Here is a 144,179-nt window from a genome sequence, read left to right as displayed (position 1 = left end):
GGGAATAACTCAATGAGATTGGTTTCAATCTTTACCTGACGTGCTGAAACCTGTCTGTCGAGTTCAGAACCATTAAATTTGGGCTTTAGGTTAACCATTAATTGTTGTCAGGACCAAAACCGTAAGTTCTAATCAATAACCAAGTTGCTTGAGGCATATCGGCAAGAAATATTACTGTATCGAGGGTTTGAATCTTGGTTTTGTGTGTAGTTCATGAGGAGTTTACCTGTGTGTAATAGATCGTGATATAAGTGTTCCACCATAAACGGCTGAGGTCCGTGTTGGTAGACGGGACGGGTCAATTCATTGTAAGTTGCACTTCAAATCACCCAACTAATTTTGCAACTTTCTATCCATCCATCCTTCCAAGACTGTGTCCATAAGATGATGAGAAAACGTCGTTAAACGAAGGATGAATAAATAAATAATCTTTGGAACTCAAAGGGTTAATGTGAATTTGCTATGTTTTCTATACCTCAGCTGATTATTAGAGCAATTGTTGACTTTCCTAGGCCCAAAACAGTACAACTACGTGCCTTTCTTGGGATGGCATCCTGGTACAGAAGATTCGTACCAAATTTCCCCAAGTTATCTGCCCCTCTGACAAAATTACTGAAGAAGAATGTAACCTGGAATTGGACTACACAACAAGAAAATGCATTTAGCGCTCTCATGAACAGCTTGATAACTTCACCAACACTGGTGTGCCCGGATTTTGAATTGACCGAAAAGGAGTGCCTTGCTTTAGTTTAGGCAGTTAGGAAATTCTGGCCATACTTGGAAGGATACCATTTCAAGATTGTTTCCAGGCTTTGAAGTGGCTAATGAAACTTTAAGAACCATCGGATGTTTGGGCAGATGGATATTAGAGCTACAACAACACAATTTTGAAGTCCAGTATAGGAAAGGTGCATTAAATATAGTGGCGGATGCCCTCTCTAGAAATCCCGTACCTCAGCCAGATCCTTTGGAAGACGATTTGTCATATGAGTTAGCCATCAACACTATCACTGACACTCTCCGTTTAGGACCGACGGAAGTAAAATTAAAACTAGACCCTCATAAAAATTCACTCTGTACAAGCAATCCCTGGAAAATATGATAACTACAGAATCAGAGGTATTTCACGTTATGACACAAATATCTTTGTCTACTAAATAATGATTTTTATGATATTGAATTAACATTAATTGTGAACGGTTTTACGATAATAAATAACCAATAAGGCCTGTATGTTGCATAGAAATGATAACTATTATTTATTAGCGTACAAGACTTAAATTGTAACTGTCCCTTACGCATCGCCATTATGAAAAACAATAGTAAAGCATTAGAAGAACTTATCCATAAATGAGCGATCATTGGCTTACCTAACAGTCAAGGCCAGACTGCCTTAACACTTTGCAGTGCAAGAGGGATGCGTCTCTGCGATTGATGAACTATTGGGTCTCAGAGCCAATATAAATAGAAAGAAAAAAGAAGGAAAATCACCTTTACATCTAGTAGTTTCTAAAAACGTTCTTTCCGTTGTTGCCAAACTGGTACAGTTGGGGGCAGAATTAGAAGCAAGAGACACCCTTGGGAACACTCAAATGCACTATTCAGTAGTCTGTGGGTCGTTAGAAGTCTTGAAATATCTTCATCATGAAGGTTCTATGGCCACCACCAACTACAGACAACAACCTCTCATGCATTTTGTGTTGGAAAAACTTGAAAGTCAAAATTGTTTGAACACTATATTAATTGGCTCTTATTAATTGATGTTGACATAACAGCGCAAGACGACAGAAGAGAAACTGTCATTCACTCTTTGCCCAGGAAAGGCAGTACACAGTTAAAAACCTGAGGTGTTAAAAAAAACGATGTAATTGAGTTTGAAAAACTAATGAAGGTACAAATTGCAGATGGAAAGACTGCTCTTCATTTGGCTGCATAGTACAACTGGTCCTTGTTTAATTGGATTTTGAGAGACATATCTGACTCAGATATAAAAGATTTCAAAGGTGTCACTCCATTTAAACTTTTCACTGAAGAACATGATAAACTTTTTAGCTATGCCTTTGGTTTACTATTGTATTAACTTTGGATTATTTCAGATTTTAAATCTGGTTCTGGATTGAAAACTAGACATTGACAGGAAATTTAAAGGCGATAATAGTTGCAGTCAATTTAGAAAAAATCAATGCAGTTGATCTGCTTATCAGTAAAGGAGCCGATCTTATTGCTCAAAATAATAAAGGTCTCAATTTTAGCATATCTAAGACTTATAGGACGGACGAGCTTGTTCCTGCCCAACCAACATAAGGTTTGGCCCATTGACACTTTCTTGTACGTTGCGTACAAGCAGGGTGGGTTGCCCAGGGTTGAGAACTGGCATCGGGGAACAAATATCTTCAACAGGGATATTATATTCTTTCCTGTCCATATGCCCAAAGAAAACCATTGGGTTCTGATAGTGGCATGGCCCAAAAGGAAACTGCTGCAGGCATACGACTCGTTAGGGAGAGCGCTGCTAACCATTCTCCAAGATATTCTTTGCTACTTAGAGCCGCTGTCCCATGTCTTCAGTTGGGATATCCGTGCCCCAGAATGGGCTCTGATGGAGAAGGCCACCTGTAGGCAACAGCCCACAGGCAGCGTGGATTGCGGCGTGTACGTCTGCGTATATGCAGAGCTACTCGCATTGGGGAAGTCAGTGACGGATATGGGAGCTATGGATAGTATAACAGCTTATCAGTAAAGGAGCCGATCTTAATGCTCAAAAAAATAAAGTTCAAGGTGCCCTTCATGTTGCTGTTAAAAAATTGCTAAGTTTGGTTTTAAAATTGGTTTGCAAAGGAGCTGATGTCAATATTAATCCCATCAGAGTGGTGTAATTGCCACTCGATAAAGTTTTAAAACAGAAAAGGGTCGATATAGACACCTTATTTTGACACTGATCGATTGACACCTGATCGGTATTGGTTTTTATCGTGTTTACTCAATTTTGGAGCTTTAATAGATGTATTTGGATCTTCTGGTAGAACTTCATTGGATTATATTTCACCCAACACAAGAAAGATAGCAGGTAATCATGAATTTACTAAACAAACATTTGATAAAGCTTAAGGCTGTTGATATGTTGAATACACCAGTCGACATTCGATATGAAGGATTCGGAGAGTTTAACAAGAGGTGTCTTGAAGAATTAAATTTAATGAAAATCTAAAAGATACAAGGGGAAGGGAAATTCATTGTACGGTATGTTTTCAAAGTTAAGAAACCCTCTTTACATCTATCAACTGGAAACCGAAATGAACTCATTAAAAAAATGTGAGTATAAAATATTGCCAATTTATGGTCCACTGTTGTATCAGGTATACTCGGTAGCCAAGGAGCGTTTCACTCTTTTCAAGGATGCTCAGTGCTTTTTCAGACTGTCAAGATACTTTTCTAACGTTATAAATTATCTAATGAATTGGAGAGGACGATATTGACCTATCTAGGTAACCATGATCTAAAGGAATTGATTAAAGCTTGCCAATCTTCCTCCAAAACTAGAAAACAGGCCCGATTCCAGGCAGTGTTGGTAGAGAAAAATTCCCCCCCATAACGTAGGTGGAGAGGGGCTCAATCTCTCCACCTAGCGCATCACAATCAAACCGCAAGCCTGAAGCTAGGTAAGCAATGTTTTTTTCTGCTTCAATATCAACTCTTTGAGTTCTAAAGGTTGATTTTTGGACGCAAAACTAACCTATTCTATTGACTTCCACTTTACTACCTATGGGAATAACTCAATGAGATTGGTTTAACCCTTTGAGTGCCAACGTCCGGGGAACCGGACGTTTTTAAAACGAGCCAAAAGTGCCGACGTCCGGCCGACCGGACGTTTTTAGAACGAGCCAAAAGTGCCAACGTCCGGCTGACCGGACGTTTCGTAATGATCGAACAGCTGTTATAACAACCGAACGGATACTCGGATTCTTTTAACCCATATATTAACATTGAGTCGAAAGTTACTAGATGCGATACATCGATTTTCGTTGGTCGAAATATCGAAAATTCGATTTTTACGAAATTTTAACCTAAAAACCGCCAGATCGCGCTCGGCATTTTTAGCGCGACCTTCGGGAAAAATCATCGGCATTTTTTGAGCGTTACTTTTATTTCTCGCCTGGCACTCTAAGGGTTAAATCTTTACCTGACGTGCTGAAACCTGTCTGTCGAGTTCAGAACCATTAAATTTGGGCTTTAGGTTAACCATTAATTGTTGTCAGGACCAAAACCGTTAGTTCTAATCAATAACCAAGTTGCTTGAGGCATATCGGCAAGAAATATTACTGTATCGAGGGTTTGAATCTTGGTTTTGTGTGTAGTTCATGAGGAGTTTACCTGTGTGTAGATCGTGATATAAGTGTTCCACCATAAACGGCTGAGGTCCGTGTTGGTAGACGGGACGGGTCAATTCATTGTAAGTTGCACTTCAAATCACCCAACTAATTTTGCCACTTTCTATCCATCCATCCTTCCAAGACTGTGTCCATAAGATGATGAGAAAACGTCGTTAAACGAAGGATGAATAAATAAATAAATAATCTTTGGAACTCAAAGGGTTAATGTGAATTTGCTATGTTCTCTATACCTCAGCTGATTATTAGAGCAATTGTTGACTTTCCTAGGCCCAAAACAGTACAACTACGTGCCTTTTCTTGGGATGGCATCCTGGTACAGAAGATTCGTACCAAATATCCCCAAGATATCTGCCCCTCTGACAAAATTACTGAAGAAGAATGTAACCTGGAATTGGACTACACAACAAGAAAATGCATTTAGCGCTCTCAAGAACAGCTTGATAACTTCACCAACACTGGTGTGCCCAGATTTTGAATTGACCGAAAAGGAGTGCCTTGCTGTAGTTTAGGGACTTAGGAAATTCCAGCCAAACTTGGAAGGATACCATTTCAAGATTTTTACCAGGCTTTGAAGTGGCTAATGAAACTTTAAGAACCATCGGACGTTTGGGCAGATGGATATTAGAGCTACAACAACACAATTTTGAAGTCCAGTATAGGAAAGGTGCATTAAATAAAGTGGCGGATGCCCTCTCTAGAAATCCCGTACCTCAGCCAGATCCTTTGGAAGACGATTTGTCTTATGAGTTAGCCATCAACACTATCACTGACACTCTCCGTTTAGGACCGACGTAAGGAAAATTAAAACTAGACCCTCATGAAAATTCACTCTGTACAAGCAATCCCTGGAAAATATGATAACTACAGAATCAGAGGTATTTCACGTTATGACACAAATATCTTTGTCTACTAAATACAGATTTTTATGATATTGAATTAACATTAATTGTGAACAGTTTTACAATAATAAATAACCAATAAGGCCTGTATGTTGCATAGAAATGATAACTATTATTTATTAGCGTACAAGACTTACATTGTAACTGTCCCTTACGCATCGCCATTATGAAAAACAATAGTAAAGCCTTAGAAGAACTTATCCATAAAGGAGCGATCATTGACTTACCTAACAGTCAAGGCCAGAGAGCCTTACACTTTGCAGTGCAAGAGGGATGTGTCTCTGCGATTGAAGAACTATTAGGTCTCAGAGCCAATATAAATAGAAAGAACAAAAAATGAAAATAAAACATATAGTAGTTTCTAAAAATGTTCTTTCCGTTGTTGCCAAACTGGTACAGTTGGTGGCAGAATTAGAAGCAAGAGACACCCTTGGGAACACTCCCATGCACTATTCAGTAGTCTGTGGGTCGTTAGAAGTCTTGAAATAAGGTTCTGTGGCCACCACCAACTTCAGACAACAACCTATCATGCATTTCGTATTGGAAAAACTTGAAAGTCAAAATTGTTTGTACACTATATTAATTGGCTCTTATTAATTGATGTTGACATAACAGCGCAAGACGACAGAAGAGAAACTGTCATTCACTATGTGCCCAGGAAAGGCACAGTTAAATACCTGAGGTGTTAAAAAAAAAACGATGTAATTGAATTGAAAAACTAATGAGGATACAAATTGCAGATGGAAAGACTGCTCTTCATTTGGCTGCATAGTACAACTGGCCCTTGTTTAACTGGATTTTGAGAGACATATCTGACTCGGATATAAAATATTTCAAAGGTGTCACTTCATTTAAACTTTTCACTGAAGAACATGATAGACTTTTTAGCTATGCCTTTGGTTTACTAATTGTATTAACTTTGGATTATTTCAAATTTTAAATCTGGTTCTGTATTGAAAACTATTGACACGAAAATTATTGACAGGAATTTTAAAGGCGATAATAGTTGCAGTCAATTTAGAAAAAAATCAATGCAGTTGATCTGCTTATCAGTAAAGAAGCCGATCTTAATGCTCAAAATAATAAAGGTCAAACTGCCCTTCATGTTGCTATTAAAAAATTGTTACGTTTGGTTTTAAAATTGGTTTGCAAAGGAGCTGATGTCAATATTAATCCCATCAGAGTGGTGTAATTGCCACTCGATAAAGTTTTAAAACAGAAAAGGGTCGATATAGACACCTTATTTTGGCACTGATCGATTGACACCTAATCGATATTGGTTTTTATTGTGTTTACTCAATTTTGGAGCATTAACAGATGTATTTGGATCTTCTGGTAGAACTTCATTGGATTATATTTCACCCAACACAAAAAAGATAGCAGGTAATCATGAATTTTACCAAACAAACATTTGATAAAGCTTAAGGCTGTTGATATGTTGAATACACCAGTCGACATTTGATATGAAGGATTCGGAGAGTTTAACAAGAGGTGTCTTGAAGAATTAAAATTGATGAAAATCTAAAAGATACAGGGGAAATTCATTGTACGATATGTTTTCAAAGTTAAGAAACCCTCTTTACATCTATCAACTGGAAACCGAAATGAACTCATTAAAAAAATGTGAGTATAAAAACTTGCCAATTTATGGTCCTCTGTTGTATCAGGTGTACTCGGTAGCCAAGTAGCGTTTCACTCTTTTCAAGGATGCTCAGTGCTTTTTCAGACTATCAAGATACTTTTCTAACGTTATAAATTATCTAATGAATCGGAGAGGATGATAATGACCTATCTAGGTAACCATGATCTAAAGGCATTGATTAAAGCTTGCCAATCTTCCTCCAAAACTAGAAAACATCAGGCCCGATTCCAGGCATTGTTGGTAGAGAAAAATTCCCCCCCATAACGTAGGTGGAGAGGGGCTCAATCTCTCGACCTAGCGCATCACAATCAAACCGCAAGCCTGCAATGTTTTTTCTGGTACTATATTAACTCTTTGAGTTCTTAAGGTTGATTTTTGGACGTAAAACTAACCTATTCTATTGACTTCCACTTTACTACCTATGGGAATAACTCAATGAGATTGGTTTAAATCTTTACCTGACGTGCTGAAACCTGTCTGTCGAGTTCAGAACCATTAAATTTGGGCTTTAGGTTAACCATTAATTGTTGTCAGTACCAAAACCGTTAGTTCTAATCAATAACCAAGTTGCTTGAGGCATATCGGCAAGAAATATTACTGTATCGAGGGTTTCCCCTATAAAAAAGTAATTTCTGGCCATATATGGCCATATCAAAATTCCATATATGGTTTTATAAAGCCATATATGGGTTTTGATGAGCATATATGGAAGCATATATGGCCAGATGTGGTTGTATCCATATATGGTGGTGTCCATATATGGCCATATATGTAGTATATATATGGAATTATTGTTCATATATGGCCATACATGTTTTCGATATATGAAATAATTGTTCTTATATGGCCATACATGTTTTCTATATATGAAATAATTGTTCATATATGGCCATACATGTTTTCTATATATGAAATAATTGTTCATATATGGCCATACATGTTTTCTATATATGAAATTATTGCCCATATATGGCCATACATGTTTTCTACATATGAAATTATTGTTCATATATGGCCATACATGTTTTTTATATATGAAAATATTGCCCATATATGGCCATAAATATCCTCCATATATGGAATTATGTTCTATATATGGTCATATATGACTCCCAGGTATGAAATTAAATTACTCATATATGGAATAATAATTTTCAATTTATGCTCATCTATAAATGAGTTTTTGACAATAACTGGAATTATTATAAGGGATTGTTGCCACTTTAGGATTATGTAACTCTCAAACTCCCAAACACTTCTTATAATATTAAAAATCTAAAGTTTATCAGTTTGTGTATTTTCTTGTTGCTCTCCAAGCACAAACTACTTAACTGATTGAGTTGATATGTGGTACAGTAAGGGGGCAGATAATATAGGCAATTCTCCTTTAAAGTAATTATTAGTAAAGAAATAAAATATCCAGATTTGAACCCTGATGACAAAATCCTGTACATACATCTATTGTACAATTTTATTATAACGCAACAAAATCTTAAAACTGACGTATAATTTTAAAATTGTAAGTGTAGTAGGCCTAAATAAGGAGAATATTATATTAATAATTAATTAATTGTACCTTTGCTATCAAACAGCCTCAAATATCAATGTCACGTAGTTAGGCTATATTAATAATAACATTCTTCAAATGACATAAAATGTCTAAGAAAAATCTTGTTTTACGAGACCAAATACAGCTTCTCTTATTCGTAATGGGTTTTGATCATCCACATGATAAGAAGCAATCGTGGTGTAGTGGCTAAGGGGGCAGACTCTCACGCCGGAGTCCCGGGTTCAATTCCCAGTCAGATGCTGAAAAATTTTGTTTTGAAATTTTTGAATTTAAAATTTTTATTATAGTTTTAATTTATAGTTTATACCATTTAAGGTAAAAATATGTTTAATTGTTATTTTTTTATTTATTTATATATTTTTTATTAAAAAATTCCATATATGGAGGATTCCATATATGATCATATATGGAGGATTCCATATATGATCATATCTGGGGGATTCCATATATGATCATATCTGGTTGTATTTGGTCCAAAACCAAATATAACCGGATAAAAAAAATTTTATATGGCCATATATAAACTTTTTCATAAGGGTTGAATCTTGGTTTTGTGTGTAGTTCATGAGGAGTTAACCTGTGTGTAATAGATCGTGATATAAGTGTTCCACTATAAACGGCTGAGGTCCGTGTTGGTAGACGGGACGGGTCAATTCATTGTAAGTTGCACTTCAAATCACCCAACTAATTTTGCCACTTTCTATCCATCCATCCTTCCAAGACTGTGTCCATAAGATGATGAGAAAACGTCGTTAAACGAAGGATGAATAAATAAATAAATAATCTTTGGAACTCAAAGGGTTAATGTGAATTTGCTATGTTCTCTATACCTCAGCTGATTATTAGAGCAATTGTTGACTTTCCTAGGCCCAAAACAGTACAACTACGTGCCTTTTCTTGGGATGGCATCCTGGTACAGAAGATTCGTACCAAATTTCCCCAAGATATCTGCCCCTCTGACAAAATTACTGAAGAAGAATGTAACCTGGAATTGGACTACACAACAAGAAAATGCATTAAGCGCTCTCAAGAACAGCTTGATAACTTCACCAACACTGGTGTGCCCAGATTTTGAATTGACCGAAAAGGAGTGCCTTGCTGTAGTTTAGGGAGTTAGGAAATTCCAGCCAAACTTGGAAGGATACCATTTCAAGATTTTTACCAGGCTTTGAAGTGGCTAATGAAACTTTAAGAACCATCGGACGTTTGGGCAGATGGATATTAGAGCTACAACAACACAATTTTGAAGTCCAGTATAGGAAAGGTGCATTAAATAAAGTGGCGGATGCCCTCTCTAGAAATCTCGTATCTCAGCCAGATCCTTTGGAAGACAATTTGTCATATGAGTTAGCCATCAACACTATCACTGACACTCTCCGTTTAGGACCGACGTAAGGAAAATTAAAACTAGACCCTCATAAAAATTCACTCTGTACAAGCAATCCCTGGAAAATATGATAACTACAGAATCAGAGGTATTTCACGTTATGACACAAATATCTTTGTCTACTAAATAATGATTTTTATGATATTGAATTAACATTAATTGTGAACAGTTTTACGATAATAAATAACCAATAAGGCCCGTATGTTGCATAGAAATGATAACTATTATTTATTAGCGTACAAGACTTAAATTGTAACTGTCCCTTACGCATCGCCATTATGAAAAACAATAGTAAAGCCTTAGAAGAACTTATCCATAAAGGAGCGATCATTGCCTTACCTAACAGTCAAGGTCAGACTGCCTTAACACTTTGCAGTGCAAGAGGGATGTGTCTCTGCGATTGATGAACTATTGGGTCTCAGAGCCAATATAAATAGAAAGAATAAAGAAGGAAAATCACCTTTCCATCTAGTAGTTTCTAAAAAAGTTCTTTCCGTTGATGCCAAACTGGTACAGTTGGGGTCAGAATTAGAAGCAAGAGACAACATCGGGAACACTCCTATGCACTATTCAGTAGTCTGTGGGTCGTTAGAAGTCTTGAAATAACTTTATCATGCAGGTTCTTTGGCCACCACCAACTACAGTACAGACAACAACCTTTTATACATTTCGTGATGGAAAACTTGAATGTAAAAATTGTTTGAACACTATATTAATTGGCTCTTATTAATTGATGTTGACATAACAGCGCAAGACGACAGAAGAGAAACTGTCATTCACTCTGTGCCCAGGAAAGGCACAGTTAAATACCTGAGGTTTAAAAAAAAACTATGTAATTGAGTTTCAAAAACTAATGAAGGTACAAATTGTAGATGGAAAGACTGCTCTTCATTTGGCTGCAGAGTACAATTGGCCTTTGTTTAATTGGATTTTGAGAGACATATCTGACTTGGATATAAAAGATTTCAAAGGTGTCACTCCATTTGACCTTTTCACTGAAGAACATGATAGAATCATTAGCTATGCCTTTGGTATACTATTGTATTAACTTTGGATTATTTCAAATTTTAAATCTGGTTCTGGATCGAAAACTAGACATTGACAGTAAATTTAAAGGCGATGCTCCACTAATAGTTGCAGTCAATTTAGAAAAAATCAACGCAGTTGATCTGCTTATCAGTAAAGGAGCCGATAAACACTTTGCAGTGCAAGAGGGATGCGTCTCTGCAATTGATGAACTATTGGGTCTCAGAGCCAATATAAATAGAAAGAATAAAGAAGGAAAATCACCTTTACATCTAGTAGTTTCTAAAAAAGTTCTTTCCGTTGTTGCCAAACTGGTACAGTTGGGGGCAGAATTAGAAGCAAGAGACACCCTTGGGAACACTCCCATGCACTATTCAGTAGTCTGTGGGTCGTTAGAAGTCTTGAAATATCTTCATCATGCAGGTTCTGTGGCCCCCACCAACTTCAGACAACAACCTCTCATGCATTTCGTGTTGGAAAAACTTGAAAGTCAAAATTGTTTGAACACTATATTAATTAGCTCTTATTAATTGATGTTGATATAACAGCGCAAGACGACAGAAGAGAAACTGTCTTTCACTATGTGCCCAGGAAAGGCAGTACACAGTTAAATACCTGAGGTGTTTAAAAAACGAAGTAATTAAGTTTGAAAAACTAATGAAGATACAAATTGCAGATGGAAATACTGCTCTTCCTTTGGCTGCATAGTACAACTGGCCCTTGTTTAATTGGATTTTGAGAGACGTATCTGACTCGGATATAAAAGATTTCAAAGGTGTCACTCCATTTAAACTTTTCACTGAAGAACATGATAGACTTTTTAGCTATGCCTTTGGTTTACTATTTATTGTATTAACTTTGGATTATTTCAAATTTTAAATCTGGTTCTGGATTGAAAACTAGACATTGACAGGAAATTTAAAGGCGATACTCCACTAATAGTTGTAGTCAATTTAGAAAAAATCAATGCAGTTGATCTGCTTATCAGTAAAGGAGCCGATCTTAATGCTCAAAATAATATAGGTCAAAACTGCCCTTCATGTTCCTGTTTAAAAATTGTTACGTTTGGTTTTAAAATTGGTTTGCAAAGGAGCTGATGTCAATATTAATCCCATCAGAGTGGTGTAATTGCCACTCGATAAAGTTTTAAAACAGAAAAGGGTCGATATAGACACCTTATTTTGACACTAATCGATTGACACCTGATCGGTATTGGTTGTTATTGTGTTTACTCATTTTTGGAGCTTTAATAGATGTATTTGGATCTTCTGGTAGAACTTCATTGGATTATATTTCACCTAACACAAAAAATATAGCAGGTAATCATGAATTTATTAAACAAACATTTGATAAAGCTTAAGGCTTTTGATATGTTGAATACACAAGTCGACATTCGATATAAAGGATTCGGAGAGTTTAACAAGAGGTGTCTTGAAGAATTAAAATTGATGAAAATCTAAAAGATACAGGGGAAATTCATTGTACGATATGTTTTCAAAGTTAAGAAACCCTCTTTACATCTATCAACTGGAAAACAAAATGAACTCGTTAAAAAAAATGTGAGTATAAAAACTTGCCAATTTATGGTCCTCTGTTGTATCAGGTGTACTTGTTGGCCAAGACTAAACCACACACATACCTATAGGCTAACATTTTGTATCCTCTCAAATTTAACTATGACCACTTAGAGTAAATTTGTATCTGCATGTTGCTTTGCTTTTGGTTTGCAGGTAGTGGGTGTCTGGCGGACGAAATAAACGAATTTCCAGTAACTTAGATTTAATAAAACTTCAAAAGGGGGATGGCACTAGACGAAATTCGGGGACCGATGACCCTAAATCAATTATCGTATGAATCCCTTCTAGGAAGAAATAAGATGGTTGAAGACCAAGCAATTTTAGCATATCTAAGACTTATAGGACGGCCGAGCTTGCTCCTGCCCATTCAACATAAGGTTTGGCCCTTTGACACTTTCTTGTACGTTGCGTACAAGCAGGTTGGGTTGCCCAGGGTTAAGAACTGGCATCGGGGAACAAATATATTCAACAGGGATATTATATTCTTTCCCGTCCATATGCCCAAAGAAAACCATTTGGTTCTGATAGTAGCATGGCCCAAAAGGAAACTGCTGCAGGCATACGACTCGTTAAAGAGAGCGCTGCAAACCATTCTCCAAGATATTCTTTGCTACTTAGAGCGGCTGTCCCATGTCTTCAGTTGGGATTTCCGTGCCCCAGAATGGGCTCTGATGGAGAAGACCACCTGCAGGCAACAGCCCACAGGCAGCGTGGATTGCGGCGTGTACGTCTGCGTATACGCAGAGCTACTCGCATTGGGGACGTCAGTGACAGATATGGGAGCTTTGGATAGTATAACAGCACGAAAGAGAATGGCATCAGCTCTGCAAACATCTGAACTGATAGGAAGGGAGAAAGATGAGGAGCCACTTCTAATAAATGATGGAAGCGTACGCATTATTGACCCTCCACTAACTCCTAGTCACAATCCACCATTCCGACACTCCACGGGGAACTGTTATAAAAAGGGTTAATTAAGGGAATTCTTGTTGTCATGGGACCCGGTACTGGAAGCCCTGAATAAGACCATCGATGGCGGGTACGAAGGCTTCCAGTCACCCATCACCTTTGAGGGTACATCCCCATCAGTGTCCTCTGCACCGTTGGAGTTAGTCTTCATGTCCATGGAAGACTATGAAATGTTGGACACGGAAGAGTGCCGCTCCGCAACCTCCTCGCCATGCTTATCTTTGCACGCGGATTCAGAAAGCGAGGACATGTTGATTTTGGGTAAAGAAGTAGTTGATGTGAACGTGGATGCACCAAAGCAAGAGACGGACAAGCCCGCCAAAGAACATCCTTTTCTTCAATCACCATCCCTAATACAAGACGTAAAGCCTCCCACAAAGGAAATTGTGATTCTGCAAAATTACCGATACCGAAAAGATAGTCCTGTAGTCCTTAAAAGGAGATACTGAGCTAAAAGAAAGAGGTTCTTCCTATCCGATGGGTCTATCATCCGCATCGACGTCAGAAAGCTACCACCTCACTACCGTTGAGGCACAGAAAACGTACTACTATAACCCAGAATGCCAACCGCATGGTAAAAAGCATTAAGCGTTTTGAGAGAGCTTTGCCTGTCAATCCGTAGGCAGCGCCTCCAGCGTTGCCATGCAAGGCGCCACCAGCGTTGCCATGCAATAGCATAGCAACGCTGGTGGCGCTGCCTACGGATTGACAGGCAAAGCTCTCTCAAAACGCTTAATGCTTTTTACCATGCGGTTGGCATTCTGGGTTATAGTAGTACGTTTTCTGTGGTTGAGGTCACTAAAAGGATATAAAAGTGAGAAGACGACTGCATCCAAAGATTTTTGTTCCTTTTGAATTAACTTGGAAGACTAATATTTTATTTACAAAATTTTGATTATATTTTTTTTGTTCTTCGAGGTGAAGCATATTTATTTTATTTGATGTTTATTTTGATATTTGTACAGTTGTAAAAAAAAACGAAAAAATAACAAAAAATTTGTAGTAGTATAGTATTCAGCATAAACGAAGAAGACTGAACGAATTGTGATTTTTTTTATAGGTTTCCTTAGATATTTTAAAGAGTACTAAAGAGTACTTGATTAAAGATTGAACAGTTTTTTTTTCATTACAGAAGAATTTTATTTTGTTAGAACCAGGATGTTAGAAATTTTTTTTCACTGTTTTTTTCTTTGTTAAAATAAGAGGGGGGTTTAACAGTAATAAAACTTAGGTGAATATTATTTATTAATATGATTTCAGTGGGATTTGAATCATAAAACTGAGAATTTTTTTTCAATAAAGTCATATTAGCAAGATTTAAAAGTTTTATTTAATGAGACAAACCATAAGACGATTCAGTCCTCAAGTCAGAGGTCAAGGGTCAAATTCAATAGCAGCCAGGTCTGTGAGAAAAAAATTGTGACATATTTTTGCTCAAGAGAGATCTTTAAGCAAAGGTATAACATCTTAAATAAGATCTACACATCGCCGTTATGAAAAACAATAGTAAAGCATTAGAAGAACTTATCCATAAAGGAGCGATCATTGACTTACCTAACAGTCAAGGCCAGACAGCCTTACACTTTGCAGTGCAAGAGGGATGTGTCTTTGCGATTGATGAACTATTGGGTCTCAGAGCCAATATACATAAAAAGAACAAAGAAGGAAAATCACCTTTACATCTAGTAGTTTCTAAAAAAAGTTCTTTCTGTTCTTGCCAAACTGGTACAGTTGGGGGCAGAATTAGAAGCAAGAGACACCCTTGGGAACACTCCCATGCACTATTCAGTAGTCTGTGGGTCGTTAGAAGTCTTGAAATATCTTCATCGTGCAGGTTCTCTGGCCAGCACCAACTACAGACAACAACCTCTCATGCATTTCGTGTTGGAAAAACTTGAAAGTCAAAATTGTTTGAACACTATATTAATTGGCTCTTATTAATTGATGTTGATATAACAGCGCAAGACGACAGAAGAGAAACTGTCATTCACTATGTGCCCAGGAAAGGCACAGTTAAATACCTGAGGTGTTTAAAAAACTATGTAATTGAGTTTGAAAAACTAATGAAGATACAAATTGCAGATGGAAAGACTGCTCTTCATTTGGCTGCAGAGTACAACTCGCCCTTGTTTAATTGGATTTTGAGAGACATATCTGACTCAGATATAAAAGATTTCAAAGGTGTCACTCCATTTAAACTTTTCACTGAAGAACACATGATAGACTTTTTAGCTATGCCTTTGGTATACTATTGTACAGTATTAACTTTGGATTATTTCAAATTTTAATTCTGGTTCTGGATTGAAAACTAGACATTGACAGGAAATTTAAAGGCGATAATAGTTGCAGTCAATTTAGAAAAAAATCAATGCAGTTGATCTGCTTCTCAGTAAAGGAGCCGATCTTAATGCTCAAAATAATAAAGGTCAACTGCCCTTCATGTTGCTGTTAAAAAATTGTTATGTTTGGTTTTAAAATTGGTTTGCAAAGGAGCTGATGTCAATATTAATCCCATCAGAGTGGTGTAATTGCCATTTGATAAAGTTTTAAAACAGAAAAGGGTCGATATAGACACCTTTTTTTGACACTGATCGATTGACACCTGATCGATATTGGTTTTTTATTGTTTTTACTCAATTTTGGAGCTTTAATAGATGTATTTGGATCTTCTGGTGGAACTTCATTGGATTATATTTCGCCCAACACAAAAAAGATATCAGGTAATCATGAATTTACTAAACAAACATTTGATAAAGCTTAAGGCTTTTGATATGTTGAATACACCAGTCGACATTCGATATGAAGGATTCGGAGAGTTTAACAAGAGGTGTCTTGAAGAATTAAAATTGATAAAAATCTAAAAGATACAGGGAAAATTCATTGAACGATATGTTTTCAAAGTTAAGAAACCCTCTTTACATCAATCAACTGGAAAACGAACTGAGCTCATTAAAAAAATGTGAGTGTAAAAACTTGCCAATTTATGGTCCTCTGTTGTATCAGGTGTACTCGGTAGCCAAGGAGCGTTTCACTCTTTTCAAGGATGCTCAGTGCTTTTTCAGACTGTCAAGATACTTTTCTAACGTTATAAATTATCTAATGAATTGGAGATGATGATATTGACCTATCTAGGTAACCATGATCTAAAGGCATTGATTAAAGCTTGCCAATCTTCCTCCAAAACTAGAAAACAGGCCCGATTCCAGGCAGTGTTGGTAGAGAAAAATTCCCCCCCATAACGTAGGTGGAGAGGGGCTCAATCTCTCCACCTAGCGCATCACAATCAAACCGCAATCCTGAAGCTAGATAAGCAATGTTTTTTTCTGGTACAATATTAACACTTTGAGTTCTAAAGGTTGATTTTTGGACGCAAAACTAACCTAGTCAATTGACTTCTACTTTACTACCTAAGGGTATAACTCAATGAGATTGGTTTAAATCTTTACCTGGCGAGCTGAAACCTGTCTGTCGAGTTCAGAACCATTAAATTTTTGCTTTGGGTTGACCATTAATGGTTGTCAGTACCGAAACCGTTAGTTCTAATCAATAACCAAGTTGCTTGAGGCATATCGGTAATAGATATTACTGTTCGATTGATTGTTTTAAACTCCGGCTGGTGGGCCGAATGTTCAAAGAGGGAGTAAAACCTGAGATAATTACAAATTAGAGAGTGAGAAATAAGTAAAATTCGAAGGACCACCCGATCGGGAACCATAGAGCTGGGAAACACCTTTTAAATGAATGAATTAAAGAGAGTCACTCATCAATTTCCATTGTTATGTTAGGCTAGGGGAAGGCGTCGTGTCCAAGCTCAGGTGTTGCACAGAGGGATAAGTCACTAGGGATAGAGGGATCTTGATCTTGATTTAGTAGAGCGTTCACGCCAAAACGAATGTCTTTTAAATAGTTATCTTCTGTCGCGGTAGACCGTTAACGATACGTCCACGTAGAAATGTCCTGAGAATCTGCTCACGAACGCGCACAAAGAAGTTCTAGAAGAGTAGAGCACAGAGGGGGAGAGTAATTTAGAACACCACAAGGGACTATAAAACACTGACTTTGATTTAGAGTAATAAGAGGATTTTACTTAAAATCTGAATAATGATACACAAGAGAGAGTTACAAAGAGTTAATTAATCCAAACGCCTATAAGAGAAGCGTGGACAAAAAGGGAACACAGCAGTACGCTGTGCACGAGAACAAAAACTGAGACGAACTGAACTTTCCTGTGATTACAGGTACGCTACAAGCGCTGGGAAATTCCGTTGCTGGCGGAAGTGACTCAGACTGGGCTTCGTCTATCTCAGCCGGAGGAGAAGCCGGACGGACAACACAAGACATTAAGAAATGTACTTGTAATTGGGGACTCACACTTAAGGTACTCAACAAATATGTGCAAAGAGAAGGGGGCATATGTTGAATGCTGTCCAGGGGGAAAGATTTTAGACATTAAGAATGTATTGTTAGGTTATTTAGGTGTAAGTTTGTCTGTGATATATTTTCATGTTGGATGCAACAATCTCAGACGTGGCTATCGGGGGGGCCCGGGGTACAATGGGGGTCATGGGAAACGTGAGGCTCTCCACAGCATGGCTGACCTTTTGTACTCTGCCAGAACACACTTTCCAAATTCAAAATTAGTTCTGAACAGTGTTCTGATTAGGCGAGACGTTAGTTATAGAGCACTCCACGACTTTAACACCCAGGTTGAGCTAATGTGTAACAACTTCGGTGTTACATTCGTGGAGGCTAACACGTGTGTTGGCAGAGGGGATCTGGCCCGTGATGGAGTGCACTTCAGCCGACGAGCTGTTTCTCGCCTCGGGCATTTGCTCATGGATGTGATTGGGACCCTTTTGCAGTCTCAGAATGACCCACATGTCTCTGGTCAGGGTGATGTCAACTTAATGCCTACCCCGCTTTCTCCTGTACTGGGCCATGACGCGGTGGCTGCAACTGACTGTGGCCATGGCGGCAGTCAGAGTGTTGTCACTGTGTCGGAAAACTAGTCGGAGGGGGAGGTGTGGGCAATGTCAGAATTGGTCACCTAAACATACGCTCTTTGAACACTGGATTCACTGAAATGTGTGAACTTGTCCTTGATTTAAATTTTGACATTTTTGGTGTGACAGAGACCTGGCTTCACCCTGACACTCCCTCAGACAACTTCAATATACCAGGATACAGTTTGTTGCGCTCTGATCGCCACCACATTTCTGGCTTATTTGAGGAGGAGGAAGCTGGTGGGGGCATTGCTTTATACATCAGGGAAGGAATTATGTATGACCAACATATTTTTCCAGCCAACCTTCCACCTGGTATAGAAACACTTTCTGTTGTCCTCAGGCTAAAAAGCCAGAGACTGGGTCTGTGTGTAGTATACAGGCCTCCCAATGTACGATACACTAACCTTGATTCTTTGTTTCACTCCCTATTTGTTGACTTAGCAGTTGAAGTCGACTCTGTGATCTGTCTGGGTGACACAAACGTTGATCTTATGTCAAAAACAAGTAGTGATTCTAAATATTTATGCCGACTCTTGAGAGAATCAAATACAATCCAGTTAATAAACGAGCCTACGAGGGTGACAGCAACTTCAGCCACCTTGTTAGACCACATATTCGTGGACAGGTCGGTTGAAGTCAAGAGGATCGGCGTTATAAATGCACCTAGCATATTAGATCACAGAGGGAAGTCAATTACGGACCACAAGCTTATTTTTTGTGAATTGATCCTAAGAAAAGAACAAAAGAAACCAAAGATGATCAGATATAGGGATTTTTCAAAATTCAATGTTGACCAAGCGGTAAGAGAACTTTCTGAAATAGATTGGAAAAAGATAACGATCTTACAAGGAGTAAATAATATTGAAAATGCATTGACCAATGAAATTAGAAAAGTATATGATAACCACGCACCTATAGTGTGTAAAAGGGTAACCAAGAAAGTAGCTCCGTGGAGAAATGATATAATTAAGAAACTGACGAGGGAAAAAAATAAATTAAGGAATAGATATTGGAAGTCAAGAAGTGATCCTGATTGGCATAAGTATAAGGAAATAAGAAACAGATTGAATTCAATGGTCTGGCATGCGAAAAAAAGGTTTTTTACCAACAAACTGTCGACAACAAACAACAGCAAAGATTTCTGGAAATGTATAAAGAATTGCGAAGTTTATAAGAACAATTGTATAGAAACTATTGACGGTTTTGAAGCTAATGACATTAATGAATATTTTACAAAAATGGGGTCTGGTATCAAGGCTGATGAAGAAATTATTAAATTTTATATGACTAATAAACAAGATGAAACAAGAAGCGAATGTCGATTTAGTGCTGTCACCGAAGCAACTGTAAAAGTAGTGATGAATCAAATAAAGTCTAAAGCTGTAGGCAGTGATGAGATATCAATAGACATGTTAAAAGCTGTGAGTCCGTTTGCTATTGAAGCAATCACACATCTTGTAAATGAGTCACTCATCAGTGGAGTATTCCCGAATGCATGGAAGCAAAGTATTGTCAGGCCATTGCCAAAAACAGCTGCACCAACTAAGGTAGAAGATCTTAGACCAATATCAATACTTCCAGCAATATCTAAAATATTAGAGAAAATAGTGATTGACCAGATATCCCAATTTATGAATGACAATAGGCTGCTACCTAAACTACAGTCGGGTTTTAGAAAAAACCACAGCACATGTACAGCTTTGACCAATTTATTCTGTGACATGATTGATGCCAAGGACAAAGGGAAACATAGCTCACTTGTCATGCTTGATTACTCCAAAGCATTTGATTCTATGGACCATAGTATGCTGATTGCAAAAATGAAATATATGGGTTTTAGTGATAGAATCACTACATGGATTCGCTCTTACCTTATCGACCGAATGCAGGTTACCAGATTGGGTAGTGAAACATCGTATCCCCTCGTCAAAAAACGGGGCGTTCCTCAAGGTAGCTGTTTGGGGCCTGTACTTTATACGCTTTACACAGCTGACTTTCCCAGCTGTGTAAAACATTGTACTGCACACTTGTATGCAGATGATTCCCAGTTGCACTTGTCTTATGAGCCTGGTTACATGAATGAGGCCATCGACAAGATCAACACTGATCTGGAGAACATCTCCAAATGGTCTAGCATTAATGGGCTTAGGCTGAATCCAGACAAGTGCACTGTACTTCATACTGCCCCTGTGAACCTAGTACAGACACTGAGAGATAATGGCTTGAGCATCAATCTTGATGGTAGGAGTCTGGCAGTCTGTGACAAAGCCAAAACTCTTGGCGTCATTATTGACAGAAATTTGAATTTTAAAGATCACATCACGCATGTCTCCCAACGAGCAATAGGAAGACTGAGAGGTCTGTACAGGTTCAGAGGTATGCTGCCTGAGGCTGCAAAGCTTCAACTCATGCAGTCACTGATATTGTCAGTAGTCTACTACTGCTTCCCTGCATATGGCAATAGTATCACTAAGGAAGACATGTGCAGAATACAGCGAATCCAAAGCTCAGCAATCAGATTTGTATTCTGCCTTAAAAAATTTGATCATGTTTCCCCTTTCCGTGAAGCAGCCGGGATGTTGCCCATGGAAGCCATGTGCAGGTTTTTGACGTGCTGCATGACTCACAGGGTACTGACTCTCCGTGAGCCCGACTATCTTTGCGAGAGGCTTTCTGTCCGGGATGAGGTCATACAACGTAGGACACGTCATGGTGGGAGGCTTCACTTTCCAAGGGTCACCTTGGAATTGGGAAAGAAAAGTTTCTCATATTTCGGACCCACATTGTACAACGGACTACCCGAGAGCCTAAAAACCGTTGCATCCAACAATACCTTTAAGATTAAGATTAAAAGGTTTTTAAAAGATATGAATGTTTAGTTGTAAGTGCAATAGGTTAATGACAAAAGTTATTCTGAAAAACTGACATGTATCAGAGAAACGCTGGCTAATAAAGACGTTTTTATTTATTTATTTATTTATTATCTCTGTCTGCCTCACTCAGATAAAACTAGATTACATTACGAAAATATTAAAACTCAAAATATTGATTTGTTGGTAGAAATTCTTATAGCTAAAAATATTACTAATTAATATCTCTTATTGACTAAACAATTACTGTATATGGAGGGTTTGAATCTTGGTTTTGTGTGTAGCTCATGAGGAAACCTGTCCGTAATAGATCGTGATATAAGTTTTCACCATAAACGCTAAACGGTTGAGATCTGTGTTGGTAGACGGGACAGGTGAATTCATTGTAAGTTGCACTTAAAATCAACCAACTAATTTTGCCACTTTTTATCCATCCATCCTTACCGTGAGTGTGTCCATAAGATGATGAGAAAACATCATTAAACGAAGGATGAATAAATCAATAAATAATCTTTGCAACTCAAAGGGTTAATGTGAATTTGCCATGTTTTCTTTACCTGAACTGATTATTTTTATAATGTGAATTTACATGTTCGTTGATTGAATAATATTTATTGGCAGATGTAAGTTCTAAATGAATAAACGACTACGTAAGATTTTATGTTGACTTTATTTTAATGCTGCAATATTTCAACTGGTTTCATATATTGTTGTTGTAATCTTTCATAAACAAACACGTTCATTTATTTGGAAAAGTAATTGGAGGAACAAAGATAATTATAAGACAATTTTGTTAATTCAAATATTACAAACGAAGTGTAACTCATTAATTTTTACATGCTTACAACCGACATAATAGGACTATTATCCTGATCTAAAAAGGGAAATAAATTTGCACTGGTCATCCAGGACGATTTTTCAAAATGGGTTGAAGGTACTCCGTTAAAGTCAGCAACTGCTAAACAAGTATTAGAAAAGTTTCGAGATATGGTTTTATTAAGATATGGAGCTCCTGAGATTCTACGATGTGACGATGGCACTCAATTTACAGCTAACATTTTCAAACAAATGGCATATGAATGGAAAATTAAATTGGAATATACAGCCCCTTACAGTCCCCAATCTAATCCTACAGAACGATATAATCGTGTTTTAAACACTATGATTTCACAGTATGTAAGAGATGATCACAAAACCTGGGATCAGAATTTACCGGAATGTAGGTTTGCTATGAATAGCGCAATCCATGATTCCACTCAATTCTCTCCAGCTATGATCCTTTTCTGCAGGAAACTCAAGCTACCAAGAGTTTATAATATTTCACTACGGTGAAAATGTAACGAGTGCCAAAATTCCACGTCCCCAAGAAAGAAAGGGGTTCCAGGGGTCCTCCACTGTAAAATTTTGTATTTTTAAGGCTGTTAATGGCTTTCTAAAGCCATTTTACCTTGTCCAAAATTCTTTGTTATGTTTTAGGACAAAATGTATGATTCAATTTATTTTACCAGGGTCCAATGGGGGAGCCCCTATAGCCCCCCACCCACTTTGAAACCGCCACTGACTATATTCTTGGTCTTCCAGAGAGAACCGCATGAAATTAGTATTTACACTATCTACAATCTTCACTACTTAATTTACAATACCAGCAGTGTTGCCCATGCTAAAATGTGACACCTTTTGGTCCCGTAAACTCCAGAGTTCAACATGTGTTTTGAAAATTTATGAAAAATAAAAAAATAAACACTACTTTTTCAAAATATTTTCAATAGTTATCAGTGTTTATGATAAGAAATTGTAAACATATGTTTACATGATTGTTTTAAAAGCTACGTTGACACCAAAGTTCGTAACAAATTGTTTAAGTCTTTTGTTGACAACATTGGTTCTCAACACATGTTGACTTATACTAAAATGTCAATGGCCTTTGTTCTAAATTGCATGTTTTATTTTAAGAGAGTAACTTGTCTGTTTGTTCAAGTATCTACAAAATAATAGTGCTCACTGAAACCAATTTATCACCAAAAATATTCACTCCTTAGCTATGACCTTCAAGATTTTAATGTCTTCAGGTGTGATAGATCTCCAATGAAAGTCTCTGGAGATGGGGCTCTAGTTTCTGTGCATAAGTATTATCCTTCCTATGAGCTTCCTTCCTCTGCAAACAACCTAGAGTGTGTCTTTGTTTCTGCTAATGTCCTTGGTCAGCCTTACATCATTGGAGGCTCTTATTTAATCTCCATCTCATTTATTCTCCTCCTATGCTGACTCTTAAGAAGAGTTAAGTGCTTCGTGTGACCCTAAAACCAAAATTTTACTTCTGGGTGATTTTAATCAGCCGGTTGTGAATTGGTCAAGCTCTATTCCAGCTCCTATCAACTTGGCGACAGATTATCTATTGAACCTCTTAAGCTTTGTCCATCTTCATGGCTAAATGTTCATGTTCATGTTCATGTTTTAAACTTACATGAAGTTATCCTAGACCTTATCCTTGTTTATCCTTGCTTCTGGAGAGCCACTCATCGTCACTGTCATTATCGATGGTTTGATGTTATGAGTGGTAGTAATTAACAGTGGTGGTAAGTAGCAATGGTAGTTAAGATTTTAACTCCAAGGACTTTGCTGGGTGCCTCTTAGAAACAAAGTTTGGGATTTTTACCTGCCTCACATGTGTAAATCAGACGCATCCTATGCTGGGTGGATTGTATTAGGGTATTTAGGGTGTTAACTATACAGGTTGATTTGAAATGAAACTGCAAATCCTAATAAATAAAGCAAAACAGATTTATTTATAAAACCGCTCATAGTTTTGAGTGAGAAAAAAAATCAAGAATTGAGTGTGATGCCATGATTTAAAAACAGGTTGGTTTACAGATGCATCCAATTGATTTTAGGCATATTTATTTATAATCAAGTTAGATATTTGTTAAAAATAAACACACCAGAGAGCTAGTCAGAGTAAAAAAATATAAAAAACCTAATAAACAGTAAACAAAAAAGAAATACTTAAATTATACTTATTACCTTCCATGTATTGAAAATTTGTATCATATGTATATGTAGTAAAATCTTTTTTTCTAGGTTCTGACTAAATTTACACAAACACTGTTTCTTTATTTGTTAATATAGGGTTTTCTTGTAACTGTTTAATTTTCGACACAATTTTTCTGTAAACTACAGTATTACAAATTATCCACAAACTATGACATAACATATTTTACAATCGCCATTTAATCACTTATATTTGTTTTTTCCATTAAGAAAGTTTTAGCAAATATATTAATGTAAAAAAAAAACTCTAGTTGATATATTAAGAATAAAAAGAGCATTGCTAGGCTACAAATATACAATTAAATCAATGATTTGATTGGAAAATAAAAATAAAAATCTATATATTACACTTTTTGAACACTTTTGGACATGTTAATTTGTTTTTATCGGATGATTGAGAACAAATTAAACGAGTTATACTAAGATGAATTAAATCAAGAAATTTGAAAAGGATAGAAAATATCACTAAAACACTATCTTACATAAAAATAATTCAATGCTTAGTAAAATTAAAACTATCACAATCCTATTGCAGAAAATCATGGCATCACTAATTGTGAAGATGAATGTCTAGCTTGAGTTCTACAGTCATGGAATGATACAATTGCCTGTTACCAAATATAATTTACAGCTTTTTATGGTGACTCATAAATTATTTCCAATAAAACCCAATCTTATTCTAGAGTTGGTTTGAAGGAATACTGGGTATGCCTCCTTGTAAAATTCTTTTAAAAACTGTCAGTCGTTTTCAGACTCATTTGATATTGCATAAGCCAGATACAATTTATTTCAGTACCTAACACATTTAAGGCAAAAGTGCTGGCTCATTAGGGTTAAAGCTGTATATTTTACCATCAAGAGAAATACATGTAATACAATTAAAATTATCATTGCCATAATAAATTTAAACTTAGAGGTTTGTAAGTTTAAACGTGTATTAATGATGATTTAATAAAAAAAAAATTATGCAGAATTAGACCATTTCAGTGGAGTTGAATAACTTTTATGCTAACTGAGTTGCTACATATCTAGAAAATAATCTTTACACTCAAATATTTATGGATCAGTAGTGAGTAGTATAATAATGATATACAGGGTCCCTAAGAAAGAAAGTCCTCCTAAATACTCATTATTATAAAAAAAAGACTATTGAGAGGTTAATAACTTTGGATTTTGGAAAACTGCACCTAATTATTGCAGCAATGTTTAAAATTAAATTAAAGTATCCAAATACAAAAAATGACCAATTGAACTACTTCTTTAATAAGAAGTAGTTTATCAGTTACAAAAGTTATATCACAATCATATTAATTCATTATAAATAATTATATATGCAATAAATTGCTATTGAGATGTGTGAACTATATAATAAATAAATAAATACTAACAAGAGCAACACCAAAATTAAATAACAAAATATACAAGCGTGTCTCAATATAAACAACAAAGTAGTAAATATATCACATGTTCAAGTAATACTTAATAAATTACTACTTCTAACAACAGGTAGTCCAAATTGTAAAATGTACCCAAACAACTGATCGGACCGAACATTTAAATCACAATCGATTGTTCATTAAGTACAGGATCTCGTTAAGTCGACTCTTTCGCCTTTGCCTAGCTCTTCTACTTGACCACTGGTAATATCTAATGTACACTTTGGCAAAACTTGTTCAAAGTTTACAATAAAAAAATACGTAGTGTTTAAGTCTAATTGTATATTTTTAGTCAAATTGACTGAAAATATTTTCTCTACAAAAACAGAGAAATATACATGTCAATTGTATTTGATAAAACTATCAGAAATTTCACCGCGATTAGATCACCAGCTGGCACTAAAGAAGTTTTTAAGATCATTCCAAACAGGTAGATCTAGAACGTTGTTTTTCTCTTCTTGAGTTGAATGCTAAACCAAAACACTGTCTTTTCTGATTTAGAACTGAAGTATCTGGTTTATCCATCCTCGGAACTCAGATATTCTGGTATAGACACCTGGTTGGTTTGGCTCTGCACAGCCGATACCCCAGGAGATGACCCCCGCCAGCAGCCATCGCTTGTCTGGGCGTTGGATCACCATGGGCCCCCCTGAGTCTCCCTAGAACATCGTAGAAACTTTCATGTCAAATGCATCAACACAGAAACATTTGTTACAGAGGTCTTATAAACTTATAAATATGTCATCTTTCACCTGAGGACAAACAAAATTTGATTTTTACAGCATATTTTTTGGGATACAAAAATATAATTCTATATTTCTCAAGTTTATTAAATGTATAAAAACCAACAAAAACTAATTAGTTATAAAAACTGATTTAAGGAGGTGAGTCATGGCTCAATTGGTAGTGTGACAGATTGAAAAACTAAGGCTGATAAGTGAGGAGGGGTTTGTGTCATGGTACCACCACTTAAAAAATAAAAAAGGTTCATTCTTGTTCCGACTCACTCCTTGTTTTGCTTAGTACGTTCCATGCACCAACCTGAATCACACATGGACAACACAATTGAAGGTTAAAAGAGACTGCCAGCTTCTTAATAAAATATTTTTTTTGTTTGTTTACAGATACTATACAAATAAAAACAATTAATCCACTGTGAATTAAAACCTAAGTGTTGTATACACAATTTAAATTTGGCTCGCTGATGTACTTTGAAATGCTGATGTGATTTGTATTTACCTCACAAGAGTCAAAGCCTCCTTTCTTCCAGCCGGCACAAATGAAAATTTCTGGGATATGTTCGATGTATCCTGCAGCTCTATACATTGTCTCACAGACAGTGTTGTTGATCACAGGCACAGACACTTCTTGAAGAACACTAGGAAGGGGTCCATCTGAAATAGGTACATCAATGTTTGTGTGAAAACAGTATATTGTAAAATTTCACGGCAGTAGTAGAGGTTGTCTTGATTTTTACTTTATTTTACATATTCAATTTAAAACCAGTGTGATGTTTGATTTTTTGGTCAATACTTTTCAAGACTGCAATAAACAATTGTTTTTCTTTTCTCATAAAACCTCTTCCTCTTTTTCCTCCTCAATATTCCTCTTTTCTCTCTTCACCTCTCCTCTAAAGTCACCCAGGGCCGTATTTAGGATCTATGAGGTCCCCGGCAACTGATGTGTCCAGCATTAGGGAAATACGGCCCTGAAGTCACCCTATGGTTTTATATCACTTGCTGATTGTTCAAGGGACTAGCTTAGTAACAGGGTTTTGTAATAAATGTCTCAAGCCTTAATAAGGTGGTCATACTGTTAACTGTTACAGTATGATACTGTACAGTATGATACACGGTCATACTGTGTTGTGCGCAGGATATGTTGCCAAAAATCTTTAACTTACAAAATATACTAAACAAATCTTAATTTTCATCAACTGAATTTGCTACCAAATGAAACAATACATAAAATCAGGAAATACCTTCATAAAGTCTTCCCCATCCTGTGACATATGCGGTAGATCCTACGAAATTAGTGTCATCTTGTGGGACGCAGACCGGGATAATGTTGGGTTGGAAGGTGACTGGTTCGTAGAAACGCAGGAGAGCAAGATCATACTCGAAGGTCCTTGGGTCAAACTGAGGGTGAGACGCAACTATCTGGACTCTGCGCTCCTGATAACCATAAGGTTCATCTTCCTGCGATAGATCGTGCTCTCCAAGTCGAAGAAGAAGATCGCTCGGGGCAACGCTGTAAAGGTTTGTTTAAGTCTACTGATAAAAATATTGAACTTTAAATACTAGGGTAGACATTCCTTTCTTATGAACAAGCTGTAGCCAATATACTGTATATTGTTAGAATAGTACATGGTGAAATGAAACACTAACAGACTGGGCTAATGTCAAAATTCTTTTTCCTCTCTACAGAAAATTGTTTTCTAAACTATTTTCTCTAATAGTCAAAATAATTTTGAATGTTTTTTGCATTGATAATAGTATGGTTATTTAACATTAGGTGTAGTAACAATTTGTTTATTTCATTATGAGTCAAATCTAGATGATAAAGTTTATTTTTAACTTATCACAGCACCATTTAGTTAATATAATGGTAGATGTTTTTAAAAAGGATATATAAATTTTTAAATATTAAAAAAATATATTAAGACTGTTAACAATTAAATTAACACCCATTCAACATTTGAAACTTCATTCTTTTACTGTCCGTAAACCATTGTATCATAGTCAAAATGTTGTTTTACATATCCATGAAGATGGTTTGTATAAATATAGGTTTTACACAAGTTTCTCAAGAATTCAAGTTTCATCCTGGTTGTGTGTATTTATCACTCTACGCTATAAAAAGCAAAATGCAAGATGATTTTTAATTTTCACTGAAATAGGATGAAAAAGAATAAACTTCAACATTTCACGATTTTAAGGTGATTTGTAATATAAAATTATATATCCTATGCCAGGTTGACTTGTCCAAAGGTTATAATTTTAGAGATGTTTATTTTATTACATTGGGTAGTTGTATTCATATAAACCTACTTTTTAAGGTAACTTTCAGCAATTGCATTGTGACACTAGTCAACTTTACTGCATTGTTCAATCTGAAATAAGAATGATTATTCACCATTCATCGGTCATTTTACTCACTTTTCCACACAATGAGCGGCTGTGATGGCCCAGTTTTCATTCAAAAGAGCTGCTCCACATTTATGTAAGTAGGTGGAAGTTCTCCATTGGCGCAGTGAAATCTAAAAATACACAATTACGATTATTTTTATAGATAAAATACCACATCACAGCAAACCTGCAGACCAAGCAAATTTCCGTTTTCCTGATTTTATTTTCACTTAAATCTAGTTGAATAACATAAGGTTTAATGAGTACCATAAATATCATGCAGGTTTGCTGCTGCAGGGAGGTTAATAAAGTGTGTTTTTTTTTGTAAAATATTAGTAGCTTAGTATAAAATAAATTAATTTGTCAAGTTTGATAAAAAATTGCATGCATAAGCAATGAAAACTTCAACAGTTTACTTATTCTTCATAAGAATAACTTAGGAAATTTAAGTTTACAATTTTTTTGAATTTTCACCGTAATTAACCATACAAAACACCTCAAAATAGGCTACTAAATTATTTGTTTTTTTAAGCTAGAATATAGTTTGGATAGAAATTGGGAAATTTCATGTTTCGAGGGTTGGAAATGGGGAAAACAAATTTTTATTGCATAAAACCCCGTTACCATGGTATGATCATGCTGGTTCACGAACTCATTCAAGTTTATCTCACCCTTCACCTTCAAGCCAAATTTCATCAAGATCAAAATCGGAAAAAAATTTAAATTCTGTTAACAAGATGACTGCAACACTCCCAAATATAACTTTCATAAGAAAAATGCTGTAGCATTCAGATTAATCTAGGGATTTGTAAAAAAATATCTAATCGTAATAAAAAATATTGCTACAGCTCTCCAGTCAAAACCAATTATTTTTTCGGTATTGTAAACAAAACCTGAACCAGTTTCGTAAGATGAGGTTGTATTGGTAAAATAAATAATTACCTGCCAAGGCCATTTGCCGAATGAAGCCTTATCTCCGCCCACGATCCTTGATTGAGGGAAGAGTCGTCGACCGCAGACTGCAAGCAGAAACAAAGTGTTAAAAGTGACCATGGCCATGACAATAACGTCACCGCGGCCGCGCACCGGTCAGTCGGAGGCAGCGACTGGTCTCATGGCATGCGCGGAGGGCCGGCGCGGCGCGGCGCACGTGCGATGCCTGGGTACTCACTCCGCATTCCTACATCTTCTCACGCTCCGATTGTCCACGTGCTTTATTTGGGGTTCGGCCGATTATTGGTCCTTTTATCACAGAGAATTTATAACTGTTAGTCTTTTTTTTTACGATATGTTATATCTTCACTGTTAAACTCCAATAACGTCATTGCAATACGGTACTTCGTTTGTTATTCTTGTTTTCACCAAATGTTAAAGAATATTGAATTCTTCAGTTGTAATATGTTTTTAACTTTTTAGTAAAATCTTGATCATATCTTAAATTTTGTCAATTATAACGCTCTTTCGATTATTTTCCTTTTAGCACAGAGATGTTTTTAATTGTGCGTGTGTCTTTTAGACTCTTATACCTTTATTGCTATATTGTTTGTACGAAATATTTATGAATGTTGCTTATATGTATAATTATTTATTCGTCTTCGTTACAACATGTTTACTACAAACCAAGAAAACGTTTTTGTTAAACGAGCGTTTTTCAAAGTAATTATACAGAAATCCGGAAATGATCAAAACAAGTAGTATGTTAAAAGTATGATAAGACCATCGATTTATGGATCTATCATCCAAAATGATGATGATGATGAACATTTCCTTGGCCATTAAAATTGTTTATATACTGTATTGTAATTTTAACATACAAAATGTGATAAAATAAAGATTGATAAGTTAGCTTAGGAATAGGTCTCGTTCAATAAATTTAATTTTTGAGGACAAAGTTCAATTAGCCTACGTGATATTTTTGTTTCCCATACTGTTTCAAAGTGTTTATTCTTTGAATCCACACCTTTTATTTATCATCCACACCTTCTTCCCTCTGAGATGTGTTTGTATAAATATTCTGTTTCATTCCATCAAAATCCATCATCCTTATTATTATTTTCTATAGTGAGAAAATAATTTTATAGTGCCTAAATACGGAGTTTTTACAACTAAATAAATAGCTGCGGTTTAGTATACCATTGAATTACATATTCATTTCTTTAAACAAAGAAGATTTAAGACTGTACAAAACAAATGTTCAAACAATAGTTGACCTCACAAATGCTCACGACTCGCGAGTGAATACAACTGTTCTAGATTTTCTCGGCAATTAATCCTACAAAAGCTTATTGTTTACAGTAATTGCAGTAAAAAAATACCTGCCAAAACATCAAGGCCGAAACAATAAAGTCGGCACAAAGCTCATAACAATAATCGGCCAGCAATGGCATTATTATTACCGCAACAAACGTGTTATGGTGGGAACTCGGCTGTCCTTGAACGCTAAACTCAAGGTCACGGCCCTCTAAACTGCCGCATCTTGGATTGTTGCATCGTGTTTTGAAGAAACATCTCCACCTTCTGCTGTTTGAGCGTTGCATCAATAGCTTTGTTGTTTATTAGGTAGGTACTGACTTAAATCAGCTGGTTGTTTAGTAAGGAACATTTAATCAATCCCAATGAATAATGACAGCTGAGTCCAACCATGACAAATCTGCTGACTTTTATTAGGATCAGGACCGAACGGGCAACCTTCTGATAACCAGCCGATCAGATGAATTAGTTATATTTTGATGGGAGTGTTTTTTTAAGACGAAAACTCAACATCACAAATATTTGTATCATCAGATCAAATTCTATATATTTTTATTTATTATTAGATCAAATTATCATTAGATCAAATAATAAAGCCAGAGCTGAAAACATATTATTCTTTTGCTAGTTCCGATGGACGAAGAACCGACAAGATTAAAAAGTATTAGGCCTAAACGCAAACTCATTGTAAGTAAAATGTCTCTTTGTAAAAGGTTTATTTTGAGTGTGAGATCTGTAAATTAATGGAAATATAAAAACAATTAGTAAATTCTACCTTTCCATCAACAATTCAAACGAAAATGTACGAACTGATGATAATTGTAAAATGAAAACTTACCATCTAGATAGTCGGACATGTTGACGTTTTCTGTGTTGATTTCGTTGTGGAGGACCTCTGTTGTGACTTCCGGAAGGGAGGAGGCTGAGACGTTGGACGAGGGAATTGAGGAAGTGGAGGAAGTGGAGGTAGTGGAGGTTTCGTTGAACTTGGCAACTGGAGTTGTCGCGGAAGAGATCGCAGATGTCACTTCAAGGGTTGTTGCCTCAGTCTGGTTTTGAGGTTGGGGAGTCGTAGAAGACGTTGGGGAAGTAGAAGCAACACTAGACACTGGCCCTGGTTTCGCTGCATCTGGAATATATATATATATGTTTTATGAACAAATCATTTTTTCACCTTTGGTGATAGAAGCATTCAAGAAGAATATAAACTGTGGGAGTATCCTCAGTTAGTCAGGTATTGTTTTTCTTGTGTTTTACTCCTTTCAGACAACGCACTCACAATGGTTTCAAGATGGTTTATAGTGCGAAATTGCAGGTCTCGTTGAGAACTCGTAAAGGTTGCTTCTCGTGAATTTGAAAAACAATAAACGATGAAGCTTACTTTGAGTTATTGATTTCGCATGATCAGCGTACATCAAATTCCTTGTACCAGATTTCATTGCCGAACTTTGTGTTTCCTCCAAGAATGATGGAGCTGAATTTGTCAAACAGGCTTCTCCAACAAATGAAACCCAAGATTAGAATGCCTTACTACAGCTAGTGAACACAGAGATCAGACATTCTGGATGTGGGAGTCTTCATGATGTTCTGTTTACTTAAATTGTCATGTGTCGCGAACTTAGTTTGTATACAGGGTGAATTTTAAATGAGTTCCCCCCCTACTTTTTTCTACATTTCTTAAGATATCATCTCCGGACCACGTCATATCATTGTTGAGTAGTAAGTACATCATTTTGACTGGGTATACATTTTTGGCCGCCATCTTGGATCCGCCATATTGGATACAAAGTTTTTTTTTCAAATGTAAAGGTAGGGTTATGACCCATTATTTCAAACTATAATTTTATGCTAAATACAATGCCGCAATTAGTTTTTAAAAACCTTGATCCGTTCTAAACTTATGAGGAATTTTTATAACCTAATTTTTAGCCCATTTTAACATTGTGCATTAACAAACTAAAACCAACATCTCAAAATAGTGCTAGATAAAGATAAGTATAGACCACCATTCATTGTCGACATATTTTCACTTGGTTATGACGGATGTAGTTTTTTCAGCCGCCATCTTGGATCCGCCATTTTGAAATGTGATCAATTAATTTAAATATGAAGGTAGTGTTGTGACCCATCATTTTGAGCTACTTTTTTATGCTGGACTCAATGCCGCAATCCGTTTTTGGTTATCAAGCTTTCTTGATGAAATATTAAAATACTCTTATTTAAAATTTCAATATTTCAAAATCCAAAGATGCAAATGAAAAGCGGATTGTGGCATTGAGTTCAGCATAAAAAGTTAGATCAAAATGATGGGTCACAACACCACCTTCATATTTAAATTAATTGATCACATTTTAAAATCGCGGATCCAAGATGGCGGCTGAAAAAACTACATCCCTCATAACCAAGTGAAAATAAGTCGACAATAAATGGTGGTGTATCTTTATCTAGCACTATTTTGAGATTATGGTCTTAGTTTGTAAATGCACAATGTTAAAATGCGGTAAAAATAAAGTTATAAAAAGTCCTCATAACTTTAGAACGGATCAAGATTTTTAAAAACTAATTGCGGCATTGTAATCAGCGTACAATTCTAGTTGGAAATAATGGGTCACAACCCTACCTTTGCATTTGAAAAAAAACTTTGTATCCAATATGGCGGATCCAAGATGGCGGCCAAAAATGTATACCCAGTCAAAATGATGTACTTACTACTCAACAATAATCTGACGTGGTCCGGAGATGATATCTTAAGAAATGTAGAAAAAAGTAGGGGGGAACTCATTTAAAATTCACCATAGCTTTAATAGAGCTTCATTTATTCATCGTGTGTTAGCAAGCAACCTAATTTCAAGATGATTCTTGAACTTGTTTAACGGTAAAGCAAACCTTCTTTTCCAATGTCTTTACATATTACGTATAATGTAAATGATAAACTATTCCAAAAGTGACGTTAATTACAAAATAAAATGCTAATTGCTATTTAGATATTTATCTTGATTTGTTTGATGCAACTGTTATAAATTGTGAGTGTTATAACTACTTGCTGATAGCAGTTTAGAAACATTTATACTAGAAGGTTTTATGAACCTTTCATTGATTTACGTACTTTCAACATATATCAACCACATATCTGTAGGTTGCAACATAATTATACATCAGGATTTCCCAACCTAACTTTAGGAAAATTTGGCTGCTAAAACTGACAAGCACCAATTAGGCATGATCTGATCCAACTACCTATTTTTAGAGTCTTGTTGCAACGAAGGCCTGAAGCAGTAGACAATTTAAACTTGTTTTCATAATTGTAAAATCAATGAAGGGCTATAGGTGTTCAGATTCTTTAGGTGAAGGAATGCATATGTAAATTAAGATCACACTCATACCTGTAGCAGAAGATGGAGTAGAGACAGAAACTTGTACCCAAGTTGGCGAGGATTGCGTAGTCTCTGTAAAAGTTGTCGTTGGCTTCGTTTCATCTGAAATCGTAAAACGTCATATCAACCATCGAGGAATTATACTTTCTCTGATTTTATTTGCCAATTGATTGAGCGGATTACAAAATTGTAATGTACCACATGCAAAAACGGAATATATGTTTTGTTATAGTTTCTTTGCCCATAGTAATCATAACATAATTTTTTAATGCAAGAGGATTTTATCATCTATGTTAGGATAGCTATTTCGCATTTGATCAACGGGATAGCTTTTGGAATACAGGCGCTAAAATAACTACTTTGAGCCTTCTAAATCAGCTCTAATTCATTTCCTTTCAACCACAGAGAAGTGGTAACTTAATTAATTGTCTACATTGTATCCGTTGCAGAGCAATCATTAAACCCAAAATGCAATACTGTACTTTATACCATCGATGTAACTCATGCATTGTAACTTATACAATCGATCTATTTGAAATCTTACAATAACGACTCACTTTTGACGGGAGTGGAGCTCGGCGTGGAGGCTGGTTTGGGAAGGGGAGGCACAGGCACTTCGTCAACGGTGGTCCAAGTGACCAATAGTGGTGAGGCGGTGGTTGGACCGATCACGTTGGAGGATTCCTCTTCGTGTTCCAATGACACGTTGGTCGGTGTCTCTGATGCGGGCTTCGGTACAACCTCGTTGCTGATGACCGTCACCTCGGAGGTCGGTCTCTGTGTCGTGGCGGTCACCACCGGCAACTTGACGTAGTTAGGGTCCGTCGTCGACGCCGTCACCAATGGTACTGGTCTTGTTGGTTTTGTCGGAGGTCTCGCCGACGAAGGCTTTGGTTTGTTCGTAGGTTTCGACGATGGCTTTGACGTCGACAGCGACGGTTTTTGTGTGGCTATGTAAGGCTTTGAGGATGTCGAGATTGTCGGTCTTTTTGTAGGTGACGGTTTTGACGGCTTGGTGGCAGTTCCGTTGACGGGTTTCGTCGGTCCAGGTTTTGCATAAGTTGTCGCATTAGAGGGTTTTGGTTTTGACGATACCGAGGGTTTGCTGGACGGTCTCGACGTTGGCTTTGAAGAAGAGGGTTTTGAAGGGGGTTTTGAAGAGGGTTTTGACGGTGGCGGCTTGGAAGAGGTCGTGTTAGTGGAGGGTTTAGAGGATGATGAGGGTTTGGAGGTCAAGGAGGGTTTTCCAGTACTCGGTGGCTTTAGCGACGGTCGACTGGAAGGTTTCGGTTTGGCCGTGTTGGCCGTGTACGGTTTGCTGGATGTGAACGGTTTCGTTGTGTACGCTGAGGTGACACTTACTGGTGGTTTCGTCGTCGGTTTCTTTGCGGGTTTTGGTGTCGTAGATTCTGGTTTATTTCTAGGCGTTGTCGTTGACTGAACGGCCGGTTTTGCCGTAGTATTTTTTACGTTGTGCACGGATTGGTAGGTGGAAATATGGTAGCTTTCCGTGGACAAAGTGGGGAATTCTTCTGCGATATGATTGTTATCTATGGGCTCGGCGACTATATCGTTCTGCTCGGCGAGTTTGCAGCAGCTGCCGAAGTAGAAGCGGTCGATGCACGTTCCGAGGTGAGTGCCATTGGCCTTGGCGCAGGAAAAGGCGAACATGCAGACTCCAGTCTCGCCGGTCCTGCGACTCAGACAGGGGAGGTGGCGGATGTTCCGACCAAATCCTGCAACACAACAGACTATGATCAAACACTGAACATTATCAAACCATGCCAACATGACAAAAGAACACAAACAGATTATGATCAAATGCTGAGCATAATCAAACAACATCAACTTGGTAACACAACACAAACAGACTATGTCATATTATGAACAGTGTTACCATGTCAGGACAATCAAACAAAATTTAACCCTATTTCACATAGATAAATGTAGGAAAATCAAATTTCTCTGATAACTTTCATCCACATTGCAATTGTAAATGGGACCCATGAAAATATTATTTTGTATTGTAGCTAAATAATAATTATTTTGTTAGAAACATAATCAAATTTACATCATAAGTCTAAGAGACGAAACTTCCTCTTTGGATTTATTATTATTATTTAGTGAAATATCGCACTTAGCATAAATCTAAATTTGATATACTTCAAAATAGTTCGACATGCCTATTAACCACAGGATAAAGGAAATATGCAAGATATCGGAATTAAATAAATGCAATGTTGTTTTCCAAGTTGGACTGTCACAAGCAACTCAGTTCCTAAGCGCACAGTATTATAAAATATGGTTATTATCTGAGAATAAATATTTTGTTGTTCAAACGAGAAGATTTGTTTGAATACTAGTTTAAAAACTGCTGATACATTTGTGCGGTGAATGTATTGTGTGTTTATCAAATCGTTTTGGCATTAAAGCCATATGACAGTTAACAACGGTAACCGTCCGAATGGACATATTTCGATTTGGTTCATAGAAAACAAGACTACACAATTTCACCTAATAACCCTACGATGATCATTTTGATCAATTGCAACTATTGTCTTTGGAAAAATAAGTGGAGGAATTTCCCAGGCTGTAAGGTGATGCGCCTGTAGGCACGATAGGAGGATAGGACGTAGTTAGGAGGCCGGTTTCACTTGAGTTAACGGTTATACAGTAATCCGACGAAAGAACACTTCTCGCGCAGTCGTGCATAAACTACAGCCCTGGTAGTACAGGTGGCTGGTGGCGCGACCTGCAGGGGCTGATGGGCTGTGACTTGTGGGAGGTGTAAGGTAAAGAGCTTGAACCCAGACCAATTAAAAATCCGTAGATGCGAGTCATGAATTGTAATTCATGTGTCTATGGTATTAGGCAGTCAAGCATTTGGGAACAATTGTAGTAGTTAGAAATGTAGGAACCCAATAAACTCGCAACAATTGCAACTCGTAGGTCTACGAGGTTGGAACTTAAGTGATTTTCAACAAAAAAAATTGTTTCGGCCCAAATAGCTAGGAGCATAAGCATTTGACAACTGCAGTTCTAAATCTGTAGACTTATTACTCTTCAAAACAATTGTTAACTTTGAAAACTGTTTCGGCCTCTCCTGGTAACCACTGGTATTATTAACCAAAAATGTATTGTGATGGACGAACCGTCAAATTTACCTTAAAGTAAAGGTAGTCGACTTTTGGAAGAACATGTAACATGCAACATCAAAACTCGCCCCAGATTCTACAATGGTAGGAGACTCCTGCTTGCTAATTCAAGTCCGACACAAGGTTTAAATCAATTATTGACACAATTCAACAACTGTAGGGGTTATGCTATTTGTTTATACATCTTTTACCATATAGTTTTGATAATAATCACACAAAAACAGGTATTTAATAGCAACATGTAGTTTTACTAAGCCGAAAACAATAATTGAATTAAAATTTAATGAACATTTTTTGTTTTAATATGTAGAAATGTCGAAAAAAGGCAATTGACGTGAGATACACAATATGACACTATGACAAACACGCACATTTTAATCACACCACGATGATCATTTGATCAATTGAAACTATTGTCTTTGGAAAAATAAGTGGAGGAATTTCCCAGACAGGAAAATGTACGCGCAGTGTACAGCTGATGTATACGACTCCAGCTGATTTTTAGCCCTAGCGAGAAAAAGAGTGAATTCAGACCCGCAATGCATGTATTAAATAGCCTACATCTGTTTTCGCTGCATAGTGACAAAAAATTCCAAGACAATATTTTTGCTCCTTTGAAGAAATTATGAAAAATTTATTTTTCTTCCTGTACTTAGAATCTCAGCTATATATTATGTACCCATCGCAAGTTTAGAATAATCTGATGTCTCAGAATTACGTTATAGTTTAAATTTAGAATCTTTAAAAAAATTTGATATATACTGTATGTATTCAATACTTTTACCTACGACCGTTTTTTATCTTGTATTTTAAATTCAGTTCTTAGAACTTAAAAGATTCACTTAACAGTATTGTTTTGTTGCTTAGTACAAGTTTGGACCAATAAGGTTCAAGGATTGAGAGAAAATAAGTAAAATTAACGCTTCGAACATCAACTTATCAGCTGTTACGGCCAATAATTTGATTATAGAATAAGTCAGTGGTTGGGACCAACGTTTGGGACAATGAGTCGTTGCATTATAATCAGTGGCAATGAGAGGTTATAAACGGAAACATAACCTCTCTTAGACGTTAGAAGTAGTGATTGTAGGTAAATAAAAAACGGTTGTAGGAAAATTAGTGTACGCAACTCGCGTGATTATTCGTTAAGACACTCGTATACGTTTTAAATTTTCTACTCGTGTCTTAAGTCTATCGTACAATGCTAACTTTTACAAAATTTTGGTTTATTTTCTGAATCATAAATTTGTATGTGTGATGACGATGTAGGCTATTGGAGATCAAAACGGCTGAATAAACTACTTTAATACATTCTGTAATGACTTTTAGATTGTATGAGGGGTTATGATTTGGATTGTTTGATCTAGATTTAGCTGCCTTTATGAAACTCACCCTTCAAATTTGATGACATTCACCTCCACCATGGATTTTCAAACTATTTAAAGCCTCTCAAAATATTGTTTTAAAAGAACTGTCGAATAGTTATGTACAAATGTTACTACTTTAAGTTTTAATAAAAAAAAAATATAATAAATAGGCCTAGGTTTCGTAATTTCTTTTTATTCTTGCATATGTTAATTCAATTTTATAGATACACTTAATGTACACGCTTAAAATGTTGATTTCAACAATAATTCAATTGAAAGTTATGTTTTTGGAAAAGTGATTACTTAGAAACAATCATCGTAGAAAAGAAAATTACAGACTCGCTTACAAACTTGGTTCTCAAATGACGAATATTCCAAAAAATCCACGTAAGGGTTGTGTTTAAATTAAATCCTAAATCATATTATTTTTGTCATGGTTTTCATTTTTTTAATACTGGAATTTAAAAACAAAAGGCCTTCAAAACTACTTAACATTTTTGTTTTGTAAATAAATTGGGAAGTAAAATTGCAGATACAGTATGTAATTATCTGGCCAATTGGGTGAAATTTAAATGTTAAGAGCCAAGTAAATGGGCATGCAGTTTAAATGCCCTGTAATTTAAATGCGCAAAATGTAGGGAAATAATATAGACTGCGAGCAGCATCGTCAAGTAGTAAGCTGCCACAACCTTGACCCAAACTGGAATAACGGGACTGGTTGCCGATCCTGCTACATATACCTACATGTTTTCTGAAGGGAATTTTTTCGTGATTTTCCAGTTGGAAATGACAAAGGGTGCATTGAATGAGTGTGGATTTTAAAACCTGTATCAATGTTGAATTATATTGATGACCGCGTAATGTTATGCCTTGATGCGAAATCAGACTTGGTCAATTTCCATCGATTTTTTAGAGGAAACAAAGTTAAACACATATACCCCCGTCACAGCAAACCTGCAGACTTAGTAAATTTCCATTTACTAGATTCCCACTAAAAAATTCCCTTAAAATTGTCAGAATGTTTCGTATTTCAATAGCATTAATTTGAGTGAGGATTTGCTGCTGCAGGAAATGTAATGAGTTGTTTTTTAAATAAAAAAAAAATAAATGTGTTTAAGCACAGTATGAAATAAACAAAATTGCCAAATTGCATTAAAATACATCCACAAACAAGCAAGCTACAACAGTTTATTTATTCTCAATAAGAATAACGTTGGGATTTTTCATTAAAACTTTTTTTAAATTTTCTCCACAAACATTAGGCATACAATGACGCTTAAATGTATTAATTGATTCCTTTTTTAAGCTCTAAAAACTGTTTGAAAAGAAATTTTGAGATTTTACTGTCTGTTTTTAGGGTCAAAAATGAAAAACCCCAATTTTTAACCCATTAAACCACCCATAAACCCCCATTCCCATAGTCCGATCATGCTGGTTCATGAACTTGTTCAAATAGACGAAGGTTTACACGTTTTTACTAAATTTCATCAAAATCTGATCATTTTATGCTCAAATTTATTGCGTTAACGAACATATATATGGTACATAAATAATATATCTGAATGGATGGTGTTTTTTTGGCCTCTGGGGCCTCAAAAACGAACAAGTAAATCGGTTCCAGGTCCAGGTCTTAAGATGAGACTTACGGTAATAGCTTATCCCATATATAAGAAATTCGCTAAAACGACTCCACTGAACAGAAGTTTAATTATTTTACCACATACGAGTAGCACAGCACTTCGGTGTTGCTGTTATACAGTAAAAAAATCTAAAAAATTACGACTTCCTCTACGGAGTCGGTTTTTATTTTATCGTCTTTAACAAGATGTAAATCATATAAGTTTACTCTCGCGTTAAGAAATCAAATTTCATGAATATTGACATGAATGTGCAGTGGAATTTCAAAACCTTAGTCTCACTGGAGGCCCTTTAATTCAATGTTATTTGATACATTGAGGATTTGAGAATACATAATATAACTCACCCTATAGATTATAGCAGATTTTTAAATTGATGGAGGTATTAAGATGACATTCCAGATGAATGTTTAAGCAAACATTCAAGAAACTGGCTGTCTGGCTACAAACCATTAAGTAGTGCATTAAGTAGTCCAGTGGAGCTTCTAACATTTGACAAATCTACATTAGGTTGCTAAGAAGTTGTTAGTTTTAAACTAATTTAAGTTACATATCAACAATATTAACCTACACGAAGGTACAAGACCATAAATTTGCAATTCAAAGAAACGACATTTCAAATAAACCACCGATCACATCCTTTTATAAAGTTGAAAAATAGTTAAATGCAGAATCTATATCTTCCCTACAAATTTGACTGCCTAAATCGCATACGAAGTACTGTAAATTGCGCCCGACAACTTAACACCTGGGATGATAGTTTAAAGTTAGGCTTAAACTAGATTTATTTAATTAAAATCGTTTGGGAATAAAGACTTTATAAAAATGTTATGTTACCCAAATCAAGTTTGCTGTATTTGTTTCTCTGTGTTAAAACGTATTTTTGAGTTAACCACCTTAAACCTGTAAATACATATACGCATATTTTTTACATAAAGTGTAGACTCAAATAATATTGGGAGTCTTAAATAAAAGCCAATCCAATAAAATTGATAAATATACTATAACCCAACATTTTTAATGACAGGAAATCGTTTAAATTGTCTGGGATTGTTCGTACCAACGAACGGTTCGTAATAAACAAACTAACCCGTAAAGAAATTATAGTCTTTCTCACGATCCGAAAGGTAAAAAAACTACAAGTACCCATAAGTGGAAGATCTCCTTTAGATATAACTGGGACAATGTCGTGCTTGTCGAGTAAATTAAAATGCATTGAAATATAATGCAAGCAAGTGAAGACGGCATGGAGCATGAACGGCGTGACAGGCAAATGACCAAACCGCTAGACGACAGGCGCGGCGGGGCGCTGGCCAGAACATGTCTTCTCAACTACAGGAGCTACTGCCCTACTGCCCGCAGCTCCACCTTTCTCACACAACCACCACAACAACCAACACACCTCCACAACAACCACCACACTCACACAACCACCACAACAACCAACACAACAGCCAACACAGCAACCAACTACAGCAACCACCACAAAAACCAACACAACAACCAACACCCAACACAGAAACGAACATATTAACCACCACAACAAACAACACAACAACCATCACAACAACAACCGACACCCAACACAGCAACCACCACAACAACCAAAATAACAAACACCACAACAACCATTACAACAACCAAAACAACAACCACCACAACAACCAACACAGCAACCACCACAACAACCAACACAGTAACCACCTCAACAAACACCACTCGAATAATTTATTTGGTCAAGTTAACAATAATAGTACTAGTACATGTTTTATGTTAGCAAAATACAAAACAAACATATTTTAAAATTAGCATCAGCAGCCATCACTCAATTATATGAAGCTAATATCAGCTACAAATTGTATCGTGCTTTAAGAATCATTATAAAAAAAAGAAATGGTGACCCCTCGATTTAAAGTAATTCCCGCCATGAGCATCAGCAGTCAGTCACCGTCTAACTTGCTACTGCTCTTTCTTCGAGAGAAGAGCCACAGAAAACATACATTATGTATTCTGTGGAAGAGCTGACAACTAAGTTACAACCACAGGTAAGGGGTACCATTAACATATTCAATATCCTGTTTATGGTTACAGCATTATCTAACAAACATTGATTTTACTCATTCATTACTATTACTTAGCCTAAAAACAACTCATTCCTCTTTAGTGACCAAGTAATGCGATTTAATATTTCCTCTGCAGTCGTTTTCATCTTTGGTTAACTTCGTTGTAGTAGCTGATCGGAGCAGTTAAGATTATATAGACTGTTTTTTACAATCATTATTCCGATTATTCTTCCAATTAAGTTACCTTAAAACGGACAGCCACAAAACGTATTCATGTTGAATCTAAGTAAATGGATCAAATAACGATAAAAATTCTCGAACCCTAATGAACAGTTTTGAACAAATATGTCATACATCTTGTTGGATAGAATAATGGGAACAGCCCAAAAAATGAAAGTAAAAGTATAATAAATACCTTTTTGCGAGATTAAATTTGCTTACTGAACTTGTAGTGGGGTACCCCGTGTGTCCTCTTCAATGGCTAACACGGAACTAGCTTCAGAGATAACGTTGGGGTTGACCTTTGATACTAAGGCTGTTTATACAGGTTGGGTGACTAAGGGATTGGGAAATTGTTAAACTTGATTGTCTACATCTTTTGCAAGTAAAACGCCCTCAGCGTCACTTTAAACGCCTTCAACGGATCAATTTCAAGAATATTGTACTGTGTTTTCAAGTAGGATATAAAATTTTAGAGCCCGGTCATATTACTAGTAAATAACGGCATCCAGGCCGCAAGATGTGGCATGACAAGTTCGCCGCCGCCGCGCCGCAGGATACGTGTAACGTCAACCTCCGTCTATATCCTGAACAGTGAACTACGGGGTGGAGGGAGATACTAACACTTGGATAAATGTAATCTTGAACCAGGATATAAGGTACTACAGTAGTATAATATCCTTTTATAGAGTTTATTTTTCATTTTAAATGACAACTCACACATTAAATCAACAGAAATTTCATGATAATGCAGTATCTCGTTGAAATTCTTCTGATTTGTATGTTTTTAATTTGCTTTGGACCTTAAAACCGATACCCTGTGTGTTAAGTTTTTTTTTCCGGAACAGTACTCAAGATTCGGGGAGAAGTGATCTCAGGCAAAATATATATTCTTTAGATTATAGTGGGTAGGTTGATTAACTTCCGCAGTAGAAGGAAAGCCAAGAGAATATTTACCATAAATAGTAAACATGTCTCAGAAAGACAAATAAATAGCCACTTCAGGATTTCATATTTTATGGTTACCTCAATGTAAGGGACAAATACCCGAATTGTATATCACTGTTATTAGTTTTAGCCACTGAACAAATATTTCGAAACTTTGGAAACTATTGAAACTAAGAGACAAAACATACAAAATATATTTTCAAGAATTTTAGTTTTCTCAACATCGCCTTCTTCAACCTTACAATTCCCTAAACAGCCGCAGCTAAGCCAAGGCATTAACAGCTGACATTTTCCCTAAATTGCATGCAATCTCTTGGGGTGATTCTGGAATGGTATTTACCAGATCGCGAAAGGAATACAAGCCATACAAATCGTTGACGTGTGAAAAGCATAACGGTTTAGCGATGTGAGAAGTCGACCATCACGAATCACGAAACGAGTTTAGTCTGGTTTCCCTTACGCTGTATTGGACTGTACTACAGTAATTAGAAACAGATTAACTTTAAAAAATATATAATCTTTGCCTAACCACTAAGGAAGCCAATCTTAATACTGTATTAGTTGAGTTTCAAAAAATCCGAGTGCTTTAAACTATAATTACTGTTATACCTTAATACTCTTGGTTAGCAAAAACCCCGTACTTCATACATAAACTATAGAGTTTATAAGTAAAATAGAAGAAAAACATTTATTTTTTGTAATCTTCCAAATCAACCACAACAATATGAGGAGTCGTCACAAAAACGTACATGCACACGAATACGAGAACATGTTAAACATTTGCCCAAATAAAACTACAAATAAGGAAAATTCAAGATGAACTATAATTATTATACTACACATAATACTCTGACCATATTTTAATTTCCTTTAGTTTGATCGTATTCTTGTTGTTGTGTGTTTGAGCATGTGACCGTGACGACAATTATAACAGCACGGGCGAAGATGATATTTAAAAAAAATTTATATTCATTATGAGAATTTATCTTAAACATAGAAAAATGTGGTCGCCTATAGAAAATACCCCGCTGCAGTAAATCTGCATAGTGGATTTACATTTGCCTGATTGGATTTGGACAAAAATTTGTCTTCAAGATTGACAAATCTATTCCCTATTAAATAATATGAGATTTAATGAGTACTTAGTTTTGCTACTACAGAAAAGGCAACTGGGGGGCATTCCACAAAAAAAATAGGAATTAAAAAAAATATCAAATTTCAGTTATTTACCTAAAAGTGTTCTACAGTTCTTTCTAAACATTTTGATGTATGTACTTTTTATGTAGTGTTATTTTCCAAAATTAGTGCTACACTAACCCCGTTTGCCGAAAGTTGAATATCCCCTCCCCCTTACGGGGGGTTAACCACATTGGTAAAATAGTTTGCATTAAAAGTTTTGTTTTTAGGTACAATTTTAAATAATAACAATAAAAAATTAATATGTAACAGACATTTATTATTTTTGAGGAGTTCCGCCCCAACAGATTTGTGTTTCCTTACGATTCCGGGACGATTACCGAAAGTTTGATTTTTAATATATTCAGGTACGGAAAAAGACATATCTCAAGTTCTGATATACATAATATAATTTTTTTTTGAAGGCGACATTCTACTCTACAAACTGTAGTATTAAATAATCAAAGTTCAGGGGAAAAGATTTTGTGACGAATAAACAAAATATTTCATAATAAATTTGAAAAAAAATATTTAAAATAAAATTTTTATAGAAATATTTGTTGTTAGACAGTTCCCATGCTACAGTTTGTAGATTTACATGTACTCTTTAAATTTAAAAATTAATTACTCATTTATCTTATACCTAACTCCAGATATATCTGTTCCCGTAAACATCTGTTTTTGAAAAAAAAAACACCCAAGTTGGTGGGGGGGGGGGGGTTGTCGAGGGAGGGGAGGGAAATCATCCTAACAAATTACTGTATCTTTAACTATGCTTAATTCTTAAACATTAAAATAAATTAGTTTATTGCAAACAGAAAAATATTCTTTGTCAGGTGGTGCCCCTTATAAAATAAATAAATTTGACAAAGTTGCTCTAAATGTATCCATATACCAGCAACCTACTCAATAGGTTTTTTCTTCTCAGGAAACACATAAGAATTTTTAATTTACGGTTTTTGAATATTTTCCGGCACTATTAAACGTATAAAAACAGTTCAATTATTTGTTTTTATAATATCTACAAAATGGTTTGGAATGAAATTGTAGCATAATTTTAGATGGTCAAAAATGGGGAAGCCTATTTTCATCCCCATAAACCACCAAGTAAACCCCCATTCCCATTGTCAGATAAAACTTGTTCGTGAACTCGTTCGAATAAACGTATATTTTCACGCTTGTACCAAATTTCAAAAATGGGATGATTTTTGCTCGAGTTATCATAATATATAAATTTGAATGAATGTTTTGGCCTCTGGAGACATGAAAACAAAAACTTAAAGTGGTCCCGGGTATAGGTCTTACCATGATACATACGGTAATAGCTTATTCCCTATGAGGTAAATTCGCTAAAACCGGATCATTTGACAGTACTTAAGAATTTAACAGTTTATTTGAGAATTGATGTTTTTGCGAGGAGAAGGGTAACGTAGAAGGGTATTTCCTCCATCTCTCTGACTGTGACGTGCCGGTAGATGAGTAGGATTGCGGTACTGGCAGCACTACTAGGCCGTCCAACAATGGAATGTATGTCACTGGTAGGCGTCATAGCGAGAGAAAGTACCTCAATGTTCCGGGGTCAACTTGACTTCTTGTGACTGTAGGATCCGGATCCTAGGACGCCAAATTATGAAATACTTCACTTTCGCCCGATACAGTCACCACACAGAATATGGATGCACTCTTGGAAGTCGCGAGGGGCTTTCACTTTCTAGGGATGATGTCGAAGAATTCCTCTCTAAGACCGAGTATTGTATTGATATACAGAAGTGATGTAGGCATCCTAACCTTGTCTTTACAGTAGTTAGGTTTAATCATTGACTATTGTATACAAATACTGAAGTAGACATTTCAGCTATAAGGACCAGCTGTCGCCATTTTTTTTATTTAAAAAGAACATAGGTGTGTGAGCCAGTCACAGAATACGCCAATATCTCAAATTCTGTTTTCTACATTATTTGTGGTTGCTGAGATAGTTGATGGATCATAATAGTTGCTATGACTTACAATAAGTCATTCCCAGTTTGACTTCGTAAAAAAGTTTGCGTAATCGAGAGATCAGTAATTTATATCAGCACGATCTGTCGGTGACTCACATCAACTACGACAATTTTGATTTAAAAACTGGCGACAGCTTTAACATGGGGATGGAATGTCTAGTTTTATCAATAGCCAAAGGACCATTTAATATTGGCCAGTTAACTATTCTATCTAATCGTGCAAGTCTATTTCTCTTCCTATTGTACAATCTTCTCGATTGGACGCGGCTCTCAATGTAGGTGACGTTTGAGTGGGCAGGTGTCAACTAAATGTTCATTTCTTATAGCATTTGCTTTAGTCTTTGGTTGTAATAAATGTTTGGCCAGAATTTAATTTTAGTGAATACAATGATAACAAGTACACATTTTGTAGGTTGGCAATGTTTTGCCTTGCATTTGCCCGTAAGCATCGGGCTATGTGGGTACGTAACGTATCGTATACAACTCCTGAGTTTATAACACAGTTGATATTTTATACCGGCTTTAAGGGGGAGATTAAAAGCTTAAAAGTGTGTGCAACACATGGAAAATTGTATAATAGACAAATAACAATAATTTCAAATTATTAACTTTATTTCTCCATATTAATAGCATCTGCAAAAAAGTCACTAATTTTCATAGTTTCAGTTTAAAATCAATAGCATGTTAAAAAAAAAAAAATTACACTGTGTATTAGTGAGGGGTGTACTTTCTTTAATGGCCGATGTACCAATTATTTTATTTACAAAGGCCATTGAACTTTTACACCTCCTTTGGCACTAAGATTGTAGTAGATAGTTTAGAATGGAACATGTGCCAGAAACATATTTAAATTGTGTAGTATTATTTAGATTAAAGGTCCCAAGAACCTGAAGCAGATTTTGTATTCAATACATTAGTAATGTAGTGTAGGATATGTGATAGATAATATTTTTAATTTTTAATGCTAGAGTTTCTCAAGCTATTTTTCATATTAAATCCTCCTTGGGGTTCGCCCCTTCGTTGCCGCTTTGGTTTTGCCTAGCGATGATACATCCTGTATTTATTTCTCTCTTATTGTATTTGAATTTATAATTATTCCGGGTCTCTATTCATTGTGCAAGGGGTTATTTTAATTTTAATACCTGAAAGGGGTTTGCGTGCGTTGAAGTTAAGGCAGTAGAGTAATTTCTGGGGATACCGTTACTCGGCTATCATGCAATTCGTTCCCTGAAATTACTTCGTGACGAGAGTGGTAAAATCACGGAATTAAATTTCTTTAAATATTTGTAAGCAAAATGTATAAGTGATATTTTTCTTTTCGTTATTTAACTAGTGTTGGTTGGTAACTGTTTACGAGTTTAGGAAAATCAAGTCTAAAGGGTGTTATTGGTCTTATTAAAATATCCTCCCTCTTTGTAAAAATGTGTATACACATAAGAAAATTTATATGACCTATTTCTTCCAATACATTTCTACGAAATTTAGATATACAATATATCAGTTTCGAATTTATATTCATACGGAGACACTTTCATAGAGATTTTGGATCTTTAGCTTGTGTCAAACACAATAGTTCAATTTGGAGTTGGTTATGTAATCGCGATTCTAAAGATAACTAACTAAAGCAATACAAGAAAAAAATAATTTAATTTAAACTTTGGTACTGCACATTATTAACATGATGTTACCAGTATAACTCGATCATCATCTAGGTGATATGTTAGGAAACATATGATTTATTTCTGTAAATGTATGTGCAAGAAGATTAATTGTGTTGGCTTGCCAGCGAAAATATCCTTGATTCAAGAAATTCTACCATGTACAGTGTTTGGATTCTTTACTCGATAGTTACACATTAATTATTAATTATATTAATTATTGTCTTAAGAGGAAAATTACAGATATAAAGGGCAGAGTGTGCTCTCTCTTTCAGGCCTGAAATGTGATCGAAAATGAATAAAGTGTTCAATTTAAAATTTATTAATTTAAAAAGTAACATTTACCTAGTTTTGATGGTGAATTTTCTTTATATTTTCATAACGTAGCTGATTTATTTTGATTAGATCGAACACTTGAAATACATCTAACAAAACTATATTATGTTTCGAAACAAGTTTTCTATTTATTTTAAATTCTCTTTTTAACGTGAAAATTGTTAAAACAAATTTATAGTTACTAAACCATTAATATGTTACAATATTTAATCAACTAGAATAAATTGTACGTAAAAAATTTAGAGGTAGTGATATTTTTCTAAACGATTTCTCGGTTTTTTTTTTCAAAGTATAGTCTACTCAAATAACGGTAGCCAAAGCTATTAATAACTTAAATCTTGAAAGTTTCCATGTTCAAGAAAATTTTTGGAGAATTCGAGAAAAACTGAGGCAATTTTTGATTAAATACTTCAAATAAAATAGAATCTGTAACATATTACAACAAATAAACTCCAGATAAATGTATTAAATTGTTGTAAAAATATTTACAAAAACAGGTTTTTAGAGAATTTGGGGAAGCGGGGTTAAAAAAACTTTTTCATTTGAAAAAATGAATGATGAATTGTGAATGATGAATGATGAAAAAATGAAAATGAAAAAATGATTACATTTAAAATAATTTTGGGATGTATACAGAAATAAAATATACGTACTACAAGAAGCATTGCTTAAGAGAATAATCCCTTAATAATTTGTTCAATGTAAAATTCAATATTGTTGTTTTGTTCTTATCTCTTATCATGTTCATATTATAATGTTTCATGTATCGTATAAACCTACGAGTGAACATTGACAGCTCTTAAAACTGGAAACTACAATTTTAAGTTACAAGGGAATAAACTTCAAATGCGTCGTGAATTTGTGGTAGCCTACTGTGGAACACAATAAAACGACAATTCACTTGTAACAATGTATTTTACCTAAACATTTGAGGATACAATCCGACCAAATTCTTCTAGAATCAAAATTAATTTGAAAATATTTTAAATAATTATTTATTGATTATTGACTAATGGTCATTAAGCTTTTTAAAGGTGAATGAAGTGGCAAACTAAGATTTGGTATAAGCTAAAATTCAAATAAATGCAACCTCTCTTCGGTTTGTATTTATGTTATTTCGAACATTTTAAAAACAAAGAGCCCTGAAATTGTCCAACGATATATTAACAATGAATTGGAAGGAATGGGCGTTTTAACTAACAAAAACTTGGTATTTCCATGATTGCATTTCTAATTTAAGTAGTGTTTAGAATCGATAGTGCGAATATTGTACGTACACCCAATTTAATCGCGTTACGTTGTTATATTTATATCGGTGTGGTGTCAAGTTTCTGTTACCAATCTTCTATTTTACTCTTTTTACTCAAATTTACTACTTCACTCTCTTGCTTTATCAATGCTTCTCAATCGTGAACAAATATCACAAAAAAATTACCAAAAGGACAAAAAGATACATTCCTGCATATACGAGATCTTTCCTCGAGAAATGCATGTGACTGAGCACACAATTCATCGGTTTATCTTTAATCATTATCGATGTATATTTGAAGAAGACACTTCAAAATTAGACTAAACTTATCAAAAGAAAAGGATGAAGAACTGTAATTGTATTTAGAACAAATGAATGACGTTTTGCCCATCACTAGCATCTAACGGAGTTATATTTTTTGCAGACCCCAAGATACAGGAATTACCCTAAATACGCTCCAGTAGGTCTTTGAAACACTTTGAAGTAAAATACGTAAATGAAGCGTCAAGTAGGCTGGATAATTGGTGTTAGCGAGTCGGCGCATCGTCCTGTGTAACGGAACGTACCTTCCGTGGTGGCTGCCAGACTACACGGAACCAACCGGTGATCCTGGATGTATTCAAGAAACCTAAGGACTGATTGATAGACGATAAATCGGTTCTTGATCAACATTCGTAGTTCAAGTTTGGGAGAGAATCATCAGAGTGTTTATAGATGTTAAAAATCAAAGGTGTGACGAGGAAGTACCGAAGTACCAAAAAGAAAAACTTTGCGGATCGCCTCTGAGTGGTACAAAGGAATGATTTGACCAAATGTCCGTTTTCGATCGCCATTCGTTAATAATGATTAGGTCGTTTATTAGATGTTTAAAATGCTAAATATCGAAGTAATACATACAAGGAAAACTGTTTGGTGATTAGCTCTGTTTTGTATGTCACTACAAAATATTCATCAATGATGGACGTAGGCCTATATATTTTCGAAGACTTCAAAAACATGATTACGAAAAGCACTATTTTATCGTTGCTCTGGTAGGTTTACGAATCCTATACGTTTTGAATTTGTGGTTCGAAGATTTTTAAACTGGAGAAATAGTGTACATTGATTTTCGAACCACAACTGTTCAAATCCATAGCCAAACGTTTCGTTTTACTGTGCAGTGGCGTCACCAGGGACATCTCCCCATTGGTTGACAATAATGATAATCTATCAACGAAGAAAAGTAGTTATTACTTTGGTATCGCCTTACCTGTAGAAGATTGCTGAGGGCTCCATACTGGAGTTGTTAATCCTAAAACTACAAGTTCGCACACTGTCATGAACAGAACTATTGAACATCTTGAATGTTGGTCCATTGTAGAGTAAGCGACTTGATGGGGATATCCTAGAAGAGTCTAGGACGAAAATGGCCGAGTCACACCATCTGAAACGAACAGAGTTTTTAATTAATTTCTGTAGAATTTGAGAGTTTTAAACTGTATAGGAAATATGCCTATGATAATGAGTGCACTACTTTAATCAGCAGATTTGCGTCGATTGAAGTAGAATATAGTGGGGCCTCACTCTTCCAATTGAATATCGAAGTATAAATTAATTTATGTCTGGATCAAATAACACATACTTAATACGGAGATAAGCATTCTATAACCGTTGGCTATACCGAAGAAAGTATTGAAATACCAACTACAGAAAAAAACTTGAATGGTGTATTCTGAATTTAATACATAAACTACTGAATCGCGGTAAACTGTGCATCAAACTTACAATGATTAATTCATAACTTAGCTGTATATAACATGTTTGCCAACTACTGGGCTATGCATTCATGGGGAGAGGTTATCAATAAGATTACTATAGTTACGTCAGTAAGGATTTCTGAGTAGTTCCTGTAATTAAAACCACTAGAAATTTAACTTTTAGTTTTAAGCCTTTACTGTGCATGTTAACAAAATTAACAAAAGTTTTAATTTTTTTCATCTTGTATATATTAATACAAGTGTGCCTGTTGCTTGAATCCTAGGTCAGACACGAAGTCTGTATTCTCTTTATGACAATCGTATATAACGTTGGAATCACTTCCGTATTTTGTCCAACTAAGTGTAATTTCATAAACTTTTAGAGAAAACTGTAACTAGAATTAATTTCATACTACTGGAAGGTCAAATATTAATAAAATGTTACCTTCTGGCGTTCCAAGTATGACCCGTTGGCATCATGGTTACTTGGAACGCCGGAAGGTAACATCCATATTTATTAAAATTATAAAATTCAGCTATACTGTACTAGGGAAATTGTTTATAAAACTTCCAAATACGAATTAATTTAAATAAATTGATACGGTTATTTAAATTAATTTTCGTTGATTGAGAATTAGTAACTTTAAGAACCCCGTCATAACAAATGTCAATGATAAAATATGTATAAAATATAGAAATTACTGCTTAGTTTACCAGACACAATTAATGGTTTTTATATACAAAGCAAATATTGTATATGTGTGGTTACCTTTTCATACCTAACCTAACCTCGTAAAAGATAAACAGTTAAGTAACTCTTCGCACATGACACCGTTAAAACTGGCGACCTCCCACTTCCTAAAATGTGAAAGTTTGCCAAACAAGGCTAAGTGCTAATTATAATAATTGCTTTTGGCTTGGTTTGGCCAAATCTGTTTTTCTATAGGTTGCACTTCCTCAAAAGTGTAATTCAAGATATGCATAATATACATACCTAAACACAGTTTTAAAAGCTCTGAATTTAATTTTGTTAATAAGATTGCAACGTCTCTTAAATCGCAAGGTTGGAGCTTAAAAAGTTATATCCATAACATTGGTAGACAAAAACATTATTTAGATATTTGCCCAGCATTGGATGCACTTAGTATATTAGTAACAAGCTTATACTTAGGAATACAGTTAAATGTTTAGCTGTGTAAATGTGGGAAACTCATTCTTTACTCAGACAATTGTTTTGCATTTCTTCGAAGTTAACTTATTTAAGACCGAGCTAGCGCAGAACTTATTATTTGCGCACTTACAGTATTATTTGTGATCACGTAGATCACGAGTTATTTAGGTAAATTGGAAAGAAATAGATAAGAAAACAAAACGAATCAAACTATTTAATGGTTGTAAATTAATTGTAGAATAGAACAAAATTCTGACTTAGGCTAAATAATCAAAACATATTGATGTATATTCTTCTAAAATGTTGCGTGTTACTTTTTGTTCAGTGATTAAAAGAAATCAACAGAAAATATAATGTAATTAAGATGACAAAAATAAGTATGTGAAATTACACAATCAAGGTTCAATTAATTAATAAGGTAACTATGGAAACATGAAAACTAAGCAACAAGCAAATTTATTAAATTCAAGACCAATTGACCTATTGACTAGTCGAGTCCAGCAGGGGTTCAACAGTCTTTTGGGGAGCTAACCACACATAATGGCAGCAGGCAAATATCTTGGGATTGTGAGAGAAAGTTTGTCTTACTTTTAGTTCATTTTATTGGAATTGTATGGCTCTTGGTGTTTCTCAAATACCGTACAGAGGATTTTCTCACTTTCATCGTGTGAGGATCTTTTTTTATAGATATGTGGAAAAACAGCTAAATCACCAGGGTGACGAAAAACACATTATCACACATCTAACATTCATTAGCGATTAGCGGGACTTGAACTCAGGCCTCCCAAACACAAATCTAGCCATCGAATCCTTAGAGACGCATCCAACATTATCTTCTACATTCCCAGAATTATAAATCGACTATACCTCGTCTTCAACTATACACATTATCCTATATGAATTAGTACACTAAAATAAACGCAGGTAATACCACCTTGTCGATCGCTTCGATGTTTCAGGAGATTGTAGAGAGAAGGAAGAGGAAGAGAGGAGAGAGGAATGGTGGAAGAGAAAGGTGGAAGCGGAGAAGGTGTGAAGGAGGGGATATGATAATGAGAGACCAAATATGCAGTGGTTTGAATGGGGGGAATGGGACCTTGACCGGACGGTACACGGTGTCAATATGCCACGGTAACGGGACTGAGGGCCTCGGGCTCGGGCCCAGCCCACCGGCTAGTGGCTAGTGTCTACACTAGGATATAGGTGAACTTGTACACCTGAGCCTAATAAAACAGCATCTCAACAGGCTATAAGTAAACTGGTAGATCGGACTCGTCCATTTAAACTTTAAACTTTACAGTAAAACAATATTTCACCTATGTCCACAAAATCTGAATTATAAGTTATCAATGTTCAGATAGGTGAAAGGTAAATTTGTATCTTGTATACCCCGCTTGACCATTTAAACCCCAGTAAAAGTAAAACAGTATCTTATCAATATGTCTACACAGGTGTTAAGTGAACTAGTACATCTGATTGTACACCTGAATCGTCTATTTCACTTTTTAAAACTATTACTCATTTATGTCTACTCATGATATAGGTAAACAAACTTTAACTCCTGACTCGTGCGTTTATTTTTTAAACTTGAAGTTGTACACATTTAACTTGTCCATTTAATTTGTAAAAGTCATCGATCTCCTAGATGAGTTATGAATATGGATTCCAGAATCGTCTACCTATTTAATTACTTAATTCTTCGCTCATCTTGATTATCTATAAACAACTACTAACTTATCTATAAAAAAGGTTATTACACCTTTTTTATAGATAATGATTAGACCTTTCAAATAAGATGTCATACGTCAAAATCGGTTACGTGGTTCCCGAGATATGCGACATTATTATTATTGGCTGAGCGGCCATTTTGATGACGTCACTGCCCGTGACCTAATTATTTTAAAGCTTGCCTCCCGGCTGATTTTCATGTATTTAGTCGATTCTCAAAGTATGGTGCTGGTCTCCGGAAGTGAAAGATTACTAGGTAATATGTTGCTTGTTCCACGCACTATTATACATTTAAACTTGAAAGACCACTAAAACGGTCTTAAATGTATATTACTCAAGATATATGGTGTGTTTATATAACTTTGATAAAACCATGTAAAAGAAACATCTAATCTACGTCTCCTCAGGATGTAGTTGCACTTTTGCACTTGTCGTGTTTAAAAATCCTTTAAAACCCTCTCTAACCATGGCTACTGAGCTGACAAACAACTTAATTACACCAATGTTGACAGTCCCTTTATTTTTCAACCGTCTTTAAAACGTAGGTATATTACGAGTGTCTTCGCAGAATATAGATCTAGGTGCCTTTTTATACACAATGTGCACTCGCTAATTTAAAATGTAAATCCCTCCACAGCCAGTTATCAACAACCTCGGTTATATCAACCATTTTGTTGGGAAGGTCGTCGGTAAACCTATTCACCAGCGTTTTAAGACCGAATCCATTTACTTACGAAAAATTTGAAGTTATAGCTATGCATACAAACATATCATCATATAAGTTACATATCCTATGTATAAGTACATATCCTATAAGTACATATCCTATGTAGACATAGATAACTATAGGTTTAAAATTCAATTTCAACCACAACTTATCTAGACATAATTTAGTATAAATAACGTATCATAATAATCTACTGGTTGAGCTCCACTCTTTTAATTTTTACTTGGTAAAAACATTCAGTTAATAAAATTATGCATGGTGTACAACAAGTCCAGAACTAGTTTATTATTTTATGTGTACAATACAAATCTTTTTAATTCAACTTCTTTCTCATGACATATCAAAACATTTATTTCTACTATTTTTGTTGGTTACTCATAAAATTAGGAGCACCTTTATTTACTTCCAAACATTTCAAAAATGGCTTCTTCGACAAGACAATTAAAATTGCACTAAAAGGAAATTTTAAAACCTGTTCTCACAAGTCTCTCCTTGATTAACAACATAAAACTTTGGTAATTCAAAATCAATGATTATGAAAGATGTGTCTAGGTGTTTAAACATATACAAGGACATTTAGTATTTGTCCACAGGGACGCTCAACAAATCCTTCCAAAGGAACCAGCACAGCCTCGACCTTGCAGTAAAGTAATTATTTTCTAACCACTATTCGTGTTTTCATGTATCAATGACCTTCCAGCCACAATCTTTTGTCCTTACCTTCTTTTTTGACACTATTGTAGCTTCCAGGTAGATTATGACTGATTCATCAAAACAAAGAATTTGAACAACGAGTCAATTTTAACTTAATATTCTTTGTGGCAACGTCAAGTTTTCATACATTAAATTGTGTTTTTTAAATGTTTTTCCTAATCAAAATCTAAACAAATATTACAGAATACAGTATAAGAGTGGGTACAACGTAATATAATACGTATTTTATTTTACTAGCGCAATAGCACTAACAAGCAATATGCAACAAGGCTATCTACTAAAAACAAAGCTAGTAATATAGGTTTATAAAAAATGCCTCTGGTTTGTACTATTGGTTAAATATAGTCTGTGAAAAAATCAATTTTCAATAGTCAAAGACAGGATGAGAATGTAGTAAAGATTATTCCAGAACCAGCTAAATGAATTACCCCCGCTGCGGCAAGCCAACATACTCAGCAAATTTGCAGTTGACGTATTGCCTCAGATTACAGAGAGTAGACTCATCTGATGTATAGCCTATATTTTTTTCTACGAAATAGCATACTTCTAATTTCTATACTATCTTTGAAATAACCGGGATCCCTTTTAGATCATATTAGATTATATCATATTAGCCTATATTTAAAACACAAGTTAGGCTTGTATAGGCCTATATTTAGCCTATATTTGTATATTTAATTTAAATACAGGAATCAAATAATTTCCTGCCGATTCAAAATTGATTTTATTTAAAAAATCATGTTTTTGTTAGGACATTTTTATCTGGCTTCATTGGGTTGTATGAGTAAAAGATTGCAAAATTAAATAGTTCTTGATATCTGTAAGTAAAAATATATTTTAGTCGTGATATTTGTGTTCTTGAGCAATTTAGACCTAATGATAATTGAAATTCATATCCACTGTAAAAAAATAACAATCAAAATGATTAATTTAGGACCAATAAAAGTGGCTTTAATTTGTTGGATCCAAAGCTATCACTGTTTCATAAATGACACGAAAATGATATCAGGTGTTTTGCCTGTGTACGTTGCGTTGTACCGCGCTTCACACCATCAATATAAAACATACCTAATGAATCGAACAACAGTACAATAGATCAAAATTACGTTATCACACAAGAGTGGAATTGTATACAATTTGAGAGGACGATTTTGTTATGTTAGACTGTAAAATAACAAAGAGATGGACTTAGAATGTCTTACCATAAATACTTATGAGGTACATGCAATGGGAGAATCCAGTAAAACATATCAGTGCTTGTTTAGTAAACTGTTTAAGCACGTCATACAGTATTTCCATAATACCCTTTTAAAGCCATTAAATAAATTAATTTATGATCTAATGAATTTATATTGTTTATTTTAAACTTTGAGCCGGACAATATTGTTTTATTTGTTTGAATGTATGATCAGAAATAACTAGCAGCAATATTCGCATAGTATACTGTTATCAGGGTTTGAATTCCTTGATTAAAATTCAAAATACAATTTAAATTTGAAATGTGAGTATACACGTTATTTTTCATGTTAAAACATTATGAATAACAGCTAAAATGTTTGCAGATGAATTGTCATTATAATGACTATAGCAATTTATGTATACTATTTATGATTAAATTCAGTTGCACCACGGAGAAGTAACTGATACAAAAGTTACGCAATCTTTACATGATTGCAGTCATTTCGACTTTTGAAACGTTTAAGACTTTAACTGCTTATCAAATCAGCTTATGGACTTTTACACTAATGTAAGTTATCATAGTTTTTTTTAGCGAATTCTCAAACTGAGAAGAGTGAGGACTGGTTTTGGTATACGGTACAAGGATTCTGTTTTAGTCGGGCATGCTAACTGCCACTTGGCTAAAAACTAAGATTAACGGGCTATCTTCGGACACACCTTCCACTGGTGTCTTCGGAGCACCAGCCCATTTTGGACATTCCTTGACATATTTTAGTTGGTGTCTGTTAATGTTGTAATATTTACTACCTTGCAAAAAATAAATTGGTTACGAATTTGTATAAATAAATATATTGTAATACCTTATAACCATGTAAAAATGTAATACACTTAAACATCTTATCCGAAAGTTCACTAGCACTTTCTTGAATCCCTATTATCATAGCCTAAATTGGGAATTGGTAACATACTAAATACTACTTTAGCTAACTCTGTAAATTAAATTTAGAGTGTAAAAACCAAAACATATTCTAAATATCCCCACCTCAGTGAACCTGCGGACTAAGCGAATTTAAATTTATCTGATTGGATTTTTGTTATATATTTCTATAAACATGACATACTTATTTATTCCTCATTTAAATAACAAAAGATTTAACGTGCATTAAGGTTTTCTGCTACGGAGAGGTGAAAACGTGTTTCCTGATAACATATTAATAGTATAGGATAAAATTATTAATACATTTTCAAATGTCCATGTTTTAAGGGTAAAAAGTTGAAAACAAATTTTCTTTTAAATCTCAAGACTCCATAATCCCCCGTTTCCATGACCCGCTTATTGGTTCGCAAATTTATTCAAGTTTATCCCGCCCTACACCTTCAAACTAAATTTCATTAAAATCGGACCAAAATTATTATAGTTATCACGATCACATATCACACGTACGATCACATATACATACAAATTTAAACAAATATTGTTTTGGCCTCCGGGGACATCAAAATGAAAAGGTAAATCGGTCCCGGGTCTAGATCATAAGCCTACCATGCCACCTACGGTAATAGCTAATTCCATACAGGGAAATTCGATAAAAGTTAATTAGGGTACTCTAAGTAAATTGAAATCGTTTTGAGAAGCCACGTTTTTATCAGTGGTTATAATACATAGGCTATATCTAGCATAATCACGTTTGATTTCAACGAGTTAATAACAATCTTGGGTTGTGGACAGTAGACCCATGGCTAAACTAGCATTTGTTTTGTGTGCAGTATGTAGTACAGACATTCTTTATTTTTTTCATTCTTTCATTAGTTCATCAACAGTTTGTTTGAATTTAGAATTATTTCGTGTTCAATTTAATTACATTGTCAATCACACCCACTTGAACACCTTATAGGCTTATTTGTACATAAGCAATATGCATTAGAGTAGTTTATTGATGACAAATACAAATGAACAGCTTCGAACTAATTAATATATTTTAGCACTTAAGATGACATAAAATATATTATACATATTTAAAAAACCATATATAATGGTTTTTATATTTAGCTTACTCAATCTTAGATAGTTTAAAGTTCACGGGACGAAAAAAGTATTCCTTTGGATTCTAAAATAAGAGAAATAATTTATATTTTAAATATCGATAAGAAGAAATTTATTAGAATTATATACTTAATTTTAAATATAGGTTTAAGTTACCTGTGTTGTCTGGGAAAACCATTCGTTGTAGTATAGTAATGAATGAAATAAAATTCTAAATGCCTTACGAAAATGCTGTGCCGACTCCATTAAAACCCACCGTTGTAGTCTCCATTTGAAACGATTTGTCCTTTATTAAAAATATTCTATCTTTAGGTATTCATAGTATTTCGTTGGAAAATATTACCAAAATTGTTAGATACGTGTTACATGCTTACATATAATATATTATTGCTAGTACATTTAACTTTATTTAAAGGACTTTGAGAGTTTATTGTTCGTAGGGAAGTACTTTTCTCATGAAAACTTAAAAACGCTAATCTTTCGATAACAAAAAGTTGCTAAATCATGTTGATTACATATGATGTTTCTGGTTATACAGTATTATAGTTGTAACGAAATTAAAGAATTTCTAGTAATATAATACCGAACTAATGTAAATAGTTAGCCTTTAAACTGGTTTTACAGTGTTTAACTAAAGTTAAAGTGCTTTGAGTATTTTATGCGAGTTCAATGGTAAGTTTATTTGGCATGCAGCTGCAGTACGAATTTAAACCAATGGTTCGTACAAGTAATACATAGTAGTTGATCTGTAAAATAAAAATTATCCTTAAACATAGAAGACTGCGTTTGGAATATTTTAAATTAAGAAAGGTCTCATAATTACGCCCTATTTAATTACGTATATCAGTATAAAGTGTATGATTTCAAGGTCTTCAAGATTTTCTAAAAGTACTTTGTTCACATTTGGAATACACAGAGTTATGTTTTGTAAATTTACACTTTTTATTGTGAGAGTTTTTATTAAATACGTGAAAGCTAAAAAAATTTAAGACATAATAAGATGTTCAACCTCATAGTTGTAGATCTGTTAAACAGTGCGTTCCACATATGTGATTTAGATACTCATACTGTTAGTTTTCAAGCAAATTAATATCTCTTCTTAAGATCTGATAAGATTACTTAAGTATTTAAGAATATGCAGTTTCCATGAAATGCGATGAAGCCATGTTTATACAACCTAAGAATTAAGAGAACCTAAGAACTAATAAAGAAACTTTATATATAATTTATTTTTATGTTTTCTACTTATAAATTTAATGATTTTATTTCATTCTTGTACATTATGCAAGTTGATGAGAATGCAGTTGTTTTTAACACGATTGCGATGAAAAATTCAGAAGATGTGCGTGGTTCATTTGTTGTTTACTGTTTTGCCTAGAGAATTTGATTGTGCGCAAAATGTTAGTCGGCAATGACTTGCCACTTACGATTTAGCTCAGCGATGAGAAGTCGTTTTTACATCCATACATACATTTAAGTGATTTTAATTATTCATTTCACTTAACGCTATTAAACTAACCTATTAGTATTTAGTTTAAAGATGTTGTTAAACGCGATTCACTATGAAATCCATAAGATAAAAATACTCATTTAGCTGTGGCAATTCCAGTAACAGAACTCGTCCGATTGCAGTAGATAGTGCGCTTGAGTGAGCCTGCCTGACTGTTCTTATCTAATGGAGAGTCATCAGCGTTCAACGCAAGACCGTCTAATGAGTGGTAAAAATATCGCCATCCACCGTGACCGAGCCAATGACCTTGGTTGGATAGCGTGATCTTTGAGCCGTGATCCGAGCAGTGAGTTCTGAGCTGAGTTTGGCTGTAAACGAACTGGACAACGTAGTCTTAACTAAAAGGGCGAATCGATGAATACTTATTCTATATATTCTCTAAATAGTACGTGACAACCTTTTTTAGCTAGCTAGAGAGGATGATGTGCAGAAAGGTAATAAAAACAAGTAAAACTTGACACCCTTATAGTTGTCTAAATATAAGGTATGCACCAGAGTCCCACAAACTCTTAATACTGTACTATTGGAAGGAACAATCCAACTCATAATACTGTTAGGGGAAAGGAAGGAATAAGGCAAGGAAAAGATGAGAGGGCAATCCATTAAAGTTCTAATACTTTTGGAGAGGACGGTCTGTCAAGATTCTAATGATTTCTGAATTAAAACCTCTCGAGAAAAAAATCTCATACTTTTGTCAATAACGATTTAAAAAATATAATATTTTAAGAGATCCCACGTCTGGTCAGACGTCCCGCTAAACGCCACAATATGTAAACATACAGTGGAAGAGTCAAGATTTTAAATAATTTATTACATAAGTTATTTTCTATTTTGATATCACACAATCAATTAACTATTTAACTAAAATTATAAACAAATCTCATATATTTTGGGTATCTAGAACTAAAAGATCCTTCTTCGAAGTCCAGTGGATATTTGACTACTGTATTTGATTACCAAGAGACACCTTCTCTGTTGAGGTAAGTTGAAGGTAGGTAAATGCAAACAGAGAATACGATAAACTACTTCAACCTTAAAATATGATAATGTTGCTTTTAAACTAACAAAATTATGAAAAACGGTTACTCTCACGAACATTGTAGACTCGTGGCTAAAAATTGAGTTATCGATCCAAACATCCACAGAGGCCGTTACCCCGGTGTGAGCAGTTATTTTGTAAATTAAAAACAAGGAAGTCTGGTAGTCGCGGAGATATATTGAGGGGGTGCCCGCATGTAAACCCCGTTAGCGATACGCAGGGCGAAGTGATAATGTGATCGTAGTATCTTCGCCACTCGCAAAGTGACTTGCGGGCCTTAATAGCCATGTTTCATTCTAAAGTTATTACAAAATATTCATTATCAATGACAAATTACTGATAGTTCCGTCACAATGGATCGTTACAGTTCCTAAAAAACACATCCTAAAATTACATTCATGTGATCCAGATGATTTCCATAGTCAACACTATAAATGCCAGAAATCAAGAACTCTACTATCTCAAAACGCATTCTAAAAAAAAAAACTGAATTGGAGAACTTTTGTGCCTGAGACATTCATCTGAACTATTTTCAATTATATTTCCACTACATATGCTAGTACCATTATTTGTCCAGATAATTCTTTTTACTACTTTTTTGTAAAGCATTTGCTGGCTTCACGTCGCAATGATTTGATTTCAATACAATCCAACTATTATGATAGTTAAACTACGATCATATGTCTATTATAATTTATTTGATAATAGATATATGTCATAGAACTATGATAGTGTAACACCGGCCATATGACACAAAACACAAGAGAGCAATAGACTAAATTGTTACCACCTCTTATTGGTTAAATATTAGAAGAACTCCCATGATAATTAACTCTAGTAAAATACATGGCCGGACGCTCTGTCAGTTAAGGAAGTCTTCACGGAAGAACAATGCATAAAGAAGTTTAAGAAGCTTTTGTACCGGCCCTGAACAATCACGTTCTTGTTGAGGCACCGTTAACCCAGTTCAGGCTGCCGGTTTTTGTCTTAGACAATGTGGGTAATTCTCTTCTTCCTAGGTTGATCCCTCCTTGAGTTAATTTCAAGTTCCGTTTACCTATCAGAGCCTATTTGCATGATGTGGTGTATTTGACTTTGTATACCCTACCTTCCACGTCTACAACAGACATGCAGATCCACTTGAATAAAGGTAGTTGCCTCAAGACGGTTCTTAATTACTGCGTAACATGAATACAAATCCAAATGAAAATTTTTTAGCAAGTGTGCTATAACAAAAGCACTGTGAGGAAAGAGTTGTATGCAATTTTAATATTATCCTGTTATTCCTGTTTTAGGTTTACGAAAATGTACTTATGATGTGATGCCATCGAATTGCAATGGTTTACGACACATGAAGTACATTTATGATCTGTTTAAAACAATTCGTTTGTAATGAACTTTACGCCTTTTTTGTCGTCAAAAGATGTGCAGACTTAGAATTGAACAGTTATGTTATGAAGTTATAGTATAAACCACAAACGTTAAGGGACTAGATTTATCTCTAGTCGTAAACTTACTCCTAAAATTAATCTTTTTGCGAGAAAAATATCAAAACTAAAAAATTAATCAATAACACTAAGTGCGAATGCTTGTCATCATATATTTGGTGAATGACCCTGAATGTATTTTTTTTTACTTTAACACGAATATGTATTTTATTTACTGCATTAAAAAGTAAAGGAACGATAATGACTTACGTCCGATATGTCACTTAAAAATATGCGGCCTATTTATTCTTTGGAAAAGAAATAAGCTTTAAACCCCCAAGTCAACGTTTTTTTTTTAAGTATTATATATATAAAAACTCTTGGAGTATTATGATACTCATCAGCAAATGTTTTGCTCGAACATTGACCTTAGTATTGTGTGTTTAAGTTCCCACCATGTCCAGTTCAGAATACTTCCGACCTGTTCGTTTCCCTTTCCCATGACCTTTTGTGTTTTTTCTTTTAGCTATCAGTTTCATAATCTTAATGCAATTAAGTTAAATTACATTTCCTTGTACGATTAAAATGTACTTATGTTTGTTTTATGAAGGTAAGTCTCGATTTTACTGACTAGCTGAGAAAGCAAGGAAAGTTTCTCGCTAGCATTTACTGTAATATTGTTGCAAAAAATAAAGCATCAATAGTAAAAAATAAAACCAATTATACTGCATGTACGAAAATTCTTATACACACATATCCTAAATGGTTCCTGAATATAATAGTTTACATTTGTACTAAAAATGTTGGTCTAATAATTGATTCCCTCTTCCTCTTACTGTCTGTCCATTCTTTGGTGACATCAATAAATTGGTCAGTGTTGGGGGGAGTATATATACTCAGGTATATATATTATTATACAGTAGGTTATACCCTGATACCGTATTATACCTTGATAACCTTGGTATGTTTTATCTTCCTTGAATAGTGTTATTATATTTATTTGATATACTTAATCAAATTACCTTTATTTTTTCAATGAAATTAAAAACAATGATTTTGCAAAGTATATTTTGATGAATGTTACCACATTGCACGAGAAGATTAATAATACTTTACATTTTTCTTTGATGTCTAAACGGTTACAAAAAAAAATAAACTTGATTGAGCGGATGTTTTATTTATATTAATGAGGGTAAGTCGTGTTTTCGTATATAGTTATTATTTTATTAGTTGTCATTAATTTATCTTGATTTTTTCTTAAATTCTGTACTATGGTTTGTTGGTACTGCGTAAATCTATTGATACATTTTTAAAAAATGAGCCTAACATAAACTTGATTTTAGATTATTTTATTGTTACAGTCTCTTCCAACTTAAACACTTTTAAAGAGACATTAAAGCTACTTTAAAACACTATCCTCTGATTTTTATGACCATGACGAACCAATAAAGTCTTAACAGATAAACTGTCAAAACGGTCATTCTCTGCTAATCTGCGCTAGTTAAAGAAGAGAAAAGTCATCGAACCTTCGTGCAATTTGAATATTTCGTTTGTTCTTGACCCCTCTTAAAGTGAAAGTGCAGTATTCTCCCCAAACAAAAGATTTTGAACTCACAAATCTGTTCTTAATTGGGTAAAAGAGCTTATTTGCTCCAAAAATCCTACAAAGGATTATACAATATTTGAAACAAGGAAGATGAATATCTTTTAGAAACCATTGACCCTTCTTTCTTCCATGCATCGTTAATGATTAATTGAGGAAGTTGAATTAGGTTTGGCCATGCGAATCTATACCAGATGTATTTTGTTTCCTACAACATGTTGTTTATAGTTACGATATAATGCGATGATGCTATAATACAGTATCTGCTTGAATCAATCGAAGTAACTTTATTTAATCATGTAAACATTTAACATTACATGTAATAGTGTAGTTTTATTTCCATTAATGAAGTTTATTCCTAATTAATACCTATCAGAAACAACCAATATTAAAAGAATACATGTCAAGCGAGCAAAATCTAGAAAAAATGACTAGTAAAATCAACATTAAGACAAACATTTATTTACTCGTGAGTGATTTAGTACTCGTGAGTTGAATAAAGGGAAGAGTCAAATGTGTTTAAGTTGTAATATAAGATTGCGCCTGCTCTTTAGAGGGGTTTCTTTTTCAATTTTACGGAAATCGTGTTATTCTCAATTTGTTTCCACTAAAACAGTTGATCCCGTTTTTCATCAAAATTTTCCCCAATTTCACGTTCATAAACTAAATTAAAATTTATCGAATAATGTACAATTATAATACTGAAAAGGTGTATAGATATAGTTATGCTACCAAAATACAAATTTCTTTTGAATTTACAAAACTACCCGTTTAAAGCATTAGTACTTAAAGTTATGAGCTCACAATGAAGAGATTTTACGGACAGTGTAGTTTGTTTGTACATTGTTGTGTAAAATGGGTATTTTTGGCTTTTTTGTCAAATTTTTTAAAGCATGTATGAAACGCTAAGTTAACCGTTCCCCAAGTATCAAACTCTATCATGATACGTGGTATGTTATTGTTGGTATTTGAACATATTGGTTTTACGAAATTAACTTTCATTCGTAGTGACTCAACAGTTTGTACCCGGAACGTAAGAGAAATCGGGTCTTAGGGAGTGGGCGATGACAGGTTGGGATTTGCCAACGGAAAATCGCGGGAATTTTTAATTGTAGGAATCAGAACGATTACGAATCCCGTATGGCAATTTCATTTACATAACTGGCTATACTGGAGCTTGGGTTCGTTATTGAAGTTTGTTCCCTGAATACGTTTTAAGAAATCATTTCAAACTTTATATTATTTTATGATGTCCTATTTGCACGCTGGGGCAGCCAAGTTGTTCATTTGACATAGCATTTCTTGTGAATACTGTATGTTAAAAAAAAATAAACTATACACGCTTGTTAGCCAATTGTACTGAAAAACTCTTACAACATTGTCAGAATTCATTCTTAACTCCTTAAAGTTGGCAAAATATATCCTCCAATGATAATGTATTTGAGAGTTAGTTTAATTAAATGCACTCGCTAAGCTAAACACGTTTCTAAACAAAGTCGAATAGGTTCAAATTAAAATATAAAAATCTGACCTTATAGGTAAATTTCAACATATTTCAAATTGATTTACGTAATCTATAATTTGAATCCATGTCATTTGAAATTATGTAAATTATCACATTTTATTTTCCAAAAATATGGACGTTCGTTAACTTTAAAGCATGTGAAACCTAACTTGTATGTTATGTTTTGGATCACAGAAGATACTGGATTCTCAAACAAACATATAATTGGAAAAATAAAACGAACTCATATAACTCTGCATCCAATTCAGACAACTACATTGGTAAAAACAGCTGGATTGATTGCTGAAAATAGCGAAGTTTTTCTTTGTGTGAAATGTCTTTAGAAGGTTGCAATAGATCATCGAATGAACGTCTGTAGAGCAATGGTGGAAGCATTGAAGTGTAAAACATTTGCTTAAAACTCGTTCTTGTACCAGTAATTACAACTTATAAATATTACATATATTTTGCAGCTTTCATTTTAATTTATAGCTAAAACTAAACCAACATTGTATGAAAATCCTGTATTCGATAAGTATTTAATTACTTCATAAATACAGCTACACAAACTGAGTGTGTAGTCTATTTTAAGCAGAATATGGATGCAGAATGAGGTAATGGATTTATAATATGATCTGTGTAGCTTTCTCTCTAGCCAATGCCGTTTATTAAGTCCCAATGATGAAGAACATTTGAGTTTGGGCAAAAAAGCTTTTGACTTTTTTTTTACTAAACCGACGACCTTCAGAAAAATACGCTAAAGCGGTTACCACTCAGCTACCCAGTTGTAAAGACGCTGTGAGCAAATGAGAACTTGACAACAATGCAAACAGCTGATTCAATATATGCAATGATCCACCGATCCACCTTTTAAGGATACAAGAACGCACTGTTCCTCGTCCGATCTATGAATGGTGAATGTATTGTAAAGCAGTGTATCAGAAATATCAACTTACGAACAAATTATGTTTAACAAACAATACAATATACTGTATTTTACAATTAATCATAGTTTATCATATTCATAAACATAATAATGATTAAGCAGGGGTTAGGAAAATCTGTGTACTTTAAACAAATAAATGTTACATAAACATACAGTCTTTGACGAGTATATACCTACCACTGGTAGTTCAACATTAAATTTTAACAGACTGATTTGCGATTTCAGTTATTTCTGTTGTGTAATAGTTTAAAAAGATGGTTTACAGTCTGATAAGTTAAAGTTAATTTTTAAAAGCTAAACCCCTTTAGGCGTTACATTGTTTATAAGAGCAAATTTGGCCATATATAGATACGCAAGCCCTCGATTTTTTAAATGTAGGTACAATGTATGACCATAAATACTTCTTCGTAGGAATCGTCAAACATTTGTACAGTTTAATTTATTTCGTAATCTATTCAATTGTAACTACGCTTAAAACTACTTTTACACCATCTATATTTTCCATAGGGGTTTAAGCGATAAAGAATAATATGTTAACTATGATATTTTGAATGTTTATTAACACTTCGGATCATTTAAAATCATAATAGTACAGAATTTTGCACAAATCTTTCAATTTCAATTTTTTGACGTAAATATTTTGTTATGCATTAATTTTAAATTGAATTAAAACCATAACATTTAATTTTAGCACTCAAGCATTTAACTTTAAACACCAATCTTACAATGAAAGGAAACTGTGTAAATTTTATTAGGCTATCGCAAATGCTTCGTATGGTGCAAATTTTTTTTTTTATTGTAGCCTACAACTAGATCAAGTTAATAATGCTAAACAAAATTAGCTATTTAGCGGGTTTTGACCTTTTCACTTTTATTTGTGGATGTATTTTTGTACGAAAAACAACTCACGACGCTCCGTGAATACCAGAAGATTCTGCAATAATAAAAGAACTGTACTTTGAAAGTAGGCTGCGTAGCGCGGAACGCTACTTTGAATTCTTTACACTCCTCTAATATTTACCCACTTCCTGTCTAGCTTTCTAAACGAATTTTTTCTGAAACTGTGATTTAAAACCTTACATTTATTTTCGAAAGGACATGGATTACACTAAATTGTTTTATTCGTTAACAAAAACAATGTTAAAAAGTCATATAAACTAGTTTCGTTCACTTGCTCTTCAGACCAGTTTTTAGTAGTAACTACGAATAATAAATACGAATGAATAAATAAACACGAATAACAATACCGGGAAATAATTATTTTTTTTTTTACAAGAAGAAAACATTAGTAAGAAAATGAACCGGTTTTCAGCAGTGAACCCCTTATTTTGATAAATATACAGTATATGATTATGCTCCAAGTATAAAAAGCTCGATGAGTTTCTTTTAACTGTTTTCTTCAAACTGTTAAAATAATACATCAATTGGAGTAAATAAATATTAACTGTTAATACTATAAAACAATTCAAACACAAAAAAATCTTTCAAATCACGGTTTTGCACAAATTCTTTCTGGTTATTAGTAATAAAAAAACTGGATCAAAATCGCTGACCTATAAGAGAAGAAGAAATAATTAGGCTACTTCTAATTTAAATCAACACTACATCACTCACCTGAAAGATAAAGCGATAAATCCTATAGAATCACAAAAACTGAATCGAACTAAGACAGGGACGGACGGGAAGGATAGAAGAAGCAGGAGCAGGTCGAAGGATAGGTGTTAGCGCGGCCTTGGCTTTCAGCTGACTAACGTAAACGCGAAGAAGACTCGTCCGAAGCGAAGGCATTGAACTCTGGTCTGCCAATGGCGTCCGGAGACCAGTGCAGCCCTGCTCAGAGTCCTCGACCGTTACTCAGGCATTCCCTGTTAATACTCTCACGTCGACCGTCAGTTGCTCCGAAACTCATCATTTCAGTTCAAATCCATCCTGCCACCAAGAGACTGCGTGGACATGGAGGACCTCCTGAAGGAAAACCTCAAATCCCGTTTTGGGGGTTTTAACAATGTCTTGACAAACAACTGTCTTGACAATTGGAGATCTTCCGATGAAATCGTCACTGTACCTATAAAAATAATGGCCTATTCTATAACCTTTAAAGTTCTTTGTTTAAAGTGAATTTTTGATGATGGTGAGTTTGTCCTGTTTCATAGGTTATTGCAGACACTTCCCATCACAATAAGTAAAACAACCCCCAAACTGACCTGAGGACAGGATCAGATTCCAGATCCCGAAGGATCAGGAAAACTTTTTTTAGTAAATTTCCCATTTCGGGAATAAGTTATTACCCCTAGGTCTCATGGTAAGACATGGGCCCGGGACCGATTTACTTTTTTGTTTTGAGATCCCCTGAGGCCAAACACCCTTCATTCAAAAATATATATTTATACAGGGTGGAAAAATGTCCCGAGACGGTTAAATATTTCAAAAAGTAATAAAAATAGAGCTTTAATACTTGGTACACAGTTACTAGGCATTAACATCATTTTAACACATGATTACCTCTACCTCTCCAGGGGGATGGCCCGCTAGGAGTCAGAAGAAAATTTTAAATATAGGCATAGGTTGATATGCACATCAAATCAAAGGTCTTTACTTGTAGAATACAATGCCGCAAACTTGAACTCAAACGGACAACCAACCATTCAAAGATTTCTTGAATCTGCCATTTGAATCTTTGAACGGCTGTCATTTTAGACTCAGTTGTTCTTTTGAGCTCAAATTTATGGGGATGCGGAATACTATCCCCCGAAAAACTACCCCCCCAGGTGAAACGTGACGTCACAAAATCTGCTAACTAACCAATATGGAAGCCGTGTCCGCGACTGGAATACTACCCCCCTAGACAAATCATGCTATGTAATTTTAATTTTAATTCGAGTAATTCCGTTGGACAATAGAACATGCGTATGGTGAATATAAAACAGATTTTTGAAATGTTACAGCAAGTTTGGTTGGTTAGGTTAGGTTAGATTAGAACTGTTTGACAACTAAATTTGAGTGTCCGTGACTGGAAAACTACCCCCCCGGTCTCTGACGTCAATATGACGTAGGAACCTGCTTGGGGGGGTAGTTTTCCGGGGGGCAGTCTTCCGGCGACCCAAATTTATGGCATTATATTCTAATAATATAGACCTTTAATTTGATGTGCATGTTGACCTATGCATACGTTTATGATTTTCTTCCCATTTCTAGCGGGCACCTCCTTGAGGAGGTAGCGTATAATAGCAATGCAAATTTAATGCATCTTTGAATAGCAGTCATTTTTGACTCGGTTGTCCGTTTGAGTTTGGGTTTGTGGCATTGTATTTTACTAACAAAGACCTTCATTTTGATGTGTATATCTACCTATCCTTACATTTAAGATTTTCTTCTGACTCCTAGCGGGCTGTACCCCTGAAGAGGTAGCGTATCTTTGAATAATGTGTTAAAATGATCTTAACGCCCAGTAACTATATGTACAAAGTTCTCAAGCTCCATCTATATTACTTTTTTAAATATTTAACGGTCTTTTTTCCACCCTGTATGCTAGCCAACATGTTCAGATTATGGGGGTTTTATGACGTAAAATGAGTTTTTCTTATTTTTTGCCCTAAATACATACAATTTCTCAGTTTATTTCTAAACCATTTTGTAGACCTTTAACAAAACTAATTTTGTACATGGAAGCAGTGTTGTTTGCCCAAGGGTTACGAAGAAAATTACAATTAATTGTAAATTAAAGATTCCCAAGTTATTTGTTATAGAGAATAAATAAATCGCTGTAGTTTGCTTGTTTATGGATATACTCTTTTTAATCAAGTTTGGCAATTTAGTTTATTTCATACTAAGCTATCAACTTTTTTAATACAAAACACACCTCATTACCAGCAAACATAAGTAATCATATAAATTAATGTTATTTATAAACAGGGACAATTTTAAGGGAATATTTTAATGGAAATCTATCTATGTAAATGGAAATTCACTGAGTCTGCAGGTTTGCTGCGGTGGGGGTATTTTTAAATTTTAACTGTGATAGAAAATGTCTTTGACGATGATTGAATAGATCATCTTGACAGGCACACATATTTGAAGTACACACATACATATCCTCAAAGTACTCTTCTAGGGTGTAGTAGTTGGTCATTTCAATAAGTAATCCATGAATTGTTTTTTTTTTTTTTCTTAATTTAATTTAGAATCTAGTTGAAAAACGTTGAGCATGCATAGGTCAATCTTTGACTAAGGCAAAATTAACAAGGTATTGTCTTTTATTGTAGTTTTGGGACACTGTGATGATAAGAATAAGTTTGAATTCTTCATAAAGTTAATGCTGACTCAAGTATAATAAGTCCAAAAACACTATTCGTTCAATTTTTTATACATGTATATGTGTCTTTGAGTGCAATAACTTGAGTAATTCTGGTCTGATTTTGATGGAATTTGCTGGCTTGAAGGTGTAGGGTATAAACTTTGATGAGATGGGATCAACCTTTTCCTAAATGAGTTTGGGAACCAGCAAGATCGGATCATATGAATAGGTTGGTCGTATGAACAGGTTATTATGGGATTTAAAATTTTCAAAAATTGTTTTCTTAAATTTTTTTCCTTTAAAACCTGGAAATGCCAAATTTCTATTACGTATTAATCGTGTAGGGATAAAACAAATGTTGGTATATTGAAGTACTGTTGTACAGTTAAAGGTAACGGAGATAATTCCAAAAAGCTTTACATTTTAATTCCCATGATATTCTTATGAACAAAAAGAAAAATTGTAGTTCACTTGCTTAATTATGGATGTATGTTGATCAAATTTGGCAAATTTATTTATTTCATTCTATACTATTAAGATTTTGTTGAAAAGAAAAACACTTTTTACTTTCCCCCTTGCAGCAAACCTAATCACTCAATAAATCTAATGTTATTTAAATGGGGAATAAATATGTCTAGTTTATGGAAATATTTTAGTAAAAATACAATAAAATTGAAATGCGATTAGTCTGTTGGTTTGCTGCGGCGGGGGAATTACTAGTCATATGCTCGCTCATGGGTTATATGCTCGCATATCAGTGATAAATTAAGTCTTTAAGTTTCAAATCCTCTACATTTACTGGAATATTTTTACAAGTTAACTTTTCTAAATAAACTATCAACAGTATCAACACATCTGAATATGCAATAAATACCAGTAGTAACACTTCTAAATAAAAGACTTAAAACTCTTCAAAAGATTTTTTGGCGAATTAAGGAATAAGCTACAGTAGGTAGTTTTAACTCCCTAGAGGCCAAAAATACCACACGTTAAAATTCATGTGTATGTGTCCTTTAGTACAATAACTCAAGTAAAAACCAGCCATCCATCAATCCACTTGAGTATAATGACTCAAGTGAGCAGGCAAGGATTGTGGACAATGTGCAGATGGACACCTTGGAAATGTTACCAGACAGGATAGTGAAGATCACAGATCTAGAAAAGCCATACAATGTCAACATTGTTGACAGGGTTGCTTGGGATAAGGGTGAACCTGAAAACATAAAAAGGGGGATCACTTGGTATATGGATGCCTCGCAAAAGCCAACAGGCACTGGGGCGAGAATATATGTGGAGTCAGACCCAAGGCGCAGTCCCACAGTTTTGCGTAAGCCTGGGGAAACTGTCTACTGTATTCCCGGCTAAAGTTGTTGCCCTGTCCGAGTATGCAAGAGTTTGGAGTGTGGTCTGACAGGCCACACCATATACATGAACTCGACAGCAAAGCAGTGCTAATGGCTGTTGACAGTTTTGAATTTGCCTCTAAGGCAGTATGGGACTGTCATCAGGCCATGAAAGCTTTAGGAGAGAACAAAGTTATCCTTAGTTGGGTTCCAGGGGACAAAGGTATTGCTGGCAATGAGGGAGCTGACAAGTGGGCAAATAAAGGAGCTGAAAGCCCACTCATGGGTCCAGAGCCAACGTGTGGTATTGCTTACAACACAGCACGGAGAGCTGTTCGCCAGTGGATGGGCATAGAACATTGAAGGAGCTGGGAATGAACAGAAGGCAACATACAGTCAAGGAGAATGCTGCAGACACCTACCGGTGCGATAACGGCAGATGCCATTAGGCTGAATAAGACCCTGCAGAAAGTGGTTGGCTTCATCAGTGGCCATTGGGTATTTCGCGGACATCTACACAAGATGGGAGTTCAAGTTGAAAGCCTCTTATGTAGAAAATATGGCGAGGAGGAGGATACAGCCTTCCAAGTGAAATTTATGTGCACAAGGTCTGCGTGTGAGATTCCGGACGAACGGAAGAAGAAGAGAAGAACAGGTAACCATAGTCAAAGGATCTCATGGTTCACTAAGAACCTGGGATTTGACGGAGAATGAGGACCTTTGAATGAGGGTGCACAATAAGCTGTTTTAGCTGTGATGCAATCCCATGGTTTACTATAAGCCTCAGTTAAAAAAAAGCATGCTTGGACTGAGGGAACGGGGATTTTATTGGGTACAAATTGGTTGTCCCCATTGTTGGCCACTAAACATCAAGTTTTGCAATTTCTTTCCAAAGTATCTGATAGAACTCATAAAAAAACAACTTAGTACCTACAGAATCTTGAAGCGTTGTACACCTAATGGTGGAGGAAAAAAATATAAAAAAAACAGTAAAATTAAAATTCTTACGTTATTTGTTTGAATAGTAAATAAACTTCTATAGTTCGCTTGATTAGGGATACATTTTGATCAAATTCAGCAAATTTGTTTATTTCATACTAAGAATAACATTTCATTAAAAACCCGCTTTAATACCTTCACTGTAACAGTAAACCTAGATGACCAGTGAAACTAACACTTTAAATGGAAAAAATCGGACAATTTTAAGGTAATATTTTAGAGAAAATCAGCTGGTTAACCTACTTACCCACACTGATTATGTGACCTAATGGTCTGAAAATTTATCAGTGGCTACAAAACTAATTCTAACAATGTTGTGAAAGTCTTAAGAATTTTCATTTTACTGTGCTTTCTGTAAATGTTTAAAGAACCGTGGATTATTGTTTGTGAAAAAAAAACATTGGTTAGAGTGCTCTCTTTTTGAGAGTCGATTTAATGAGTGAGCAAAAATAAAAAAAAGTGTTATCAATGGCTACCAAATCAATCATAAAAAGATTCTGAAGGTGTCTAGTTTTTCAAATTGGTTATTTTAGTCAGGTTCAACCTGACTAGCTTGGCCTTATTTCCCCTCATCTTACAGTAGTCGCAGTTAGTCTGGGCGCGCGGAATCACCCCCGCCCTAGCGCGGATGCGCGCCTAGACTACCTGTGACTACTGTACAACTAAAAAAATCGTGATATTTCAGCTGTTTGTTATTTGAGTGTCTTTTGATAGGGAATTTCAAACGCTAAATATATGTGTTCTTGACATTTTTTTTCATAAAATAAGCCATTTTTGGTAGGCATAATTTAAATGGTAAAAGGTCAAATTACCACCATTTTTAAACTAAAAATATTTTGTAATGATAATTTTTTCACTAACAGTTTATTGTTACCTTAAAATGTAGGCCTAGGCCTATACAATATTTCATAAAGATATATTTTATAGTATTAGAAATATTAAGTAGAAATATTTAAAAAATGTGAACTTCTCACTAACAAGACATTTTTTTAAGTAGCCATGTGATACTCTGTACCAAAAAACTTTATAGAAAAATCTAATTAGTAAATTAAGTTTAAAGCATAGTTCTATTTCGCCTACACATCTCAAACATGAAGGAGCTAAATTACTCATACAGGGTGTTTCGAAACTCTCTCCCCAAACTCTGTGGTCATGTTCCTTAGGTCAAAATAAACCAAAAATATCAAACATATGCCCTATCTCGCTTCGTTTTCCGTCTATCGGAGTGTATGTAATTTTTACATAACTTCCCATATTTTTGGAACCACTTGAGGTACCAACTTCAAACTTGGTACGTGTATGATGACTAATAAGAACTATTCTTTTGCAAAGCATAAAGTTTCTACTATGTATAATTTAAAAATTGCAACAATTTTAATTTTTCAAAGCTTTATAACTCAAAAACCATAGGATTTATAAAAAGGTTAAAAATGACAAAGAGGATGGAAATTTAATTCACTTTACAGAAATGTACAGTTTGTATAGGGTCATAACACAAATAAGGGAAAAATATTAAATTTTCTGAAGTTAAAACAAAAAAATTGGGCAAATTCAATAAATTAGCAGGTATTACCTTTATAAAAATAAAATTTTCTTCGTTATTTGTGTTATTACCATTGTGTGTACATTTCTGTAAAGGAAATTAAATTTCTATCCTTTTTTGTCATTTGTAACTTTTTATAAATCCGCTGGTTTTTAAGTTATTAAGCTTTGAAAAATTAAACGGTCGCCATTTTGAAATTATACAAAGTAGAAACTTGATGCTTTGCGAAAAGATAGTTACTATTAGTCATCATACACGTACCAAGTTAGAAGTTGACACCTTAATTCGTTTCAAAGTTTTGGGAAGTTATATAAAAAATACATACACACTGACAGACGGAAAACGAAGTGAGATAGGGCATATGTTTATATGATAGTTTTGGTTTGTGTTGACCCAAGGAACATGACCATAGAGTTTCAAAACACCCTATATAAGAAGAATAGGTGGCATTTCAAAGTCTTAGCAACATTTTGTAAGCATTTATTTTCAGTATCGAAAGCACTGACAAAACATAAGACCAGATATTAGTATAAAAATATGGTCAGTCTCAACAATCAAGATTACAATATAGACAAATACATGGTTAACAAAGTACAAATAAATGAAAATAATACTGACGCTGAGATGCGAGCTCAATGAGTAAAATACACAGAGAGTAAAATATACTTGTGTTCCACATTTTCTGGCAATGCAATAGATGTGACTTCCTTCTTTCAAAATTACTCCCCAATCACGTTTCTTCTGTATTTCAAACTTCTATGTGGTATTGTTTTCATTTAGACTAAGATTTGTTGATATATCTTAAAACTAGACTAGTGTAAAAGTGAATTTCTACTTTACTTTCAAGTGAGCTCATATAAAAATAGTTTTTTGATATAGAGTTTAATTTAACCTTACTAACACTAAAGTAGTACATGTATTTTTATATTTAACTGGTATATTTACATCCTTGAAAATCAAGGTCAAAATGATTAATTATATATAGCTACATGTAAAAGTGTGGTGTTCCACCAAATCTTAACAACAATATAAGTATAACATGAGATTATAAGGCACCAGAGTTTTGTACATTGTTGCTCTGTTTGTTTCTTAGTATATGTTTTAATGTACAAAAATATTATATAAAATATATATAAGATTAAGAACAATAAAAGGCACAAAGTTAGTTTAATGAACACTTATAACTCTCTTCAGTTAAAAAAGCAATCACTTGCGCAAAACCAAACTTATGATTACAATATATAATCGATATACAAGTGAAAAACTAATTGTGACATAAAGTATTACCTACTCTAAAAAAAAATATGTTTTGGTATAAAACTGAACCCCTTTACAGTTAACTGCCAAACATATGTTTATTTGAGATTTAAATTGAGTATCAGTTCCAACGGAATTTATTATTAGAATAAGACAATTTTGCAGATACATTTTCCAAATTTACTGGGATTATGAAATACCTGTTGAAAATTTGAATGTTCTATCAAAAAAATTACAAAAAAAAATATATTTAAGTTATTACAATGACTTTTTTAATGTAAGATGACTTTTGCTTGTTGCTAAGTTCTGTTTTATCTTAACTTTTGGCATTCCTAATGACTACCAAGTCACAGCCTAGCTAAGGCCATATTAAAGCAAGTAGAACTTTTAATAAGCCAAGCAAAAAATTAACCAAAAGTCTGTCCTTGAATTTTATACAAACTAACTGTAAAGGGATGTTTTATGCTTGTGTAAAATGTTGATCTTTAAGTCACATCAAAATACTGATCTTACTGACTTTGATGAAGATGTAGGAACAGTGATGTAATTAAGTACGTTGGAAATTCAAGTACCATGGTGTTTCTTTGTAGAGGAACCACAAACCAGCTGCCCAAAGGAAGAAATTTAAGAATGAGAGAATCTGAAACAAAAATGTGAGTTCAAACAAAAATTAATAAAAAAGAACTAAATCTTTGCATACCCAATCTTCAAGGTTAGAAAACATTGTAAACATAATAATTGTAACATAATAAAATACAACTTGAGTGTGTAATGATAATTAAGATTATAAGAAGTTATTTTTTTTATTTTACTTGTGTTAGCATATTGTCATATGTGGTCCCGGAAAATAAACCAATGAACCTATGAAACCAATAATTGTTAATAAACATTAGATTCACAAAGAAATTTGTTTTTATCATGGTAATCAGATAAATCCTGGAATGCAAAATAACCTAACAGATCGTGAATGCAGTTCCCAGAATCATCAAGGGATCTACACTCCACAATCATAAGAGAACTTCTTATAAATGAGAATGGTGACATAATAATAAGAATGAAGAATGATAATGATACTAAAATTTGTATATGTGATAAGTACCTGAATAGACATCATAAGTTTTTTTTATTAATAAGAATCATAATGAAAGGAAATTTATATTTGTAGTTGTATTTCTGTGATAAATATCAAATCTATGATTGAACATAAGGATCTTACAAGAGTTGTAGTAAGGCCAAGTACACTGCCACGTGTGATTTCTATGCAGTTGATGTAATCGAAGAACTTGTCCTGGCAATAATGTAGATTTTCTTTCAAGAACTTCGGAGTAGTTAGAGCCTTCAGTTGACTCTGGCCATAGCCCCAAGCTCCCAAACATGCTACCCACAGCACTGCCAAGATCACTGACAAGATAAAATCCTGTAACAGACAAGTTATTTTTATATTTCACCGATACTAAATAATAAATAGGCCTACCCCTGCTGCAGAAAGCATACAGAATGAGAAAATTTCCATTTACCAGGCTAGATTTTCACTGAAATATCCCCTTAATATTGTCAGATTTATTTCTTACTTAAATAACATTAATTGTAATGAGTACTTAGGTATGCTGTAGCCATCTAATACAACAGTTTATTTATTCTCCGTGAAAAAACATAGGGATTTTTAATTGTCACTTTTTTTGGAATTTTCTCCCTAACCGTTAGGCATACAACAACGCTTCAATGTACTGAATCGTTTGCTTTTATAACTCCACAAAATAATTTGGGAAAATATTGAAATTATTTTTTTTTTGGGGAAAATCAACTTCCACTATATGAATCCCCCCCCACCCTGATTCCATAGTCCAATAGTGCTGGTTTGCGAACTCGTTAGAATAGACGTAGGTTTACACGTTTGTACCAAATTTAATCAAAATCGGATCAATTTTACTCGTGTTAACGCATACACACATATACAGGGTGTCCCGTAAGTAAACAGCTAAACTCTGGGAAATGGTTCTATGGGTCAAAATAAAGAAAAAATCAAGAATAAAATTTTTTTATCGCTTTGTTAATCAGATATTCGTCATTTTCTTTTTTTTTAGAAAAACACGTTTTTTCAACTGATCATTATGAATCTTGGTATGTATGTTTAGGTAAAACAGACCCACGTAAAAAAAAATTATCCTAATTCAATTACAAATTTCAAAATGGAGGCCATTTTAATCTTTTAAATTAAAATTGCTAAAACATGGCTAATTTTATGAAAAAATGTCTAGAACACTTTTATTTAGCATTTAAAATTTGCCATCAAACGACACCCAAGTTCAAAAAGATTGAATAAAAAATAACTGAAATATCACGATTTTTAGTTGTAAAAATATGTTGATCAAAACTAAGCTAGTCAGGTTTGCCTCATTTTACTAATGAAAAATCGTGAATGAGCGACCTCAAAATCGTTAAATGCCTCATTTTACAATAAATTAACGTGAATGTATCAACATTAAAATTTTTAGGTTATCGGAAAGGTTGCAATTTAAAATGGATTAATTTACACGAAACTAAATGATAGCCACTACTAGTCTCTGGCGGGTCTAGAATAAAGTCGGAGAAATTTGCCTGGTAAAATTTAGATATATAAGATTGAGTTTGAGACAAAAATAGTGGCGGATAGTAAAAAAAAAAAAAAAAAATAGTAAATCTAAAAAAATAGGATTAACTAACTATAGTAGCTAACCTTCAGAATAAAGAACAACAGCAGTGTATAAGAGCATACTTTCTCTGATCACGGCAGACAAGTGAATAATTTTGTCCTTCATATTGTACAGCTATTTGAGGGAAATTTAAGTACTAGGCAACTGCTGATCAAAAATTTGTCTGATGGTCTAAACGTCATGGCCAACAACAAACACCAGTGTTGGGGGTTATGTTGGTGTTAAACATTTAGTTGTAAAATGGTGTTGATCCTATCAAAGTCGAGAGGGATCTTGTCAGTTTGGAGCGTTATTATAAATAAATATGTTGTATTTGTGTTTATATACTTTATTGTGTTTGAGCCTTGGCCTACGTTTCTTTTCACATAGCCCAAAACTAAACTATAACTAACACATAGACCTAGGTGTAGGCTATTGAGGATGTAAATGGGTAAGTGCTGATATTTGTATACTCACGGTATATTTTAACCCCCTTAAAATTTTGCACCACACAAGTATAACAAATTTTGATGACTCTTCCTTAATAAAGATTTCTTTTTTAATATAACAGAATCACAAATTGTATTGATTAAACGCTGTATTTTACTTGTTGACTCTTTAGACATGACACATAAAAGTATATAACTCAACAAACAGTTCTCAAAATCAATTTTACGAAGTGAACCAAATTTACATTCAATTAAACTTCACTAGGGGATTCCATTAAAATAATGAACAGATTTAAGTTGCTATAAAATATATTATTTAACTCATTACTTTATAAAATTTGATTAATAAAATAGTCCCATTTTAAGATTTTGATTATAATTGCACACAAGCAAGATTGAGTTATTTGTTAAGCTGGGTTTTCCTAGACGCGGAGTCGGCCAGCGGAGAGCGGACAACGGAGAGCGGAATTGAAATTAACATGGCATTCCGCTCCGCTGCTAGGAAAACAGTAACATTAAATTACCTAAGACAAGCTGAGTCCGCTCTCCGTTGTCCGCTCTCCGCTGGCCGACTCCGCGTCTAGGAAAACCCAGCTTAACAGATTGTAACGATTGTACAGGTAAAAATATTTTCGAATATTATTCTTAGAGGATACCAAATTATTCATTTCTGACAGGTGAATCTATTTTGACTGTAACTAAGATGGTTGAAACCGATAAAAATTTATTGGATTTGATGGATCCAGTTTAAGGTTATAAAAACTCTCTACTTACAACTAGAGCTAGATTTCCGTTGCTCTCATAGGTCTCCCCGTACTTCACATAGATTGCTGCTATGACCAACACGAAGACAATGGAAACCCAGCAGATTGTGAACAGGAACTCAGCTTCACTCGAGAAATTGTTGTTCAGGGAAATGATGATGTTGGTTTTGTTTTTGCAGGATACTGTCTGGGATAAGCTGCTCAGACTAAAAAGTAAAATACATGTGAATAAGGAGTTTCAGCTGTACAGTTTGATGTTCTTGTGATGATTTTATCAACTGGTTTGGCACATTCAATTCAAGAGATAGATGGATTCTGAATCGCTGCAAAATGAGTTGGATTTAAGAGTTGAACTAATTAGGGAGGGAGAGAGGGTGAAATTAAGCAAAGAAAAGGGATAATTTTGATAGGGAGGAATGGAAAGTTGGAGGGATCTTCGATGGTGGAAGAGTGGTTAACTTACTTCGGTAAAGATTAAGAGTAGTGTGAGAGATTACTTTCCCCACCACACTTCCCCTGCTCTGAATATGTAACGGCAATTTTTGCAACAATTATTCTACATACAGTCAGAGTTATGTAACCTCAGTGATAGGAGGATGAGGTGAGAGATGACAAATAGACTGGAGAATGAAGAAAGGCTCTTCAAAATCTCTGTTGCCTATACAGGGTGATTGATATAAGTGTGCCAGCGGTTTTATTCGAAAACTATAAGAGATATCAAAAAAAGTTAAATGGTAAGTGCCTTGGATTTTTTATTTAAAAAATTGCAGTCAAGTCGAAAAAATTATTTTAGCCGCCATTTTTCCAATATGGCCGCCAACTTTGATTTTTCTTATGGAACACCCTGTATTTTATGATGTATTCTGGTAGAAAATGTAATTGTAAGACGATTTTATTCTTGTAATTTTTTCATAAACCTAACCGTTTCAAAGATAATAATGGTTAAAGTTTTGAAATTTCTGCATGAGAAAGAGTTACGATAAAGGCCTAAGCAAGCATGCCAGCTGTTTTATTCGCAAACCATTCAAAATTTCACAACTTAAACCATTATTATCTTTGAAACGGTTAGGTTTATGAAAAAAATCACAAGAATAAAATCGTCTTAAAATTACATTTTCTACCAGAATACATCATAAAATACAGGGTGTTCTATAAGAAAAATCAAAGTTGGCGGTCATATTGGAAAAATGGCAACTAAGATAATTTTTTTGAATTCACTACAATTTTTTTGATAAAAAGTCCAAGGCACTTACCATTTAACTTTTTTTGATATCTCTTATCGTTTTCGAATAAAACGGCTGGCACACTTATATCAATCACCCTGTATAGACGGACAAACAAAAGGTAAAAGAGGCCACCAATCTCTTAAAAACAAATCTGGTGAAGTATCATCCCCACTACTTTCCACTACCGGTACTGCTAGATGCGCTAACAGAAAATGATCCCAATATTCCCAATGGTTAACAATTTTATGGTTTCATGTCTACTTTAAGCTAGTTCTAACCCATAACTTATTATGGAGTAATGATGAAGTACATGCATGTTGGTTCTGGAACAGCATTTCCTTAATTAATATTAAGATTTTAAATTTGATCCAGAAGACTTGGGACACTTATTTGTCCTATCAAGGATTTATTGCATATGTTTGTTGAGCTGGATATTTATCATTTATGGGTTTCCCACGTTACATAGGTACACTGTTATAATGGTAGCTGAAAATAATTTTATTCAAATCAAACAATTATTTGATTGCTAATCCAATCAGTTGATCAAAAACTTCTATAGGGGAAGTATATTAGGAACATATATTAGGAATAAAACTTAGATACAACAAAAAGACATATAAAGGACAACAATAGAGTTTTGTTAGGTTACTTGTAGAATACTTACTCAAACGGATATTCAACAGGGAATACTGCATGTGAAGGATTGCTTTCATCGCAGTACTTAATATCGATTACACCTTCGTAAGATCTCAAAATCCACAGTGTCAAAAGTGAAAACACCTGGGAACAAATAGTAAAATATGTAAAAAGTGTTATGGCGGTTATGGATACAATGAAGTGCAGTTTGATGAGTTTTGTAATTATTCATTCAAATATTCTATCTAAAAAGTATTGGCTGAAAATGGCCCAAGGTCAGCTTTAGCAGACAAAAAGAAACATAAAAAAAAGAAAATGCACAATAGACATGGTCAACCTTTATTACAGAGGATCATAAATTTAAGTGGTGAGTCAGCGACTCACTTGTTAGCGCGACGGACTACAAATCGCAGGAAACCATGTTGTGGATTTGTGTACCACAGCAACAGTGCATCCACTTTTATGAATATAGTTTACTCTTACCGGCTCACCCCTACATAATGCATCCACACACAGGCCCAAAGAATATTTGGACAAGCAAATGCAAGATTAAATATGAGAGACTACCAATATCTAAAAAAAACCTAATCGATCCCTCTCAGGGTGGTAGACCTGAAACCAAGAGACGAATATTCAGAAGGGTGGGAGAGATAGCCGTTAGGTTATGTTATAACTTGTTATTGTTAGGTTATGTTGCCTAAAACAGTTGACGCTTGGAGGTATCAAAGTGACTGAGCTCATGATCCTGAAGTACGTAATTGCTGCTTGAGAACTTTAGATGGCCGATGATTAAGACAATGGTTATTAAAAGTAATCTTGAACTGCCATTTTGTTATTAATGGTCCGATTTCTATTTTCTTTATGCGAATTGTTGTTTCGTCAAGACCTGCAAAATGATACCAATCTCGACTATACTTGCTATTTGAACATTTTGAGCTATCCCCACTACCCCCAGGGCAAAAATTTTCAAAACTGACCATAATTAATTGTAGCCCTTCATATCCAAACAAGTTGCCGCAAACCGATTTCAAATATCTCAATTAGTTACAATGTAAAAGGGGGTGCAAGTTAATTTTCAGCCACCCTCATGCTTATTTGGATTTGAAACGTTTTAGGGCGCTATTTTGTTATTAGTGGGCCGATTTTGGTTTTCTTTATGTCAATTTTTATGTTTCGTCAAGACCTGTAAAATGATACCAAACTTGACTATACTTGTCATTTGAAAATGTTGAGCTACCGGACCTCCACTACCCCTAAGGGGCAAAATTTTCAAAATTGACCATAGTAGCCCCTCGTATCTAAGAAGGTTGCCACAAACAGATTTCAAATATCTCAAATGGTTGAAAAGTTAAGGGGGGTGTAAGTTACTTTTCAGCCACCCTGTATTTTATTTTTATCAGAGCATTAATACTTTCTGAGACAGTTGAATTGTTTTTATACAACCCTTAGAATTGTGTAATAACTTTATAATTTAATATCTTCAGTTTAAACGATAAAATCTGGTAGAATTCCTTTAAAATCAAAATCATACAACATACAAAATTTATAAAATTGCAATAATAAAAAAAAAACTATATTACTAGTTTTGTTAAAACACCTTCAATACATAACGTTAGATAAATTACTTACAAATATCAAAAATCTCACAACAGCCAATCTCGAAATCATTCTTGAACAGCTAACAAAATTGGAACTGTACCTCGGTTTACGATGACTTGACGAATGACGGAGCTTGAAATCGCTACCTACTTTACCCAGGAGGGGGCTACATGATTTGCAGACCAATAATGGCAATGCTAAAATTATAACGTATGACTATCTACTATTCATAGAAATGGTGCCATTGTAAGTTAGTACCAGCCACCTGGGCTATTAAAGTTTATGGTGATACATTTCCGGTGCCCAGCTAGTCCCCACAAGCCTTGGATTTGTCTTTGGAAAGCCAACAGCTCAAATTTGTAAACAGCCTTTTGAAAGAGGTAAAATATTTTGATTCACTTGTTACACTCATTACCAAATTTTGTAGGCATAAAATGTGTCGATTTGATTACTTTAAACCAAAGTGACTTTGTAAAAGAATATTCCATCATTTTAAACAGCCTTATAAAAAAGTTTGCAAAAACATTCGACCATAAGAGGATAGCATGACTTAATGTTCTATACAGTGTGTAAATTAAGTCTGGCACACATTTTTTATCTTTTTTTCTATAGTAGATAGAAGAAATCAATTTGCGGGATTGATTAATAACAAATGTTAGGCACTTTTTCATCATTTTGAAAAAAAATTCCCCTTAAGGGTTAGGTGGGGGTGGGGGGTAACTAAAAATTTTCAAATGACAACCCCCATCTTGTGACCCCTCATTTTAAAGGTCATTGGAAGACAAATCCAAAGATGTTTCTGAAAAAAATTTTTTTGCACCCTATCCAAGATGGCGGTTTAAAATGTACTTAGGGTTGAACGGGTAAATTAGGTATGGCACACATTTCTTATCTTTTTTACTCTTTGTACATAGAAGGAATTAATTTGCGGGACTGAGTAAGAACAAATGTTTGGCACTTTTTCATCATTTTGAAAAAAAATTCCCCTTAAGGGTAAGGTGGGGGTGGGGGGTAACTAAACATTTTCAAAAGACAACCCCCATCTTGTGACCCCTCATTTTAAAGGTATTTGGAAGACAAATTTAACGATGTATCTGAACATTTTTTTTTGCATCCTGGGGGTTGTCATTTGAAAATTTTTAGTTACCCTACACCCCCACCTTACCCATAAGGGGAATCTTTTTCAAAATGATGAAAAAGTGCCAAACATTTGTTCTTACTCAGTCCCACAAATTAATTCCTTCTATCTACAAAGAGTAAAAAAGATAAGAAATGTGTGCCATACCTAATTTACCCGTTCAACCCTAAGTACATTTTAAACTGCCATCTTGGATAGGGTGCAAAGAATTTTTTTTCAGACACATCTTTGGATTTGTCTTTCAATGACCTTTAAAATGAGGGGTCACAAGATGGGGGTTGTCGTTTGAAAATTTTTAGTTACCCCCCACCCCCCCTTACCCTTAAGGGAATTTTTATTTTCAAAATTTGTAAAAAGTGCCGAACATTTGTTATTAATCAGTCCCGCAAATTGATTTCTTCTATCTACTATAGAAAAAAAGATAAAAAATGTGTGCCAGACTTAATTTACACACTGTATTATGCTAAAATGGAAAACAAAACAGTTTATATCATACTTTATTTTGAAAAATAGTCAACTATATTTTAAAACCTAATAGCTACTGATATAGCTTTATCCATGCAAATAAAAGACAGCAGGGCCTGTTTTATAATAAACTACAAATTAATATTATTAGTAAATCTAATGGAAATCACAAGTTAAGTTACAAGTAACAATTTGTAACTTGTAGTTTGTGATGAAACTGGTCCCAGAACACTTAAATCAGATCTAAATTGAAAAAGTAAAATAAGTAGTAAATATTTGCTATTTCTTTCTGTAAGAAAATTAAGTGGTGATATTTTATGTGCCTCATTTTTATCTAGTGAAAAAAATAATTAACTCAAACACAACTGATAATCTATACAAAATTACTATTGGTAAATCTGAGTAACTTTATTCAGCTGAAAAAAATCCTGTAAAACTAGTACAAAAGCAACGGCAGCTGAATGATAAGATTCCCTTTAAGCTTTGGACAACTCAATCCTTTGTCCATTCTCATTTATAATAACATAATAACTTAAATAAGATTTGTGTTAACATCTCTAACGAAACCTGGGCTTTATTTAAAAACAGATTAGGAAGTAATAAAAATTCTAGAAAGTACAAACGCAACACAATTGATAATGAAACTTAAAGCTTGAACAATGCATTCCTGTTTTATGTCAAAGTAGCTTATCACAAAGCATTCATTTTTTACATAACCATACTTTACTGTCAATAAAATCTAAGGAAAGTAGGCTACTTCTGAACAAGATATAGACAAGTTTCATTTGTAGGAAGCCTGTGGTAAATAAATAGGTTTTTATATAATCACAAACAATTAAAAACCTAAAGGCAAATTTAAAGTAAGATACATAATACCTGAAATTATACAAAAAATATCAAGTTTAAATTATTACAACTTATTTGATAGAAGAATCAAAAAATCATAAAGGGAAATCACAGAAAGGTTTTGTTGCAAGAGCCAAAACAAACACTCTTTTCAGAGAGTTAGAGAGTGACATTATCAGAATCTACATTCTCTCAATACAGAACTTCACACTTGCATATTTCTACAAATGATGGAAGTTTACAATGCAGAGCGCAGAGAGTAAAAATGGGATTTTCTCATTTTTCATCGTGTAAGTATAAAATTTCACGCTTAAAAAAGGAAATAATTTTGTGTATTGAAGCATTGTTGTATGCCTAACGGTTTCAGCAAAAATCCTAAATATGAATTGGCCTAAATTTAGAATTCCCAAGTTATTTTTATGAATAATATATCCAAATACTTGCGGTACTACTGTTATTTTTATAAATCAAAATACATAAAAATAACATAGGAATTTTATACAATGTTTTCAAACAGTTACGTGTCTAGCATATATTTGTTTTCTTTTAAAAAAGACCTACTAACTATGGAAATGTTAATTAACTGACCAGCTGGAGGATTCTTATTATTCCTCTAGGTTCTTTGAAGACTTCCAAGTTGTAGTTCTGGAACCTGTCCCCAAGCTGCTGAAAAGAGAGGAAAATTTGTCACAACCAATTATGAACTTATGAGCAGAGGTAGATCATATACACTTTCCAAAATACATTCACACAAATGAGATTATACTAGATATAGATAGTAAATATATTTAGGACTATCTTAATTTTATGTAGTTTACTACTTTTTTTAGGCAGCAGTCTCAACTATCCAACCTTCCATAGCATACTACTCTGTCTCTGGATAGTTGGGTAGGTACTAGTGTTATTTTTCTGTGGATGTATACTGTAGAGCAGAGGTTCCCAAACTATGGGTGGGTCGCAGGAACATTATGGGTCACACCAAACATTTTTTAAATTGAGACTCGTAATTTTTTTATATTGGAATGTACCGAGCACAAGAATAGTACCGTACCGAGTTTGTTAAAAGAGGCAGAACTGAACATTGAAATATTTTCAGAAAATTCACTGTTTAACGTTATTGACTTCTTTTAGTTTTAAACTAAGAATTTTAAATGCAAATTTACGTGTAGATTTGAATAATTTTTTTACCTTTTTTGGGAGCAAATAACATTGTAATACCGTGATCCAAGCAAATTTTCAAATTACGACATGTAGATTTACGTGATGTTACCACAGACGCAGAAGATGATGACGAAGTCACCATGGTCATTGAGATGATTGTGTTAGTGCCGCGATAACAGAAAATAGTTAGGATGGATTTGTGATAAATACTCAAAATTTACTAAACAACTTCTGCTGCTGTAGGGTGTAGATAGTACCAACTCCTTTCCCTTTATTGACTGTAGGCCTACAGTAGGCTACTGTTTGGAAGATATGGTGCAACTTATCTGCAGTACTTCAGACACCTGGATTTGGCTATAATTTCCTTCTTATTTATGGATTATTATATTTACACCTTTCAGCTAATCCTCATTCAAAAGTCTTTGTGAAAAGAAAAGGCATAATGAACAGAGAACTCAACTTTGCACTTGTACAAAAGTCTGACAAATTTTACGACCAGGAAACGTTGAACAACTGAATAGAAAAGGCAATCCCAAACTTTTATACCCAACATTAAACATTTTGTTTAGAACTGTTTGGGCCAATTGTGAGCAGTGACAATATCCAATCACAAGACATCACATCTCATGTTTTATCAAATTTCTTATATGGGGAATAAGGTATTACCGTAGGTCTGATGGTAAGACCTGGACCCGGGACCGATTTACACTATCATTTTGATGTCCCCAGAAACCAAAAACCCCATTTGTTCAAATTCATATAGTATATATTTTGATTTTGGTGTTCACTAAAGAGACAGCTGATATATTAAAATAATATATTAAACACAACTGAGGACCCAGACATTATTATATTTTTATAGTACCGGTAGATCTAAGTAGCTTGTTTCGGACCGAATGGATTCAACTGAAGAATATTTCATATTAAATTCCATGTTGATGGAATAACGAAAAACCTGAACAATCCATATCATATTTTAGATAGCCAAATTCCTTTGAGAAAATCATTTTCAACAACATTTTACAATTAAATAATCAATAGAAAACAATATTTTCCAAATCCTTTCTAAAAAAAAAATCATATTTAATAGGCCTAACTAATATTATATTCAAACACAAAACAAATATAATGTAAACAAAAAGTTAACACTATTAATGAAGTTTGAAAATAGACTCTTGTCTGAAACATGTTACGTCTATGAAAATATAATAATGTCAGGATGCTAAGTTGTGTTTAGTTTACTACTTTAATAATAAATATAGGGTCATTATTGTTGTCTTGTTACTTGTTCACTATTACTGAAAGCCTGACCATCTTGGATTTTTATGAAATTTTGCATAGGCTTACTAGTAGTATTTTGAGTCTTGAATCCAAATATGTTTTTAATCTATCTTTCACAGTTTTTACAATATAAATATTTTAAAATGATAAAAATTGGCGTTTTGTAGCGTGTGTGCCAATCTAAAATATTGACAAGGATGAGTTCTATTGATCATATCAGGATGTACAACGGCACATTATAACGAGTATTTAAATGCCTTTAATCTGATATGGTACCAAAATCAACATTCTTTCGTAAAATTAATATTTTTTTTATTATTTTAAAATATGTTTTCAAAGAGGTTTTTAAGATAGGTAGTGTTTTTTTAAAGTTTTGAAAATTACACATTTTAAAGAACGTAATCCAGCCTACACTTTAAAAGTGGGATGATGATGGGATCAGCAGTTATGGTATAAATACTTGACGATGGTTCACTGTTTCCAAGCAATTCCAGCATACGGTAAGATAAGAACTAACGTAAATGTATCATAAGAGTGAGTTAATTATATGATTAGGTACAATTAAAAAGACCTGCCTATATTTGAATTTTATAAGTCATCCTTTGCAATAATCTAAAATTAATTGGACAAGTAAACAAAACTATTCTATAGTTCAGCCTCTTAGAAAGCGACCTCCTCCAGCATTGGTTTAGCATTAGCGCGCAGGTCGTTTTCTAAGCGGCCGAACTATAGTTAACAAAGTTATTTAAATTCACAAAATGAGTTTTCACTTCAAAATTAAATTGTTCACACCTATATGTGTCCGTTGGCATGATAACTGAAGCAAAAATGATCTGTTTTGGATGAAATTTGGTACAAACATGTAAACCTACATTTATTCTAACGAGTTAGTGAACCAGCGTTATGGGACCATGGATGGGGGCGGGTTATATAGTGTAAAAATAGGTTTTTCTCCTTTTTAGCGAATTTCCCATATAGGGAATAAAGCTATTATTACCGTAGGTCTCATAGTAAGACCTGGACCCAAGATCGATTTAATTTTTCGTTTTGAGGTCCCGAGGTCAAAAACACCATCCGTTGAAATTCATATATATATATATGTGTCCGTTAAAACGACAAATCGAGCAAAAATGATCCGATTTTGATGAAATTTTGTTTTAACGTGTAAACCTACATTTATTCGAATGAGTTCGCTAACCAGCATGATCGGTCTATGGGAACGGGGGATTATGGGGGGGGGGGGGTTTATGGGGTAAAAATAGGGTTTTCCCATTTTTCGCTTTAAAAACGCAAAATTTGACAAATTCTTTCCAAACCATTTTGTAGTTTTAAAAAACAAATAATTTAGTATATTGAAGTGTTACTATGTGCCTAATGGTTACAGAGAAAATTCCAAAAAATTGTAATTTTGAAATTCCTATGTTATTCTTATGGAGAATAAGCTAACTCTTGTAGTTTGCTTGTTTATGAACATATTTTGATAAAATTTGGAAAATAAATACATCCATTCCTTACTAAAATATTAGGCCTAACATTTTACAACAAAAAACACTTTTTTACCCTCCCTGTTGCAGCAAACCTAAGTACTCGTTAAACTTATTCTATTTAAATCTTTCGTGTCTTTTGAGGGACACCTATGAGAACAATTTGATGTAGACTGAGGTGTGCCCCAGGGCTCAAATTTGGGACCTTTGCTATTTATTTTGTACATTGATAGCTTAAAAGATTTGATAATAAACTGTGAGTTTCTTCTATATGCTGACGATCTCAAAATATTCACTATTGTCAACAACCAACAAGATTGTGTTATGCTACAAGATGATATCGATCGATTGTTTCTTTGGAGTTGTGACAATCTAAAATTTCATGTGGATAAATGTTCTGTTGTAACATATTCAAAGAAAACCCCTAGTAACCTCATCATGCATAATTATAATATTGGGGGTAGTCTTCTTTCGAGGAAAACTTCAATTAAAGACTTGGGTGTGACATTTGATTCCAGATTTACATATAATGATCATGTGATTTCGATTTGTAAGACTGCCTTCTCAATTGTTGGTCTAATCTGCAGGTTAGGCAACATTTTTACTAATCAGAGAAGTATTAAACTGTTATATTGTTCACTGGTCAGGTCAAGATTAGAATATGCTTCTGTGGTATGGTATCCTAGTGTGAACTATTTATCCGATCTCATAGAGGATGTCCAAAGAAGGTTCTTGAGATTTCTTTACTACAAAACATTTGCTTACTATACGACGCTGGTCCCATACTCAGAATTTCTCACACTGTTTGAAATCGATCAGTTGAGTAATAGGCGTAAAGTGTCAATGATGTTGTATCTGAGGCGGTTGGTGTGTGGTGAGCTCGACGACGCGGTGCTGCTGTCCCGTGTGCGGTTCACGTTGCCCAGACACAATTCACATTCGCATTTGCTCTTCTCCCCCCACTTCTCTAGAACGAACCTTGGAATGTGTTCGCCGCTCAACTCAATGGTTAGGCTGTTCAACACAATTAATAACGACCAAATAGACATATTTTTTAACTGTCACAGTACGTTCAGGAAATACGTTTTTAGATATTTAATTACCCCAAATAATTATTGTTATTAAATTAATTACTCTGTTCAGACTTTGTTGTTGGATTTTATTTATTTAATTCGTTATTGTTGTTATAGATATTTAAATAATTGCCAATGTTATTTTTTAAGATATTTATTTGTATGTTATTTATTGATATTAGTTTGTTTTTGTCATATATTGTATTGTTGTGAGTGATTACACTAATAATTATAATTTCTTCAGCAAGATGAACTTTTACCATATTTATTATTTATAATGCATGTCTAATAGCATTTTGTTGTTCGAATATTAATGCTACAATGTAACTGGGTTTATCCTGTTTTGCAGCATTGTAATAAAAGAAATAAATAAATAAAAAATAAATAAATAGGGAATAAATATGTGATATTTTTAAGGAGGCATTTTAGTGTAAATCCATTAAGGAAAATGGAAATTAACTTAGTCTGCAGGTTTGTTGAGGCGGGGGTATTTAACTTTAAAAAATAAAATTTCCCATGATCACTAAACCATTTTTAAGAGCTTAAAAAAACAAATAATTTAGGTAGGCCTTTGAATAATTTAGTATATGTTTTATACGGTTATTGGTTACGGAGAAAATTCAAATAACTGTCAATTTAAATTCACATGTTATTCTTATAATGGGGGATAAGTAAACTGTTGTAGCTTGCTTGTTTAAGAATATATTTTGATCAAATATGGAAAATGCATTATTTTAATACTAAACTATTAACATTTTACAAAAAATTAATTATTAACTGTCTGAATTAAATATAGACTGTCAGCCGTGCTGCGGTTACCATAGGTTTTGGCGCACACCGCTGGGAGCGTCGTGTAGTTTACGTAGCGTGTATGCCGTAACTACATGGCGCTACCAGCGGTGTGCGCCAGAACTTATGGTAACCGCAGCACAACTGACGGTCTATATTTAATTCTTTTTGTCTATGATAATATTAAGCTATTAAAATTTTACTTTAAAACACACTTAAGTACCCTCCCTGCCCGGAAGTTTGGTGGGCTTTTGTGAACACCATTACGCTCTGTCCAGGCTGAAATGTGCCCTCGGCATCAGAAGACATTAAAAGTGTCTATGAAAGTGTCCACTGCCCAGACGTAGCACCCCAGCATCAACCCAGCACCAATCACCGGCACTCGCCAAGATAATTTTTTCAATATTGTAGTCGTTGCAAATAGCAAGAATGATAAGAACTGTGATATTATATTTTGCTCTAGAACCTAAATTATACAATTAAAACTTTTAAAATGATAGCTACATTTTTTTTTACTGGAGCCCCCTCTAAATTTAGGCTATTGTGATGTTCATTGTTCTGACTAGTCTTTTGAGTAGGAATAGTTAATTTATTTATGGTAAGTCCAGAGTGAAATAAACCTAGTAAACTAAAGGGAAGGTATGAGCTAAATAATGTTGTCTCTGGATTGAATTAAAACATTTGCTTTAGACAAACTTGTGGCAGAAGAGATGTTCCAAATGTCTCTGTAAGTTATGCTCAAAATATTTCTTTTGTCTCAGTGTAGCCTAATAAAAAAATATAATAATAATAGTTTTTGAATAATTTTTCAAATAATAAAATAATTGTTTCAATTTCTTTGAGCTTTCCTCCACGGCTTTCTTTGTGTGTTGGTAATGTTGTGTGCTGCCCCTCCATTGTCTCCGTGTGGGCGCACTTCCAGCTGTTAGTTCGCCTGGGTGCAGGGGCGTGGTTCACTATTAACATTTTACTAAATAATACACTTTATTACCCTCCCTGTATTAGCAAACCTAAGTAGTCTTTAAACAAACCTAATGTTATTTAAATAGGTAATAATTCTTACAGGCGTAGGCAAATATTTCAGTGAAACTCCAATCAGGCTTGATAGAAATTAACTTAGTCAGCAGGTTTGTTGCAGCAGGGTTTTTTTTTAATTGAAACGTAAAGTATAAAAGCTTCAAATTTTTGCTCAAAATACTTTTAAGATTTTCTTCCGACTCCTAGCGGGCCGCCCCCCTGAGAAATTAGCGTAGGCCCTATCACTGAATAACTTAAGTTGTGTGATGAAATAGATTTTTATATGTCCAGTAAGTTTGTGCAAAGTTTTGTAGCTCTACCTACTTTTAAAATATTTCAAATAATATATAGGCATAACTTAAGTTAACCGACCCGGGACATTTTAGACACCATGTATTTTGACCTTTAATGTGTTTTTAAATGCAAAATAATAACATCCTAGAAAGATCCTGTCAAGTTAAATGGTAGTCCTACCCCGCCCACCTGTAACTTACCCAAAATTGTATCCACCCAAATTTAATTTAACAAGTTAGGAGATAAGAGGGTAGGGTATTTGTTTACTTTAGGGGCTTCTAACGAATTTTGAAAAAAATGTTTTTTTCTCATTATTTGGACTATTTTGAACACTTTTTACATTTGACACTTTTGGGGCAAACGCCTATTTCACCTTGAAAATCACGTTTGAAAATCGCGAAAATTTTTCTGCAATTGCCATTTTTACTTAGAAAATCAGGTTTTCCCCCCTTGCCTTTTTTTAAAAGTCTTTTTATTATTGTAGTAATAAGCAGATGATTATTTAAACTAACCTAACCTAACCTAACCTAACCTAACCTAACCTTGGTTTAACTCAAAATCCGCTATTTTCGGCATATTGCTAACCTAAGCATTGGTTAGGTAGGGTTGGGTTAGGTTAGGTAGGATTGGGTTAGGTTAGGTTAAGTTAGGTTAGGTTGGGTTAGTTTAAATATAGTTAGGTTAGTTTACGTAAGGTTAAGTTAGGTTAGGTTAGGTAATATTTAAAATATTCAGGTGATTTTAGGCTAATTAATTTAAATAATAACTTAATAACTAGCCATACCTTACCTAACCTTAACTAACCTAACCTAACCTAACCTAACCTAACCTAACCTAACGTAACCTAACCTTGGTTTAACTAATAATGCGCTATTTTCGGCATATTGCTAACCTAAGCATTGGTTAGGTAGGGTTGGGTTAGGTTAGGTTAAGTTAGGTTAGGTTAGGTTAGGTTAGGTTAGGTTAGGTTAGATTAGATAAAGTTAGGTTGGATTATATTTAGTTCTGTAGGTCCTTAGTAATAGTAAAGACACATTAAAAGTAAAAAAACTACGCAAATTTTTAGCACTTTTTGCAATTTTCAAACGCGATTTTCAGGGTGAAATAGTCGTTTGCCCCAAAAGTGCCAAATGTAAAAAGTGTTCAAAATAGTCCAAATAATGAGAAAAAAACATTTTTTTCAAAATTCGTTAGAAGCCCCTAAAGTAAACAAATACCGAGGGTAGGCCTATGGTAATAAATAAATGGAGGGAACTTGGAGGACAGAGTAGGTTAATACATAAAATTTATAGCATTGCTTGTTTAACTTAGTCTTGATAATTTACAATTTGTTAAGGGGTAGGGTAGGGGCAATCGTTTAATTGGTTAGGCCCACATGGTAATAAATGGTTTTGATGGAGGGGAGGAGGAATTCGGTGGAAGAAGTAGGTTTAAAACATTAAATTGCTAGGTTAGTCTTACACAATTTGTTAAGGATTAAGGAAAACTCGAGCAATTGTTTCTTGAGACCAAATGTGCATTTTCATTACCTCTCTAACAGCTGTGAAAGTACTCATGATGCTTACTAGGGTCGACGATACGATACTGATACAACACGGGCTAGGCCTAACAGTCAACACCTACAAGTTCCACTTCTAAAAATAGACAAATGCTTAAACCCTAAATTAAGTACAAGCCAATGAAGTTCAAACTATAGCCTAAATATTTTCGAAGAATGAAAGACAACGATTTTAAATTGATTGAGAGCTTGAAATCCAAAATAAGTTTGATGTTAACAACTGATATCAACGACAATTGAATTAATTACAACTTTACAACAACTCAACAACCAAAAAACCATTAAACCAAACCAAACAAAGTACTAACTAACCAAACAATAACTGAACCAAAACCGAACCGAACCGAACTGAACTGAACACTGAAGTGAACGACTGAACGAGTGAGTGAGAACTAGCAGCCCGGCCCGGCCCAAGAGTGGGCCCGGCCGCACAATTTTTATTTCAGCTGCAGTTATTTTAATAAGAACAAAATGAGAGCATTCTATTGGCTGAGGGAACACCATTAGCGCAATGAAACTGTGTGAAACCATCGGCCTCGGTAGGCTAGTGGATAGCGTACCGGGCATCTAAACTTATGGTACCAGGTTCGAAACCCATCGGGGGCACAAACTTTTTGTTCAAGATTTTTGCATTATCAGCAAGTTTGGTTAGTTTTGTTAGGTTATAACAGTTAAATTTTATAATTAAAACCCTATAAAATTGAATTTGAGCTATTTATAGTTTTATTTTATGAACAGAACTATTTTTTCGATTAGTAAACCTTCATTTAATTTTTTCATTATCAGCAAGTTTGGTTAGTTTGGTTAGGTTATGGCAGTTTAATTTTATAATTAAAAAATATAAAATTTAATTTGAGGCATTTATAGTTTTATTTTATGAACAGAACTATTTTTTCTATTAGTAAACCTTCATTCAATTTTGTCATTATCAGCAAGTTTGGTTAGTTAGGTTAGGTTATGACAGTTTAATTTAAAAAATAATTATATATTTTTTTTTAGTTTTAGGCCTACAATAATATTTTTTTTAATTTCTTATTTTTAAACTCTCATTTTGTCCGTATTAAAAAACTGCAGCTGAAATAAAAATCGTGCGGCCCGGCCCTGCTGCTGCTGCTGGTTGCTGGCTCTGGTCTAGTTTGTTTGTGGTCTGTCTGAGCTGAACCATATTAGTCAATGGCTGAACATTGAACAGCTGGAGCTGAACCGCTGAACCAAGGCCGCACTGACTAGATACGAACTGAACAACTGGAACTAGTAATGACTGATTATTAACAGCTGTTTTGTTTGGAGGAAGCTAAATAATGGTATTGTGTATTTTTTACAAAATACGATAGCTTGGTTACTAGGCTATGAAAATATTACCTCCATTCCATTTTAAATGTACAGAGATATATTTTAAATTTATATTGTTTGGGTTTTCAATTCTATATGTTTAATTTTCAACCTTTGAATAAATCTATATTCATAAATTTAAATAAATAATACGCGAATTAATGAGCCGTTGCCACTTGTCTGATAGGCCAGGGACACACTTACCGGCGAAACCGCCGGACGCTGGATCCGGCGGGTCCGCCATCCTCCGGAGGTTGAGGGTCAGGACACACTTGTTCCGGTGAAAACTATTTTGCCGGAGCCGGCGACAATAAATAGAGTGCAATCAACTCTGAATCAGTTTTGTCTTAGACTAGTACAGTTCTAGTACAGTTTAGGTTTTAGAAATGGTGCTGTCAAGATCTCAAAAGTTGGCCTTGCTGTGTTTGATCCACCATAGAAGGAATAGAAAACACCACCGAACTGTTTGAGTGCATCCTATTCTGGAGAACAGACAGCTAAATGGAGCTTTTTACACTTTATTTTAACAGTTGAGAAATGAAGAAAATAGGGTTTTTAATTATTTTCGATTGTCTGTCCCCTCATTTGACAAGCTACTATCGAAGATTATAGTGCAATAACTACCATGATGATACAGTATAGAAAAATAAACAGACTAAAAATAAAAACTAAATTAACTAAATAGCAAAACAAAACTAAATACAATTGGACACTGTGCTATAATCAAGAACAACCACTACACCACTTCCCTTGAGGGTTCAACCACGACTGAGGAGTGGGGGCAGTCGCAGTTCCGGCTGTTTCGCCGGTATGTGTGTTCATCTCCATAAGGCACAATGCCCCGCTACCCACTGGACCGGCGAGACCGCCGATCTGACGGTCCGGCGAGGTAGAGGATATCCGGTGGTTTCGCCGGAGCATTTTCCCACCGGATCGGTAGTTTCGCCGAACCGGAGAAGTGTGGCCTGCCCCATGCCTTCCTGTTTATCCCAACTTGCTCCGGCGCCACCGGATCCGGCATCCGGTGGTTTCGCCGGTAAGTGTGACCCTGGCCTTATGGGACGTCTGGTGCTACACAACACTACTTGCGACGTTATCAATTCTACCAGACCGCAGCCTGGAGGCGGCCGTGATGAAGGTCGCTGGTTCAATTTAAAGTGAAATCGTGTTCAGAATCAGATCCTTTTGTCATTGAGCTCAATTAATAATGCAATCTAACAAAAAAGACTAGGCTAGATAGTAAAAAGACCAAGGTTTGTACTGTTCTCTTTTAAATGAGTATCATACGCAAACATTTTTTATATATATTTTTTATTTTTAGTTTCAAATTAACCCTGTTACTTTCTGAACAAAATGACATCTTATTTATGGTTCTAACCTAAAAATCCTAACCTTAGAAATATTCTTTTTAATTAAAGATGTAGTTCATTTTTCCTTACATTTGAGTAATAAGTAATGACTTATATAGGCTTACCTCCGTCAGTAGTCCAAAATTGTGTCTTTTTCAACTAATGTTGTTCAAAGCTTACATGTTTCGTTGCACTGCAACATCGTCAGAGCTTTTTGTCAAAAACATCAAATGATTTATACATAAAACAAAACACGGAACACGAAACATTTAAACACGTAATGTTTCGTGTTCCGTGTTTTGTTTTATGTATAAATCATTTGATGTTTTTGACAAAAAGCTCTGACGATGTTGCAGTGCAACGAAACATGTAAGCTTTGAACAACATTAGTTGAAAAAGACACAATTTTGGACTGCTGACGGAGGTAAGCCTATATAAGTCATTATTCGTAGTCCAGGGGCTATCAGAATGAATAATATAATAAGTAATCTAGTGATCTCGACTAGAGGGTCCGTTTCCCCGAAAACGACTTTTTGTAATACATATGTCCTTTTTTTTAAGGAACTATAAGAGATAGAACCATGAAAATTTTACATAATATATTTGAAGATTCAAGCTATTTCACAGAAGTAAAATTTATTAATATAATCTACCTGAGAAAAATGTTACTGCCATTTATACACACACAAAAGTGAATTACAATTTTATTGAAAGTAAATAATTTGGTACCAGTTTTGTATAAAAGCATGAATAATAGCCTTAAAACATTCAGGTTTATAAGAAAATTTTACATTAAGGTTGCTAATTTTACATTGTTACCATATAGGGCATATGATACCTCACCTTTAAAATGCAAAAGGTATATATACATAAAATTAAAATCATAAAAATAAACACAAGGCTCACTATTCTGTTTATTTTTTTATTTATTCTTTTATATTTCGTTTTTTATTTTTATATCTGTTTTTTCTGTGCGGGGAGCGAGCTGGCTAGTGGTTAGAGCGCGGGACTTCAGTGCCTGAGGTCCCCGGTTCAAATCCCGCCAAATCACCAATGGATTTTATCTAAGTGATAATGCCACAGCCCCTAGGCCTGAAGTAATGTGAAAAACGATCTCGGACTCGTGCCTAGGGGGACGCGCCAAGGTCCGCGGCCAACAAGGTCTACGACCACCAACCTGACCTACGATTGGTGGTGCGAAATGTCCGAGCTGAACCAGTTCCGTGACGGGTGAAGGGGATGTAGTCGTGTTTGCTGCCGGTAGACCTTGTTGCCAGTGGCCAACGCATCTGTTAGGCTGGTGCGGTCAGGACAAAGTCTCCTTTACGTAACTAATATGCATTTGTTTATTGATACTATCATTATTATAGTATTTAAATGGGATAAGAGTAAGACTAATACAAAAGTAACCCGTGCTATATATTTGTATAGCATTTTTGCTACTAAGATAAATAAATCTGGTTTTTGCTTATTTTCTTAGAATAAAAAAATCCTTTTGTATTTTTTGAAGTTAATTACCCTTTTCGAAACCCTCCTATAGTAGGTGAATAATTTACTTTAAACTTTGTAATGTTAAATAAATATTTTAAAATCAGAACGATAATTAAACTTTTGGCCAGAAGATATCATAATAAGTTTTATTTTTAAAAAGGCAACTTAAATTTTTGGGGAATGCTATTATTGTATTAATTGTAATAATAGATGAGTGAACGAAGTGAACGAATCTTCTTACTACACTTATATTAACAATTGAGTTATTTGCATTTACAAGGAAATCAATGTAAAAATAAAGCTTGTTATACATAGCCGGCACTTATTGTATATGTATGGCTGAGTACCATACGAAACAACGCCTGCAAAAACTAGTATACCTTTTGCAAACTCCGCCGTATTGTGGGATGACAGGAACGCCTTTTCCATTCATTTAATCAATGGATTGTTAATCTTTGTTGCTTTTAATAATAATTTATGCGCTGCTATGTTGTAGTTTTGTAAATTTTTTCAAAATGACATCATATTTTCAATTATTGTATAGTACTAGAGAACCCGTGAGGCTCAATGAGCCGCATAGTATGAAACATAATGCTCAGAAAAACATTAAGCTTAAATTCGAATAGTTTTAGTTACATCTTAGAGTTGTTTGAAAACTTATTAGAAACTAATTATATATATCTCTATTTGTGTCGTCAAGGCTCACTTACATTACCGGTATTTCTGCTCTCAGTTTTAACTGATGACTTCTAATGAATGCTAAACGATCTGCTTCAATTCGAGGTAACATGCTGCAACAAAGTGTTTCCAGAATCGGGAACTTAAGAAAACCTTATATGCCTTGCTGATAACCTGTGTTAAGTAATTTAGTCGAGTCATTTTATTTCTTTGATTTGAGACATACACCAACCTACTCAAACGAATTTTCCCCGTAGAGAATCCTGAAAAATGGGGTGATATCAACCATTTCATGTGCTACATAATTTAACACAGAATACAGTACCTAATACAAAAAAATCACACTTATTTTAATAAGGAAATAAATTGAAAGAATAACAAACAAATAAGTACAGCTAAGGTATTTTTAACATTAGGTATATGGAAAGTTCGCTTTAGAAATGAATTACGACCTTAAAGGGCAATTTACGAAATAATGGATAGTTTGGATAGTAATGGAAGTTTGACAGTTTAACAGTTTGCTACAAACACTTGGTTGAAATGAAACATTTACTAGTGTACATGTTGCTCGAAATCGAGCAATTGCGAAGAAGTAAAGTACGGTAGTTGTTTAAAAACAAATAACTTATTTAAAACCTAATAAAAGTCATAATTTCCGATGAGTTTAAAAGACTCAACTCATAGATCACGTACCTAACAGTTCCATATAATCAACATTTCTTGTAAATATTTTATCATTTTTCAAAAGCTGATCTAGTTTTTTAGTGTATTCTACGAATATTTCCCACTTACAGCCGCATTAGGTTGTCCATGTTGATCTTCGTCAATGATAATGTAGTCTGCATGGTACTACCCATTGTTGCCAATACGTTTACAAATTTCTATAATTTTTTTACAATGGTAACATTTTGTTTACATTACTTAAGAACTGCCTGATTTTCTGCATAGCCTCGTTAGAGAGCGTAACGTTAAGTTGTGCAGGAAACTTTCTGCTTAGGGAAATAATTAGAGAGTGAGGCCCAGAGGTCATTTAAAGTTTCGCATTTCTCCATAAGATTAACATGGGAAACAAACACTGTTATGAAATTCCAACCACTGTTGGCAGAAACTAAAAGTGAGAAGAAGAACATATGTTAATTGTAAACAGTCAATACGTTTGCTAAGAAACTATTGATTTCCTATAGGGAAATTTGCTAAAAACCAAGTGTTGCACGTGGTAGGGACTTAAACGTGAAATCTGTCCATAAAGCACATTTGTCTGATATAAGGTTTTTGCGTAAAAATTAAGCTCTTAATTAGGACATTGAACTATGATAATTATTATAATTCATTTTTATTTTAACAATATCTATCCACTACCGTCAATGCGTCGATGATATTATTTAGCTACAACTGCAGCGACCCTTGTCGCGGCTGTAGCTACCTGCCACCGAGAGAAAGCTCGCACCCCAACACAACAGTCTTTGTTTGGGTTTCAAGGAATGCAAACTCTTTGTTCTCTTGCTCGCAAAACTGGACCCTCTGGTCATCGAACCGCCGCGCCGCTCCGCTTCTGCGGTGTTATGCAGCCCACGAGGCTTTGCACCCCCTGTGGCCACCCCGTGTTTTGTAGTAGGTGTTTGGTGTTTGAGGGTATTTGTCTCTCAACAGTTATTCTCTATTAATGGAGATGGTACTCAAGTAAGAGTACCGATAACGTGCCCAGCATGTCATTCCATTGTGGACCGAATAATTAGGGGTTGTTATTTAAATTAAATGAATTGTTGTGTTTACATATTTTATTTTACCCAATCTGGCTGCTTTCATAATTTATGTTATTTCAATTATACATACACTCACTCACATTTACGTACGGAAAACGCTTTAATCTGTCATATTATTCGTTATTATAATATGTCGTATTATTATTATATTAAGAATCTACACGCTGAAGAAACACTCTTTTCCATTTTGAAATTCATAATCTCATATGTAATAATTTATTTATCTTAGGAAGGTGGCTAAGGGATGAATGCGTCCTAAAATAGCCTACTATTATGGAGGGCCCACCACAAAAAGCAGTTTTCTTTTAATTAAAAAAAGTTTGCTTATTGCCACTGGGGACATTGGGTCACTTATTCTTGCCCCATAAGGAAGCCAATGGGCCCCATTTTTAGGTAAATCTTCTTCTAATTAAATAACAAATACTTATCATTCTATTTTCACTCACAATTTAATAACTCTTTATAGGTGTATTAAATCTTTTAACCATGATTGAAGGGGTATACTGTAAGAGATAATAAGTGGGCCTACAACGTATGAAATCACTTTATAATGCAATGTAATCATTTTCGAATTAAATAATGCCAGAGAGGAGATAGGATTATCAAAAAACTAGCTGAAGCCGGCAGACGTTGTCTTGCCTTTGGCTATTTATATAATTTAAGTATCGAGTAATGAAAACCCAAACTAATTCCAGGAATATTACAAAAATGTGTACGTTATCTTATATATTGAAACGTAACAGGGTTTTTTTATTTTACGATTCTGAATCAACCAATTGACGGATTTTCATCGTTTTTGCGTTGAAAGAAAGATTTGAAAGAAGCCAATTTTGGGAACTAGGGAATGTCGAAGCCACAATTTTAGTTTAGGGTTTCAGTTTTTTTTAATTAAGCTTAAAATTTTAAAAAGTCCAGCAGCCGACGCTAACATTCTACTCTAGGTTTTGGTATAATACAATTTGCTTAACGTAACAGCTGTAAACAATCAGCGTTTTCGACACAAATTCAGCATTTGGATGAAAATGAAATGACATACGTAGGGTTGACTTTCTATACTATGTGTAATGCTTTAATAATTGATACGTTTATTTATTCGGTTAGAGGACGAGAGATAATTTAAATATACAAAGTAAAATTAAAATAATAGATGTTCTAATTTATTTTTTCAACAGTCTATAAAATCTTTAGTTTGTTTTAGTGCAATATAATTTGTTATAACTAACAGCTGGTTGAATAATATTCTAAGAACTATGAGGTTAGTTTATTTACTCTGTGATTTTGTCATTGATTATAGAAATTAAGTAAGATTCTATAACCATTGCTTTATACGAATCGAAGCTCACGAGACTTCAAAAGAAAGCTTATGAAAATTGTTTTACCACCCGAATTTTTGAGGACAGGTTGGGAAAGTAACAACGACCAGAAGTTTTAATTAATCTTGGTAGCTTTTTCTTTACAATAAACTTTGAACTGCTTTAAACTAAGCTTGAATTAGGAATAGACATATTGATACAACTATATACAATTTTAATGGACTGCTCGATTCCCGTACGTAGGACGGGCCAACAGCTCGTTTTAAAATAAAACTATTTATTCCCGAAACATACCATTAATTTACATAGCATGTTTTGAATTATACTTCATCCATATATTTTGTTAGAAAAACAAATCTATTTAAAAATCATAAAATTTAAAATTCCTGCCGGACCGATTTTGTTTCTTAATCGTTGGAAAGCCTGATTCGTGTAGATTTTCAAATAGTTATGAAAGTGTGATTTTATTACTTTTTGAGGAGAAAAAATCAAAATAAAAAATAATACATTTAAAACACCTTTTTTCCAAGTTTATATTTGTAGCCAACTTTAGACTGTCTTTATTGAGTATTTTCCGGAAATACATGATAGTAATTTGTAGGAAATTTTATTCTCTATCAAGAATATGACCGTCTACTTTGGTCGATTTCCTCACCATTTAAAAGTTACTCTATTTTCAAAAACGTTAAGCAACCTCCCAATTTATAGTAGTGAGAAAATACTGAATGAAAGATGTTGTTGTTAAACTTTGTACAATTAAATCTACAGTTCTACTAAACCGATTTTATTAATTAATAGGTCATTGGTAAGCCTAATTTGTGTAGATTTGCAAATAATTATGAAAGTTTGATTTTTTAAAGATTGACTAGATGAAACCCGTCAAAGTCGACAGTTACTGTTGAGGTTGCAAGCAAGATCGTTTGACTATAAATCGATGATAAATAACTCTATTTTTTGAACAATTTGTGTTGTTCGTGATTTAGCTGTGTCCTTTAGGTACGTCCGATCTTAATAATCAATAAATCAAAAGGAAGCTGGTATTTCACTGAAGGTTCTTAGGTCAAAACAAATAGAATAACGTAATTTGAATTGAGTAAAAATATCACAAACTAAATTCCACATCCAAGATATAATCAAATTTATGTTTTCTGATTGAGCGATACAGTATCTTGAAGTTAACTGATTACAGTGCTTTAGGTACGATTATTAAGAGCGGAATCTTAATAATAAATAGCTCAAATGAAAGCTGGTATTTCACTAAAGGTTTTTAGACCAAAACATATAGGGTAATTTAGTTAGAGCTGCTGAAATACATCTTTAATTGAAGTAAAAAAAATTAAATTTTTTCGTTGGGTAATACATTAGAAAAATTAATGATTATGTTTGATCACAAATATTTGCTTGCATAACTTTATTTTAAGACCAAAATTAAGAAAATGGGATGGGCAGAAGAGCCAAACGAATTTAAAAAAACTAATTTAACTCCCATAAGAAAAGTACAGGGACACATTTTGTGCATAACTCGAAATATACGTAAATAAAAATGAATGCCGATTCTTGATTGCAAATCTGTAGTGCGTCCATACCTTTAGTTTGAGGCCAAAATTATTATGAAAATCGGTCGAGTAGAAGAGCTAACCCGACTCGGAAAAGAAAACCCAAATATTATTATAGATGGCCATAGGTGGTTTATCAGTATGCATAATCTAATCATACGAAACCTTTTGTGTTAATAATTAAACGGCTTATTGTTATTTGATTGATTTGTCTTCAATTAAATGTTGTCGTTAACAATTTGCATTTGTGTTTAAAGTGAATTATCATTCTAATGTTATGTGCTTAATCTGTACCATTAATATTAGTGAGTAAAGTGGTGTATGGATTTCAAAACCATTAATAATCGTGGAATAGATATAATTGAATAATTATTTTTCGTAGCCAAGCAAGTGTACGGTAATTTGTACAATTACTACTTTACAGAAAACGGTCTCATTAGTCAGCCCGCAATACAGCAGTGTTTTGATAAAGTACCCTACATTTTGCAGGCGTAGTTACGAGTGAAGTAGTCTCCAGTTGTCCGCCGCACCGTTTGGTTAGGTCGGCCAAACCAAACTGAGGCAAGTGAGAGGCAAGTGGGAGGGATTGTTGGTCTCATGCTCCGCCGCCCGCAGACCTTGCGGAAACTAGCGCGGGGGAGATTGACCGCGGTGGACCTAGGTATGACTCCGTGCCTAGCGTCCTAGGACAAACAAAAAATCGGGTTTTAAAGAAGTTTGTGCTGCACTTTACTTTACATCCTACACTCATTCGAATGAAACAACCGAATGAAAATATCAATTTATCGTTTGTTTCATTCGATATATTGTTTGGTTAGTTAGATTCGGTTAAAACCTAACTAACCAAATGATATATCGAATAATCGATATATTGATCGATATTTTCATTCGCACGAAAGTAGGACGTAAAGTAAAGTACAGCCGAAGTTTGTTATTTAATACAATTCAATACAATACAATGTTCTCTAATAGTTTGGGTGTGTCCATCGATCCAAAGGAGAAAGGAGTGTATTTAATCTATGGTCCAACATTTAAAGTATATGACCCAACGAAATTTTGTTGGTAGTCCTGTACAGGAAAGTCAGAAATATTTCATCAAATAAAAAAAAAGTTGCTGTCTGTAACTGATCATCAGATCCTTCAACTGAACTGAACTGAACTGGTTAACCAAAAAAGTGCAGTGCAGACCAGTGTTGCCAAAAAGCGGGTAATTACCCGAAAAGCGGGTAATTTAGTTACCTGGGGGTAATGCTGCGGGTAATGGCAAATAGGCGGGTAAAAAGCGGGTAAATGACAACTGATCAAATATATTTGTTTTTCGTATGATTACTTATAATTCACTAGAAGAAAAATATTTCCCTGTGTTTTTTTCCATTAAAGTTATTTCACAGACTTTTTATTGTTTTACACTACTTCTTTTAATCTTCATCAGTTTGGTTCAGTTCTCACTCAGTCACTAGTAGTGTAGATATAAAGTCAATGCGAGTAGGCTACAGCGTTCAGTCGGTTCGGTTCGGTTCAGTTTCAGTCAGTACGGTTGTTTGTAGTCTTTTCTTTTGGATTGGAGTGGAAAAACTTTTGGTTGCCTGGCCTTAAATGCCTGATCCGTGATCCTGAATCCTGATCTCACTCTCCGACTCTCACTTCACTTCTCACTATACTACAGTCAACGCTGATACCATGGTGGAAGGAAAATACCGTACTAGTCTACTTCTAAAGAAGATGAATAACATAAAACAGGGGAATAATAATGTTGATCGGTTATAACATAGACTAACCAACAATAACTATTTTCTCCCTAAAACGAATAAAAAATAAAATTTTTAACAGTACTTACTCATTATTAAACAAGTATATGACATAGGCTATCATAAAAAAAACCAAATCATTGTAGGACTAATGAAATTATTTTTGTAAGGTCAGTAAGATTGAAAATTTCATTATGAAGGTTAATTACAAGTCTCAAGTCCTATATTTAGTTCTTTACTACATCTTAATTTGTGGGATTACTCAAAACTAATTTATCAGGGTTTTTATTCGTTACTTTTAGAGACAGGCAAGAGTGTTAAAAGGGAATTTTTGGTTTGTTGAGGGTAATTTTTAGAAAAAGCGGGTAATTCTTTGCTTTGGAGGGGGTAATCGGGCCATTGTGGATTGGCAACACTGGTGCAGACTGTCTGCTCCTGCTGTCTACTGACTTGTGACTCGACTAGATCAAAGTGACCAAGAATCTGACAGATTACGGTTTTGGTTCTGAATTTAACAACACAAATTCGACACTCCACCACCCAAACCCGAGTTGATTTTGATATGTAGCTCAGGAATAATTCATACTTATATCGTAATAGTTGTGTAATTTTTGTGTTTTAAATGCATCCAGTTGAAATATAATTTGTTACGTGATGTGTAGGTTACCTTGGATAGCACCTTATCTTTTAGCCACTACGCCTTTGTAAGTAAAAGGACTTTTCTTTTTATTAATAATTGTAGAACAAATTTAGCATTACAGACTTTGTTTTGATTCCTGTTATGTAAACTAAGTTTTAGCTCAGAGAATGATTTTAATTGTTTAAATTGGCATAGTAAGGTGATCATTATGAGCCAAGATTGGGCAATTTACATGATTGTTAACTTACAAGGTAGGGGCTAGCCTACAACGTAAAGTAGTATTGTGAAATTTCATGATTATTTCTAAACTATGAATTGGGAAGCAATAACTTTGATATCCTCCCTTCCTAATTAACTACCAAAGGGTGTTTGATAGGCTCTAGGCAGGCCTAGCCTAGACCTTCTTATACTGATATTTTTAGGCTAAAATTACCTAATCACACCTGGCTTTACCCTGGGGCTTATCCAGGGTTAGTGTATGTGAAGGTTAGGACACATCTTTTTGCTTTCGATGTTCTAAAATGACCCTGACCTAGGTTTTGCCGTGAAGACTGTAGCGTACCTTTTTACCTCCTCCTTTGCTTGAGACCAGTTTGTAGTGGGTAAGATGCATCAAAAGAAAAAGTATAACTTATACAATGTAGGCCTAGGCAACATATTTACTTACATTTACAACATTTCTGTGGAAGGATTATAGGTTTCCCACAAATGGCGCAGGCAATGGTCTTGAGACATAAAAATCATCCTCTAAAATCTACCTCAACTTTTAGCAGGGCTATTATCTCATGATGCTCTTAAGATTCAAAGCAAACTTATTGCCTTTGAGATGTTTGGTCCTATCTTTGTGCTTATTGTGTAGTGCTGAGAGCCATAACTGGAGGTGTTCTTAGTCTTACAAAGCCGGCGGAAGGAAATATCAATTTTAGTTTTGTATCTAGTGTTGTGGCATTGCATTTCATTCTTTGTGTTGAATTCGCACTGGTTATCATGGGCGTAACTTAGGTAGGCCTACAGATGATTGGTTGTTATTAGCCTACTGTTAGCAGTCCATAAAAAAAGTTGCCTACAATAATCCAGTCATAGTCAGCTTCTTCCTAATTTAAGAAATTAAGTTATTACATTTATATTTATTAAATGTCTCTATTAAGTAAGTTTATCTATTAGCCTACAACGATTCAGTGTCTGTACAACCATAGACAAAAAGAATTAAATATAGACTGTCAGCCGTGCTGCGGTTACCATGGTTACCATAGGTTCCGGCGCACACCGCTGTAGTTTACGTAGCGCGTACGCCGTAAATACATGGCGCTCCAAGCGGTGTGCGCCAGAAGCTATGGTAACCGCAGCACAGCTGACGGTCTATATTTAATTCTTTTTGTCTATGGTACAACTTAATACTAGGCTTGTTGCTCATTCTTGAAATAGGTAAAACAGGCTCTTTCTTCTCTAAAAATATGTTTTGTTACCGTACTTTATAAAGTAGGTATGGTACCTAGTTGAGAATTAAACATTTTACCATTCCTAAGCTCTCTATATAGGGGAAGTATCTATTAGTTAAAGATCTGTTGTAATTTGTCCTTTGAAATACAATATATATTTGTTTTCAGATGATGGCATTCCGTGTACGGGTGTTGCACTCCATAGTACTGACTGTAGTGGGCGTATCGTTTATCGTCTACTCCTCATACTATGCAAACCCTGTACAGTTGTATCACATTGAACAACCTCATGAAGGTAAGTCTCACCATACCCTCTTGTGTCTAGACTAATTATTATACGGTACCGAAATACTGTAACTAGAACCAAAATTATCATACATTTTGTGTTAAAATGAGTTAAGTGTGCACATAGATTTAATTTGTTGAATCAGTGGTACTAGATTCAAGTTAGAAAGGGCTGTGACCCAACTCAAGAAGGTTAACCAACATAACTTGAATCTTTCACTGAACTAAATTGGCAGTGGCTATTCGCACGTCAGACGTGCGCCGCTACCACGCACGTACCATGCGCTATCATTCATATAACAAGTATAAATAAGTATTCATACAATAAGTAACTTAAATACATTTAAGTTTATTTATAGAAGTCTATGTTGTCGAGTTATAAAGTTGTCAGGGATACGAGCCTTCTCAATAAAAAAAAACCAAAAAAAACAATAGATAGGAACCATCATCATTTTGTGAAACTAATGAGCGAGGTGGTACTTTTTTAAATCATAGAAGCATGTTTGATCAATCTTTAGTTTGAAGTTCATTATTTGTGATGGTTAGTTTACCTTATCTAAGACATCACATTATTCATTATTCATTATTGCGGACAATTTCTAGCACTATTATTAAAAAAACAAAAGTTTTTCTGACGGGATCTGGAATCTTTGCCAGATAGTCCTCTCCATTGGGGTTGTTTAAATACATTTAAGTTTATTTATAGAAGTCTATGTTGTTGAGTTATAAAGTATATAACAGTCAGTAACACTGATTTAATGATTTCTCAATTTTGTCTAAAAGTTTGCATGTGGATTTCTTGACTATTCAACTAATATTTCAACATACACCAGATATTTTTTTACATTATCTTGAATCTCTCACTCCCATATAGGCTACATTAGGACCTCAATAGCTCTTACTTTAATATCTTTAATACCTTGATTCGCTATCTTATTTCTTGCAATACTAAAAGTACCTTTTTAGGTAAGTTGAAAGTTATAATTTTTTAACTTTGATAAGTCAAATTTAACTGTTATAGGATCAATAATACTCGGCCTCTTTATTCAAATTTTCTCATTCACGAACGACCCTTGACAACTCAAAAGTTTACCTAAGTTTAAGTTCTCATGATGTGACTCCACCACTTGAAATTTTATTTATTGAGCAAGCCAGCTTTGTTTTGACCGAGACATGAATCCATATTCTTTGTTTGTTTGACTAGTACTGTTAGCCTGCAAGTTATTGAGATTATTTTGTGAGCGTCTGACGCATCGTTAACTAGGGTGAGAGTAAAACATTGACAGACAACAAAAAATAGAAAAGTAATAAAGGTTAACCTGTTATAGAAAAAGCGAAACTCTCCCACAAAATCTACCTATCATCTTATACAGTATAGACTAGTATAAAAATCAGAAGTAGCCAGGAGTTAATTAGGAATAGTAGTAGGTTGAGGGTGAATTGTTAAACAAAAGAGATTTATAAATGCAGAGTTTACAGACGTGGACCCAATTTAAGTTTAACCCAAATTATTAGGCCTACACTATTGCTGTTTAATAAATAATACTCTGTGTATAATTACATAGTTGTTGTTTTGTATTATTACAGTAGGTATTTAAAACCAGTACGGTAACTGGAAAATTCCTTTGTTGTGTTGTATTTTTATGTTCTGAACCTATTTGTTGTTGAGATATTTAAAATATAAAATTTCAAATAGTTGCCATTTTAACTTGGTACAAATTTGATACTTTGTTTAGCTTTTGTGACACCACTTGTCACCACTCAAGCACCTACTAAGTTTGAAGTAAATTCTTAAGTATTTCCAAAATTATGTAGGCTATACATTTGTAAATATTACATACATACGGACTTACAGAAAACCGGACATCTTGGACCTATTTATAGGATTTTTTTGGGTACACAAAATCTTTCAAGGAAGTTGGTATACACCTTGTACAAGCAAGACTGAATTAACAATCATAAGAGATCAGACAAATTTTATATTTAAAAAATGTTTAAATACTACCTTCAAGACATTTTTATAATTATTCTTTTAATATCATTTATTTTATAAACATAATCAAATCAAGCAAACCCACATCATGGTATACACCTTGTACAAGCAAGACTGAATTAACAATCTTGAGGGATCAGAAGAATTTTATATAAAAAAAATATTTAAATAGGCCTACTACCTTCATGACATTTTTAGAATTATTCTTTTAATATTATTTTATAAACATAATCAAATCAAGCAAACCCACATCATCTTTGTTTTAGTGAATTTCCTATATACCGTAGGGAATAAACTAAAACCGTAGGTCTCATGGTAATACATGGACCTGGGACCGATTTACTTTTTCGCTTTGATTCCCCAAAGGCCAAAAGCACCATCCGTTCAAATTCATATATATAATGTATGTATAGCCTATGTGTGTCCATTAGCACAATAACTCTAGCAAAAATGATTCGGTTTCGATGAAATTTTGTAGAAAAAAGTAAATGTAATTTTATTCAAATGAGTTCGCAAACAAACATTGTTCGGACCATGAGATCGGGGTTTTAATAGGGGTATTTATGGGACAAAAATTGGTTTTTCTCACTTTTGACCCTGAAAGCATAAAATTTCCCAATTTCTCTCTAGACCATTTTGAAGATCTTAAAAACAAATAATTTAGTACCGGTATATTGAAGTTCGAGCTGTTATTGTATGGTTATTGGTTACGGAGAAGATAAAAAAAATTGTAAATTTAAAATTACCATGTTATTCTTATGGAGAATAAGTAAACTAAACTGTTGTAGTTTGCTTGTTTATGGATATATCTTCATCAAACATGGAAAATCTATTTATTTTATACTAAGCTATTTATTAATCTGTTTTACTATAAAAAAAAAAACACACACACTTTTTTACCCTCCCTGTAGTAGGAAACCTAGGTACTTGTTAAACCTAATGTTATTGAAATAGATTTAATTGAAAATCAAATTCGGTAAATGGGAATTCGTTTAGTTTGCATGTTTGCCATGGTGGGGTTATTTAGTTTTAAGTTACCTATATATTAATTTCTGATTGCCAAACACAGTATGTCTTAAATCTAGGCCTACTGATTAATAAATGGGTTAACCGACCATATGCCTGTTTTTATATTATGAAATTTGGCAAATTGTGTAATGTCAATGTGATTACAAATATTAAACTTGATAACAATAATTTTATGTCCTCCTTCTTGCGGAAATTTCTGCAATTGTTTAACTACCACAATTAAATAGGCCTACTATTTTCAGTTTGAAGCTTTTGCCCTCATAAAAATATACAGGGTGGCCCAAAAAAAGGTACGCATTATTTCACGGCAATTAATTATTATTTATTAGTTATACAAACTTTATCTTAAAACTAAGATTCCACCATTGTTAATACATATTCCATTCGTCTTTTCATGTTTTGAACCATTCCTGAACATATTGTGGAGTGATGTTCATTAAAACAGAAGAGTACCTTTTTTTGGGCCACCCTGTTAACTTAAACAAAAAAAAATTAAAACTTTATATCTGATGCAAATGTGTTAATATTTTTAGTAAAACTAAAATGTTTTTAAATGTTTTTTCTTTGACAAAATCTATCCAGTCACTACTGGTCATCGATGGATACATGGTATAAATACAGAAAAACTAGATTATATTGTTGTACCGGTATCACTAGATAATAGGAACCTTAAAAATATCTATGTACCTACTACAGATTTTATACCTATTTAGGTTTATATTAAATGAGTTACACCTATTTAATATTTCTAAACTCCCTGTAATATTCAGGTTAGAAAGTAAGTTTTTAATAAAATAATTACTAAACCCATATAATTTGGCCAAGAATTCGAGATTTGATTTTCTAAAAAAGTGTTTCAACAATTTAACATATCAAATCAAATTCATGCTGCGTTTTAATCAATGGCAAAGTGTAAGTTAGGGATTTGAATTTATTTTAAAGTGTTTTGACAGTCTAACACATACAATAACACTATCACGTTTGAGAGTGCTCCAACTAATGTTATACCATAAACAAGATTTTCAAATTTCTTCTATCTGATTTATAACATTACATTGATGCCCATCCTGATCTACAGTGGTCTAACAAATTGTAATTAGAGTCAAACAAGTTTTTATATTAATAAGTTGTTTTAAATTTAGCCTACTATCTGTGGTTATTTCCTAAAAAATATTGAGGAAGGCTAAAAGAAAACTTATAACATTTTTTTCTCTTCAGCAGTCATTGACATTATAGTTAGTTACGGAAAGTGCTAATCTTCTGTTTCTAATCAAACATTATTATGGCTGAGATAAATGTCTTCAAGACATGTTCACTTATCCCGCAGTTGTTATTTTTACACCTAACAATGTCCACTCCTACTACAGTAGTGTGACATAATCTTATAATGTTCATTCATGCTACAGCAGTTATTGCGTGTAAGTGTCAGATCCTCAGACCATGGTTTGTGGAAGGCTCATCTGATTGCATCACTACCTGAGGAGGGATAGTGATGCAATCCTATAGTCTGGTGAGTCTAGTACAACCTTGGCCCAAGGTTAGGAAGATGCTCCGAGGGTCCTTCAAAGAATTAGTCATAACTTTACTCATCATTACCTGTGTGAGGAATTTTCGATGCTTAGAATGATTCTATATGACTTGCTGGTTTTAATAAATAAAATAAAAATTGTTTAGTTTTTCTAGCAGGACTACACAGTGTATCAATGGTAATGGGTTTTGTTTCCTTTTATATTCATTCCCTTTCTAGAGTATTTTTCTAGGTTCTGTTTATGTGGCTAACTATAATACATTTAGAGAAGTTCTATATTTCTGTATAACTTTGGATATATGAAGATGTTTTCAATATTACCAGGTTGATTTATTTAATTTCTTTACCGGCTAAATTTAGTCATTGGTTCTTCAGACTTATTTAAATATTCTTTTACAGCTGATTTAAAGAATATAACGTAGAGAAATGTAAAGTTTAAGAACTCTTTAATTAGATTTGAAATTATTTATAAATGGCTCTGGGTTTAAATGTTTTGTTTTTCTTCTTACTTGTTTGGGAAGGGTTTAATGTTTAAATTAAGCAAGCATATTGAGTAGGCTTTTATGACTATAACTGGTTTCTCAGGAAATCAAAACATAATATAGAAGTTAACTGTGCCACCATTGGTTAGAAGACAGAAATTCATAGGTCCATAAGTTTGTTAATCCTAATAATACCTTACTATTCTTATAAGGAATTTCACAAGGATTGTATGGATTGAATAAAATAAAACCCATCCGAACATTCACAGATATTGCTATTATTTAAGCAAGTATATGTTGTTTTACAGGAAATGCAATGTTAGCCATTCCATGTTTTTCAACAGAAACTCATAAATTAAAGAATGAAAAGTCAGAGAAACAGTAGGTTCCTAATTCATAATTTTATAGATTATTGATATGAGAAGTTTTAAATAATACTCGTCACACTCTCTACAGTCCAGTGTTACGTAACATTGAAAAACTTACATAAAAGTTATTGCATTTTCTAAAAAATCACAAATCAAACTTCCATTGAAGGGTTTATACAGACATTTTATACTGACAACTTTGTTTTTTATTTGAAAGTTAACGAAGGTTTTGAAAATTACTATACTGCTATTCAATACTGCTACAATACTGATGAAAATTACAATAACTGTGTTTGTATAATTTCTTATCATAGTTTTTGTTGTTGTAGTTTAATTTTTTATAGTGGGGTCGTATAGCTGCATATAGTGGCAGAATATTTCAGTTCTGGCAGACAGGCTGCAATTTTAGGTGGTTATAGTATACAAGTTTCTGAACCTAAAACCGCCCAGACCCCAATTTTTAAGGACCTCGGTCGTCCGTAATGACGTCATCAAAATGGCGGCCGTAAGAGGATGCTGGGTCCCCATGAATTGGCTATAACGACCGAATGCCTGAACCGATTTCCATGAAACTTGGCACACAAGTGCTTGAATACATTATCTCAGCCTGGGTTGAAAATGGTCAAGTTTCATCAAGTAATTTCAAAATGGCGGCTGATCAAAACTATTAAAAATTATTAGGAAAATAATTGTGAATTGGTTTATACAGGGAGAGTTTTAAAAGAGTTCCCCCCCTACTTTTTTATACATTTCTTAAGATATCAACTTTGAACCATGTAAGATCATTGTAGAGTAGCAAGAACTTCATTTTGACTGGGTTTACATTTTTGGCCGCCATCTTGGATCCGCCATTTTGGAAACAAAGTTATTTTTCAAATGTAAAGATAGGGTTGTGACCCACCGTTTCAAACAAGACCTTTACGCTGAATACGATGCTGCAATCCGTTAAAAAAAATGTTGATCCATTCTAAAATTATGAGAACATTTTATAACTTTATTTTTAGTCCATTATAACATTGTGGATTTACAAACTAAGGCCATAATCTCAAAATAGTGCTAGATAAGGATAAGTGGACACCACCATTCATTGTTGACCTATTTCAACTCGGTTATGACGGATGTATTTTTTTCAGCCGCCATCTTGGAACCGCCATTTTGAAATGTGATAAATTATTTTAAATATGAAGGTGGTGTTGTGACCCATCATTTTGAACTACTTTTTTATGTTAAATTCAATGCCGCAATCCGTTTTTCATTGTCATGTTTGGTTTTTGAAATATTGACATTTAAAATAAAAATAATTGTTATATTTTATCAAGAAAGCTTGATAACGAAAAACGGATACAATAAAAACTAGTCGAAATGAAGTAATCGCTACTCTACAATTATCTGACGTGGTTCGGAGTTGATATCTTAAGAAATGTATAAAAAAGTAGGGGGGAACTCATTTAAAACTCACCCTGTATAAAACAATTCACAATTATTTTCCTCATAATTTTTTTTAGTTTTGAACGGCCGCCATTTTGAAATGACTTTGATGAAACTTGACCATTTTCAACCCAGGCCGACATAATGTATTCAAGCACTTGTGTGCCAAATTTCATAAAAATCGGTTCAGGCATTCGGTCGTTATAGCCAACATGGGGACCCAGCATCCTCTTACGGCCGCCATTTTGATGACGTCATTACGGACGACCGAGGTCCTTAAAAATTGGGGTCTGGGCGGTTTTAGGTTCAGAAACTTGTATACTATAACCACCTAAAATTGCAGCCTATCTGCCAGAACTGAAATATTTTCCTGCTACCCAACCTGACTATTATGACTATTTCACCTTTTTCCCGTCTATGCAAAAAATTTTAAATTGTTATCCACTTCAAGCAGTAGGCCTACTGGTGACTATTTTAGGTTTAAAATTAACTTTCCATGACATAAATTTTTTTTTAAGAAAACTTATTATTCAGGTTTCAATTTTTTGCAAAACCTGCCAGCTCATAAATAATAAAAAGAGGGAAGACAATTTGAATAGGCAAATTAAAAAAAAAAAAAAAAAACACTAAAAGACTTTTTAATCAAATTTTCATTTTATTCCATAGAAGACTTAAAAAAATAAATACTGTAAAAATAAATAGCTTACATAATTTGAATTCCATAGCAAAATTAGGGGAACAATTTAAATTTTCACCATGAATAATAATAATTTTTTAATTTTTTGTATTTAAGTCCAGAAAATGTATATATGTTTTTTATTTTATTAACTGATCGTGTTCTTGTGATTGCAATAATCTTATATTTTTGTTTAAATATTTGCAGTTAGAATTTCTTCACTTTTTAAAGACACTATGTAAAAATACAGTATTCAAAAAATAAGTGTAACTTATAATCAAGTTAAGTTGATCTAGGTGTAAATAATTTCTTGTTTTCAGGCATTTATTGGTTACAAAACAGTCCAAAACACTTGTAACTTGTTTTATTTCAGATAATACAAAACTAATTGTTTGTAGACCTACCACAAATTATAATATTTTTAACTACTGTAAGCTTTTTAGCTTAGGATTGTTTTTTACATTACTTCAGGCTATTCCTAGAGGTTGAGCCATTGCCACTTAAATAAAATCCATTGCTGATTGGCAGACTAGAAATCCTAATAGGCTACCATGTATTTTCCTATACACCGATCAATTTTGAAAAACCTATTCATCGGGTGAATGCACCAATGCAGTTCATGGGGAATGGCTCATCAAATCAATGACCAACTTGAGGAAAAGAGCTACTTGATAAAGCCGCAATAACAATGAATATTTTATCAGATGAATTGATTAGCGTTAAAGGGGCAGTAGTCACAAATCTCATACTACTCTTAGTTGATAAGACGATCGATGAGATACTTTGAAGTTTGCTATATGGCTGCAAATCACAATATGGTGATTTGTATTGAACTTAATTAATTATCACATGTATTATAACAGTGTTGAGTTAAAATATCACTTGTATTACATCGGTGTTGACCTAAATTTTTGCTTGTATTGTAAGGGTATTGAGCTTATGAAATGGATCTAATAAATATTTTTATTTTTGCCATAATTAATGTTTTATGACTATCATTCTCACACCCAAATTATCACCATGTCCTGATGTGAACTGCAGCTCATTAAAATATCTTATTCTTGAATAACTGCTACCAATAGTCGGCAATCAATACTGCAAACCTTCATTAAACCCGACTAATTGGGGTTCCAAGATGGTTAGATTAATGAAGCCATCCTAATAATATGAAGAAAGTTAGTGCTATTCCAGGACCTTTTGGTACACCTTGTACAAATAATGTTATAACGTGGAATTATTATTTATTACATTAATGTCATACAAATAAATTTTGATAGAGGTACACAATATTACAATTACTAAAACTGTTCTTCCATTTTAAATGAGCTAAAATGTATGAATTTGATTTCAATGAATAATGATAATTATAATGGGTAATGATTCTTAAGTAGGTACATAAAAGATTAATTAACAAAAACTATTTGTAGGCTAGATCAATGCAGCAAGAAGCAATAGACAAAAGATCATTTTTTAATTCCTTTTTTAATTTGTTAATATTATATTTTAACAAATACTATTAGGTTTTTTTTAATTATTTGGTAGGCAATCCTTCTTCTTATTGGTGGTCTTTTTATTGTAAGCCAAAATACGGATGTTGCTATTTTATCCTAGCATTCTTCTCATATTATAACAGGGCTGTGTGGATAGTCAGACATATTTTCCTACCTTTTGAAATGTATTATGTTGGGCAAAGACTACAAGTAGTTCTAGGTTTTGAATAAATTCATAAGTCGTAACACTAACATCCTTCTTTGGTCCCAGTATTGTTCTTTTCAACCCTCTTCTGTTAAACAAGGATTTGAGTTAAGGTTTTCTTTGTCAAACTTAATTTAAAGATTGAAATATGACCTTTAACAAAATAACCAGTCACTATCCAATAGTAAAATCAAAGTAAATACAGCTGAGCCTTGATAAATAAAAACTTAAAGAATAAAAATATTTGATAAATACAATTTTTCTAATTTCCCTAGAACGTTTCATCCGACATGTCAAAGATTTTACAGCTAGTATCTTGATTAATTATACTTATACGATCTGTTGTGCTTTGGTATTAGCTCTAGAATTCTAAGGTTCAGCAGAAAACGCTTTATTATTCTGAAGGGTAGGTGTTTTAAACCTTTATAAATCAACAAGAATTTAAAGATGAACCTCAACCATCTGAGCCTTGGTATTTTGAAATACTTTACAAATCAAATTTTACCTATTGACCTTTATAAGGGTTCTACTGTAGTGTTTTTTGGTTTTTGTTTTTTATAACCATAAAATCAAATCAAATCAATTTATTGTTGTAGGCCTAGATATTTCACAATGTATTAACAATCGTCACAAAATACATAATGCTGTTATTAATACAGAATATGAATACTTACATGTAATCAATCAATATAATAAGACCTAGTACAAATATATATACAGTATATATATAGCCTATATAAAATACAGGCACAATTAAATAGAAATATTTTGACATGTAAAAAAATCCTCCACTGTATATGGGCATTTTAGTATTAAATGTGTTTTCATTTTTGATTTGAAAGTGTTGAAGGACAACCCCCAAGACTCCACTATATATTGCTCCAATATGTGGAGCAATTTATTAAACAAATTATCTGTCATGTATTGTATGTTTGTTTGACTCTTTGAGTATTTACAAAGCACTGTTTGTAAGTTGTTTTTAAATCTGGTTTCATAATTATGTTTATGTGAATTTTCTAAAAAAATGATTTTTTACATACAACAGAACTTGAAGAATATATATTTCAGGTAAAGTTAAAATTTTGAAATGTTTAAATATATTTATATATAGGTTTACAGTGAGTTCTAGAGCGTACACCACTTACAAGCCTTATCACCCTTTTTTGCAATTTAAATAACTTTTTGGTATATGATTGGAAACCCCACACCAATATTCCATAACTCAATAAACTATGTATCTGTGTAGCTTTGTATAACTATACACTGTTATCATAACATCTTGTGTTACACAACCTTTTAATCTTCTTAAGCAGTTGGCCTATACACCTTTCGACAGCTTGGTTGAGGTTATGTCAAAGTGATCCTTCCAATCTAGTTTTGAATTTAAATTAATTCCAAGAAATTTTAAAGGTTTTATCTCATTTAATAGGAGCTGCCTATTTGAAAAACAAATTTCCAAATCTTGCAATTTATTTAGATTTAGGATTAAAATGCAATTTAATTGCAATTTATTTAAATATCTACACACATGATTTTAGACACCTAGATTTTTTTGGTAGGTACTTTTTACTACTAGGTACTACTAACTTACCGTAGGTATTTTTGTACCTGGTACCTATATAAATTGATAAGCCCAATTAAATTGTAAAAATATAAAATCCTGTTCAACACAAAATTAAAGTTATAAGGGGCAAGGGGTTGCTGGCAATACAATTTTAAGATTTATATATTGATATGTTAAAAGGTGTTTGTCAATTAACACTCTTAGGTGAATATTATAATTATAGTACGTTGTGCAGTTATGTAAAACTTAATAGCCCAAAAATAAAGCTTTACATTTTTTAAAGAGGTGTCGGCCTCTTTTAACATTGCATTGGCCTGTCCACCTAGGCCTCGGGCCTGTGCGTGGAACATATCCAACAAAGCAAGAGGTGAGTTGGTACAGTACAAGGGTGAACTTGAACTGTATTGATCAAAAGTAGTGGCAGGTAGCAGGATCCGAACCCATGACATCACTGCCTTGGGCCCGAAATCTGTGGCGCTACCAACTGAGCCACCAACTCACTAATCCGAGGAATTCCCAAAGAAAACTTAAAGTTCTCGACCCAAACCTAAAATTGTACTGCTCTTCTTCGCTGAAATTTAAAGGAAACTGAGATTATCAGATCAATCACTCATAACATCTTACAATGCACAAAGTAGGAAGACTGCTGTGTCATCACAATAATAACTTAACCTAAACTATAACTTATAAAGTTAACATAACTAAAATATCTTATAAAATAACTAGAAAAGACTTTAGGATTCAACATATTATTTTAAAAAGCATCTTTACAAAACTCTTTTATTGTGAAGTACCACAAATGGTCTATTGTCTGTAGTATGGCTTTTTCAACAGAAGTTCATGTAAAGGTTCTAGGCTAAATTCTTTGGGTTATTATTTAATAAAATGCTGTATGATTCATTTAAAACTTTTACCGTCATGTATTTTGGAAAATTTTCATAGAATGAAAGCCTATGCCAAGGAAATTTTCATTTGTTATGATGTTTTGTTGGATATTTATGATTGAATTTACAGTGATAACACATTTCATTACTTTAGTTAAAATACCGATTTCTTTAAATAAATATCTACAGCTTGTACTTTTACTTCGAGCCATAGTCCTCACTATTGATTTTTGAGCATTAAACACAGTTTTCGATTGGGCATAGCATCCTTAAAGTATTGTGCTATATCTAATTATTGATTCAATGTAGGTGAGATATACCATTTTACATATATCCATTGATATTTTATTAATAATTACACTTAATGCATACCTAAACGAATTTAACTTTTTAGACAGATATTGAATATGATTTCCCCACTTAAGTTTATAATCAAGGTGTATTCCTAGAACCTTGCGGGTATTGAATTATTTTATATCTCCTCAGGTTGAGGTTTTAAACTTGTTTTTATTCTCACAATTTTTATTTTTTAATTGCATTAAGTGTGTTTTAGAACCATTCATTAACCAAATTTCTTAGTTCATCCACAGTTTTTTAAATAGATTTTTCTAATTTCTCAGGTAAGCTAGCTAAACTCTGTCCCTTTTCATAAAAAAAATATTGATTCTTTACCAAGGGTATTCTCTAAAATGCCGTTCTGTAGTTAAATAACAAATGTTTAAACTAATTATGCCGTTTGATTGACTCAATACTAAGTCCCACGCCTACTCTCGGTATGGTTGGTTTGGGTAATGGAAGTGTGTTTCCTTCAGCAATTTTCAAATCATTGTTGCTTACATAATGCATCTGGTATTGATCCTTAAATATAAACTAGTATTGTTGCTATTGACATTTTGTTTATAAATACTTAAAGCTAATTAGTCATGAGTAAGGTGAACTCTATTATGTAACTTGAACTTGCAAAATATCAATGTGTTTGTTGTTGTGGGCTATTGTTGTCTTTGTTGTGATCATCGATACAGTATTATTACTGGGATATGAGAAAGCGAAATGATTGATTGATGCAGTAAAGAATTGATTTTATAGGTTTATCAACATTAACATGTGCATCAAAACAAAAACAATTTACACTTCATTATGGCCTTAGATTACTATCAGCAGTAAGTCTTAGTTCTACAACTTTACCACCAAAAGACAAGAGAGGAAATCAGTCAACAGGCTTTGATTTAAAATTGATAAAAAATCACCAATAACTATAAAATCAAAAGGCATAACAGATTCACTCTTGGATTGGAGTAGTTTCGGTACTGAACTTGGAAAGGCCTATTAGGGTCTGCTATAAATTGTCTGTTTTAATGTTCCCAAATGATAAAAGCACTATTTACATATTTATATCTTATCCTTCCCTTACACAGTCAACATAGTGTCTTTGAACATTTAAATATAGAAACCTCACTCTCAGAACGCAGGGAAATATTAGTGATTAATATTGGCAACACTGTATGACAGCTGATGCTCCTCTACAATACTTTATCCTACTCCTACCCACTTGATGTTGTTAACTCTGTAGCTCAAGCGCTCCAGAGATAATATTGATTTCATATATGTGTAAATTTTTTAAGTAAATAAGATAATTTGAACTTTGCAAACACAAAGCTAATAGTTAAATACAAGACATTTCTAATTTTCTTATTTAAAGTTAGATATATTACAGTATCTTCTTTGTCCAAAAACAAATCACATATTTTCATTTTCATAATGATGTGTACATCAGTACCCATACAAGTTATGAATACCCACAAAGTACTGAACTTAGTACTCTTTCCCTCATACTATTTTTATAGAATATAAACTGACTAATGCACGCTGTTAGGTTACAGATGCATCTTTTACAAAGGAAGGAAATAAACTATTAGTGAGCTTAAAGTTGCATTTGCCAAAGTAATCTTGTGCACTTTCATAGCAAGTGACTCAGTTGTACAGGAATCTAAATTAAGTGCTATTGTTGGCTTGTGAGCTGTTAACAGAGTTATTCGCACACATAAAACTGTTATGTTCCTACGTTGTTATGGTAATGCTATTTGTGACTGCTAGCCTAGAGTTTATCACATTCGTCTTACCTCAATTAAAAAAATTTCCTTCTTCAAAACCACTGTTTAGGAGATTTAATTTCATTAATTCTTTTAATGGCTCGCTTTAATTTTAACCTTATTATTTTTCTATACTATTACTTTTAGAATATGGTATTTCCCCATACCAATATGGTAGCATATGGTAGTTTTTTTAGAATATGGTATAAATCCTTCACAATGGTATAAATAAGTAACAATAAATTGACTTATATTATAGAGGACACTCTGTACATAAATTACATACATCTGCACCATCATCGCTTGAAATCGATAACCTGTTATTATCTTGATGAATGTCAGACATATTATCATTATTGAGTCAAGAGATATTTTTTTAGTTGTGTTGCCATGCCTCTTTGATCTCCTTTTGTTGCTAAAATTTCTTCTCTTTCGATCAGATGTATACTCGGTCTATACCAAAATCAAATAATAAATGTGTTAAAAATCTAAAAACATTTTAAAAATTGTATTACTACCTTAAGTAGCATGGCTATGTGCAGATATGCATATGATATAATATAACACATATGGTGATAGTATAGAATCCGTTTATTAAATAGAGGTAGTTATGCAATAAAGAGAAAGTTCTCCTCAATTAAGAAACAAGTTTTGTTTTTGTTTCATAGGCAGGATTTAGGTGGGCTCCGAATCACCAGGTTATATAGCTAAAAGCCATAAGTCATTGGCTGGATTTGAACCTTGACCTTCATGACAGCCCACAAGACCAACTGTGTCTCAAGGTGTTTTCACTAACTATAATCTGTTGTTTTTTTTCAGAACCAGTCACCAACCAATCTAAGCCTACGGCCGAAGCGATAAAGGTTGACGTTAAAGAAAATGAAATACCAGCAGCCAAACCATCCCCTGAGAAGGTGGATCCTAAACCAGTGGTGATACAGAAAATCCCACTCAAGGCGGAGTTGGAGGTTCCTTTGAACAAAACCAAGGGTGGTTACCTGACACGAAGCATCTACGCGGCGGGACACAACTTAAGTGTGCCAGAGCTATGTACGGAGCTCGGGGCTAAGGTTCGGCTGTTCGTTATGATCACCTCGGCTCCTGATCACTACGCTGCACGAATGGCCGTACGTCAGACTTGGGGACACTTTGCTCAACGCAAGGACGTAAGTGTATAACAAAGATTTGTGTAGAGTTCTTGCATGAGGAGAGTAGAATATTGTCCATCCTATTGATTTAATATAAAATAGTTTTAATCAGTTTGTATTAAATAACACTGTAGTGGTGTTCAAAGTATAATTGTTTTGCTAACTTGTCAGTCTCGTTGCCAAGATCCGTCTTAACAGCCGCAAACTACTTCTCTGTTTCTGCTGTAAAGTTGGCCGCCGTATGCAAAGAAGCTGAACACACTAAGTGATGGGGCTCCGTTTTACCCTGAAGACAATAATAGTGTTTTTAATGTGACTATGGAATAATAATTCAGTATGATTTGCTAGATATAAGTAATAGTCTCGATATTCTATATTACTGTTTATAACTACCTACATTAAATTTATAAAATACTCTAAGCGAATTCAATATACTGTATATAAATACATAATACCCCCGCCGCAGCAAACCTGCAGACTAAGGGAATTTCAACTTGTCTGATTACATTTTTCCTCACCTAGTTCCATAAATAAGACATATTTATTCCCAATTTAAATAACATTAGATTTAACGAGTGCTTAGGTTTGCTGCTACGGGGAAGGTAAAAAGTGTTTTTTGACCATACTCAATAGTACATCAATAGTATAGGATGAAATAAATAAATTTGCCAAATGTGATCAACATATATCAATAAACAAGTAAACTACAACAGTTTTCATTTTCTCCATAAGAATAACATGGGAATTTTAAATTAGGCCTAACACTTTTTTGAATTTTCTCCGTAACCATTAGGCATACAACAATGCTTCAATATACTAAATTATTTCTTTTTTTAAGCTCTACAAAATGGTTTGGAAAGAAGTTCCAAAATTTTATGTTTTTAGGGTCAAAAATGGAAAAAAACTCATTTTTACCCTGTAAAACCCACCATAAACCCCCGTTCCCATGGTCGGATCATGCTGGTTTGCAAACTCGTTCGAATAAATGTAGGTTTACATGTTTATACCGAATTTAATCAAAATCGGATAATTTTTGCTCGAGTTCTCGTGCTAACGGACATATATATATATATATGAATTTGAACGGATGGAGTTTTTGGCCTCTGGGGACCTCAAAACAAAAAAATAAATCGGTCCCGGGTCCAGGTCTTACCATGAGACCTACGGTAATAGCTTATTCCCTATATGGGAAACTCGCTAAAAATCAGGTACAGTACACATAAAAAAACTCAATTACAAAACCCATTATTTTTTTCATCGCTCTCCTCAATAGGCAACAATAGGCCAATATTAGCCGTTGATAGAGACCCTGTCAGTCCTTCATGACCCCCTGCCTGCGGCAATGTACACACGTGGCATCGTCTAATAGGTTGTTATCCTGTTAATAGGTCTATCATTAATTGTTTTCGTGTTATGTGTAAAATGTGTATAACTTATTCTGACACCACCTCAAGTAGTGAATACTTTTGTTACCCTGACAATGGCAAAGTTATAAAAAAAACAAGGAAAAATACGTAGCAGATTTCTCCAAAAGACACTACTTCACTTGTAAAGAATTGTCTGTAGAGTAACGTATAATTTGACTATGTAAATCTAATCCCATACTAAAATCGATTAACCATTTGTTACAAAATTTTTATTATTATTCTTTTACCAACTATCACCATTGACCATTTGGATACTAAAGTAGACATCCCATCTACATGGACCAGCTGTCAATTTTTTATTAAAAAAGAACGTAGTTGTGTGAGCCAGTCACAGAATTTGCTAGTGTCTAAAACTACTATTTATTTCTTTTTTTATGACCAAGTTGATGTGTCATAACACCCCCCATGAGCCACCATTAGTCATTTCATAAGTTTGACGTGGTAAAAAAGTTTGTGTAATCGACAGACTTATCTAATTTAGAACAGCACAATCTGTCAGGGCCTCACATCAACTACGATGATTTTGATAAAAAATATGCCTACAAATTTAACATGGGGATGGAATGTCTAGTTATATTAATAGTCACATCTATCATCCACATTAAAAACTGTTTAATCAATGAATCCCTTTTTATATAGGGCCTTTTTTCTATTAGATGTTCTTTAAATTTAGGGCTTGATACATTTTGTGTTCTGATACTGATCGAAAATTCCCCAATAACTAATGAGCCGGACTCAGTTAGGCCTAGTGCATGTTTTTTTTTCTTTAATGAAGATAAATTATGACTTGAGGATGCAATGTATTTTTTATATCCATGTTTTATTTGGATGGTTGAATCATGGCCATGTTGGACGATGGCAAAATTGAACTTTTGTAAAACTGCCCAAGTTTGTCACCCCGTGCAGACAATCATAGATGAAAATTATGTCCAGTTTTTTCATCATTCAACTTAGTCTAATCAAGATAATTATAAGACTCAACTGGCTTTTTCTTTATAGTGACATACTTTCTACTAGGTCAAAGTAGAAAGCTGAAGGTCTCTCTTCTTTTTTGCTTATGAACCCCTCGTATTATCAGTAGGAAGAAAGAATGTGTTGTTAGTGAGGTACTGTATATAATTAGTTCTAATCATTGGCCGAGCAGTCTAAGCCTAAGGCATAGATTGAGGGTTTGGGGTGTAACCCAGGAGTAGTTCACCTGTCAGTTGCATAGCTCGGGTGGAAGTTGACATGATGGATGGACTTGTGAGTTGCAATGTTACTACTTGATGCTTATCCGTAGGCCTACTGTGTGTTCATCCACCAAAAACTTGTTTTCAACCCTTTAAACTCCACACATTATCAGTGATTTATACATGTCTATTTTTTAAATATATTTTACTTTTATGTACATACAAAAACAAGATAATTTTTTTTTAATATCATAATTTTGCTATAAGTTTAAGCAAATTTTGTAATTACAAAAGTTTGGATTATCAGAACTAATACACTGTACAATTTCACCTTTTTCTAATTGGTTTCATTTCCCCTTACCTTCAGTGACACATTCCTTGGCTGATGGTAAACAATATGGCTGATGAGTTTGGCAAGAGAAACTCATATGCCAATAACAAGTGATGTATTTGTTCATAAATTTCAAGTTAAATAGTCAATATCGTGACAGTATAAGAAGAACAACTCTGTGAATAGTATAACTTAAATACACCAGACTCTCTCAATATGCCTCACAACTGTGCCTTCTAAAATTATTCTATCTTGTTAGTTAGTGGTTTCTTAACTGCATAAGGTCTAATTCTCAGTAGTAGAACTCCAATTATCCGAATCAATAGGGACCAGACCCCATTCGGATAATCAAAAATTCGGATAATCGGAGTTTTACCGGAATTCCGGGAATTTTAAAGAAAAAGAAAAATCCTCATTTTCGGTACTAAGTGAACTTTTAATTAATAATAATTTAAATCAGAACATTTTTACAGTTTACAATGCTCATATTACAAGTGTTCTATACATGTTTTTAAGTCAATAGTGTTCCATCAAAGTCCAATATTGGCTAAATGTGTTAAATAACAATTCTTTGATGTTTCGCAAAACTTATTACTGTAGCTTTACGTTTTTAAAATTGTTGAAATAAGCGATTCGGATAATTGGAGATTCGGTTAATTGGAGTTCGGATAATTGGAGTTCTACTGTAGTTATACGATGAGCAACCAATCATGAATTTAGGATATTTGTTTTATTGACCTAATTCATGCAAGTCTTTAAATGGTTGAGTTTTTTCAGAGTTTGTCAACTTTTAGAGATTCATCGTAGCAAGATTTAGTTAAATGCTATCGCTTGTGTACAGATAATAATGGCTTGATAAAACTAAGTGCTTCATCAAGTGTATGTATCATTTTATTGCTTTATGTTTTATCATTTGTTTCATTAGGTTTAGAAATTTGTTAATTTAGTCCAGTAAAATAAGACATTTTGGTATGCAAAAGGTCGGGTGGTTCTGATTTTTGGATATGTTGTTAGTATTGGGCCCATAACATAAAATCCAAGTTATCCACCTCAAGATACTGCCGCTCGACGCGGGGCGCGCCACTTGTTATCGAAATATCAAAAATATGGCAATTCCTATTGTTTTTCACTCAATCTCGCGAACCGTTGATTTTACCGAAAATTTTAGATTATTTTATTAAAGAAGAAAAAATTTGTGACAGTTTAAGCCCAACAGCATGTATGTAGCGTAAATAATGGTCAAAATACAGACCATCAAAATAAATAAATTTTTAAAAGACGTATAAAAAATGTGGTTTTTTTCAATATTTCCACAATATAGTTGTTTGAAGCAAACACCGTATTGATTTAGAGAGTATACCTGTTTATTTGCTATTAATAGAAAATAAATGAAAGTATAAATAAAAATACCCCCACCTCAGCAAACCTGCAGACTAAGCGAATTTCCATTTGCTTGATTTGATTTTCACAAACCTTAAATAACATTAGGTTTAACTGGTACCTAGGTTTGCTGCTAGAGGGAGGTTAATATATTATATAAAATAATAATAGTATGATAATAAATAAATAAATTTACCCAATTTTATAAAAATGTGTCTATAAATAAGAAAAAAACAATAATTAAAAATCTTCGCTATTGGAATAACTTCAGGATTTTAATTTACATTTTTTAACCTTCTCCATAACCAATAACTGTAAAAAACATTTTAATGTAATAAATTTTTTTTTTTAAGCTCTATAAAATTCTTTAATGATACAATTGTAAAATTGTATGTTTTAAGGGTTAAAAATTAAAAAAAAATATTCTTGCCGGCGAAATACCTATAAGGCAACCATTCCTATGGCCTTATCATGCCGATCATACTTCGCAAAACAAAGTAAATGTTAAATAGTCTATCTCTTGATTCACAAATAAAAGTAATGTTTGTAACAAATTCCACTAAATCGGATGATTTTTTGGAATCATCGTGCTAACGGACGATAATAACTTTTTTGGATACAGTTTAGTAAAATCTTTGGCTTTTTTTGGATACAGGGTCTTAAAAAAACTCACATAGTTTGAAAATTTATTTTTTTATTGTACTAGATATAAACTACTGTTCAACGACTGATACCATAGAGAAGGCTATGCTGATACATTAAATGAAAGGTAATAAAATAAAAGTTATTTTAACTCCTTAAATGTTTATGTGTAAACATTTGACAGTTTTGGGAAGAGTAGTTTTGCCGTTGAAGGTATATTTTGAAGGTCTGTTTTTTGGCATGTAAACCTACATTTATTAAAACGAGTTCGCGAAGCATGATCAGGCCATGGGAACGGTTGCTTTGTATTGTTTTTTGTTTAGAACGGGTTTTTCATATTTTTGACCCTCAAAGCATACAATTTTACAATTGTATCATTAAAGAATTTTGTAGAGCTTAAAAACAAATAATTTATTACATTAAAATGTTTTTTACAGTTATTGGTTACAGAGAAAGTTAAAAAATGTAAATTAAAAACCTGAAATTATTCCAATAGCGAAGATTTTTAATTTTTGTTTTTCCCTTATTTATAGACACATTTTTATAAAATTGGGTAAATTTATTTATTGTCATACTATTATTATTTTATATAATATATTAACCTCCCTGTAGCAAAATCCAACAAACCTGTAGCAAACCTAGGTACCAGTTAAACCTAATGTTATTTAAGGTTTGTGAAAATCAAATCAAGCAAATGGAAATTCGCTTAGTCTGCAGGTTTGCTGAGGTGGGGGTATTTTTATTTATACTTTCATTTATTTTCTATTAATAGCAAATAAACTGGTATACTCTCTAAATCAATACGGTGTTTGCTTCAAACAACTATATTGTGGAAATATTGAAAAAAACCACAATTTTTATACGTCTTTGGAAAATTTATTTATTTTGATGGTCTGTATTTTGACCATTATTTACGCTACATACATGCTGTTGGGCTTAAACTGTCACAAATTTATTCTTCTTTAATGTAATAATCTAAAATTTTCGGTAAAATCAACGGTTCGCGAGATTGAGTGAAAAACAATAGGAATTGCCATATTTTTGATATTTCGATAACAAGTGGCGCGCCCCGCGGCGAGCGGCAGTATCTCGAGGTGGATAACTTTGATTTTATGTTATGGGCCCAATACTAACAACATATCCAAAAATCAGAACTACCCGACCTTTTGCACAGCAACCCCATTTTTTCTGACAGATTTACTGGACTAATTGTGAGTCATACTTTACTAAAACGTTGGTTGCTCCCCAAGTGTGGCTGGAGCTCAGTCCTACATGCGAGGAACGTGACTCGCACACCCACATTTACCACCATATGTGTTGCGAAAATAAAATGATTCTGGCAAGAGAGAAAATATATATTGTTTGCTATCATGTTACTTATAATTGTGACCTGAAGTCAAAAACATTAATTTAATTTATAACAAAGATAAAATTTTAAATATCGTCGTCATATTTCTGTGAGCTAGTGTTTTGATTATTCATTTTGTTAGGTTAACTTTTACAACCTGTACCACAATCTTTAGTCAAAATACTAGAAAGGAATAGTTTGCAGATAGTTTTAATGATCAAAATAGTTTTAAATGTTGTGAAATAACTAGCAAACATAAATATACACCCCTGCCCCAGCCAATCTGCAGACTAAAGCAAATTTCCATTTCCCTGATTGGTTTTAGCGAATTTCCCTATAGGGAAGTAGCTATTACCGTAGGTGGCACGGTAAGACCTAGACCCGGGACCGATTGACTTTTTCATTTTGATGTCCCCAGAGGCCAAAAACACCATTTGTTCAAATTTTTATATATGTATATATATACTTTATATATTACTTTATATATTTACTTGAGTGTTGCTTGCACTAAATGCGTCGGGGCGCTCCATTATGGTCCTCTAGGTCCCGACCTAGTGGAACCCAGATGGAGTGACGCTTAAACAAGCAGCCGGAATCCCTGGTTAGGATTGAGGGGCAACCCTCTTTCCGAAGGGTCTGCTTCGGCAGCCGGCGAGCCTGATGACCTTAAGTCATCCGCCCATGATGTGCTAAAGGTTGATGCGTAAGCTTCGGCCTACATCATGGGGCCCGGGTAAGTCTCACGACAGGTACCGGGTACGTAGTCAGGGGGCTTCGGCTCTCATGACAAATAATGTAATGTAATGTAATGTAAATGTAATGTAATATGTATATATATGTAGACTTATATATATATATATACGTCCGTGAACGCGATAACTTGAGTAATTTTTGTCCGATTTTGATGAAATTTGGTTTAAAGGTGTAAAGCGGGATAAACTTGAATGAGTTCGCGAACCAGCACGATCGGACCATGAGAACGGGGCTTTATGGGGGGTTTTATGGGGTAAAAATTGGTTTTTCTCACTTTTGACCCTCAAAACACAAAATTTCCCGATTTCTCTTTAGACCTTTTTAAAGAGCTTAAAAAAACAAATAATTTAGTATATAAAAGTATTTTTGTTCGATTATTAGTAACGGAGAATATTAAAAAAATTGTAAATTTAAAATTCCCATGTTATTCTTATGGAGAATATTGTCAAATGTTGTAGTTTGCTTGTTTATCGATATATTTTGATCAAACTTGGCAAATTTATTTATTTTGTACTAAGCTATCAATATTTTACTCAAAAACACACTTTATTAGTTTCTTTGTAGCAGCAAACCTAGGTACTCGTTAAACCTAATGTTATTAAAATATATTTAACTGAAAATCAATTCAGACAAATGGAAATTCGCTTAGTCGGCAGGTTTGCTGCGGCGGGGGTATTTTACTAAAATGTCTCTTTAAAGATGTCATATTTATTCCCTATTTAAATAACATCAGTTTAAAGGGTAATTAGTTTTGCTGTTACAAAGAAGCTAATAAAGTGGTTTTTAGTGAAATGTTAATAGTTTAGAATGAAATAAATAAATGTTCCAAATTTTATAAAAATAAGTTTATAAGCAAGTAAACTACAACAGTTTACTAACTTATTCTCCATAAGAATAACATAGGAATTTTACATGCACAGTTTTCTGAAATTTTCTCCTTTCAGCGCAGAACAAAGCTTCAATAAACTAAATTATTTGTTTTTTAAGCTCAACAAAATGGTTTAAAAAGATATCGCAAAATTTATGTTTCTAGTGTCAATAATGGGAAAAACAATTTTTACCCTATAAGACCCCTGTATTACTCCCTGGCAGGCAGATTTTTTGAAGGACTATGAAGTAATTCACAATTAATTTATGTGAGGTATGACTCAGATTGTTTCCGCCGTTTTTGTCTCTGACATCGCTTCAAGATTTGTGTAAGCTTTTGATTGGTTAAAACTCCAGTGTATACATCAGTAATCAGATAATTTGTAATTTTCTATCAATTTTATAATTTTCCTGTTGTTATTTTTTTGCAACTTTTTAGTTTTACTTTTTTTTATTTATCTATTGCCCATGCATCTGTTTACCATTGCCTTTGTGATGAAGAATGTTTTTATGCAATAAAATACTTGTGTCTATGACGTGTATACTCAATGCTATGACTTATGAGCACTAATACTATAATTGTAATACTTTAACTCTGCATACTGTAGGTAAGTGTTTCTAATTCACTAACGGTGATTTAATTCAGGTCGCTGTTGCCTTCTGCGTGGGTGCAACATCTAAACCTGAGGTGGCTTCTGCGATCTACCAAGAGGTTGAAACCTACGGAGACATCATACAAGGGAACTTCATCGACTCCTACGACAACCTAACTCTGAAGACAGTGTCAATGTTAGAGTGGATCGACAACTACTGTCCACGTGCCAAGTTTGTTCTAAAAACTGACGATGATATGTTCATAAACGTCCCAAAGTTGTTAGAGTTTATCGACACACACGACAAATCTCAAAGAACCATATTCGGTAGGTTAGCGAAAAAATGGAAACCTATCCGAAACAGTAGGTCCAAGTATTACGTTTCGTCAAACCAGTTTTCTGCCCCGATTTTCCCAGATTTTACGACAGGACCGGCGTATTTGTTAACAAGTGACATCATACATGAACTTTACGATCACGCCTTGGACACGACCTACCTCAAACTAGAAGACGTGTTCACCACGGGAATCGTAGCTCAATCGCTCAACATCAAAAGAGTACATATAAACGAGTTCCTAAATAAAAGAATTCCTTTTAACGTGTGCAATATTAAGAAAGGTATCAGTATTCACATGATAAAATGCCACGAACAATTTGACTTGTGGAAAAAATTATTAGACGGAAGGGCGAAATGTAAGTAAAAATCTTAAACGATACAAAAAGTTAGTGCCTGTCAACAAAAACTGTGTTACTACAATATTGCATTTAAATCACACACTTTTATAAATGAAAGTGCAATTCCCCTCACTCGAGTGATTAGTTGTAAGACACTTAAGCTTTTAAATGTTTTTTGTAAATCTTTGTGCGTGTCGGTCCCAGTTGTCTGTGTGTAAATATGTATAGTTGGTGCCATAATACAGATAGGCCAATACGCTGCTGTATATACATTTTAATTGTGGCTTAATCGTGCACTCGTCCCGTAAGTTTTTGTAATGGATATTGGCTTAATAAACACAATTTAGTTAGTTTGTAACAAATTTTTGTTTGGAAGATTTTATTGAGAAATTAGTTTTAAATTATATTTTTATACATCACTTTTACACCATATACACTAAGAGCTTAACACTTTGCAGATCACATTGAATGTACGGTCGGTTTTGAAACACACGTCACGTTATTGCTGTAGTTTATTTTATATTTATTTTGAGCAATGCCATCGTTTTAGTGGCATAGATTTTATTTATTGAATATTACAAACAAAATGTCTTTAAATGAACAAATTTTACATATGATAGTGAGTTAAATAGTTTTAATGATAATGTTAGTTTCCTATAGGTAGGCCTATATTAATATTTACATATTCTTTTATATGGGGCAAAAACAAAAAGATATCGCTTACTTGACTGGAATTTTTCTAAATAATTAATTAATTTTGTATGTAACACGAGTGATTTGCTATACAAATGCTGTTGAATTATTTTTCTAAAACGTCTTGTCACCAAGATTTTTAGCATCAGTATGTTTTATAAACCAAAGTTCAAGAACTAAATACATGTGTTCTTAAAATAAAGTCATTATTTTTTCAAAATCAATTTACTGTAGCAGTACAATTTACATAATATATTTGTGTTAGTGTATATTTAAGAATATTAAAAAAGCCAACTCAAATCATGAACCTTAACATTTATTCAAGTCTGAAATTTGAATACCTAAAGGTTGTGCTGTCACTTTGAGTTTAAAATATTTGGAAAACAATTCTAATCTTTGATTTAGTTTTTGTACTCTGAATATCGTCATATGCCTATTTCTTAGTGTAACTTTTAATGTCTGTAAAGATGATAGAAAGAGAACCTCTTTTAAAATGGCATTTTCTTTCTTGTACACCTACCTCAGTTTGAAAAATATGATGTTTTCTTTAATATTGGAATATCATTAAACATCAGTAAAAGTTGATAATGTTTAGACCACTTGTTTACTGATATTAAAATCTGTTGTATCTAGTTTACCAAAGTGAAGCTTCTTGATATACTGCCTTTTATTGGTGCCTCACATACAATAAATATTGACCTAAAACTACTAAAATTAATGACTGAAGCTATATGCTGTATAGCGATAGTCCAACACTGCCTTTAGGTTTTCAAAATTCAGATAACACAATATTTTATTGTTGTATATTTAAAATGTGCTTATTGTCTATGAGTATTATATGTGACCATTTCCTCAGTATTATTTAAAATTGATTACTCAGTGTTGTAATATACAGTATATATATAAATTGGTTTCAGTTAAATTAATTTGTTATAAGAGGCTCAATTAATAGAGATTTATAACTAAGGGAGACGCTGTTTTTAGTCATGCTTTAGGCTAAAGTGTAAATGTGTTGTTTTATTCTCTCTATTTTATCAATTTTGTCTCCTTATCTCTTAATGATATTCAGTTTTGCATGTTTTATGTGTTCAAACAAAGCCAGTGTAATGTCTAACAAAATCCTCTTGTAATAATTTATTGAGAGCCAATATTAGCTGGCAAAATAATATCTTCGTTTAAAGATAAGTTTTAAATCTAAAAATCACCTAAATAGACACATTTACTTACCAGTCAGAAAACAATATGGTGCTTATATTTTGTTAAGTAATGAACTGTTGTGAAAGAGTTCTGAATTGTTGGAAGATTTAAATATTTTTATAACCCTACATAATAAAGGGATTCGTTTACTTAGTTTGTAACCATTGTTATTTGAATTGTCTTACAGAGCGGAGTGTAATATAAAATTTAGTGGGGTTTTTAGTTATTTTTGTATATTTGTTACTTTTTTTTATAAGTTTGCTATCATGCATAGAAATTTGCAAAACTGTGTAGCTAAGAGGAATAGTGTTCGTTTTGTCCGTTAAGTTGTATAATTTGATCAAACTTCTCACAAAGTTCCCTGGTTGTGTCTAAAATCAAGTTAAAACTATTTTGAGAGTTGGTTTGATTGATTATAGTCAAAGCTTATTTTTCAATTCCGAAGGTGATGATTTAAAACACTATTTAGAACCTATAGCCAAGCTTAACAGTTTGACTGAGAAAGTCTTAGAACATGTTAAGGCAACTTGCCTGTAATCTTAGGTTTTAATTAAAAATGGGTCAAATCAAGTCCAAAATGTTGACACATCACATAATATTCTCATTATGTTTATATATCATAAGATAATTGTTTGTTCCTATGTTTCCCTCATGACATAATGGAAACAATTTCCTGAAATACACAATTTAAATTTTTAAGAGTTGTGTTTTTAGTCATGGCTAAGCTTCACCCAATCACTGTGTATATCTGTATAATCATCAATAATTAGTAGATTTATTTTCCTTAATCATTGAGAATAAAAATAGTTTTATTATTTATTGATTTATCTGTTTGTTGGTTTTACTGGTTGAAATATATTCTAGAGCAAAATCAATTACGTAAGCCAAATTTACATTAGGTGTTATCTGTACATTTTAATGTATCTTGGTTCTAAGTGTTTGTTATAGCATTTGCTGCTGTACTGTCAAAGTGTATGTTAGTTGAGTAGCCAAGTTGGCTTGCTCACTTCTTGAAGTGAACGTTGTCAGTTTGGTGTTAATAAAAGACTGAAGCCCCATTTTTAGGCTTGAAATTGGATTTCATATAAGTTCTATTATACTAAACCTTAAGCAAAGAGTAATGCTGGACTAGACAAGCAACTGGTCTCAATAGCTTTGTTATGCACGGTGTAAAGTTTCCACATTAATATGCATAAGTGGTAGCATAATTTAACAATGATATAATTAATTTAAAAATGTGTTTAAAATGTTAAGATTTGCAAATACCTCAAGTTTATGGAAGCTATAAGTCAGTGTTAGTTATTCAAAACTACTTAGGTTTTTTTATATAAAAAATAAATGCTAGATAGTCAAGCCAAAATTTTTCTTCAAATGAAACCTGAGAAAACATTAAGATTGACCCATGATTTTCAATTCTCATCTTCTAAATTCTTGTAGCTTAGGATTCTATAATTCAATTTGATAAGGGTAACCATTTGACCAATCATTCTATTTAAAGACTAACTTTAAAAGACGTACAATGTCAAATGCTATAATGAAACTTACATAACTTTCCAAACCTAATTGTTTATATGATGATGTTGAATATTTTTAATTGTTTAGTATCAAATGAATGGATTATTATTTTAGTGTCTTCTCTAATGAGAATAAAATTAAAGGTGAAACCGATCTTTTCATACTTCCGATGTATATAATGTACTATTTTAAATATTTTATATTTTGTAACTTATAACATTTGTATGACCATTAAATTGTAATATTAAGCTGGATGGTGGTGTTTTAATTAAATGTTCCCAAATACAGTAAGAGTCTCGATTTATCCAATCTTAAAATCTAGGATTATGTGGCCTTCCTTGTTATTTGACCCTCCTTGCAGATGATTAAGTACCATGACATCGTGTGCTATCTCTGTGTGGTTGAATGTACAATATAGTGAGTATGTTGTGACATCCCTTTTGCCACCCCTCTCTGCATCCAGAAAAACGCAACAGGATTTAGGCACCTGCACTTGACACCATTAGCACCTTTAGCGGCTGGTAGGCCGGGCTGCACGTGTGAGTGAGGTCGCTCTAATTGTCCAAGGTGCACGAGACTGGACGAATTATAACTATCAAAATAAAAAAAATAAAGGAGAAAATGTAATTTTAGATGGTAGCTCATTCTGTGAGTGGCTCATTCACCTTTTTAATAAAAATTTCTATGGCTGATCTACAAGTATATAGATGGCATCCAAAAGTCAATAACGAAAATTATTTTGTTTTTTTTTTCATTCAATTAACATTGCCATTTTAATTTTAACACCCAACAGCCAAGTAGTGCACACTACAAAGCAAGAGTAGATAAGTTGTCTTTTGTAGCTGTAATAGGTTAAATTAGTATTTGTAGTGTTCATTAATCTAACTCCCTCCCGGTGTCTCATGTTTTAATGTTTTATATTATCGAGAATCAACTGAATTGTAAGTATAGGGAAGGTAGGGACTGACAATTTACTGTACACACTAGGTAAAGATTTCCTTTTTCAAACTCCCAAAGTTTAACAGGTGTCAGGCTCGAGTCTAGGTTATCTTTGGAGCATGAAGGATACCTGACCCCCACAGAGGTCAGACTGAGTGGTAGAGGTCAAAGGGTAAACTTCGAAGAGGCAAGGAGGAATCAAGGTTGCAAAGAAAGCTGTCTACACTTGTTAGCATAATGGCTTATCAGTTTTCATCTTTGTCTCTTTGTTGCACCCATCGATGACTAGACTGTAAAAAATGTCAAAGAATGGTCGAGTGTAGAGCTAAAAGCCATTCCTTTTATGTGTATTTTATCATACAAATTAAATGTGGTAGTTATACTTTTTCAATTATATCCTGAAATAGGCTGTTCATCTTCTTACTTAACTTTATTGTATTCACTTTGTAATAAAAGATTCAAATCTTGGAAACTTTGATTTAGCGCTAGTCCGTCGTATTGTTGATACTGTGGGGTTGAAACACCAAATGAGTGTTTCAGATGTGATATCAGACTATAGTGTGAAGCCCCCTTTACCAGTAGTGGACACAAAAATGGTCCAGTGTCGGGACGCTCACAATTGTCTGAGAACTGACTAATTGTGTGTTATACTATAGTTGGTATTTGTTTCAAAATTATGACGATAATAAGTGTTCAACAGAGAAGACAGAAGGTTTTACAATGAGGCAACTCATTTAGCTCAATTAAATAACTAGAATAATAATTAAATGGTTCCAAACTACAGTATCATTACTACCATTATGAGGTGGGGACGCCACATAGGTGCGTATTTACCCAAATATGAGTGTAGAATGGAGTTTGATGATCTATGTAGCTTTAATAATGAATAAGATCACCTGTTTCATCAGTCATTATTTATTTAAAGCATGACAATTGAATCAAGCCTGATTGAAAGCAATGATCATGGACAGCTGGGTCCAGTTTTGAACCATCAAAAAGCTACTAACCCTTCTCAAGATTTTACTGGTGTCCTTTTGATTGTTAGGCGAGCACTTTAACCACTCAGCTACCCAGCCTAATGTATTATTACCTATTGTATTACCCAAATTAACAACTCTCAAAACATTTTGAATACTTTTTTCTTTAAATACTATACAGTTCTTTTAAACTCCTTTATCAGCATAGCCTAGCTCTCAAAGGTTTGCCTATATTACCTAACACATGTCACCTTCCCTCCACACCGTTCAGCGTGTCTCTTTGAGTATAATAATATGCCTAATATTTTTTATCCCTTAACGTAGCATTTAAGCCAACCCTGATGAGGCCCAGATAGTCTAATGGTTAGATCAAGGTACTTCTGGCCGTAAACTGCTATATTAATCCTGATAAAACTTTGGTATATTTGACTTTTCAAGAAAAAATGTGCTCTGGCATTGTTGTAGGGCTGCCGGTCTTCCTGCCACATGGCAGATGCGCCCTCAAGAAAAATGGTACCTGGCGACCTCAGGGCGCCAAGTGTAGTAAATCCTTGTTACCTCCGTGATCAATCAAAATGGATCTGAACATTTTTATGGTGTCAGCAACTAGTTTTCCTCTTCGGAATCCTTGCAGTAGGTGACTTTAATGAAATTTATTATATCGCCGTAATGGTGCAATAGTGATGTGTAGTGCACTACAGACTAAACGCAACATTTCCATTGATGAACACAATTCATGCTTTGTAGGGCAATACAAGCAAGCTTCGTTGCCGAGTCTGGCAAACTTGGTATTGGTCGGTGGACGTTGATTAGTATTATTTTCATATTCGTATTTATTGCACTGTATGGAGCAAAGTGAGTAGCAACCTTGATTGTAGTTCATATTTCCATCACCGCTAGTACGAGTGCACTGAACGCTGAATTTACACGTGTGCGCCCTGTGGTGCAGAGTTCAAAAGAATTTTACAGGTCTAAAGTCACTTACTGTTATATTAAGTTACTTACTACACCGTAATGTTAACCGAACTGTAATTTACAAAAAATGTAATTAAGTTATGTTATTGTACATGTATTATAATACACTATTGTATGTTCTTTTTACACTGGGTGACCCACAATTACTCCCCATCCCCTCTCAGCTCTTCCTCTTGTTTTTGTCATTAAAATCTTAGCAAATAGCAATAAAGAATCTTAAGAAACGAAATACTGTCCTACTTAGGACAGACAAATGAGGACATTTAAGTAGACCTATAGTTAAAAATTTACTTCAAGCAAAAAGTGTTATTAGAACAGTAAAAAAAATGCACAGATTTGTATACAAGCTTTGCAAGTGTAGAAAATATCATAAAAAACTATTAAAGGTAGTAAACTTTCAAACATTTTCCGGGGAAGGACCCCCGGACTCCCCATTCCTATGGGGGTGTACCCCCCTGGGCACCCTTAAGGCCAAACTTGGTGCCCTCCTTGTGGTGCCAGTCCGCCCCTGAGGGCAGCCAATAGAAATCAAACTTCCTTAGTAAATTTTCAGTTGATTTGTTCTTTATGTTAGTTACTATCAATTTTCAATTTCAATTATTACTCATTGAGATGGGTACACCACCTGGGTATTTATTTGAACTCAAATATGAGTGAATGATGAGTGTAATGGAGTGTGATGATCTGTGTGGCTTTTTTACTGACTAAGATAAGCTGTTTCATTAGCCGGGATCATTTATTAAAGCCCAATAATCAGGAACAACTGGGTCCAGTTTCGAACCATCAAAAAGCTACTGACTTTTCTCAGGCAGGATCAAACTGATGACCTTTTGATTGTTAGGCGAGCACTATAACCACTCGGCTACCCAGCCAATCATAAAGTTTGTTTCAAGGGTGATCTAAAATGCTATTGAGTGGGTGAATGGGCAAAGCACACTGTTTTTTTTTAATTTATTGAAAAACCTAAAATATGTATCTCGGTTAAAAGGAAGTAGTGAGGCTTGAGGTGTGTAGAAAAAGCAAGATTAGCTCTTAGAGATTAGGTTACTTCAGTTTCTTAAATCTTGATGTCACTCTAGTCTAGACTAGACTACACTCAGATGAACTTTCATTCTCTTCAAAGAAGGCGAAAGAGAGCCAGCGCCTTCTTCATCAAAGTGTAGAACAAGTGAAATTATACTATATCCCTGATCATTTTTTAATTTAAATTATGCATTTACATTTTTAGATAATGTATTCCTTTTATTTATTTTGTGAACCATGTATAGTCTATAATGTTTATAAAATATTATTAAGTTTGTATCTACACCATTACACTCGCGGCTCACATATGACTAGATTTTCTCTCATGCCACACATTTTGATAATCTAAAATCGAAATAAGGGACTGCTTAACCCTCTTGCATCTCTTACAGCTAACACACATCTATACAAGATTGTCCGCGCTACCCCCATTACCTCCCACAAAATACCCCTGCCGCAGCAAACCTACCAACTAATTGAATTTGTCTGAATTGATTTTAAATTAAATCTATTTAAATAACATTAGGTTTAACGAGTACCTAGGTTTGCAGCTACAAGGAAACTAATAAAGTGTGTTTTTAGTAAAATATTAATAGATTAGTATAAAATAAATAATTTTTCGAAGTTTTATCAAAATATATCCATAAACAAGCAAACTACTACATTTTACAATATTCTCCATCTGAATAACATGGGAATTTTAAATTTACAATTTTTTTTATTTATCCGTTACCAATAACCATACAAAAATACTTTGGGAAACTAAATTTTTTTTTAAGCTATTTAAAAAAGTGTAGATTGAAATTGGGAAATTTTGTGTTTTGAGAGTCAAAAATTAGAAAAACCATTTTTTACCCCGTAAAACCCCGTTCCCATGGTACGATCATGCTGGTTCGAAACTCATTCAAGTTTATCCCGCCTTAAACCTTCAAACCAAATTTCATCAAAATCAGACAAAAATTACCCAAGTTAATTGTGTTCACGGACACATATATATATATATATATCAACTTCAAACATCTAATGTAATAGAAATTTGATGAGCATTTTCTATAAAATGTTTTTATAAGTGTATATGTACACACATATGTGGTATTCAACTATCATCTATTTTATACATACATCACAATTTGAACTAACATTATTTTTGTCTAAATTGAAATTTTACCTTCGTCAGCCAGCTCCTGATTTGTTATCAACTTGTTACGGCCGTTTCAGCATCACTGTGCCATCGTCGGACTGTTCAGCCAAAAGGCGTCGTTAAAACACAAACACATATTTACACGAAACACACACATATTTGTCAAAACGGAGTTTTGAAAAACAGGCCTGTTGAGGATAGTACATTCCCGAACCCGAGCAAGTAGCTGACTGATTTCAATTTAGTTATAGAACCAGCTCAGGGGCTAGAAAATATGGATTATAATTATTTTTGTCTTTTTGAGACCTTAAAAATAAAAAGTACTGGTCCCTGGCCTATATCTTACCACAAAAACGACGGTAAAACAATAACTACTTTTTATAGAAAAGCTTACTAAAACAAATTTTAAGCATTATGTATAGTTATGACTCAAGAGTAAATATTATGTTGGCATATAAAAAAAAAATTGTGATCAATGTATAACTTAATGGTTAAATGAATAACCACATTGTAATTGTAAGTGGTTCTAGATATCGGTACTTTAGTTTAGTAAACAGGATTAATCATCTGATAGGAATGCCTAATCAGCAACAATGCAAAGGTAAGCTATAGTGGTTACGTCAAACTGATAAAGAAAAGTTGACAACGCCTTTCCTGTAACTATAGCACCACACCACCATGTGTCTTATTATTTTAAGAGTTGTAGATCCTACACATCAAACACACACAGATGGATATACAGGGTGTTCATTTGAAAACTTTCCATATCTGTTGTGTGCACAGGTAAGGCTTTTAACACTTGTTTGTTCTCATTTTCCCCTAATTTGGACATGCCAAATCCAATAAAATTATTTTCAATTTCGAAAAATGCCCCAAAAGGGCCCAATTTGGGGGGTAGGGGTGCTTTTTGAGAAATTTTCAAATGTAAACATGGGTTGTGTGATACATCAATTTAAAGGTCTAATTGCCCCGACTATTTTGGTGGAATAAAAATGTAATTATCTTTAACCGTATTTACAGGGTGGGTCAAAACGTTTTAAAAAAGGACTTTGAAGTTAAGTACCGTATTACCCGAACTACTGAACGGAACAGCTCCAAATTTCTTTCCAAGCTTATTCTTGATCTACTCTTTAAGATAACTTGTAATAAGGGCATTTTCCATGTTATTTTCTAATTTTTAAAAAATCTCAAATTTTAAGAATAAAAGAAAGCTGAAAACTCAAAATTCTTAAATAGCAAGGTATAACAAATTTCATACCACGTGAAAGGTCCTTTTTTAACAAACATTTTACGTATTTAAGTTTTCTTTCTATCTCTTACCGTTTAAAAATTGCAGTAGAAAAACTGAATTTTCTATGGTAAAATTATAACTAGTTTTCTAACAAAACACATTGCACTTTGCTCAACGATGTATTATGATTAATTACAAATTGATCAACTACTTTTACTTGTGTCAGTTCATCTTGGACCCTTCATCCTGTTCTTTTCTCATTGGTAACTGAGCCAGTTTCAGAAAGTTCTTAACTAAATCATTTACAGCTTTATGACTTAAGGTCTTACCTGGATATTTATTGTTAAACACTTTGCAGTTATCCTGAAACACTTTTGTTCTGCCCAATAAGTAAAAATAAAGTCTATTTTTTTAAGTGTACACCATATTCGATTAGATACTACAGAAAATAGTACTTTTTGAAATTAGTACTACCATTTACTAGTCAATGGTACTACAGAAAGCGGTCCACATGTAGGTTGTCCTCATCAGCTATAAGACTTGTTTTTCACAAAGTAAAACGTAATGACTTGTTTGTCAATCAGGGTATCAATAATCATGAATTGTTTCCTTCAGTTAATGCACCATTAAATGTGTCTAGAGACGAATTTTGTCTGTTTTATTAGAAAACTAGTTGCAATATTACTATGGAAAATTCAGTTTTTCTACTGCAATTTTTAAACGGTAAGAGATAGAAAGAAAACTTAAATACGTAAAATGTTTGTTAAAAAAGGACCTTTCACGTGGTATGAAATTTGTTATACCTTGCTATTTAAGAATTTTGAGTTTTCAGCTTTCTTTTATTCTTAAAATTTGAGATTTTTAAAAAATTAGAAAATAACATGGAAAATGCCCTTATTACAAGTTATCTTAAAGAGTAGATCAAGAATAAGCTTGGAAAGAAATTTGGCGCTGTTCCGTTCAGTAGTTCGGGTAATACGGTACTTAACTTCAAAGTCCTTTTTTAAAACGTTTTGACCCACCCTGTAAATACGGTTAAAGATAATTACATTTTTATTGCACCAAAATAGTCGGGGTGATTAGACCTTTAAATTTATGTATCACACAACCCATGTTAACATTTGAAAATTTCTCAAAAAGCACCCCTACCCCCCAAATTGGGCCCTTTTGGGGCATTTTTCGAAATTGAAAATAATTTTATTGGATTTGGCATGTCCAAATTAG

General features: G+C 33.9%; 3 protein-coding genes across 4 annotated transcripts; 1 reads left to right on the top strand and 2 right to left on the bottom strand.

The window, feature by feature from the left end:
• Positions 1 to 26,279: 26,279 nt before the first annotated feature.
• LOC128998129 (serine proteinase stubble) lies at positions 26,280 to 69,620 on the bottom strand. The gene is made up of 10 exons (XM_054424128.1): positions 69,324 to 69,620; positions 51,631 to 51,804; positions 35,131 to 36,309; positions 34,583 to 34,675; positions 32,038 to 32,328; positions 29,892 to 29,968; positions 28,980 to 29,080; positions 27,803 to 28,071; positions 27,061 to 27,215; positions 26,280 to 26,480 (listed from the first exon to the last, which is right to left on the bottom strand). The coding sequence occupies exons 2-10, from the start codon at positions 51,734 to 51,736 to the stop codon at positions 26,319 to 26,321; spliced, it is 2,433 nt and encodes an 810-aa protein (XP_054280103.1). The 5' UTR covers positions 51,737 to 51,804; positions 69,324 to 69,620; the 3' UTR covers positions 26,280 to 26,318.
• Positions 69,621 to 76,352: 6,732 nt separating this feature from the next.
• On the bottom strand, positions 76,353 to 95,921 carry LOC128999127 (synaptophysin-like). Of its 2 annotated transcripts, none has more exons than XM_054425489.1 (6): positions 95,569 to 95,921; positions 87,529 to 87,606; positions 82,921 to 83,036; positions 81,041 to 81,236; positions 78,362 to 78,562; positions 76,353 to 77,785 (listed from the first exon to the last, which is right to left on the bottom strand). In XM_054425489.1, exons 1-6 carry the CDS (start codon positions 95,593 to 95,595, stop codon positions 77,693 to 77,695), a joined length of 711 nt encoding a protein of 236 aa, XP_054281464.1. In that variant the 5' UTR covers positions 95,596 to 95,921; the 3' UTR covers positions 76,353 to 77,692. The 2 variants fall into 2 exon arrangements, with proteins under 2 accessions (XP_054281464.1, XP_054281465.1); XM_054425490.1 differs by having other exon boundaries at positions 87,529 to 87,603.
• An 11,348-nt stretch (positions 95,922 to 107,269) lies between these two features.
• LOC128998160 (beta-1,3-galactosyltransferase 5-like) lies at positions 107,270 to 136,921 on the top strand. Its single transcript, XM_054424172.1, has 4 exons — positions 107,270 to 107,531; positions 109,075 to 109,201; positions 123,748 to 124,094; positions 132,643 to 136,921. The coding sequence occupies exons 2-4, from the start codon at positions 109,075 to 109,077 to the stop codon at positions 133,288 to 133,290; spliced, it is 1,122 nt and encodes a 373-aa protein (XP_054280147.1). The 5' UTR covers positions 107,270 to 107,531; the 3' UTR covers positions 133,291 to 136,921.
• Positions 136,922 to 144,179: the final 7,258 nt, after the last annotated feature.

The sequence above is a fragment of the Macrosteles quadrilineatus genome, unplaced genomic scaffold, assembly GCF_028750875.1.
Source record: "Macrosteles quadrilineatus isolate MER2022 unplaced genomic scaffold, UCM_ALF_1.0 Scaffold_7__1_contigs__length_78375512, whole genome shotgun sequence".
In the NCBI taxonomy this organism is placed as follows: Eukaryota; Metazoa; Arthropoda; class Insecta; order Hemiptera; family Cicadellidae; genus Macrosteles; species Macrosteles quadrilineatus.
Note: the sequence above shows the minus strand (reverse complement) of the source record. Positions and strands in the feature narration are given on the sequence as shown.

Coding starts and splice junctions, on each gene's coding strand:
- LOC128999127 (XM_054425489.1), bottom strand. CDS start 95,595: ATGAGTACTTTCACAGCTGTTAGAGAG. Junction 83,037..87,528: donor TAATAAGAATCCTCCAGCTG/GTCAGTTAATTA, acceptor ATTTGTTCCCAG/GTGTTTTCACTTTTGACACT. Junction 77,786..78,361: donor TTGGCCTTACTACAACTCTT/GTAAGATCCTTA, acceptor TTTTTGTTTCAG/ATTCTCTCATTCTTAAATTT.
- LOC128998129 (XM_054424128.1), bottom strand. CDS start 51,736: ATGGACCAACATTCAAGATGTTCAATAGTTCTGTTCATGACAGTGTGC. Junction 36,310..51,630: donor CCCTCAGCAATCTTCTACAG/GTAAGGCGATAC, acceptor GTTGTGTTGCAG/GATTTGGTCGGAACATCCGC. Junction 26,481..27,060: donor GAGGCTTTGACTCTTGTGAG/GTAAATACAAAT, acceptor ACGATGTTCTAG/GGAGACTCAGGGGGGCCCAT.
- LOC128998160 (XM_054424172.1), top strand. CDS start 109,075: ATGATGGCATTCCGTGTACGGGTGTTGCACTCCATAGTACTGACTGTA. Junction 109,202..123,747: donor CATTGAACAACCTCATGAAG/GTAAGTCTCACC, acceptor GTTTTTTTTCAG/AACCAGTCACCAACCAATCT. Junction 124,095..132,642: donor ACTTTGCTCAACGCAAGGAC/GTAAGTGTATAA, acceptor GATTTAATTCAG/GTCGCTGTTGCCTTCTGCGT.